Genomic DNA, 144,179 nt, shown 5'->3' on the forward strand with positions numbered 1-144,179 from the left:
TGAATGTAACCAAATACCCCAGATAAACTTCAAAATGTCAAAATTGCGATTATTTGTCCAGAAATAAAAATCCGAGTGTTGTTTATTTTTGTATGAAATGTTCCAGTTTGGTACAAATTGCATTTATAAATAAATTGAACATAATGAAAAAAATTAATTAAGCATTTAAAAATAAATTGTTTTTAACTTTTTCGGTACTTAGCATACCCAATAAATACAACCCCGGGGGGGGGGCACCTCGAAATGAGGATGAGATGATTCCGGCATGGTGGTTGGATCTCGTCACCCTGGAGGGTACACAAATCGGTGGGGGATCTGACTCTTCCCATCGATGAGGGGACGTACTTCCTTCGGGGAGGGTTGTACCGTGGCCGGTGATAGCCTTTAGGACTCAACCACAGTTCCCGCCAGTGTTGATGTTGCGACGATCCGGTCATTCAGTCTTAAGGTTTAAATCCGTGTGCCTTCAGTTGGTTGACTACCCAATAAATACGCGAGCTAAAATCATAAAAATTTTATTGTAAAAAAATTAGGATATGGACCAAACTCCCCTTTTCCAAATTCTCCCTATTCATATAGATTAGCTCTGTGGTAACGGGGTGACAGCTGTAATTAAAAAAAAGAAAAGAAAAACTCCCTATCTACAACAAAACTTCTGCCCTGTCTCTGTTTCTAATATTCAAAACATCCTTGAAATATATCAAAAATCAAACCCCCCAGCAATCTCGTTGTTTCACATTTTAACAACTTCAGATCGTTCCAATTCCACTTCTACAAGCCACTTTGCTTGTCAGGAATAAAAAAGAAATCAGAAGAGGAAGATTAAATCTGATAAACGGGATAAAATAACTATTATTTATGTGATAAAATAATAAACAGAATGTTAAAAAAGTGAAAACTCAAATCGCAACTGTACATTTTTTATTACCTTTTATTATTAACATAATACTAAATATGAAATTTATGAAGAAGGTTTCAATAATTTTATTTATTTTCTTAAAATCAAAACTTTTTAATTGATATTGTGGATTGCTTATAAAAATATTTTAAAATATTTTTAGCATGGGAATCTTATGGGATTGTCCATATTTAAAATAGCCCATGTGAATCTTATTTTTTAATTCAAACTCTTAAATTTTTCTAGTATGAAATAAATACATTTTAATAGAATTTTTCATGAATAAATAATCAATAGACATCCGTCTTTACTCGAAATGAGGACCTTCTGCGTTATTATTTTTATATATTTATAAAAAAATGTCAAATGTTTGTGAAACCACAAACTGTTATTTCGGTCATTTTAAACATGAAAATCAGTAATAAATAAATATCTATTCAAAAAATTAAAATTAAAATTTTATGTCCTATTTTAATGCTTATAAGCGATAATAAATGTATATATGATATAGAAGTTATATAATTGTATAAAATATAGTTTATATAATATAAAAATTATTAAAATATAGAAGTTTTTCAATATTTCAGTTATTTTATTCATTTCTTACCAAAAAATTTAAGAAAGTTACCTATGAATATATTTAACAGCAAGAAAAAAAAACCCACTTTATACTATGAGAGTATTATGGAAATTAAATGGCGAGTTTTAATATATGAATTAAGAAATCAAGAAATTTCCTCGGGAAACACATTGAATCCTCAATAAGAAGAAAATTATAGAAAGTAAATATGCGACTTTTTTATTCGTACAGTAGAGTAATTAAAAAAAAAAAAAAAAAAAAAAAAAAACTTTTTTTTAACAAAAAAAAAAACATTATTTTACCCCCCCCCCAAAAAAAAACCTTTTTTTTTTTTTAAGAAATCTTATTATTCTTGTAATTCTATTATTGTAACAATATATCATCTTGTGACGAATTAAATGTGTTTGAACAAATTGTTCCTATACATTCTTTCGCCAAATTTTCCTCGGTTTTTTTATTGTGCGCATAAAAACAGGAATGAAAGACATTCTTTGATCCCTGATACAAGGTTGAATATATGATACAGGCAATAGTTTGCACTTTGTACATTATTTATTGTGCAGGTGTAAAGGTGTAGATGAAACTCTTGGACGTATTAAGTTGACTGAAGGTTCTCGCTGTGCACGTTTCGGAATTCTATTTAAAGTAATTTGATATTCGTCCTTCAGAACATGTTCTTTTTTCTTTCGATACTCTTCTTGAAGTGTCTGCATTGAAAACGTTTAGAGCTATTTCCAAAACAGGTGAGATTAAAATCTGTACTATTCTTGAAATTTTCAAAATTAATAAATTTTGGTAACAAAATTTCCTAATGATAGTTTGAAGTTTTTTAGATTTTATAATTAGTAAAATGTTTTTTATTATTTCAGCAACAAGAAAATATTACTTTGATAAATAATAAATATATTAACTAGAGTTCGATCAAATATCTAGAAAATTTCTCCTATCCTACATGCTACAAAATAATGAAAATGCGTATAAGCCGTCATTTTATTGAATTTTTTAAAACAAATTTCGTATAGTATTAAATTTATTATTTCCAAAAGTATGATCGAAAGAATTTAAAAAGAGCAAGTTTTTCAATAAGGGAACTATAGAATTATTTGAATTTGACCTCATTTCAAAATATATGTGCGTGTTTATATGTATTTCGTGAATTATATGTATTATGTGCGTGTTTATATGTATTTCGTGAATTATATGTATTATGTGCGTGTTTATATGCATTATATGATATATATATTTATACAAATATTTACAATATTTTTAATACAATATTTTTACATTGCAAACATTACGATACAAATATTTTTTAATTGATATTTTTTTCCAAAACTATTATCAATCTTTCTTCATCAGCAGACACATTGGGTTTTCTGTGCGTGTTTATATGTATTTCCATTTATATTTTCCATTTACATTTCCATCTATATTTGCACCATACATTAACATGGTACATTAATATCATGTTATTTTTTAAATAGTTTTAAATCCTATAATATTAATATTCTAATGTCAACACCTCTGCATTGGCCTATAAATTTTGGTATTTAGCCTAATACATTGGTCTTGAAATTTATTAAATTTAAAAAATTCAACAAATAAATTCTTTAAACTTAAGTTTATTTAAAAATGACTCAAATTCATCGTTGTCAGTTTTCTATCTGTTAGAAACAATATTTTAAGTATGAATTTTAGCACTGTGTTTATTTTATCTCCAAATTTAGAAAAAGTGGTTATAAATGATAAAAGAATCTCGATTTTATAAAATTTTCCTAATGAAATTCGTCCTTCGTGATATAATTGCATTAGATTTTCAAGACTGCAGAAGCAACTATTTGAAAAAATTTAGTATATAATAAAATAATTTTATTTTCCTTTTACGCAAATATCCAACAAAAATTTAACCTTTTGGAATACATTTTATCGAACATTAAAAAAAATTGCTTTGTATGATTTGTAATTATATAATTTCAATTATAGTTCAGAGCCCCCCTCAGACACTATTGTCATGGGGCATTCGCAGTAACCAAAAAAATATCAAACTTTATAAACCGTCAAAATGAGAGTCCATAATCCTGTTGAAATTTAAATCTGACTTATCTATTGTTTTTGTATTGTTATCTATTGTTTGACTTATCTATTGTAAACTTATCAAATGAGGTGACCAGGATAATTTGTTACCATTATTTTCACATCATACAAAGTTTTTTGAAATAAGCATTGAATGACCTTTAAATCTGAAGGCTGAAACTTTAATAAAGATCTAAATTTTAAAGCTTAGTATCAAATGAAAATGCTGCAGTATCGATAAATTTTCGACTAGAGGCTATAAAAATAGCATTAAGGAAATATGAAATACCTATTTTTAGTTATTGTTCTATTCTATTTTATTTTGCATATTTATTTTTGAAGTATTTATTTGAAGATACGGCGGCTACGAGTAAAAAAATTACGTGCAATGCAATCAAATTCATTACAAATATTTTTTTAATTGATATTTTTTTCCAAAACTATTATTAATCTTTCTTCATCAGCAGACACATTGGGTTTTCTGTGCGTGTTTATATGTATTTATTTTAGAATATGATATTTAATATTTCTTTTCGAAATTTATCAGTATTTTTACAAATACATTCAATATCTTAGATTTCTACGGTATGATTTTCATAGCTATTTACCAATGAACTTCATTTAATTTCTAATAACAGAATTTTAACTGTTCGGCGTTTTTAGGAAGTGACGTCACCATCAGATAGCACTACTCATCTATCGTTTGGTTTCTGGCTTTTAACTAAGATTTTCAGATGCCGCTATTAATTTATTGTTTAGTTTCTTACGTTTAATTAATGAATGTCGCGCCACAAAGAATCGCGAGAATATCGTTTGATATTTTCAAATTTTGTTTCAGTTTTAATTATCGTACTCTTCTAATACTGAACTTATATTTATTCTTAAATGAATTTTTGTATATTTTATACCCGCATTCTTACAAACTGGAAGTGTTACTATAAGAATCTCTAAAATTAGAATATAATCAATAATGTAAATGTTAAAATCAATTAAATTTAAATATTAAATCATTTTAAAATTATATTCAATGTAAATATTAGAATATAATTTTTAAATCAAGCTGCATTATTTCCATCGGGCACGCATAAAATAATTTCCATAACATTCTAGTAACAGCTAACTTACTGATACGCTTTTCGATGAAACAGAACATCTAATACACATAAAACAGATGCGTATTAGATGTGCGTTAGATGTGATTCATCAAAGTTTCTAATTAAAAATTATATTTTCATTTCTTAAGAGGTCCCTTAACTTAAAATATGTCATCGTCAAGAAATAAATATCATTGTCAAGTCATTTTAAACAACTATCTGCAGTTATCAAAGATTCAAATTCAGCAATGAATTATAGCTTAAATCTGTCAATTTTTGCATTAATAAACCATAGATTTCCGTTGAAAAATATTTTGAATATACAGTTGTTTATTAAACAGAGAGTTGAAAAGAGAAATTAACTATTTATTTTTAGTAATGATGGTAAATTTTAGCGATTTAGTTGGAAAAGCTTAATGTTTAGATCTCACTATAACAGCTTCTATCTTAGAATTAAAAAATGATGTCTTTTTTCTTCTCTCGGTGTAAATCTAAACTTTGAATGTTTTTTTTATGAATTCAAAATTTAATTCTATCTTCATTTTTTTATTTTTTTTTATTTTTCAAAATCTTATTTATTAGCTGATAATCTAGAACTTAGGTCATGTACCGTGCCCAGTAATAAAGTTTTACCCTCAACTTCAGTGCCGACTCATAATACTATTCAAAAGTAACTAGTCACTGTTTAAAGTATTTTCTAACCAGGGGTTGAAAACAAATAATTAAATATGCTTAAGAAAACGGAAATTATTAAACTTTAACTCAACAAAAGAAAAACATTTTTACCAACTGTGTATAAAAATATATATAATTACCTGTGAAATAAAACTATGTGATAATAACTATGAAATAATATATATTCAACAAAATGCATATAATTTTAGCATATCTTTAAAAAATAAAATTAGGGAATACCCCTTAACAGCTTCATTATTTATTTCAAATCTGCAAATAACATTTTATCTGCAGATATTATACTTGCATTGTGATTAATTCCATTATGTGATAAATTACAAGAGTCAAACATTAAAACTGATACCAAAGGCACGTTCTTTTCTTTTTCCTTAATACTTCTATTCTGGAGTAGAATTGCACCGGAAAGCTAAATTGTAGAAATTGGAGCAAAGCTAATGCATGGTCGCTGCAATGGAAAACAACGTTTCATCTGAAATGTATCTATCAGTAACCTTTTTTATCTTTAGAGAAAGCCCCTGCTAATAAGGCTCGACTGTATGTTTTGTTTGCCTTGTTTTATTAATTGCGAAGCTTTTAGTAAAATAACGAGGGATTCTATTGCAAAGATTATAATGATTTTTCATAAAATTTGAGTAAAGATAATATTTCCAATATCAGTGATTGAATTATCCGATTATTTTATGAGCAATATATGTAAAGTTTGAAACTACAATTGTAGTACAATTTTATTGAATTTTATCGTTTCATCAATTTTTTTTTTTTTTTTTTTTTGCAAACGTAGTATAGAAAAAAATGTTGTAATTATCAAAAAATTCGAATTCGAGATTTCAACAAATATCTACGTTTTATACCTTCCTGAGTTCGAAAAACGCATTTGTAAAAACTGTCGGTTAGTCAGGCTGTCAGTCAAAGACAGCTAAATAACGCTTTGAGCTAGACTCATGAAATTTGGTACACGACCTTTACGCCAAATGTGTAGATTTCTATCAACTTTTCTGCAACATCCGGTAAGTGGAAGTCTGTCTGTCCGTCTATTAGAATATAAAACATGATGACTACAAAACGAAGTGAGCTAGATAGATAAAATTTGGCATTTATAGTGAAGACACTTACCAAATTTTAAGCTGAATTCAATTAGGAGTTGACCGTCTGTCGATCTAAAAAAATATATAAATGCGGTAACTTAAAAACTCAATCAGAACTATTTTTTAATTTGCGCCTAAAGTTTATATTTCTTAATATACCCAGTGCAAGGTGTTTTCTGAAATAGCATCTTTATTAGAGGGTATGCGAGAAAGTTTTGAGGAGACCGCTTCCGCTGGTTAAAGCACACTTTTTATTTTTTATTTATTTCTTATATTTATTTATTTATTTTGCTTTCTTATGTACAATGAAATAATAATATAATCTCAACAACAACAAGTTGAAGAATCGTCATATTTTAGGTTTCCCTCAAGCCAAAAACTGAAAGAAAAAAAATTCAAATGCCGTTCAACCAATTTAGACGATAATTCTTGAACAAAATAAACCAGATAGAGGAGATTCTCTTAGTGGCCTTGAACCAAAAATCGTAGATTGCTATGAAAGTTTAGATGAAATGTTCGCTTGGACCTGAGCACTATAACTCAAAACTGCAGTGTTGAAATTTAAAGTGCGTGCTTATTGTTATAAGCGTTCTTTTATGTAAATTTTTTGCCAAATTCTAGAATGGTTTGATTAGATTCTGATGTATTCATTGATGTATATATAATTGCCAAAACTTGGAAGATGTATAGAGGGTTTAATGTGATTTTTGGACCAAAATTTTCCATCTATTTCGAATTTCGCACTAAATCCATCACTGAATAAACCGTTGCCTTAAGTTAATAGAAACGTAAAAGACATGGATTCTTTTTCTGAATTGGTTGATATAAAAAAAATTTCAAGCGCAGAATGTGATAGATGAAGCAATAAAGCCATATGGAACCAAACAGCCAAATGAATCTGAAACATAAGCACGATACAATATTTCTCACTAATAATTACAATTTTCTTTCCTTTTGTGGATGCGAAAATCTTCTGTCAAATCTTTGTCAGTTTAGTGATCATTCATTTCATGTTCTTGTTTCCTCCAAGTTTACCCGTTCTTACTTCTAGTGGATTTGAAATCCAAAGTATACAAATAAAATCCACAAAACTAACTGCAATGTTAAGAATTGTAATTAACTATGCATCATACGGCAAAAAATATCATGATGTCTGTTGTTTACTATTAATTCTATGTCTTTTATTGTCTGATTTGTCTTCTTTGTTTCTGCCTAGCCCCGCCATTTTTTTTTTTTTTTTTTTGCTAAAATTATTGTTCCAATCCAACTTAAGCTTTTTATGAGAGAATCAAATTTTCTTGAAAAACAAAAGGTGTTTCCATCAGAAATTATTGTTATCACTATAATCGTGATTATGAGAGCTGGGAGATTGTTTTTCACATCATTCTTGAATACATACCTGCATTCAAAATTTTATTCTGATCCTCCAGACTGTTTGATAGGTAATATGTAAATATATCGACAACATTTATTTATAATATCCCCGTAGAATAATCGAATATGAACAGCTGACAACGTTGACGTCAAATGTTAAAACTGGTCACAAGTTGCATATCATTATAATTATTGAAAACGTAGACTGATCATTAGAATTCTGGTTTCTGCTTTTACCTTTTGAATTTGAATACGATCCCTGCAAAAAGAAGAGTGATTATGCTAATCATCAAGCGTCCAGCTGTCTTTGTCTTTCTTCCTCGCGTTGTTGCACGTGATTATTATTTTTACTGCGGCGGGTTATGTTGTCGCACGTGACCCATCGCAGCAATAATAATAATCCAATATAATAGAAAAGAACAATGTGATGACGTAAGCGATTGAACGGCGTTTTGCATCATCCTACATAAGATTAGATCACATCGGTACGTAGCTGCGTAATATATTCCTCACCTTATGTCATTCTTTTAAACTTTAATTTTCATTTGCACGTTATCTATGTATGCAATAAATTATGGATATACTTTTTTTTTTAAAAAATCGATTGAAACGGTAAATTTACTATTGGTTTTATTTGTTTTCAGATAAATCGTTTCGATCTAACTTCATGTCCATGATTACACGAAATTGTTTACAATTACACTGTGTTATTTTAACTATCTTTAATTATGTTTATAATGTACATGAACTTTCCTAATGGAGACAATGTTTCTTACAATGTTTTAATAATCTTACAATATCCGGTTCGTCTACCACTTAAATTTCGCGTTCTAATAACTTCACTTTTTTATCCGTCTCGTAAACCACACAAATATTAAACAGAATCCTTCTGCTTTATCTTTCAGCTATAGAAAAAAAAATCACGTGATGAAATATTTGATGAAACATTGAACACTTTTTGAATTTCAAGACAACAACGTAATCTATTGTTGGAAATTAGTAAAAAAAAAACAAACATATTTTTAAAAAATTACCAAAGTTTAGATGAAATTCCCACGTTTATTAAATTGGTATCATTGAAAATATAATTTTTAAATTTTGGAACGGTATAAAGTTTATTTTTGCGCAATATCAATTTCGGAAGGAAAAAAATCATGCTCCAAGATGAACATTTCCGACCAAATTTGTTAGCTGAAGGTCAAATTTTGACTTGTAGAGTGCAAACACGCCCATACAGTTGTCTTTATTTTTAGTATAGTTTAAATTTTAACTGTTTATCAACATTTAGTTTTCGGCAAAAGAGTAAGCTTAATTTAATGCCTTACTTATTATGTTATTTTCAAACCATACTTTTTTTTAACGTGATTAGATTGCTATGCCCAAAATGTAACTATTGACCATCCATATTAACATGATAATGAACAAAGGATGGATATTTTCTTTAAAATTCATGATATTACAAATCTTTTGTAATGCTCTAAAGAGAAAACCATTGGATTTAGAACTACTGAATTACGAAGATAAATATTTTAAGAAAGAGTTCATCAAAATATGAATTACTTTTACACAATTCAAAATTAATCGGAATATTTAAGTTTTCTCTAATAATTTTGAAGCATATCATTGAACAAACCTTTTTTGTAATAATTTGAAATTAAAAAGTAAACATTTCAAAGACACCAATTTATTTTCACGTATACATTTTTTTTCTAAATTTTATAAATGTTTAAAATTTTTATAAGAATATTTTACAACAATAGAATTTTACAGTAATGATTGTTTTAGGTTCTGGATTTATAATGACGTTCTTAGTAATGATATTTAACATATTTTATAGTTGCATTATCGCATTTATATAATTAAGTGAAACATTTTTAAAAATAAGATAATAATTTCATTTTTTTTTTAAATTTTAATGTTAGTGCCATAAAGACAAATCAAACAAAATTCAAAATGCATGATATTTTAGATAAGAATTTTAAACTCCGTTAATATGTTTTAGATTATTTTAATTATAATTAAAACCATTTCAAAAATTCCAAACTGCCAATTAGAATGTTCGTTCTCTATATGTTCTATATACTTTTATAATAGAACAATCCACATCAATACATAACTTTTTTTTTTCAAAATGCGGAGCATTTTGCATAAAGTATATTTTACATCAGAATTTTATATTAACTAACCGTAAAATATTATTTAATTTTTAAAAAAAAATACGAATCTTTCTGCAATAGGAAAAAAAATTAATAAAGCAACAAGTTCGGAAACAGATGAGGACTTGTAAAATGTAGCAAAGGAATCGATAATAATCTAAAAATGTTGTTACATATTTTCTTTGTTGCGTGTGGAAAATTTTAGGAATTTATATCTTCAAACATTATCCATCAAGAAACAATAGACAGAAATTTATTTACATATTTAAAATTTTATATACTATGAGAATTATGTAATAAATTATTGTATAGCATTTCCATAATATAGTGCAGAAATTTTTACTTCCTTGAATGTTACAAGTTAGGACTTCTATTACTATTTGGATTCTTTGATGAAAAATGTTCCTTTTGTTTTTTATTATTATTATTAAAGAAGACAACTTCTCAGAGAGTATAGAGACGAATCTCTATACGTCAAACTTGAAGATTCCAGGGAAAAAAATTATATTTAAAGGTGCAAAAAAGGGATTTTCCGAATTTTTCATCATTTTTACATTTAAATTACTATGCATAATTTCATTTTTAGGTTTAAGACAGAATTAAAATATTAAACTATCAAAGAAATATATTTAAAAAATGCAAATGTATAAGTAGTTTCTAAATTTGAATATATAAAAAGATCTATGTTCCGAAAATGGAAATTAAGTTTTTATTTATTTTTACCTAAATAGCCTCTAGTGTCTTTTTGAACATAATTTTTTACTTAATCATTTAAAAATAATATTCTTTTCAATTAAGATCTACTAGTAATAATTAAGATCTAATAATTTCTTTGGAAATTTTAGTAGTTATCAAGCAGTTTTGGATACTTTGGAATGCTTACATTGCTTGGTTTCTAGTCGATATATATATTTTTATTATTCTATTGGGTTTGCATTATCATTACCAAGTTCATGTGAAAGCATTGGCTGAAATCAATATCATCATTAATTTGTTTTAATGAAAGTTGTTTCTGTTCTTTTATGATTTCTGTATTTTTTAGTATTCCCTTTTTCTGATTTTTCTTAATTCTTTTTCAAAAATTTCTTCAACGAAACCAACTTTACCACAACTTTTGAATTGTAGGGGGTCAGATAGTATCTAGTATTTTGACTATTATGCTCATACATAGTCGAAGATCTACTACCTTTATTCTGTCCGATTCCTTTTAAATATCCCAAGACTGATCATCCGCCCAAAGAGCATAAGGAGAGGATAGAATCACTAATGGCATCCATTCAGCAGAGAGCCAAGTAGACACTAAGCTGCTTCACCCGCAGAACACAATCAATCCCTTCACAATCCCACAAAACCACACACTCTGGGGCAGAACGTGCCGTCAAATCATCCTCACCGATAGATGGGAAATGATATAATTAACTTTAAATTTACAAAATATTTCAAAAATACAAATTTTGCGAATTAAGTGAAATAAAATTATCAGAGAAGAATTTTGTTCTCCGTCTGAAGATTTACCGCCAACCTCGACAATAGGCACCCAGGCCTTTATTAAATTAATTATAAAATTTACATGCAATGTCAACCCGAAAATAAAAATATAAATTGCATAAATCTGTCACCCCGACAGAAAAGAAAATATATTTTACAAAATGGTTATGTAATATCTTGCCCAAGACAGACTAAATAAAGAAGTAGCGGAACAAAATAATTCTTTTATTTACAGCCCTACATATTTACAAAGAACATTTAGATTCACATCTACGTTAATATTATTTACAAATATCAAATGACAGTTCAATCACGAAATAGTTCCTCGATCAACTCGGAGAATGTCACTAAAAACCGCTAACAGGCCGTTAGCCCTGTTTGGCTACACCAGGATAAGTCCAGAAATCCACTGCTTTTTATTGGTTCGATCGTAACACAGAAGTTCGAATCACATGGATCTTCACTAAAAACCAGGAACAACTTTTCTGCATTCAGAAGCCTCCCCGAACTCCGGAAGCCCTTTTCTTCCTTTTCTCTGAAAAAAAACAAAACCGCATTTTATTTTCATCAGATACCGCCTCCGGTTTCTCGTTGATAAACTTGAGTTTCCTATCACTCAATAGCTGTTCAGCAACGATTCCTCACTAATTTAAAACCGACCGAGAAAGTGTTTGTTAAGGAACCATCTTTGTAGCCTATCGCCTCTTGAGCACATGTTAATTACAAACTATTCGAAACTAACGCCTGCTGAAGTGCACTTGGGTTTGACACTTAATGACAATAGTTGCTGGTAGTTGTTCGGTTCTTGATGACATGAGAATTCGCTTCATAAAGGGGAGAAAAGGTTAACATCTGGATGTTTCGACGCTCTTCTCCCTTGAAGACATGATGGATCTATTTGAAATGACGGGATACACATCTGTTTTTAAACACCAGTATATAGTAACAACTGACCTACATAATGACTCTCCGAATGAAAAGGATCTACATTTGGTGGTCTGTATGCACTTAACTATGTATGTGAAAAGGGGTGACGTTACATCTGGATGCCCTCAACCATGTGAGAGAAAAGGGGAAACATCACAACGATAATTAAAATAAATCTAATCCAAGATTTAGAACAAAGAAGAAGATTATTTATGATACAAATCCGGAATTATTGACAAAATATTCAAATTGTAATTCTTCAGTTTGAGAGAAAAGTGGAAACGTTACCATGAACACGACAATTTAAATAAATATAGAGCAATATTTGAGAGAAAGAAAAAGATAACTTATAAAACAAATTCGGAATTATTAACAAAATATTGAAAGTGTAATTCCATAGTCTTTTTACAACCAATTTTATTCTGTTTATTCTTAACAAGTTGAAATAAGTCTAAGTTCTTAAAATTTTGTGGAAAAAAACCCGAAATCTTATGTTTTCAAATTTGACGCTGTCATAGATTATACGATGAACTGTTCCAATGGAATTTTAGCATGGAATGGAATGGAACCGTACAGTAAATTTTTTCCAAAAATTTTATGTTGATTTCTTGGAAAAACATCCGTAACTTGTTAGATTTCCAAAATTTGAATTAATTTATTATTCAACGCTATGTAATATTATAATATTTTAGTCAGGATTTCATGTTGATTTTTACAAATATGGAAGACATTTACACGAACTAATTTATTGGCTATGGAAATTTTTAGATACTACGGATGAAATATGCACAAAATCTTTTATTTAAGGAAATATTGCATTATTATAAGAAAATAAATATTTATTCATAATGCATCATAACACGATAATGCATAAATGATTTATGATAGTGGAAATAAAATTTCCGACCATTATTTAAACTTTATGTGGGCCGCAGTAGACTGGTGGCAAGGTCTTGGCTTTGGAACCGATTCTCGAAATCGATACTCGATTCCACTGAAGAAGCGTAATACACATTAAACCCGTCGGGCTGAAACTTCCCCCGCTGGTGTGGTGTGGAAGATTGGAGAAGGGGTTCCAACTCAAATGCCGTCCTCGTCATCTGATCGCGGTTCAAAATTACCAGGTTCGTCCCAAAATAGCCCTAGTGCTGCTTTTAAAAAAAGGGGACGTTAATATAACTAACCTAAACTTCGATGGTGAATTCTTAATATCTTTTAATTACTTTTTGATCCATGGGTTGTAGGGAATGGAATCAGGAATCAGCTGGGCAATTGTCACAAAAAATAGAAGCACTCTTGTTTTTTATTTGATCATATATTTGTAATAAGTTGATAACTTGCTCTTTAAAAATTACTCTTGTCACCAATTATTTATTGTTCAATATAATCATTGTGAATTTCAAGAGATTTCACGCCTTTATAACAATTTGATTGTTTACTTTTTTTCATCATAAGGAATTATAATTTCTGTTAGCCAGTCATGTTGAATAAAAATTATTCGGTTCTTATTGTTTCTTTCAAAACTTTCTTCACCTTTAAAAGTGAGAATTTTATTTGGAAAAAAAAAAAAAAAAAACTTCAAAAAATCCAGTTCCATCTCTATTAAGCACATTGTCGACGTGGCTTAGTGAAAGTAAGTAGGCGCACAGGCATATTACGACTTTTTTTTTCGTTCCAAGCTGTCATTAGAAATTAAGCAAGTGTAAAAGAAGCCAGGTAATTTGTTTTACTTTGCGTTACTCAATTAGAATTTGCTTTATGGTTATTTAAATAAATTTTTTTTTTATATTCCAAGTTTTTAAAACAGAATAAAATAATTCTTCTGAATCCATTCAGACTTATAATGCCATATAGATTGTCCTGAAAAATTGTGATAGTGACTTTTTAAAATTCGCATTATTAAAAATATTATGATGTTTTTAAATTTTTTCAAATCTATTATTTAAAAATTATGCATACAGACCTTATGAACGAAAAAAGTAAGATACCGAGATTCTTATGTACTTAATAATTAATGGCACGTGATAATTAGACTAAGGTAGTAAATACCTCAGGGAAAATTTTTACACCTCTGACAGTTATTAAGCTACCCTCTATTATCCCTCTACTATGAATAAATACCCTCTATTATAAAAGTTTTTTTTCTTCAATTACCAAATATTTTTTATATATTTCCCAAACACTTAATCATAAGAGTACGTTGCGTTTTGTGTTTGTTACATTCATTTACAAGTGTTTTGTTTCAAATCTTTGAATTTTGCAATTATTATTATCATTTCCATATGATTTTTTTAAATACATAAATCTTACATTTATTTACATTTCCAAAAGTTTTATATGAAACCATTCAGTTTTACAAGTATTATTTTCAATTCCAAGATTTTCATTAGATATTCTTGAATTTTATATTTATGGTTTCAGTTCCAAGTGTTTAATATGAGATATTTCAATTTTGCAAGTATTATTTTCATAACCAAGATTTTTATCTGAAGTGTTGAATCTTGTGTTTTTATTTACAGCTAAAATACTTTATTTAAAATCCTTACTACACTGATATTTCATTAGAGTGAAATCAAAACAATATTGATATTATATTTAATTATTTAATTCTCCATTTCAAATTTAATAATTTTGTTGAGTTAGACTTCTTAGCATATAGGCAAAAATACAGTAGACAGTCTTCCTTAAATTAAGTTCATCAATTCAGTTTTTACAGAAAAGTGGTCAAAATAACTTTGTGCAATATACTGTTTAATTTGTTAATATTTCGTTATTACTGTTGATTATTAAGGTATTTATATACTATTTTCACAAATATAAGTCTTTTTATGCTTCTAATATAAAATGATGATTGGGATTTCTGTATAAATGTAAAGGAAAGGGAAACATAAGTATCACTTTCAATATACTTTTAAATTAAACTTTATCAGACACCACTGTAAGGTATGGTTGTGTGTCAAAGGGCCCCTACGCACTTCCACGTATTGCGGTGGGGGGGAAATTTTAATGATATTTTAATATCTAATTTAATCCAAATTAATTTCCAAAGCTTTATCTTAATTTAGACCATAGTAATTTTATTCTCTTATTTCCTGATCTCATACCACTGAAGCGGTGTAAAAATTACCGCATAATCAGTTCTACGTTTCAAGTGAAAATGATCCCTCCGTTGCCCTTGTCAAAGGTCAACACGTGTATTCAATCGCCACGTGGCCGGAAATCTAGTGTGGATCCGGACTAGTGATCATTTGTTTCGTTCCTTTTCTTACTTCTGCTTTTGTTTCGCGCTGTTGTTGGACGTGCATTGTTCGCGCCTGCTTGTAAATAAATTGCTTTCCCGGAATGGATATTAATTTAAAAATGTAAATTATCTCTTCAGGGTATCGAACCTACATTCTGCTTCAACCAAAATAAGCTTACATGTATATACAATATTTTTTTTATTTTTTTTTTCGTAGTTTGAGAATTAGAATAATTTTTTTTTGCAAATACTGTTTCTCTTCAAAAGCATTCTGATACTCAAAATTAAAAGAATTTTATTCTGGTCGATTATTTCCAGAAACACCGAACAAGTTATAACGAATTTGTGTATGCATAGGTTAATATAACTAGAAAAAAGATCATAAACACATATGGTAGATTCTTATAAGCATAAGCATGAGTTTTCAATGAAGAAAAGTATTAAAAGGATTTTAAAAGATGAATATTTTAAAGGATGAAAAGATGAATGATACATATTATTACCTCGATATATAACATTCAAAGATATGTGCAATAATATCTCTTCGAATGTATACTGTTGCCGTAAATACATATAATCAATTTCTATTACTACGTACATGAGTTTTTAATGAAGGAAAATATCAATGTCACTTTAGAAGAAGAAATAAATTTGTTAGTAGAGGAACTATACTTTCTTAAAATATTCATCTTTAAAAACACGTTTCTCGAAATCAAAACAGATTATGATGATCTACGACAGTCTCACTGATTCAGCAAAGCTATTTTCAGGTTAGGTTCAAGATAGTTCTGAGAAAGGGTAGGCAAACTGTAGTTTTTTCTCTAGAGCCTTCTTGACTTTCTCGCTGGCATTAAGATCTGTAAATCTGGCTGCCTTATCGATATAACTGTTGTTCCCAGTTTTCCGAAATTATGCGTCTATGCGAGAAGAATGTAAAGCCTTTGTCATCCATAAAAATAATTGTAATATCAATAAAAATGAAATTATTCACTGATTCTACCCTTCGAGAGCCAAACAAAGGGCTAAAAAATCTCATTATAACAGGAATTTCTAACATCTGTTATACAGTTTGTTTAATATATTGCATATACTCTGGATAGGGATTGCAATACCGGACCAAAATTTCAATACCGGTATTCGGTATTTTTTAAATCTTAATATCAGGATACAGGTTTTAATGCCAGTATTAGAAATTTTGGAAAAATAAAGAAAACACATGTGTTTTTTTTTTTTTTTTATTTGCCAGTTTTGTTAGAGAGTGTAAATATCACAAAAAATAATTTGTAACTTATAAATTATAACAGTATATAATCACAAAAAAGTAAAGAAATATCATATTTATTTATTTACAAAAAAAGTGTAAATATCACTATTCTGTTTGTGGCACTATTACACATTTTTGAAATGGATCTAAAAAAACATAATGCATCCATTGTACTGTCATTAAGCCTGAAAAGTAATTTTGTGTAAAAATTACCAGCTGTCGAAAACGCTTTCACGGCATCTACGCTAGTTGGTGGTACTGTTTTCAATGCGCGATATACTATTTCCAATTATTAACTCTAAATCCCTCATCTTCAAATAAGTCAATTTCTCGTCGGATGGTTTAACATATAGCTGATTTCTGTATTGTATTTTGGTTCGTTGAAATTTTTTTATTTATCGCTAATTCTAATTTTTATTCAAGAGACAATTCCTTTTCACTATCGACAGTAGTGACATTATAATCTTTGATAATTGAACCGAATTCTGAATGTGGATAGGTTTGTGGGAAAAAACTTTTAAGAAACTTTACTCTAACTTAATCAGATTTGAATTGGTTATTTTATTTTCTTCCTTTCATTTTCATTTTTAAAATCATTAGAATTGTATAAATACCATAAGACATTTTCTATTTCGGTATGCCTTTCTTCTGTGCGATTTTTCAATGTAATATATAATTCTTCAGATACTGATGTGTGCTCTTCTTTCAGTGACTACAACATGAAATTTTTTGTTGCATTAGCTGTTAATAAATTAGAATCTCTGAGACATAATGCCTTAATAGTCAATTTTATTGGAAGTAGAGCTGATATAGTTCTGGATATTAAGTCGAATTCACTATCTGAAAAATTCATTTACAGGTTTAAGTCGATTATTGCTTTTTGGATTGGATTTCTCAGTTTCAAAAATCATTCCTTCATTAGGAGTAAACTGTTCCAACGTGTTTCAGAATCTAATATTAACATATATTCTGTTTTATTTTCAGTAAGTATATATTTTAGTAATATGTCATTTTTTTATAGAGAAAAGTTTAAATATTTTAAGAATTTTTCGAACTTTATAAATTATAGGAAGTAATTCTTGATAGGTAAATATTTCATCCTCTTTAGCAATATCTTCTTCAACAATTACATTGTCATTATCTTCATTGTCAATATCACTCTCACTCTTACTCTTTTCAAAGTTGGAATCCGAAGTTTCTATATCCACAGTATTTGGATTCTTCTGTTCTTTATATTTTTGGTATAATACATCTATTACTCCTAATTGAATTGAACTGCTGATTTGCACCAATCAACTTTCCAACTTTTTTCATAATTGTTGCTCCATCAGTCGTTATGGATAGAATATTTTTTTTCAGGGATAATCCATGTTTCTCTAATTTAGATTTAAGCAATTAATTAAGCCATTAATTAGCTAATTAATTTCGCCTGTTAGGGAGACATAAAAACAAAAATGTATACTATTTTGCTATGTTCGCGATCCCTGAACATATAGTGGAGACCATTTTAAAAATTCCTAGTAAATACCGAAAAACCGGTATTGAAACTTGTGAATACCGGTATTACAAAATTGTACAAATGGTTCAAAATACCGGTATTCGGTATTCCGGTATACCGGTATTGCAATCCCTTACTCTGGGGCACAAATAAATCGAATACCGCCCTATTCACTTTTGAATTCTCAAATCATCCTTAAATTTGATTCTCAACATATGTTATCTAGGGCTATTTTGGACTTTTTCAGATACAATCGAGTAAGAGATTAGCATGGCAAAGTAGGTATGGCGTATTGGGCAGGCATAATGTTTTATGAGAGCACACAAACTTCATGTCTTTAACAAGGACTTTGAAAATATTATCAGATATACGGATAGTATTTTGTAATCCTCTGTTTGTCATTCCAGGTGTCATTTTTCTCAGTTTTGCTATCTTATGGACGATACAGCCGTCTTTATTCAGCTTATATTTTTTTATTATATTATTGGATGGTTAGAATATTTAACGTGTGGTTTGATCAGCTAGATATCCGAGTCTTAACACCATAAAATATGCCTGGGATCTTCTGAAACTACAGTAGCTGACTTTCCATCTCAGAACCACCCAGAATCTGAAAAATGCATTATTGGAGAACAGGGACTCATAAACTAATCAGTATCCAGAGAACAGGGACTCATAAACATTCGCCCCTAATCAGTATCCACTTAAGCTGGGTACGTGTATCATGACAAAAACGTACGACGACATCTATTAATACTTTTTTACATTTCGTAATGTTCATTTTACATTTTCCTGACTTTCGGTGACTTTTACACGCCAACATGTAAGTAGATAATAAAAACATTTTTTGAGAGTAGGGGCTCATAAACTGCAACATTTTCAGCTCGTATTTATAAAATGTGAAGTTCTCCTGACAAGAAGACACCATAATTCCTATTAGTCCTTTTTTCCCATTATGTAATATCTATTTTATATTTTTTTTTTTGCGCATGCGAGTGAATCATAAACGCTTTATGATACTTCTTTTAATTTATATATACCTATATTAGCAAATAGTTTTATTACCTTTGTCCATTATTTCTAGAGATACTCGCCAAAAGTAAAAATTCTCTTAATTTGGAATGCCAATATATGTATTATTCATGTATAGGAAACGAATAATATTAAAACGTAATCAATTTCTCATTTTACAGAACAAAAATGACAATGGCAGAAGACTCAAAAGAGAATTCCGAAAGAGACACTGAGCAAAAAGACCTCATGGAGCTGGTGAATGGAAATGGACCCTGGCAGTGGATGATCTTTGCGATGATCTTCGTAGTCAGCATACCGGATGGCAGCACCAATATGTCGATGACCTTCTTCGCCCCTAATTTAGATTATTGGTGCGCGCGACCACAAGGCATAAATTTGAGTGTGCAGGAGTGGAAGGAGGTTGGTTTACCGCCTGATGATTCCAAATGCTCCAGGTAAAAAGTCACTGAATGCTTATAAGCTGATTTTTTAATAGAGCATGTCACACTCTTTTGAAAGAATGTAGCATATAATCGCATTTATTTTATTTTCGTAATTTTTAAATTTTTATTTAAAATTTATTCTTTATCAACAGTTATAATAATTGCGTTGATAATTCGTATAGATTTAAATTATTACAAATATAATATTGAAATTTCTGTTTTTTGTGGGATATTGTAAAATTCCAAAAAATTATGATAGGTTCAAATAGTTTTGGAAAAAAATTGTGGTAGCATAGCGTGTGAAATATATATATATAGAATTTATGGTTAATGGTTAAGAAAAATTCGTTTCTGAGAGAAAAAAAATGTTTAGAAGATTGCTTTTTAAAGATGGAATTTATTTTAATTCCTTTAAATAGCAATATTGTTATAGTAATCAAAACTCCATCACTTATGTATTCAGCTTACGGCAAAATCGATAATCTATCCGAAAAGATAACTTTTGAAAGAAAAATTAAGTTAAGAATAGCTCAAATTTTATGAAAAAGTTTGTTTATAATGTAAAAGTGAAACAAATAATGACTCAGATTTTTTTTATTATTGCTTAATAATTGGCCATATAAACAATAATTTTTTCTGAAAAAATTTTATGATTTTTTTTAAAAGAATGACTGAAACGAATGACATTAAAGGACTCATAATGAGTTGTCCTGATCGTTTCAGGACATTTTACAAAATGCCCTTTACTTTCAATATTCGGATCAATTGTAAATAAGACAGCAATTTTCAATTGCGGAATCAGCTTCTGGGCCTTTTGTGCAATTTTTGTCGATCTTGCTTTATCAGATTGAATCTTTTCTTCAATTTCCTTTTCTGATTTATGGTTAATTCTATTTTTAGCTTATTGACTTAAAAGCGATGGACAAATATAAAATCACTAATTTGGTATTGTCAAAATTAGGGATTGCAATACCGGTATTTCGAGCCATTTGTACAATTTTGTAATACCGGTATTCACAAGTTTGAATACCGTTTTTTCGGTATTTACTAGACATTTTTAAAATTGTCTCCACTATACATTCAGTGATCGAAAACATAGCAAAATAGTATACGTTTTTGTTTTCATGTCTCCCAAACGGACGAAATTAATTAGCTAATTAATGGCTTAATTAATTGTTTAATTCTAAATTAGCGGAACATGGATTATCCCTGAAAGAAGATATTGTATCCATAACGACTGATGGAGCAACAGTTATGGAAAAAGTTGGAAAGTTGATTGGTGCAAATCAGCAATTGTGCTATGCTCATGGAATTCAATTAAGAGTAATAGATGTATTATACCAAAAAAAATAAAGAACAGAAGAATCCAAATACTGTGGATATAGAAACTTCGCATTCCAACTTTGAAGAGAGTAAGAGTGTGAGTGATATTGAAAATAAAGATAATAACAGTAATTGTTGAAGAAGATATTGCTAATGAGGATGAAATATTAATCCATCAAGAATTGCTTCCTATAATTTATAAAGTTTAAAAAATTTTTAAGATATTTAAATGTTCCCCAATAAAAAAAATGACATATTACTAAAATATATACTAACTGAAAATAAAACAGAATATATGTTAATATTAGATTCTAAAATAAGTTGGAACAGTTTACTCCCATTGATGGAACGATTTTTGAAACTGAGAAATCCAATCCAAAAAGCAATATTTCATGTTTCAGTCAATGAAAGAACAGCATACATCACTAATAGAAGAATTATATATTACATTGAAAAATCGCACAGAAGAAAGGCATAATGAAATAAAAAATGTCTTACGGTATTTACATAATTATAATGATTTTAAAAATGAAAATGAAAAAGAAGAAAAGAAAATAACCAATTAAAATGTGATTAAGCTCATAACAAAATTTCTTAAAATTTTTTATCCACAAACCTATCTACATTCAGAAGGATTCGGTTCAGGTATCGAAGATTCTGATGATACTAATGTCGATAGTGAAAAGGAATTGTCTCTTGACCAAAAATTAGAATTAGCGATAGATAAAAAAATTTCACTGAACCAAAATACTGTACAGAAATCAGCTATACTCAAAACCATCCGACGAGAAATAGATTTATTTGAAGATGAGGGATTTAGAGGCAAATACTTGGAAAAAGTATATCGCGCATTGCTAACAGTACCACCCACTAGCGTAGATGCCGAAAGCGCGTTTTCGACATCTGGTAATTTTTGCACACAATTACGTTCCAGGCTTAATGACAGTACAATGGATGCACTATGTTTTTTTAAGATCATTTTTCAAAAATTTGTAATAGTATCACAGACTGAATAGAGATATTTACACTTTTTTTTGTGATTTAAATAAATAAGATGTTCCTGTACTTTTTTGTGATTATATACTGTTATAATTTATAAGTTACAAATTCCTTTTTGTGATATTTACACTCTTAAACAAAACTGGGAAATAAAACAAAGAAACACCTGTGTTTTCTTTTTCTAAAATTTCTAATACCGGTATTAAAACCGGTATCCCGGAATTAAGATCTAAAAAATACCGAATACCGGTATTGAAATTTTAGTCCAATATTGCAATCCCTAGTCAAAATGTTATTTCTTTTTGCCATTTCGTTAATCCATTCTTTCTCTTCGATCTCGTATTGATTTTTTTTTAGATTAAAAGAAACATGACGGTAACGTAGCCAATGCTCCTAAGCAAACAGTGTTTGAGTGAAATTTTAACGTTGAAAAAATTAAGGATAAACATATAAGGAAATATACGTTTCCGACTTCTTACACATACTCATATTAAACAATGGACTTTGTTTTATATGCTAGTACATACTTTAATATTTACTTCGTTTTATATATTTTGAACATATATACTGCTCGCGGGAGAAAAGGGGCCACTTAAGAGGAAAGAATAAAATTGAAAGAGGAATTGAATTCTTAAAAAGAGAATTAATTTTTTTAATTATTATTTTACTGATAGGTAGAGAAAAAAATTAACTGATTTTTATTGTTTTTGGGGTTTATTTTGGCATTTCATTATCAATATATGTCATTCTTATCATCATTGCTTAATATTCGTAAATAGACACGAAACAATATGTCACCTTATTTTATGAGCACATTAAAAAGTAATCATTTCATTCATTATTAAATATTATTAAATGCAAATCAGTTTTCTTCCATGCCTTATCAGTATCTTAGCTTTCTATGCAATTCATTATATGAAGACATATATATGGGATCTATGCTTGTTATAGATGTGGAGCGCAAAGGGCAGAACTAATATTCTTTTTAATTTCATTTCACTAAATATTCATTTATTCTATGCATCTGTAATTTCCAATATTGTTGCATTTTCTACAGCTATTATCCATTCCATATTTTGATGCTTCTCATATGAGTAGAAATTTGAAAGCGGACACAATTATAGGAATAATTATAATCTATATAATTACAGGAATAATTATTATATAATTATGAGAGTAATTATTCCATAGGATGTCTTTAAGAAGAGCCGAATTCATTTCAATATTCAAGAGAATTGAAATTTGTTAAAAGTTTTATTTGATCCACTTCCATCTTTGATTTAAATTTTAAGTTAAAAGTGCGTCATGTTTTACTCATAAAAATTGTGTTAAACTGAAATATCAATCAATACTTCGTGAATCATTAAAATTGTTTTAATTGTTCTCAGTTTCCACAGGTGCAGAGAATCAAGGTATATTTTATGTCTAAAAATGAATACTAAATATGTTATTTAATAATGCTTTCATGCCTAAATATTTTTATATCATTTAAGATTATACACATTATTCTAACAATTATAATTGCATCATATAATTTTATGAATTTAAAACCTTTGTAAAAGATATTTAGCACATAAATACAAATGTCACTTTTCTTGTAACAGAATTTGAAGTTCTTTAAATATTAATTATAAAGAAAAAATTTCAATAATGTCTGTATGTTTGTGAAATTAAGTATTTACAATCCAATGAATATTTATTAGGGAAATAAAATTCCCATTTCAGCTCATTCTGTAACTGAAATTATATAAGCTGGTGAGTAAAAATGCTAGCTTGCTAACGACTCTCCTCTACATTTGCAAGCAACAAGTATTAATAGAATATTATTGCAATGAAAAGCAAATTTTTTTAAACTTTGATTTCATTTTTTAACATTTACAAATTTTTTTATGTATTCTTACATTACAATAACGTGGAAAATGGCATTTGATTCACGAAATGATGATTAATGCATTTGGATGTGAAATAGAATACTATTGACTTACTGAATTTGTGAATTCGCCCCTAAGTGTGTCGTTTTAAAGGTCAAACAGAAAAACTTAATGTAACAGAAAAATTATTCATAGCAATGAGCTGAAATTTTGCATAACTTCATTTTAAGTGAGCTGCCATTTAAAATTTTTTTAACTATAATCCTGAAATTTTTTTTCGCCTATTAAAAAGTACTTTTTATGTTAAATATCTGTGTAAAATATGTAGAATACTTTATATTTTCATAATAAAAAAGTTGAGGTGAATAACTCGATTATTTTTAAGATATGAATAACAATTCAAAACTTTATTTTAACATTAGACGATCAAAATTTTGTTGGCTCATTCTTTCGAAACGATGACACCCAGACTAATGACAGAATTTGGTGTCAGGGAAGAACTTTTGATACAGTTTTGAAATTTGATTAGAAAAATGGATGTGCCATTTTGAATAGCTCTTATGATTTTTTTATTAGAAAATCCTTAAGAAAAGAATCTTTAAGAATTTATAATAAAATCTTTTTTCTTTCAAATGATACCCTTTTTATGATTTAATGATGAATGTTACCAAAACTGGGTGGCTCCTTTTATCGCAACTGTACAAAATCGGGTTCTAAAGGCATTTATTGTAGTGGGCAATTACCACTTCCTCTATGATATTTTCTTTTATATAGAGCCACCTGAAAGCAGAGTTAGTAACTAGATACATTATCAGTTGGATGAACTTTATAGGATTCATCGCTTAGAAGATTGTGGTACGAATTTACCATAAGTTTAAGCTGGTTCATTTCAAATTTTAATAAGTGGACTGTATTCTTATTTAAAATCAAACGACAATTCGAAAGCCAACTTTTTATTTCATCGAGGTTCGACGACCCTGCAACGAACTCAGTACGAAACTGTTTTTGAAAACTGATCCCATGTCAGCAGGGTTACAATAATTTTATCGCTGAAGCCAAGTCAGCGTATGTTTGCTACATTCTTTACAAAAAGCGCCAACGAAGTGGTAACAGATTGAAAAGCAATAAATCATTCCCTTGGTAGTAGCGTGCATCTTGTTGTAATATATTTGCTGTGATAATCAGGAAATATATGTAGTTATTCATCTGGGCATTATCACTATATGAATTTTAAGATCCTATTTTATACTAAAGCTGTATGTTCATTACAAAATTCATTCAATTCTAACTCGCTGCCCAAAAGGTTTTACATATCACAATAGTTAGCTTTGAAAAAAATCAATATCTTTCCGAAATATTCGGCAATAGCTGTCTTATCTCAAAACATTTCTTTCAAAATGTATTGTTATTGAATAACTGCGTCCAAATAGTTTTACTAAATAAACATCTTAAGAATGTATCTTATTTGATAAAAATTTTAAAAAGATACTTAGAGAATTCTTAGCTAACGAATCAAAATTATGAACTTCTTCGGATGTTTCAACTTTTTAGTTTTTGAAAAACAAGCGCGTTATATCATAAGAAATAGGAGTTAAAAAGTAAACAAACACTAACAAATAGTTACATTAAATATTGAAAATAAATTAAATGTAATTGTTTGTAAATACTTTTTAATAGCCGATTCTTTATACTCTCCATTAAAATCTCATATTTTTAGCAATATTGAAAATATGCAGCGTGTATGAATCCTTCGATTATAGACAGTACAGATGTTACACTGTCTATAGATTAGTAAGAAGATTTCACTACCCTTACTATTCTAATCTGTAGGGTCTCTAATAACCATGTTAATATTATTGCTCCCATTTCCTACTGTGTTCCAAATTATGCAGAGAATAGAAATGGATATCCCCATAGGTTACCTTAAAGAAACTATATATCTTATTGACTTGAAAAGACGTGATAAAATTTATCATTGTTAAAGTCTTCTATTTAAGGATGTATCTCGAATTTCTCTTTATTACAATCTAATAATTCATAGTGTTATGTCGAGTAATTTAATCGCAATATTTTTTTTTTATATTCTTGATACTATTATGTTCATAAAATAGTTAAAGTCATTTGGAATGTTCTTAGGAAAACAAAATTGAATAAATTTGTGGGGAAAGACAACGATCAGCATTCATATGTGAAACATATTTATTAAGATTACAAGAACAAAACATTACTTACCTACTAACATAGAAAATATACATGAGCGTGAGCAGTATGTTTTACCATCTCACCGTCAAGCTCTCGTCTGCTAATTATGACGGAGAAGCATCATGTGATCAATGACGCAACATGACGCCATGTAGGATATGAGAACTGTTAGCTAGTTAGTTAGTTAGTTTGTGATTTTTTGGCGCAAGGGCCATATTTGGCCATGCTGCGCCAATAGTATGGTAGAAGTTACTGGTCTAATGGTATGGTGAATTATTTCAGTAAAAATCAAATGCAAATTTTAAAATATGAAGTGTTCACTATAGTAAACAAGGTTAAAAGTGTAAAAAGATTTGCTATTTAAATATGATGATAAAATCCAATTGCTTTCAGAAATGTAAAAATGTTACAATGGGGACTTTCTCCCACAAAGTCACTGATACTAGGACATGATGTATTAAAATAGCGTATTCGTTGATGATTGAAGACAGGGCATTCTAATAGTATGTGAATAACAGTAAAATCGACATGGCACGTTGTACATTTGGGACACCCTTCACCAAACAAAAGGTGTTTGTGTGTGAAACGGGTGTGACCGACGCGCAGTCGAGTCATTTTGATATCATGCTCTCGCACCGGGAGATTCGGCCACAAACTGATAGAAGGATGAATGACCCGTAATTTGTTCGAGACCTGCAAATCCCAAGATTCTTGCCATAATCTGTGGATTAATTTGCCAAGGTGTCTTTTTACGTCTGAGTAGGGAATTGAACATTGTAATGAAATGGTAGCTGTCTTTGCGGCAGCATCGGCTAATTCATTGCCGTAAATACCAACGTGGCTAGGTAGCCAACAAAATAAAATTTCGAGTTCCCTAGCTTGTAGAGTCCGCAAGTGAGATAGAATTCTTAAGGCTATGGGGTGTGTTCCATTCCGAGGATGGCTGAGAGCCTCAAGAGAACTCTTACTATCTGTATAGATACAGAATTTACGCGCAGGGAGATTAGAGATTTTCTCTACAGCAATCAAAATAGCCATCAGTTCAGCTGTCAAAACAGAGCACAAATTATTCAGTTTATAGCTGAATGTATTTTCTGCAGTAACGACACTACAACCGACATAGTTACTTGTTCTGGACCCATCAGTAAAGATGGGAGTGTAACTGGCATATTCAGTTCGGTGATACTGATAAAGTTGTTGAAAGATAATTGATGCATTAGTAGATTTATCATATGTGGAAAAAGGATTTAGATATGAAATTTGGGGAACATCCCATGGAGGAACATCAAAATTGGTAGTGTGCTGTATTTCAACGTGTAAAAGATCTGAATCTACGAGAAATTGTTTTACCCTTTCGAAGAAAGGAAGGATATTAAAAGGACGCGCATTATACAGTCTCGAGAGGCCAATAGGAATTTTCATGCGACCAACTGGATGATTATGACAAGACTGCAAACGGAAAAAATATCGGGTACTTAACTTTCTACGACGCAGATATAGGGGCAATTGTTGACAGATTACATATAAACTCTGCACTGGCGATGTGCGGAAAGCCCCCGAACATATTCTTAAGGCAGAGTGGTGAACAGTGTCCAAACTACGCAAAACACTAGTTCGAGCGGAACCGTACACCTCGCATTCGTAATCAATAAGTGAAAGAATCACAGCCTGATAAACACGAAGTAGAGATGCACGATCTGCTCCCCAGGATGTAGTTGAGAGGACTTTCAAAATATTGAGGGATCTCTCACACTTCTTCCGCAATTGACGGACATGTGGAAGGAAAGTAAGCTTCCGATCAAACACTACTCCTAAAAAGCGTATCTCATCAACAACTGTTATGTTAATACCACGAACATGAATTACAGGATCTGCATGGAGGCTTCGTTTCCTACAGAAATGGACACAACGGCTCTTTTCAGGAGAGAGAGTGTGCCCATTTTCATCACACCAGTTTATAAGCTTGTCAACAGCTTTCTGAAGCTGTCGCTCAATCAAGGCCATGTTAGATCCCTGGCAAGAGATCTGAAGATCATCAACGTACAGAGTGCCAATTACAGATGTTGGTAAAACATGAAGCATTTGATTTAAATGAAGTATAAAAAGAGTGACACATAAAACACTTCCTTGAGGGACACCCTCGCTTTGAACAAAAGTCTGAGAAAGCGTTTGTCCTATCCGAACCTTAAAAATACGAGTTTTTAAAAAATTTTGAATAAAAACTGGCAGATTGCCTTTAAAACCCAAGTCAAACAAAGAGCGCAGAATACCAAAACGCCACGTGCGATCATACGCCTTTTCGACATCAAAGAATATAGAAACAAGATGGTTTCTCTGTACAAAGGCGTTGCGAATTTCCGATTCCAGAATGACAAGGTTATCAATCGTAGACCTTCCTCGACGGAAACCGCTTTGAGAGGGTAAAAGGTACTCATTCCTCTCTAATTCGTATACAAGGCGTGCATTAATCATACGCTCTAATGTTTTGCATATGCAACTAGACAGAGCTATCGGTCTATAATTCAAAGGATCGTTAGAAACTTTTCCAGGTTTAAGAATGGGAACAACAATTGCTTCATACCATTGCGAGGGAAAACTTTGTTCGCACCAAATTCTGTTAAACAATCGCAAGATTTGCAAAAGAGAAGTTTCGTTTATGTGGCGAAGCATGCTGTATGTGATCCCGTCAGGACCTGGACTAGTGTCGCGAGCCTGAGAAAGAGATCTCTTTAATTCAAATAACTGAAATTCACAATTATACGAGAGAGGTCTGCGGGTTTTGAAATTCAACCGCATATGCTCAGCTCGTCTCTTAGTCGCTAGGAAGGTAGAATTGTATGAATTGGGGCTTGAAATTTCAGCAAAAGTTTCACCAATAATATTCGCAATATCAAAAGGTGAAGAATATGAATTATCTCCCATTTTCAATACAGGGAAAGCAAACTCTTTATAAATGCCATTTGCCGCTTTTACTTTCCTCCATAATTGTGCGCTACTTGTTGCTGATGTGATTGAGCTGATAAATTTCCGCCACGACTCTTTTTGACTAAGACGTCGGATTCGGCGAGCATTTGCTCTTGCCCGCTTGAATGCAATAAGACTTTCCGAGGTCGGATACCTGCGGAAAGTGCCCCATAATATACTTTGTTCCTTATAGGCAGTCTGACAAGCGTCGTTCCACCATGGTTTACGAAATTTTCGTGGATATGTTGAACGTTTTGGAATTGACACATTAGCCGCATTGAGTATACAATCGATGACATTTTGCATAGCATCCGTTATATTAAAAGAAGAAACCATTGTATCGGTAATCGAGGCATGTCTAGAGAATGCTTCCCAGTCTGCCTTTTGGAATATGTATGTCGATGGACTTTTAATCACTTTGCCACCATCAGCGAAAGAGATTATCAGGGGAAAGTGATCGCTATTATGAAGATCATCTTCAACTGCGAGATTCAATGAAGAAAATAGTGCTGGAGAACACATAGCCAGATCAATAGAATGAAACGTACCAGTAGATTCGTGAAAGTATGTTTTTTCCTCATTATTGAGCAGACAGAGACAGTTATCAGAAAGGAATTGTTCAATCTGTCGCCCACGGAGGTTAATACTGTTGGAACCCCATAGGGTACTGTGTCCATTGAAGTCACCCAGTAATATGAAAGGTGTTGGAAGCTGGTCGACTAAAATATTTAGTTCATCTTGGGAGATGACGTCATTTGGCGATAGATATATGCAGCAGACCGTGACTAAAGTTCTAATATGAACCTGGATAGCCACAGCTTGCAAAGAAGTATGTAAGTTTAGAATAGTGCTGGGATAATTGTTTGAGGTGAAAATACATACGCCTCCAGAGTTTGAGATATCAGTATCAACATCCCTACGCACGCAACTGTAACCCCGTAACTTCAGAGAAGTATCTGGTTTCAAGAGCGTTTCTTGCAATGCAACGCAAACGGGATGTGAAGCATTAATAAGAGCTTTGACGTCCTCTAATTTCGACCGAAGACCACGACAATTACATGAGACGAAACTAACCATTAAGGAATAAGAGGGGAGCTGTTATCAGCACCAGTAGGCAGAGTTGTTGGTGGTTCGCAATTCATTTGTAAATCGTCATCATCCTCTTCAGAAGGATGGATTTTTAAAAGCTCGGTTCCTGTTGTTGGATTATTAAATAAGGTGGACAAATCTTTACCAGCGAGACCGGTTTTACCCAATTCCAGGGCAACCGATTTAATGGATTTAAGATCTTTAACAGAAGATCCTCGTCTTGCAAATTTCAAAGCAAGAGATTTCTGTGATGTAGACCCAAGTTTTTTCTTTTTACTTTTTGATGATGTTTGTTCTTTTATTGGACTAGAAGAAATGTGATCCGATTCAGTATCGGTAGTCAAGATAACGACTGGTTTCGTTTGTGTCCCTGATGCAGTAAGAGAGAGTTTTGCTGCAGTAGCATAGCTTTTGCCTTCTTTAGGAGTCTGTGCTTTCACAAGACGCCGAGCTTCAGGAAAGGAAATATTTTGTGCAAATTTCACAGAAATAATATCCTTCTCAAGCTTCCATTTTGGGCAGACACGTGAAAAAGAGGTGTGATCACCTTTACAGTTAACACATTTTTCCTTTTGTAAACATTCTTTGCTTTCATGACCAGCGGCTGCACAACGGGCGCATGTAAGGGTCCCGCGGCAGTTTGTCTTTGAATGACCAAAACGCTGGCATTTAAAGCATCGCAATGGATTTGGCACATATGGCCTCTCAACCAATTTCAAATATCCAGCTTTAATTGAGTCTGGAAGCTTGGGAGAATTAAACGTCAGAACATGGTGTTTGGTTTCCAGGAGTTTACCATCACGCCTAATCGTGATACGACGCACGTGTGTGACTCCTTGACTTTTCAGTTCCTTTTCAATGACATCCAGAGGTTCATTTAACAGCTCTCCACATGTAATTACTCCTTTAGAAGAGTTTAATGATTTATGGGGAGAGACAGAAACAGGTATAGTACCAAAGGTTTTTAATTTCAAAATCTTTTGTGACTGTTGACGAGATGCCACTTCAACGAGCAACTCTCCAGTCCTTAGCTTACGGACATTAGCAACTTCGCCGACACTAGAGGTGAGGGCTTTCTCCACGAGAAATGGGGAAACACTTTCAAAGGTTGCGTTATCAGAAGAAACACGTTTTACGATAAAATAAATTGCAAATGGTTTTTCAGTTTGTTTTGGATGAATATGGTGCCCACTGAAGGGACCCTTGCGAGGAGCCATACGATATTGCGAATGATTCAGGCCCGACGGCACCGCCCACCACGGAGCCCAACAAGGGAAGGCAGCCACCGGCTCTGGCCATTCCCAGCCTCGGCGCTTACCTTGGTGCTAGCCGGAACCTATACGCTCGGAGTTACCCCCGGGGACAGTGACCACCCTTAACGCCAAGCCCAAGGAGTAACCCCTTTGCTTGATCCCTAGCAGACTAGCCACTCAGGTGACTAGCTACCAGCCGATTGATGCACAGGGGACCACAGTACACCACCCGTCTTTCAAATGGGTTGCCACGCACGGCCTTTGGACGTGGAGACGTGGGACTTTGGCTGTCCATGAGAAGCAAGAAGCAAACAGAGCGGCGACACTTCTCATGGAGAGCCCCCTCGCTTGCCGTCGAGGGAAGAAAAAACACAGCAGAAAGCGTAGGGGAGTGGAAACGTAAAGGGAGTATAGATCCCTGGGTACCTCGGGATTGGGACACCCGTACTCACCTATAGTAGGTGAGCCCCTGAGGGGAAGAACTGTTAGCAGCACCCACATTATTATCATTTTTGCTTAAAATTTTGTATTAAATTTGATTTATCACTGTTCGATCCCAAATATTCATTTATGGTCACTATCATTTATGGATTACGTGTGTAAGTGAGATTTATTTACAAACTAAGCACAAAATCAATGGCAATATATTTAGAATGTGAGGAGAGGGACGAGACTCTTTATAACTTCATTACGAGGTAGATGAAAATAATAGACGAGTTTCAGGAGCAGTTATTTAATTATTTTCTAAGTTCCATATTTCACAAGACAAAACAAAGACTGACATGAAAAATATACGATATTCATTTAGAATACAATCTAATAATGACCCGCAAGAAGGATCATGGGAAATTTACCTTTACCGCCATCTGCTATATCAAAAGATAAAGTAGTAGAATTATGTAACCGCTACAAATATAGTGTCCATCATTTTTGCTGGGCGGAAAAGTTCGAATAATTTTGATTCATTTATGAATTTTCAAAATATTTCTGCTAGCAATTTCTTCAAAAGGAATTCCATTGTGAAATGAACGTTAAATTTCTTTATACTTTGCTAAGCTGTTTAAAATTTAGGTTGATAAAGATATTTGAAAATTGCTTAAGATGAAGTCAGATTAGGATATCTGAAAAATGTTTAATACTAAAGCAGATTAGGATATTAAGAAATTTGTTAAAATACGTCTGAAAAGACGTATGCACAATTTAGAAAATAGTTATATATTAATTATTATCTTAAATTAAAGTGTAAATTAATTCAAATCAATATAAAATTTTATCAGCTATAATTTTTTTATATATATCCAACTGTTATTGTATAGGATATATATATATATATATATATATATATATATATATATATATATATATATATATATTTGCTTTCATGTATATTCTTGTGTGACGTTGTCTGCTGGGTCAATGCTGGTTTTTTTTTTTTTTTTTTTTTTATATAGAATTTGTTGTATAAAATTCGTCTAAAAATTCGAACTCGAGATTTTGACGAATCTCCACGATTAGACTGAGTTCGAAAAACACATTTTGGAAAATGTCCGTCTATCTGTCTGTGACAAAGATAACTCAAAAACGGTTTTAACTTGACGGTTGAAATTTGGTAAGTGGTGTTTACACCAAATTCGCAGATTTCTAGGAAATTTTTGAGTAAAATTTGTTCATAGGAAATCCGTCTATCCGGTTATTCGAATATAAGTTAGCACAATAATTACAAAACGAAGAGAGCTAAATACATAATATTCGGTAAATAGATTTAACATACACTGTCTGCCATATTTTGTCATATATAACCTGCCAAATTTTGAGTCAGATCTGTTGACTGTCTGTCGGTCTTTAATTTCAGAAACATGGAAACGCGATAATTCAAAAATGCAGTGATTTAAATATATCAAATTTGGTAAGGGATTTTTTGACTCCAAGTGTAGTTTTGAGGCAAACTTTTATTCCAATGAATTGGGAAAAACGTATCTCAAACGCAAATTCGCTTTTTGGATACTAATAACGCATGCCAAGGATTAATCGCCAAATAACTCGCCTAGAATGACACGATAGATTCAGTAAAAATATAAATTCAAGCCAAATGTTAATATTTCAAAACTATTGGACGCCAAGCTGTGTAAGGTATTCTCTGGCCACGATAAGTTTATTAGAGTGTATGCGAGAAAGTGTTGTGGAGGCCACTCCCGCTGGTTTTTCTAATCTTCCATTTATCTCAATTGAATAATAATAATAAAAGGCTCTCATGTCGTAATTATAATGCAAAGGTGGGAAGAAACATTCTTCATTTGCTATTCTAGATTCATATTCCTATTCTAGATGAATATCGCCGCCAGGCGCAGTTTATGAGAAGCAGAAGTATTTAATTGATCCACATATTTATAATTTACCCTGAGCAACTAATACCTAATAAATTCATGCGGTAATCCATTTCCAAGTAAGATTACATTAACGATAACATTAATGATTTCTTACTTTACATTAATGCTACCACTATATTAATACTAAGTAGCTATAATTGTGATGATTCATTGAGCCATTATTTATGAAAAAGTATCGTTCCATTTTTAGCATTTGTGGCTACAAAAAAGGAAATTTATTGTATTTATGAATGATTATATTCCTCAATGACAATATTTTACATTTGTGCTTATTTAGTTGAATTATAATGCATCATTGTCAATTGTTTAAGTAAATAATAAATGTAGGAATACATTTATCGACAACAAAATGCAAATATTTCAACTCACCTAATACAATTGTTTCATTAACTTTTCAACAGGTATAGATTCGTCAATATTTCTCACAGTTCATTAGCACAGTTGGAAAATAACAGATTCAGTAATGAAACGACTGTTTGCAACTCCTGGGAGTTTGATGATTCCTTTTATACTTCAACTATTGTTAGTCAAGTATGTACAAAACTGAAACTTACAGCATAATTTTTATTATAATTTTCCAAATGTTTTCTTTTTTTCAGTTATTTAGACTCTTGCAAATGTGGAATTTTTTTTAATAAAATCTTTCTGAAATGCAAATATTAAGAAAATTAATATCTTACATTTACATTTAAAATGTTACAGCACTGAAAAAATGAAGGATTTTTTTTAGCTGAATTCAGAAGATTCAAATTAAGAAAGATAAGAAATAGTATCAATAATAAGAGTACAAATATTAAGATAAGAAATAGTATCAATAATAAGAGTACAAATATTAAGATAAGAAATAGTATCAATAATAAGAGTACAAATATAAAGATAAAAAAAAAGTATCAACAATATATATGTTTTTTTGTTTTCACACAATTTTAAATTCTATACAAAAGTTTTCTTTCCTGCTAAACATGCTATTCTTTAAAATTTATACCATCTGAAAAGTTAGTTGTTAGGATAACAAAAACAAAATTCATTAAATTTACTAGCATTTTTATTACTGTATCCCTTTTTGCTAAATAATTTTTTTGTTGTTGTTAGGCATGTAATTGGCAGAACAATCAGTATTATTAAAATTTTAATAATGGAACATTGGAGGAATAAGAATTTTTCTCTGGAAATCATGATGATTGAGGTAACTAAAAGGGTAACAAAGCATTGATTTTTAGAATCAGCACTAAATTTTTATAAGCAAAACCTTAATTAATGTTCATAACTTCTGACACAAAATACTATCTAGAAAAAAGAATCCAAGATATTTAGAATTCAGATAGTTCCTTTCATTTAATGAGGTAAACATTCCAATTGCAATGTTTTAAAAGATTTGATGAAGTTCATACATTTCTTGATTGAAAGAGTTCATGCAGTAATTTAGAAAAGAACATTGCAATTTGTAAGAAATTTCGTTGGATTATTGAACTCTTCAATCTAAATTTTGATTGCTGTTTCTGAGAATCTTATATAGGAGTAATAAAAGACACTTAATACCAGATTTAAAAAATTTTAATGATTATTTTAATTAAAAAAATTTTAATATTTATTTTAATAAGATAAAATATTAAATGATTTTAATACATTCTCAATTATTTACCTTCCTCAGCAGAGATCGATGAAAACAGTTATTTATAATTGTTTGCTTTTTGTACAATCCAACATTAGCGACACTTAATACACCTAAGGTTTCTTAAATACTTTCTGCTAAATACTTCAACATAGTTATACTAACGCTTTCATCTGTCCCGCGGGGGCACCTCGTAAATGAGGATGAGAAGCTTCCGGTATGATGGTTGATTCTAGCCACTCATGTGGGTACATGAAAAGATGGGAATTTGGATCCTCCCATTGATGACTTATTTTATGATTTTATAATTTAATTCTTTTTTTCCTCGACTGCTTCAAAGTACTGTTGTTATTACTTATGATGATTTACAGGCCCACTAACAGATACATCAGCGATTTAAACCAAGTGACCTTCTTTTGTTTTCTCAGTAGCTCCAACTAGTGCCAAGAATACGACTTAGGTACTTCATGCGTCACATTCGCTTACACAATCCTTTTTATAGGGGGGGGGGGTACATTCACACACCTCGCCACTGACAGAACACAGAAGAAGAAATGACCATGCCGAACCGGGACGCCCAGATCACGTGGAAGACGCGCTACCCCTATGCTAGGACACTGGCGCTTCAAAGTGTGCTTGCGATATGAATCATCGTACATTTTAGCACTGTAATATGGTAGCGTTGGATTATTCCAAAGAAACAGGCCGATTTTTAAACCGAATTGGTTTATTTCTTATTTGAGACATAGGGACGATCACTACATTACACAACTTTACAAAGACTAACATTTAAACATGAAACATTTTAAATTTTAATAAGCTATTCCTTCTGGTATTCCTTTTTCCCGCACACCTCCTCATTCCGCTCCACGCTTTTTTCTCCGAGTTGCCACTCAGCACCAACTAAATTTAGTTTCTGTCGCCGTCTCACCAAAGCGTCTAGTCCTTCAGTACTTTACAGCACTAATAATATACTATCATAATATTACTAAAATTAATAAAGATAGTTAATCATTTTTATGAATTAATTAATAAAATTTTGATTCCATGCGAGTTGTTCCACATGGTAACACGAGAGTTTAATGGATAAAGCTGACTTTATAAAATAATATATTATATATTAAGAAAGCTAAAAATGGAAAACAAAAGAAATCCTGCATTTTTCAATAGTTTTTTTTTAAAAACTAATTTTTATTATATTTTTAACGATTTTATTTTGCTGCTATAAATCGTTTCGTTTCACAAACAGCAGGAATTAATTTTTCTTAGTCGTATTTTCGATACCTGAATGTTGAAGATATCTCATATTTTTCAGTGGAACTTAGTTTGTGATCGAGAGTGGCTTGTTTCAGTGTCTAAGTCAACTTTCATCATTGGGTACATCTTTTCGTCCAGTATTTTTGCATATCTAGCGGACAGGTAAATATTCAAGTTTTGTTTTGTTTAATAATATCCTCGAATCCATGATATTCTGATTTGATAACGTTTCAGCCTTGATTCATCTATATTCATAATATCTTTTAAACTTTTTCTGAATCCTTCCAGTGATGGCTCAGAGTACTTGAAAAATGTATTATCGTAGCACTGCGCCAAAATAAAAACATAGATACTGAAGTAATGAAAAGTATTGTAAATTAAACTCGTATCTTTCTTCAAAAACTTATGAAAATTAGAGAAACATTATAATAAGATTGGTATCGTTATAAAGTTTATCTACTGAATTTGAAAGTAGAGTAAAATGGATTTGTGGGATTATGTTCCGAAGGTATTTAGTAAAAATTTTGATTAGTTTTTAATTTATTAAAAATCTAAACATTTCAAAACAAACTTTTCTTAGTTTCTTTTTCCAGGAAGTAAATGCTGACCATGTTTGGTAGTTCTAAATCCAACTATCTGTCTTATAGTATGATTTATATAACATGCTTAACCCATCATACGTGACGCATTTTATATGTAGTATTCAGCCTATAAACATTTTTTTTTTGTTAAAATCGACTGTAATAAATTTATGTCTTTTTCTTTTTTATAGATTTGGTAGAAAACCGATAGCTATGCTTTGCAATGTACTTGCAATAATAAGTGGAATCTGCACCATCTTTTCCACTTCTTTCCTCATGTTTGCTATAGCAAGGGCCTTCGCTGGAATTGGTGTCACAGGAACAGCGAACATTACATTTATTTTGCGTAAGCGAAATTGTGAAAATGTGAAGAATGTCTTAAGATATTATTTTATGAAACATCGTCTTTTTTTTTAATGTCTTATACCGTATATGAATATTTTAATATTACATTTTTTAAAATTCTTTTTAATTTATTGACCATCGACTACCCAGCATTTGAATTTATGTCAAACAATCATTATTGCAAAAGAGAAAAGTATAGAAAATTTTTTACATCGAAGCCAGTCTTAGGATAATTTTCATAACACGACTTTCTCCATTTGTGTCGGATTAGAGTAATGATAGAAGAATGACTCATTACATTAGACCATTATAGGAGATACTCATTCAGGTGACTTTCTACGTTCCAAACCAGATAAAGGGTTAAGCGTTATTCATAATTTTACATTGCTTATCTAACTTATTATTGCTCATACGCGGTGACCAGATTGTAGATAATGTATAGAAATTCGCCCGATTATTTCATTGATATTCAGTCTATATTAGCTTTGTCTGAATATCATTACTAAGCACTTCTGATTTCTTGTTTAATTTGTTATTTATTTATTTGATCGCTTATTAATAAAATATTGTAAAATATTTCTCCTGGCTTTTTCAAACCATTCTTCAAATTTATACAGGCAATTAGTAACCTAAACATAAACAATTAAAATCAATTTCCACAGAATTATTGTGTCTTATCATATCGCCTTGTCATAACTACTGAATCACCTGAATTTCAGATAAAAAATGTTGACAAAAGATTACTTCTTCAAATTTTTGTCTTGTACATCACAATTTCTGATATTATTATCTTATATGAACGAATTTTTTTGTATTTCTTCTCTTCTTGAATTTCAGCAAATTTTTTGGCTCAATTTAAGTATTGCGAATTCCTTTTCATTCAGTTTTACTAGGGTCGATCGAAATCAATACCTAGCACAGAAAATGAAATTTGGAGATTTTTATGAAATATTTTGCAACATTCTGAAGAAAAACAATGCTGAAATTTTCCATATTAGTTTTCAAATAAATCTTACGTTTCCTAGATATATAGGGATAAAATAGTTAATAAAATAACAAAACTCCTTAATAAAACCTAATAATTAAATTTTCCAGTAAAATAATTTTTAATTTTTATTTATTGTTTATGATGAACTCATTTACAACCGACCAGCATTTGAAAATGAAAGAATTTAATTTTTAATCATTCATAGCTTTGTTATACTAGAAGTGCATCAATTTCTATAAAATCTGCATCTTATAGGAATTAGTTAAGTAATATTTGAAATAAATTTTAATGAACCAATACTATAAAACAATTACAACCAGAAAGTAAACATTGGGTTACCGCATGCATTCAAGGGAATCACACACCAACTGAAGAAAAGTTCGTTTTCCGTTGTGAAGAGTTGCCAGTCAATGTTCGCCGAATCGAAAAATGCCGAGTTCGGTTTTCCTATTTGGCGACGCATTACAGTTCTGGCGATTGTAAAGAATTCTCGCTACAATCTTTAATTGAAAAACTGCATGTTGTCATAGTACTTTCTGAAATCTCAATACCTCTTATCTCTTTGCAGTGTTGGAAATAATTACACCGGAACACCGTTCTCCTTACTTCATGGGAATAGGCTTAGCTTGGGTAGTTGGCGCGCTCCATCTTCCTCTTATCGCCTGGTTGTTGCGGGATTGGATCTGGATGGAAACTGTTATCCTTATACCGAGCGTTCTCTTTTTATTCTGCTGGTGGTAGGATTTGCCAATTTCTACATAATAGAACTTACAATGGATATCATCATAAGACTGCCATTACTTTTAGAATTTCTATACAGACAATTCAAATTGTTGAATTGAAAGAATTTTTCATCCATTAGTATTACGGCTATACCAAATTATTATTTTGCTTGAAATTTTTATTCCCATTTCATGTATTAGGTGGGGTTATTGGCTCTGAGAATAGGGTGGGTGCTTGCTTACTTTTTTTTTTTTACTTGGCTTACTTTGTCCATATTGCGCCAATCAAAAAGTAAAAGAAACTTTGTTGATTATTAAAAATACACTTATTAAAGTTTAAAAACCGTAATAAAAATCATATAAGACATGGTAAAACAACAATGAGTTTACAAAATTTTCAAATGCTCAAAACAAACAACGTAGCATTGATTTAAAATATAGTTAATCACAGTAAAATGTGAGTAATGGGGTTCAAAATGATTTTATGTGATAAAATACAATCAGAAACAACTAACGAAAGAATTACATGCAAGTTAAAAAGCAAAGGGTTTTTAAAAAATTAAAAATATTTGGGTGGTATCTCAAATTTACCAAGTCCTTCAAATTTAATGATAATGTACGAAATGAGTGAAAATGATAGAATTAAAACTAGGATATTCAATTAAAATGCGTTTTATACTAAAATTGGTATATAACGCATTTTAATACCAATTTGTTGGGCACATTGGCTCCCTTTTGCCGAAATTAAGATGCCTGATGTTGCAAGAATGTTTTATTGAAGAATATCTTAATGGGAAAGGAGTGGAGAGCTTAGGATTATGTCCTCTGAAAAATTATGGCTTGAATTATTGCCAATGAGGAAATTGCTTTTGTTTGTGTGAATTATCAATAGTCTAGAATGTTACCTATGAGAAAAAATTTTCTATAAGCTTTGTCAACAAGGATTTTTGGGGGTGCTTAGAGTATTATTTATTAGCATCTTTCATATCTAAAATTATTGCTCTTGAAGAAAGGAAGTATTTGCCAATTTTATGAGCGATCGAATAGAAAGAACACATATTTTACTTTCCGGTTACGTGAAAGATGTAAATACTCTGCTCCGTTTCCCTGTCAAAACTTTCTTTCTTAAAAAAGGATTTAGTTTCCATTCTTCAATGATAAAAGAACATATTCCTTCTAACCACAAAAGATAATAATTCTATTTATTTATGATGAGAATTTGTAATAAGTGTTTTTTTAGTGCAAGATCCCAAATTGTTACGAAAACAAAACTAATCAACATTTTCAATTAATTCATTGAATACTAATTTCCTTTTTCCTTATTACTAACTTCATGCCAGGTAACAGCATGGCTACAATATATTGTAGGTGGTTTCCCGAATCTCCTCATTGGCTGGCCCATGGAAAAAGAGATCAGGCTCTCAAGGTGTTGTCAAAAGCTGCAAAAATGAATGGAGTCGATGTTTCGGATGCTAAATTAGAAGAAATATTGCTGAAAACAGAGAAGGTAAATAGAAACGAATTACAAGAATGTAAGAGCTAAAATTATAGCTGATACGTATTCTCAACTTAAAACTGATATTAAAATTCATTTCGATTTATATTTTCTTCTTTTTTATAAATTTATTAAAAGTTTTTACTACCTAAACTAATCGTATTTGAAACTGCATTTTCTAAAATTTCTGGAAAATATCCGAACCCTTCTTAAAGCACAGAGTAAATAAAAAATGTTTTGTACATGGATTATAAAATACAAAAGATTACTTTTTCCAAATGTGCATTTATTCGCTTTGTGGTGCTTGATAGTAGAATTTCAGTTTCAGGATTGAATTTCTATTCCACCAAATATATGACTTATATTTTGGTCTTTTGCACTTTAACACTGTAGTTACCGAATAAACTTCCTAACCTAAGTGGGAAATAAAATTTGCAGAAATAAGATGCGAAAGTAAAGCATTATCTGAGATTGTGTCATCTTTCAATTAAATTTCAAAATTTCGATGTCAAATTTAAAACAGACCTAATGTAATTTAAAAAAGGAACCAAACGTGCCATAAAGCCTGCTTCTGTAAGAAGTTGTAATTATTTCGAATGTAAGGAAATTATACCTTTTAATGCAGAGTAAGCGAAGAGTGTTGTGTGAATGATTAGTCAGAACATGTATCACTGATTAAAATATTTACAATCATGCAGGTAACTCATGATTGCAGAAACCTAAAACTTCTTGTAGAGAGGACGTCCAAATTTAAGTTCTCCGTTAATAAACGAATGCCTGACCCTAAGTTCCTTCCTTTATTATTGCCGAAATGTGATTAAGGAATGATTCTTGGACCAACAAACCACAAAGAAACCTACCCTGCTGTTATCAAATTACAGAAAGAACAAGCTTCTTGTACTTCCTCAATCAGCTTATTTTTCTGATCTCTTCTTATGTGATTTCCATCAGGTGAAGAATATGCTTAAAAGGATAAGAATTCTTAAGTTCCGAAGTTCTGCAGCAATAAAAGCATTCAAGGGGTTTGCAAAATGTGGCTTGCAACCCTCATATACATTTTTGCATGAACGATAGTTGCACCGGGAATTCATCCAAGGAAGCACCATCCAAACAAATTCATTTTTCATTTATAAAATAAATTCCAAAGCTTTTTGAACCTAAGATAAACTTATTCAAAAGCTATAATAAGATTTTTAACACGTTCACTGCTACACCATGACTCACGCCTTTGTTAGTCTATCAATGCAATTATTGTTTTCCAAAGAATTTTAAAACCATTCGCGCTTTTGCGCATGCGTTAGGATGGGTTTAATTCTGCAAAATAGGGGTGAGAGGAAAGAGGAAAGGAGAAGGTGTTTACATTTAAGAATAAAATAAATTCGGAAAGGGCCATATGTCACCCCTGAGTGAGATAGAACCACCGAAAAGTGGTCGTCTCAGAATACTGAAACGAACAGTAGATGACTCTTTTGCTTTGTCCTGTATTACGGAGAGGATCATTTAATTAGAAAATAGACGCGAATCACAGACGATTCACGCGGAAGCCAAAATATTAAATAAGATATTTATGTTTTTGCCAGCATTTGATACGTATTCTAAGAATATAACAGACTTATAGTTCATAACAACGGAAAACAAAACCTCACAGAATAAATTTTTTTTCTCATTTTCAGTCGTATGAAGATGAAACTCCCGGTGTCAGCGTGATGCAGTTATTTCATCCGGAATTGAGGCTGCGAACCTTAGCAATGTGGTTTATTTGGTAAATATTTACATTCATTTCAATAAAATAAAATTATGTCTGATTTTTTTTAGAAAGAATAATCCCTTATTTTATTTCCATTCTGTAAAATGATTTTTGTATAAGCTACTTGATGAATTTCTTAAAGTCTTAATGCCAATGTAACTGAAAATCTATAAACGTCGTAATGTTTATAAACAGTACACTCTCTATAATTTCCATGTCGTGACAGCCCATGGTGCAAGAATCTTTCAAAAATCTTTATAGGATAGACAGCACAAAATATTTTAGAATATATCTTTACGAAATTGTACAAAATCCGAAATATTGAGTTACGTCTTAAAAATATGGCACTATATTTTGAGCTGCTGGAGAGCTACTAAATCTGACATCTTGTTACTTGCTCTTTGAGAAAGTTTTCCAAAATTTTAAATACATATTTAATTAAAAATTAATAGAAATTTCAAAGCTTTTTCTTCTCAATACTTTTTGGGCATTTTTAAGCTCAATACTAAACAAAAGTCGCTTTTACGCCACTTAAAATTCAAAAATGTTTTAATGATTTATTTCCATACAATTCGTCTCTGCATTTTAATAAATTTTAAAATGAAGTGTAATTTGCAACTTTATGCTTCATTGTTTTTGTTAAGTAATAAATAATTATTTGCTCTTCCCTTCGTTGTTACATAATTAAAAGTAAATATTTAACCCTGTGAGCCCTGACCGGCTGATATCGCCCCATTCGATAGGGGCCTGACTCAGGCGCTTTGGAGCGGTTAAATGAGTTTAAATGAGCGCTCGTCGAGAAATACCTTTCACCCCTTAAAGTCATTTAACCACCCCAAGCGCCTGAGTCAGAATGGGAACCCTGTCGAATGGGGCGATATCGGATGGTGAAGGCTCATAGGGTTAAAACTAAGTAATCAAACCCTAATTCATTATCATCCTACGATGTTTCGGAATAAAGGCCCAAAGATTTGTTTTTAATCTTTCAAACTCGTTTCTATTTTATAAAATTATACCAAAAAGTTTTCATGCTCCTTATAATTAAGAAATTGGTGAGATGTTTCGATATTTTCTCACTAGCACAACACTGATGCCAACGCACCAAGGCCTGACACTAATATTTGGTTTCAATTTATATTACGCTGTCACTAAAATTTAGCGACAAGTGTGAGAAATAATTTAGCATGACGGCGATTGGTTTCATACTTGCTTAGAGCCAGAAATAATGCCATAAAGTCTGATGTCAATATTTGACTATTATTTATAAGACGCTGTCGTCAATATTTGACGACGGTTGACAGCGATATTTAAGCTTGATGATGATGTCGTGCCCGCGTTACAACGGAAAGGGGGGGGGTGCAGTAGCCTCTGAGGGTAAAGACCCCTGAACACCTGAGGGCAGAAGTCTGACTTCTGCTCATATGATGATGACACTCACACACTCGCTTGTACAACCCCTTTTTACAGAGAGGCTCTTTCACACGCCTCACAGATAGAACACATTGTGAACAGAAACCATGCCAGAACACTGGACGTCCAGATCACGGGGAAGACATGCTACTCCTAGACAAGGACGCCAGTGATTTTTTAGCTTGCCGATGATTAGTTTAATTCTAATGAAAATAAGTATATGTTGCATTTGAATATAAAATATTTAACTATAATTTTATACTGTAGGAATCTTTGATAGTCATAATATTTTACTTTAATTTTCATTTTCATTTTTTTTAAAATGTTATTTCTTTGATGATATAATGTTTGAAATTTTTTGATGACTGACAATATTCCTTAAGTTTTATTTCTCACCTCATATGCAGCAATGCATCGTGCTGAAAAGTATTCAATTGAACAGAAAGAGATATGAATATCACAAATTTGAAATAATTTCGGAATTTCTTTTCAGATTTCTTAAAACAGAAAAATTCTTAATTTCAATTAATAAATCGGAAATTTGATCTTGTAACTTTTTTTTTTGAAATTAATATTATGTTACATAATTTCAGTAGATAGTTTAAAGGGAAAAAATTCTTCATTTTTTTCCAGCCTGATACTGATTACAGAGGAATGTAGAAATGTTTAGGTGGTAATTGATTATTTTTTTTTTAATTTTGACTGATTTCCGTCTAATGATACTGACTGGACTAGAATGTAGAAAAGTTTAAGTGGTAATTTTTTAGCTTAGTTTTCATTGGTTTCAGTCTAAAGATTTCTTTTCTGTAATTGTTTTTATTTACAAATTAACTAATTAAAAAGTGTGCACATCGAACTGAGATAATTAGATTTAACAATGGTTTCATTTCCAAAATGTTTAAAATAGAGCATAATTACTTATTTATTAAATAATATTTTTCTTCGCTCTATAATATAGCATTTTAATTAAATATTTGCCTAGAAGGCATGAGCGCAATAATTACGAGCGATTTTGTCTTCTATTTCAGGAGTGCGACCGCTTTCGTCTATTACGGCATAACGTATAACACAAATGAATTGGCCGGTAATCCATTTGTCAATTTTACTCTCTACAACCTCACAGAAGTTCCAGCAACCATTCTATCTTTCATCGTTATTCAATATAAAGGACGAAGGTGGCCTCTTTCTATCAGTTTAATAATCACCGCTTTGTGTTCTTTCCTCGTCTACCTAATTCCTGCAGGTATGAAAACACCTTTTTATTGAATATAATTGTTTCTTGAAGCTATATCATCCCCAAATGCTTAAAATTTGAAATCTATGCAGGGTGACCATAAAATAAATTTCCCTGTTTGGCGGCTTCTACAGCTAAAACGAATGAATGAAATGAAACCGCATTTTATATACAGACTGTAGAAGGCATGGGAAGATGAATTCCGCAGGGGGAAAAAAATTAGTACCAAAAGTTGCCGATATAGGAAATAATGGTGTTGTGGGAGTACAGTTATGAATAAATTCATGAAACTCACAGAAAATAATCTTTTTTCTTTAATATTAAGATCCCCTGGACGCCTTGCAACTTTTTCAATTTCCTGACCTTCCCTGTGCACAACATATTGCATACGGTGCATGATGTTCTCCATTGCTGTATGTAAATTGTCAGTTTCGATGTTCATAACTTTCTGTCTTATGTTCTGTTTCAAGATACGCAGCTTTGCTTAAGAGCAGCCACAGCATTATAATGCCTAGTGTAGAACGGTTTTACCAATAAAACATTCTGAGCTAAGGTACCGCCCATATTAAGCACACATCAACAGTCAATCGCGAACAACAGTCAAGAACACATCAATAGTCAAGAACGAACTGATAACAGGTCGTTTGCTCTTCTCTTTTTATAAGGGATGCATGACACTGTTGTCACGCACGAACTAGGAATGTTACATAATCATCTTGGTATGCAAATTCTCTCGTTCATACGTGACGGCAGGGCCAATATTTCCCCTATCGACAATTTATAATACTTTTTTTTGTGTGTGTGTGTGGAATTCTTCTTATTGTGCCTTCCACAGTCTGTATACAAATTGTGGTTTCATTTCGTTCATCCATTTTAGATGCAGATGCCGCAAACATGGAAAACTATTTCATGGTCATCCTGTATAATAAAATGAAATGAATATTAATTACATCTTATAAAAAGATAATGAAAATTGTAGCCTATAGATATATTAGCTTGACTTTTAAAAAAATGTAGGTAATGAACTGAATAAGAAGTAATATTATTTCACTTGTGATGACACAAGGAATTGGATTTCTGAAAATTCTATTTTCATTCTTTATATTTAAGAGTTGATTCAAAAATTAAGCATCTACAACATTTTCAATATTCAATTTTCTTTTCTTATTTCGGTATACTCAAAGAAAAAATAAATAAATAAACGTATTATTCTCGAAAATCCGTCCAATATGTATACAAAATGAAGTCCAATAAATTCTTAACGAATAACGATGCTTTATTTCACAAGCAATATAAGAAACATAGGAGATCAAATCCAATTGAAGACTGCAAAAAGACAACACTTTTAGTAATGAACACACGCGCAAACAGCAAATAATTAATTACATAATGCTCTATAATAATTCATGATTTAGAAGCAATTGCAGAAGTGGCGCGTTACAGCCCTAAATGACATTTCATAATTGAGCTTATTCAATACCTTATCTTACTGTCAAACGATGACCACTAAGCACCAAATCTCTGACTTTATCTATATCGATCATTAAACGAAGTGGATGGTCTGCCATGTAACATTTCCCCTCTCCCCTCAAAAGGTTAATGGCATCCAGACCAGATGTAGCGTCGCCCGTTTTCTCACACATAGTTAAGTGCATATGAACCTCCATATGTAGATCCTTTTCACTATTAGAGCATTGTCTGGTCATTTGTTATTATTCAAGTGTGGGAATACAGATATGTATCTCGTCATTTCAAATAGATCCATTATGTTTTCAAGGGAGAGGAAGGTCCAAACATCCAGCTGCTAAACTTTTTTCCTTTATGAAAGGAAACTCCTCAAGTATCGATTAATCATCAGCAATCGTCATTAAGTGCCAAGCCCAGGTGCACTACAGCCGGCGTTAGCTGCGACTTGATTGTAATTGACATATGCTCAAGAGTCGGTCGGCCACAAAGATGGTTCTTGAATAGGCACACTCTCGGTCGGGTTTAAACTAATGAGTATGCATTGCTGAGCAGTTATTGGATGATAGCAACTCAATTTCACCAATGAGGAAACCGAAGGGAAATATCTGATGAAACTAAAATTCGGCTGAAAATAAAATGAGGTTTTTTTCCAAAGAAGAGAAGGAAAAAGGCTTCGAATTGAAATTCGGTGAGATGTTGGAGTGCGGAAAGGTCATTTCTGATTATCTGAGAAGCTCTATGTGATTCGGACTTCTGTGTTAGGATCACCCGATAAATATCGGTGGATTTCTGAAAGCCGTCCTGGTGCCGTTTAGAGCTAACAACCTGATAATGGTTTTGTGGTGACCTATTCGCCGAACTTAATCTATTTCGTGATTGAATTATTATCTGATTTTTGTAAATAATATTAACCTAAATGAGAACAAGTTGTTGTTTGTAAATATATACGCCTGTAAATAAAAGAATTATTTTGTTTCGCTACTCTCTTATTTGATCGGTTTTGATCAAGATATTGCAGCCTGATGACAGATCATCTATGACGAATTTTTTACCATTTTTAAATATTTTATTCCAATCAAATACTGCTGCTTTTGATAAACAGTCGTCTTCAAAAGGTCTTTGAAACACATCAAGTGATTTTGTGGAAGAAATTTCACCAAGAATGCAAAATTCAATGTACATTCAGTGCTGTATAAAACTTGCAATTTCAGAAAATTAACAAAGTGAAAATTCTTATATCAAAAGAAAATTTATAAATTAAGTAAGTATATTCGTTTTCAAACCATAAAATGAAATAAGTTTTTGACTATTTTAAGACATTTATAGAAATCGTAAAAACGATTGATAAAAATTTGCACATGATATCTACTATGCATGTATTTTAAAGGAAGCTTTACAAATACTTTTTACTTAAATAGTGTACCTTACATGTAATAAAAATATATTCAATTGCTTATTTTTAAAAAATGCATATTAAGTAATTTGAATAATCATCCTAAATAAACTTTCCAAACAGAACGGCTATTATGAACGTTTAAGAATTTTCGCATCTATTTCGTCATTTTTTAAAAATGAAATTCTTTTTTTAATTGATATTACTTGATAATCAGGGCTGGATTTCCCTGATGCTTCAATATTAATACGATTTGATTAAACGTTTAATATGCAAAAGAAAAAGTGAAATAGATTTTATAATTAATGGCATGAAATATGTAATTACTGACAGAATTCCGTTAATTTATAAAAGCAATTAATCAATATCAGAAAATGATTTATTTTCTCAAAATTGGTATACTTTTGTGTTTGAGACATATATTTTTATGACATAAAGAATGATATCATGTTTCGGGAAGAATTACATTACTCTATTTTATATAATTAACATTGAGCAATAAGTCTGAAATTTTAGGTCTTAAAGAAAATATTTTAAAATTCTTAATGCTAAATATATGATGATTATTATTACTTAAACTAATCATATCTTTAGTTTAACTGAAAACGTGACATAGTTTTTCATTTACTAATACAGTCTTAAAATAACTTTCCCTGTTTGGCGGCTTCTACAGCTCAAACGAATGAAGGAAATGAAACCACATTTCATATACAGACTGCGGAAGGCATGGAAAATTAAATTCTGCAGAAAAAAAAGTTAGTACTAAAAGTTGGCGATAGGAGAAATATTGGCGTTGCTGTCACGTACGAACGAGGAAATTTGCATATCTGGATGGATTATGTAAAATTCCTAGTACGTGCGTGACAGCAGCGCCATACATCTCTTGTAAAAAGGGAAGAGCAAACGACCTGTTAGCAGTTCGTTCTTGACTGTTAATGTGTTCTTGTCTGTTTTTCATGATCGACTATTGATGTGTACTTAATATGGGACCTTACCTCAACATGCTTTACTGATAAAACTGTTCTGAACTAGACAGTGTAATGCCGTGGCTGCTCTTTAGCAAACCTGCATGTCTTGAAACAGAACATAAGACGGTTTCTTGTGAACATCGAAACTGACAGTTTATACGGAGCAGTGGAGAAGGTCATGCACCGTGTGTAATTTGTTGTAAACAGGGAAGGTCAGAATATTGAAAATGTTGCACTGCGTCCAAGGGATTTTAATTTTGATGAATAAAACAATATTTACTGTGATTTTCATGAATTTATTCATAACTTTACCAGTATTTAGAGCCAGTATTTCTGCTATCGGCAACATTAGGGACTAATTTTTTTTTCTTGCGGAATTCATCTCTCCATGCCTTCCACAGTCTGCTTATGAAATGTGGTTTCATTTCGTTCATGCGTTTCAGCTGCAGATGCCACCAAACAGGGAAAGTTATTTTATAGTCACCCTGCATATTATTGTTATTTTAAATCTTTAAATGGTTAACATCTAGTTTTTTAATATACATCTTAACGGACAAATATATTCATTTAGATATGAATACGTTCCATATTTCAGACCCATGGTGGATACGGACATCTGTGTCTTTGCTTGGAATTTGCAGCATCTCAGGTACTTTCGGCATAATAGGTTTATTTACTGCTGAGATTTTTCCTACATTATTGCGAAATATCGGCGTTGGATCCGCTTCGACTGTTGCTCGATTTGCAGCCAGTATGGCTCCTTTCGTCAGAGAACTTGTGAGTACATAATTGAATACTTTGTAATCAAACTGCATCAAATTAATCATCAGAATTACATCAAATTAATTACCATAATTACATCAAATTAATCATCAGAATTACATCAAATTAATCATCAGAATTACATCAAATTAATCATCAGAATTACATCAAATTAATCATTAGAATTGCATCAAAATTATTTTTTGTATGAAGTATACTTTGTATAATGAATTTAATTTGGCCATGCTTAACAAATGATATTTTTTGCGCTATATGTATTTTATGCGCTATTTTTGCGCTATGCACATGTTCTTTCTGAGAGCACATGATCTACTTTCCTCAAGTACGGTTATTAAATATGTTTCTTTTCATGTGTAGGGTTATTACATATTTATTGCTTGAATTAGCAGATTTAATTCAATAATATATTATTTTACAATTTTGTACAGACCGTCAAAAATAAACCAACATTATTTGTTTTTCAAAATTACATTAAAATCAAAATTTAAGCAGTCCTTAGTGACTTTGAAGTCCCTTTTTAAAGTAACGCTTAGAGTTGTTTTGGAATGGACTCCGCAGTTTCGAACCATGGTTAGACGCCAAGAGCGACGCATGAGTTGACAGATCTCTCTTTCCAAGTTTCCATAACACACCAGCGGATGGATATTTATCCCCGACAGATTTAACGTATGCTAAACTCACTGACACGGCGGTTCTTTAGTAGAATCGGGTAACCGAAACCATATCAATTGGTCACCTCGGCCCCTTGCTATTCGGGAAAAATCATCTTTAAACCATTGGCTACGGAATTTTGATAAAATTTTTCCATTTGTAACAAATTTTAATTTGGCTATAAGTGGAGTAATCCATAAAAGGCTTATTGATGAATAAAATTTTACAAATTTATTACTATAAAAACGAATAATGTTATTTATTCATTTTTTAATTTTATTAACGAATCAAATCTATCATCCGTAATTTTGGCAAAACGATTAAATGACGATATGTAGCCGTCTAACGTACCCGACGGATTCAGACAGTATCAAATTTTAGTTCACTGAAGAAGTCTCCTTCGCATAAAAATGGCAATATCCAAATTGAAAATAAGATTCATTTTCTTCAAATTAAATGAACTCGAATGTATGTAAAATTTTGCTATTTCAAAGAAACTAGTGATGAATGAATTACAACTGAAATTTAGGATTCTGATTATTACATAGATGTTGCCATTTTCTACATGATCGTTTGACATCTCAGAACTAAATGGATTGAATGTTGCCATTTCTCTACACAAAATTAATCAGTCTTATAATTTTTAACCCCCAATTCTTGTATATAAATAAATTTATTTCATGCATTTCGGAAACTACTCTAACAATTTACATCAAATTTTATATTTATATAAAGTTTTGCTTTTTAAGCTCATCTATGTACTCGTATATAAGTGTCTTTTCAGAAAAAACGCCATTTACACACAAATTTTTTTTTATAACTAAATATTGACATTTGGCTATACATAGCCTGCATAAATGTATCAGAAATAGAGAAGTGATTAAGGCTTCGAACACCCGTGCATCTTTCTCATGTTCGATCCTGCTTTTACAATTCAATTTGATTTCACTTGTAACTTTAAACGAGCCAAAGATGAGGATTTTATTTACATAATGACAAAAAAAAAAAAAAAAAAAACTGCCGAGCGAGCTTGGTTTTCCAGATACTTAAATAATTTCTCCTTAGTATCAAATTGTCACATAATGCAATAATTCTTTTATTTTAATTAATTACCAATTTGTACTTTAAAAATTATTGCATAGAAACACATAAAAGTTTTGATACCAATAGAAAGAACAATAACTGAAACCTTATGGAAAAACTCAACCATTTTTGTTCAATAATTCCTTAAATATATAGCGAAATTCTAAAACCTTCAGGATAGATAAGTGCGTCTAAAATTGAACAGGTAATATAATGGATCTTTCAATATACAAGCAATGAACTATCAATATAGCATTTTTCTTTTCAAAATCATTTTAATGCAAAAAGCAGAGAAGAATCGAACAATCGATTCAATAAATAGATTCTATTTTACTAGAAATGAAATAAAATTGCTTTTATGCATAGTGATTAGAGTCATAGAAAGTATTGGGAAACCATATGATTATGGATTTTCTTAAATCATCTATCAAAATCAAATAATATTAATAATAATAATCTTATCAAAATAATAATAATTAAGAGGAATTTCCAAACGACGTTTAGGGGGTGAAAATCGCAAAAATATAGGGAGTTGGAGAACTGTTGGAAACTGTAAAAAATACAATAACAAATGGTGTTTCAAATATGAATTTTTTTTAAGTGAAAGCACATTCTTAAAGGCTGTTTTTCCATGTAAGTAACATGCCGATTTGATGAACCAGGGGGTCGTAAATTATTGAAAACGAAAAAGTAGTTTAGAACCTTTATCTTCAAAAATATTTAAACTTTAAAAAAAATAAAAGATTGAAAGTATGAAGGATTTTATACTCTTTAATTTGATATAAGTCTGTAGTGTGAAAACGGAGAAGGCCTCGTATTAACACACTTTTAGTTTCCGATTGCTGTTTCGACAGTTTAATTCTTTTTTTTTTTTTTTTTTTTTTTTTTACAAGGCGAGGGGATGTAGCTCTTTATGTTAAGAAACAGGTAGAAATGAATATTAAACGCCATTAAAAGAAGCATAATGTTTGTATTTTTAGGTTGAATAAAATTTGAGAGTCAATGAAAGCTTAGAAATGAGGAATAATGCTGAAAACATTTTAAATTAGCGTCATTAATTTCATGTTTTTTTTACAAAATATAACTATTGAACTTATTTATTTTAGTATTTTTAGACTCGATGAAATAATTCATTTAGTTTTACATTAGCATTTATATTTTATCATAGGAACAAACGAGTCCTCCTGTACAGGTTCGTTTTGGAATCATCGGTAATGTAAAGGCCATTTTAATGTGCCTTCGACCAAAAAATATTTCGAATTCATTGCTATCTGTTGTTTATGACGTAAAACTATGGAAAATTCTTTGATAAATTTAGCATTTCACGAATTGCCGAGAAAATTCCAGTAGCATTATATTAATATTTATAATCTTTCTCAGGAAAGAGCTACTCATCCTGTAGTTCCACAGATTCTTTATGGAGTCGTCTGTATTATAAGTGCTGGATTATCGCTTCTTCTACCCGAGACGATGAACTGCAGCATTCCGGACACTATTAAAGAAGCTGCTAAAATTAGCAGGTAAGCAACAAAAAAGAACATCGCGATAAACAGATGTCAACGGCAATTCTTTTTTTCCCTACCTTTATTTCTTTTTTACTTTGTCGTATACGAAATATAATAAAAGTATTGCAATCGTTAAAAAATTCAAACTCGAGATTTTGACCAATTCCTACGTTTTTGACCTCTATGAGTTCGTAATACACATTTTTGCGAAAATGCCTGTTTGTCTGTTTGACGGTAACAAAGGTAACACAAAAATGCTTTGATCAAAATTGATGAAATCGTCTGTGGTGAATAGCTTATAAGCCAGTTAACAGCTACGCTGCACGAGCAATTGCTTTTGTATTGTGGTCATGTTACTGGGCTGTGTACCACAAGGTCGTAGGTTCTATCCTCTCCCATACCAATCCGCTACGAAATTTCGGTTGTTAAATCAAATTTGAAAATTTCTTTTAAATTTTGAATAAAATCGATTCAGAGGAAGTCTATCCGCCCGACTGTTCGAATATAAGCAACGCAATAACTTCAAAACAATGGAAGCTAGATGTATAAAATTCGACGAACAATTTTAGTATCTGTATTGTAGATACTTATAAAATTTTAAGCCAAACTCAACTAGGGATTGAAAGTTTGTCGGTCTGTACTTACCGAAAAATGTAAATACGAAAATCAAAAACGCAGTGGCTTAAATATGTCAAATTTGGTATGTAATTTTGTAACTACTATTATAGTGTTGTTTGAGATTTATATTTCAATCCGTTTTGAAAACATTCTAAACTTCGCCGCTAATAATATGAAAAAATTAAACTTAAGTGGTTAGTCCACCAATAGACAAACTTAAGTTGTTGTCTTTTATCAAGAGCTCCATTTGGGAATTGCCACTCTTATGATTTAAAATAAACTTTCAATTTTTTTAATTTAATAAAAAATATTTTTTCTTATTATTCAATCTTTACTTATTAAATGTTTCTTTTCTGTCATATTCTTGGCTGTTCTGAATTCAATCAGTATGTTAAAAGCCCCTTAGTATGTAAAAGTGCATTTTTTTTTTAAATTTTTAAAAGTGCTTATGATATTTATTAAAAATACTATATAAGAATAACAAGTGAAATAATATCATTTTCATTTTATTTCTAGGAAGAACAGTAATAATATACAGAGAAGAAATAAATAATATGAAAGGAATCTAAGTGAAAGTTAAAAAGCGGAAGCGGTTACTGTAAATATAATTCTGAAGAAGAAAAATAGATTCACGACATAATATAATACTTATTGGTTAAACAGGAATTCTCTAATTTCAGTAATTACGTTATAACAACTCATGCTTGTTAATTGTCAACTCAAAACTTCATTTTAAATTTTGGATTTTGTTCCATTATCTTAGAAATATATATGTAGTTATTTTTTTTATTTAAATTCCAAGCTATTTGAACCCATTTCGAATTTAATTATAGTATATTCTGAGTGTATTTTTATGGAAATTCAAAATTTATTAGTTTTATATTCCGATAAAAGAAATATGAAAATGAGAGTAAAGCATATTAAATTAATTACTAATTGTACTAGCGTAAAAGTACTCTCGAAAATGAATTTAAAATATAATATATAAAAAAGAATTTTTGTTTGTTTTTATTTTATGCGCTGCCGAATCGTTCATCCGATTGCAATAAAACTATGCTAATTTATTGCTTTGAGCCAAGAAAATCTATGCATCTCACATGGCCTGTTCTCTGTTGGATGCTCAAGTGTTAAACAGCCAAGAAATAGATTTGTTTTTGATGAAGACGGGAAAACAAACATATATTGTCTACTCTAAAGTATACTAGAATAATAAAATAAAAAAAATAGAATATACATTATTTGTACTTCTTCTTTATATATTATTTAATTTCAATGAAAGTATTAATTTCCGATCAGAAAACCAATATAAATCTTTCTAGCATTCCTAATTAAACAAGATAGCTATTTCAAATTTCAAACGATATTTCCAAAATTATTTCTTCTGCGGGTACCAGTTATAATATAAAATACAAATTAGTTTTAATATAAAATAGTTTATAATATAAAATTAGTTATAATAGTACACACACACACACTTTTAATATAAGTAGAGATATTAATTAACGTTATTATAAAGACATAAATTAAACAAAGTCGTCAATGATGTATTTAATACTTTGCCAGCATGTGTCTGGTGTTAAGTATTCATCATTTTATACTTTGCAGACCAGTTTTCGGCATTTTATAGAATGCCAGATTTTGAGCTTTGTCTGTAACATATAAAGTACCAATTTTCGTCTATGTCAGATAAAAAAAATTAATTTTGCGCGAAACAGCTATTAAGAATGTAAGGAAGCGGTGGTCTGGAGATTTTTTTTTATCAGTTAAGCATTTTGAATTTAACAATAAGCAATAAGCATTTTGAATTTCTTAACATTTATAAAATGTTTGATTTAATTACATTATAAATACATAACATAAAATGGAAAGCTAATTCGAAAGAAATAGGAAAAAATTTGTATATATATTTTTTTCAAAACGGAAGCATCTTTATGAAACATAAACAGAAAAGTGCTATGGTCATAGAATGACTTTTACATATGAGATTCCTTGCCATCCCCAACTCAATGAAAATATATGAATTCGGAATAAAATCTTTTTACTGAAAAAATTACTGATATACTTAGATTTTTCATTACTGTTTCATATGTAATATCCAAGGCAGGATTAAAGTTGGCACCCCACAAGGCAGTGCTCTCAGCCCCTTACTTTATTGCATTATAACGTCGATTTCCCTAAAACGGTCAACATCGTGAACTATCTCTTCGCGGATGACATGACAGTCATTGACAACGGTATAATCCCGAAGTACGTTGCCCACGAATTTCAAGGCCCATTAATCCAAATTGAAGTTTGGTGCACACATTGGCGTGTATCTGTCAATATTGAGAAACCTCATGCTATCCTGTTCAGCGAAATTCGCGCAAAGAAATTGAGTAAGAACCTAATATTCTTCAAATATGAATTAAATTGGGATACGGAAGTTCTCCAATGTCACCTTGAGACACTACGTAAAATAAAACGCTTACAAATTTTAGGCCAAGCTTCATGAAATTATTCCACTTATTGAACACAAACCCCTGCTCTTTCTTCATAATAAAGCCATCCTATATAAACAAGTAATTAGAACGCACACCTCTTAGACCTAAGTCCTGGCAGCAAAAACGCATCGAAATCGTATTCAAATACTGCAAAGCAAGGTACTGCGAATGATTATTAATGCACCTTGGTACGTCAAGAATGATGCCATTCGCAATTGTCTCAAAATCGAAGACTTCGAAATGTATATTGCAAAGCTTTCCCTAAAATTTTTTTCTTGAACATCCTCAACTCAATAACAGACGTATTACAATCATTGCGATAGCAAATACAAATATTCTTATGTCACTACAAAATGGAATTTGCCACTCAAGCTACCATAATACTAAAACTAAAAAGAACTCTGGTTCTCGAGCAATTTTCTTCTGATCTCGTCTCATTCTTTTTCATAAACTTCATTCCACCCACCTCATGCGGTAATTTAACCAAATCAGAAGCGCAAAAATCAATTTCCCCAAAATATTTTCCACTAAAGTTCCACAAAATCTCAGACAGAGTAGATGTTCACACGCAATGGCAGTCAATTATAGATCTAATTTGAGATAGGATGCTACATATATCCATGAAGTAGGCAGATTGCGACAACAGGGGTGCAAGTAACTTTCTTAAAATTCTCACTTTTTCTATTCAGTTATCATACGCTAACAATTTAACGTAATTTTTTAAAATTAAAAATTAAATTTTAAATAATGCATAAATTTAATGCAGTTTGACTCTTTTGGCGAATTTGGACGCAAAAGACTCCTAAAATGTAATGTTTACATAATTTTTTGCTCCCGAATAAAATATTTCTTTTTGACACGCGTTCGTTTTTTGAAGACAGAGAAATTGAGATTTACATTACTATAACTCTCATCTGTCCAAATAATACTTATTACAAATAAAATAGGTTATTTCGGAGGCATGAAATTGTACAATCTGTGTAGTAAAATGCGAAAAAACAATTTTGTTTATAAAAATAATATTCATTGTTTAAACGTTGAAATTTGTTTATATTTTCAAATTAAAAAAAATATTCAAATTAAAAATTGAATATTTTTTTAATTTTCAAATTAAAAACTGCATATTTTGCATACATTTAAAAAAAAAAATCAAAGTCTCATTTAATCTGAAATTTACAAATTACGAAATTCACAAAATTTATTTTGAAATTACCAAACAACAAGAAAGTTCTTAAAAAATGGTATAATTAGTTAACAAAACAAATTTTTAACTAACAAGCAACAAACTAACAAAACACTAACAAATTGTTAACAAACAAAACATTAACAAATTGTTAACTAACTAACAACAAACTAACAAAACACTAACAAATTGTTAACTAACTAACAACAAACTAACAAAACACTAACAAATTGTTAACTAACTAACAAAACACTAACAATTTTTAACTAACTAACAAATTGTTAATTGTTGTGAAAGTGTTAACAAATCTTAAATGTATTTATATTTTCTCAGATGAATTCATGATATTGCTTATTAAGGAGATTTCCATTCTTCGAGAAACTAAATTTTTTAGCTGCTTAAATCTAACTATGGAAATAATTTTACTATTTTCATGAACATTTAAAACTGCTGCTATCTTGTTATTCATTTGAAAGTCATTGACAACCTGATAAGTGCTTGTACAGAATATCAAGCTCTCATAAATAAACATTTTGCTTTAAATTCAATCGTAAATTGTAAACATTTCATGCTTTGGAATATTGGGCTTTCTTGAAAGTCAATAGTTTTCTGTCTTCTAACAATGCAATAAATATTTTTTTTGTCAATTTCTATATTAATAAATTTACTCTTAAATTTTTGTTTGTTTGGAATAGTTCATTATATAGCATTGCTCATTTTCCTTTTTATTTTGATTACCACAATTTAAAACTGGAATAAACGAATTTATAAAGATAATGTTATATGAAGAGAATAGTGAAGCTCTAGAAAATCATAAACAAGTCGGTACAAGGAAATAAGAGTTTCTTAAATTAGATGAAATTTCAGGCATGCATTTGATAAATTGGTTCCTGTTTTTCATGGCATTAACTTTGTCTGTGAAGTACAGAATAACTTGCTACTTTGATAGGAAACAACTATTTTATTGTGCAATGAGCTTTAAATGAGTGAAAGAATAAATGATTTCCGACAAGAATAATTGATTTATTTCCTTTTCTATTCTAAAAAACATTAAGAAACTTATTTCGGAAACAAGTAAGATTATTATTCGTAATATGCAGCCTATAATTCTTCCAATTCAATTTCGGTATGGTTTAAAAAATATTTACAAATAATCCCAGGAAAATAAAATTTCATAACTTTATTTTATATTCATCATTTTAGCAACTCAATGCAATTTCCTTCAGCTTGATTCAATTTCCATTTTGGAATTAGAAGAAACTAATTTTGCAAATATTAACCATGTCTCAACAACCATCATGATATTTGAGTCGGTACATCAATTTTCAAACTTCTATATAAAAAAAGTTGGAGAATGTTGGTTTCAAATGACAACAGAGCACCACTCTCTGTCTTACCTTGGAAATAAAACCACCAAAAAATTAAATTAATGTCAAAAATTTGATAAAAAATCTTCAGACCACCGCTTTCTTAAATTCTTAATATAGCTGCTTTGCGCAATATTAATTTTTTTTTCTGACTTAGACGAAAATTGGTACTTTATATGCTACAGATAAAGCTCAAAATCCGGCATTCTATAAAATGACGAAAAGTGGTCGGCAAAGTATAAAATGATGAATATTACATACCAGACATATGCTGGCAAAGTATTAAATACATCATTGATGACTTTGTTTAATTTATGTCTCTAAAATAGCGTTAATTAATATATATTAAAAGTGTGTGTGTGTGTGTGTGTGTGTGTGTGTGTGTGTGTGTGTGTGTGTGTGTGTGTGTGTGTGTGTGTGTGTGTGTGTGTGTGTGTGTGTGTGTGTGTGTGTGTGTGTGTGTGTGTGTGTGTGTGTGTGTGTGTGTGTGTGTGTGTGTGTGTTAGCGCTCTACAGGTCAGATAAGTTGTTACATTTTGAAGTTTCTGGAGATTATTTTCGGAAGTATCATAACGCAAAATTCATATTTAAATCATCTTAAAATTCAAAAAATTTTCTTTTCAATAAAAATTGAAAAGATATTACTTTGAATTATCTTTTACCTATTATTTATTCAAACATTTTTTTTTTTTTCAATTCTTAATCAATTTTTTTAAAAAAATATTTTATGCATATTTTTTAACAAAATATATCACACAAAATGAAAATAAAATTTTAAGTGCACGAGTTCGTTATGTTTGCTTCAAAAAAAAACTTATCAATGTATTTCCAATTCATCTACAAAAGCTCAATTTTAAAGATTAAATTAATTCACATTGCAAACTAAAATCAGAAAAAATGTGATTTTTAGCGTACATCTGTATAAAATAAAATAATTCTGTAATATTTTATTTCCTTTAAAAATAAATGGAAGGGAAAAAATGCTGTGACTTTTAATTATTTAAATAATTAATTCAATAATTCTACGTTATTTTAGGTAAACTTTGTTTAATATATGTAGGACTCGGTGGGAAAAAATGCCCTTTCAATCCCATTTGGATCAGTGTCTAGGGTACTTGAAGAAAAAGAAGAAGTAACGTTTAAAGAAAACAGATAATTTATTTACAGTCAACAAAATTAAAAGGACATTAACAATTAGGACGGGAAAGGTTATTTACATATTTACATTAAAGGTTATTTACATTACATAAAAATTTAGATGGCACCAAGGGCGAAGCCTAATAAGATGTCTGCTCATAGCAAAACTATGTGATGCCGTTACGTATTAAATACTCATCGTTATCACCGAAACGAAGAACCCTCTCTCCTTCCCTTCTCTCGAATGCTAACCGCTCGCTTTTCTAAAACTTACGGTCATATGACTTTGGATTTGTAGAACCCATGGCGCCATCTATTACAATAAAACTAAATTGAACTGGGTATAACAGTGGAATGGTACAGGCCACTAATTAAATCTCTACATATATACAGGAACCAATTTCTAAACCGCTTGTAATAAGCATACAAATCTAATAAAAAATGATGTAAATGAAGAAAATAATTATATTTTATATAATTTTAGTCAATAAATGTTTAGGTGAATTGCAAAATTTTAAAAAATTTTGCAGACCCTTGGCCTTATGAATATTATTAAATGAGATATTCTTGAGATGTTAATACCTTACCTTTATTATTATTATTATTATTAACCTTTATTATTACTAACTTATTATAACTTTATGATATTAATCTTTGCGACAAAAAACTGATTTGAGTTATGAAAATCTAAATATCACAATTTTATAAAAATTGTCGAATTCAGATATCTCCATTGACCGTTTCAAAGGAAATACACCTATTAATGCTAGAGGTTTCTACAAAGTTGATAGGCTTAAAATAATAAAATTGTTGATTATCCTAAAATAATAATATTGAAAGCTGCACAACTTAAACAGATTTGGACGCAGACGACTGAATCGCATTTTGATTTTATAGAGCATTTATTGATTAAAACGATGATTTACGTTACTTAAATCTTGTTGAAATTAAAATTGAATTTTATAATAAATCAAAGAAGTATTTATCTAATAATACCTTGAGATATTGTATAAATTATGAAAAATATTATATAATTCACATAAGACTTTAAAACTTAAGTATTCTCTTTGCTGTACCCATATTTCTTTTAAATGTTTAGTTTCAGAAAATAAGTTTTTGTATTAATTAAAATATAATCACTTTCCTGCTTGAAAAATGCACAACTTTGCAAAATCTTTTATTTGATTTTTTAATCTGAAAATATTAGTATTGCATTATTAAAAGCTATATTTTGATTCACGTAATTTATTTTGTAGCATTTTGAGATTTAGGCTCACTTCAGTTGCTTTATCTCAAATTATCCGCTGTTTTATTGCAAGAAATTTTTAAGCACTTTCGGATTTGAGTTCTTTTTTTTTTAAAGCAAACGGTGAAAATGTTGGGTAAAACAATGAAAGACAGAAAAGATGAACAAATGTAACAGTGAATATGACGAATAAATTTCATGATGATGATTCATTTCTTTCTTGCTTCGACTGAGTAGTCAGAAAATAAACAATAAAGTATACCTTTCAGTTCACTGCCAATTATAAGTAAATATTTTTAAAAATAAATAATAAAAAGTTGAAAAGACAAAACTCTAATCGGAAAATATTTTAACATAATAAAAATGCTTTTTTACAGATTAATTTAAACGCTCTGAGATTTTTATTTAATTCGTAACTCTCATCCTAGCGTTAAAAATATATTTGTTCCATGCCGTATATGCAAAGCTGAGTTTTCAATTAATGGCAATTGCATTGCCCTTACATCGCCCCATTTCCACTTTGTCGCATATTTTTCCCACGTGCTTCCTGGTCGCTTAAACTTCACCCCAACGGCTATCGCGGAAACCAATGCGAATAGTTGGACGGCTTTTCCAAGAGTGGAGACGAGTCTTCAAAAATATTTATCAAGTATAAATAAAAGGTGAGTTGGAACAGTTACTCTAAAATATTAGATTTTTGTTATTTTAATGAACTATTAATTTGCTTAGTTTGATATTAAGTTCGATTTTGAACAATTCAACAAACTATGAATATGTTTGATAATGTTAAACATAAACCAGCGTGTAAATGTTGGAATATTTTTTTTAAGGAATAATATTAATCTCTTTTACAAATATTAAATTTCTGATAGTTAATGTCTTAAGCTTCGAGTTTCTTTTACATCATATTCAAATGAGATATCATATTTGAGATATCCATTAATATTTTAATACATACACGAACATAAAATATATTTCGGAAAATTAAATGAGTCCTGGTGATTTTTTTTTAAATTTAATTTCTACTTGGAGTTCTTTATAGATTTAAATACGAAATTGAATGAATCGGATCATGCTTAAAAAGAATTATTTACTTATTAGATGCAAAATCCAATTACGTTTTACGAATTATAGCTGTTTTTGAATAGCTTTATTAATACATTCTAATACATCTATGAAGTATATACATCTTTGAAGTAAGATTTTTTTTAAAAAAAATCTATATTGTTAATTGTAGAGATGATACAAAGTTAAGTAACAAAATGTAGTTATAGTTTGCAATGCGAATTCTGAATCCATTGCGTTTAATTAGGATATTAAAACTTGAATGATTGGAATATATTCACATTAGAATCAATTAATAACTATCAATCTTTGCGTTATTTTTCTAAGGATGATATTTATTTTTCTTTGCCGATTCAAGTGGAATCCGTTACATCTGACTACCGCTCGAAACTACTCGATTCGTCCTGCAAAAATTTCATAACTTCAAAACAGAAAACTTATCTAGCTCGAAATAGAAACTAATTTATATTAAAATTTAACAGTCGGAATAATTGGAAATCGTAAGACGGCTATGCATGTATAATCATTTGCTATACATGCATGCATATCTATTCGTTGTGCTAGCTTGATGTGATTTATTTTGTGCAATTGCGAAGTAATTGAAAACAAAAATAAATATACAAATTAAAAAATGGGCATCATTTAAAGCAAATACTTCTTTAGGAGCAAACAGCTCGAAAAGCAGCACTGTGTTGTATATTTTAATACATTTGCAGTTATGAATCATGCCTACTTTCGAACCTACCATAAGATTGCTTACTTTCTATAGTATCTCTTAATTGTAATCGAAAAAGGACTATCTAACTATATAGATGTTCACCATTTGAATCGCCTGTGTTTCACAACGAGATAAACAAGAAGATATAAACTAAACATAGGCTGTTCTACTCGCAACAATTTCTGCACTGAACGAGATCTTTTGCTGTCACCCTTCACTCAACGTATTGAAAACTCAGAGTTGATTATACTCAAATAGTATTACGTTATAAAGGCACTGGTGAGCCTCTTTTAACATGATCGTTTATTAACTAAAAGCACCATTAATCATTTCTAAAACTCTACAAACCGTAAATGGCTAGATTCATTTCTGAAAGCATCAACCATGGTCGGTCCACTTGAAATTTTCTCTCTCATACCTTAGTGGCACACAATTATATTGTACAATATTTTATGATATAAAGAATATTTGCAATATCGTATAATACAATCTATTTAATATTGAATAGTATTATATAATACCGTACAATATTGTGCTACGGACTGTAGTAGTGAGTTGGTAAATTCAAATCGTTTTTCAATTAAATAAAAATAAATTTCTATTTCCGAAATTTTTTTTTTATCAGACATGGTCAAACAGGATGCGGAGAAGACTGCCCCTTCCTCTAAAAAGCCCGAGAAGCAAGAGGATCTCATGGACCTGGCAGGAGGCGAAGGTCCTTGGCAGAGGTGGATTTTTGTAGTGGCTGTCCTGTGCGCTTTACCGGATGCCAGCCACAACATGGCCATGACTTTCTTCGCACCCAGTTTAGATCACTGGTGTTCAAGGCCCCCAGAGGTCAATGTGACCATGAAGGAATGGAAAGCCGTCGCTATTCCCCCCGATGACGCTCACTGTTCCAGGTCAGTCGAATGTTACTTTGCGATTATATATTTAACCCGTAACTGGAGACATGAATTTTCTCACGCGGCCAGAGACTTGGAGTCAAAATGACACCATTGTTATTTCACTTTTTCGTCTTTTGTAAACAGCATTGAAATTTATTTTGCAAACACAATACATTCTGGAAACCATGTAGTTACCAAAGATATTAAAAATGTTAAATAATTACAATATTAAATGTTGGAAAAATATTAGAAAAACCTAAACAATTTTTTAATGAGTAATTCCATAACATCTAAACGAAGTAAATAAACTAATGCTGACAACTTTTAAAATTTATGACAAAAATAAAGAGTACAATATTTTAAAATATTATTTTTATTCTTTTTGCATTATTTACATTAAAAGCAATTTCAGAAACGTAGAGTCAATGACTCCATAAATAAGAACAAAAACGTTGAAAAATAACTGGGTTATACGCTCGGGTTCATATTCAGACTTTAGCCCAATATGCTGCTGAAAGAACAACTTGAAGGTACTAAGGAGATAATTGTATTCATTTACTTGCATCTGTTAACCTGTCTCCAGTTACGGGTTAACAGATGCAAGGACAAAATTAACAATGATGCATGCAATCACAATAGTTTTTAATATAAGTTTCCAGGAAAAATGATTTACTTCATGTATTCACTCAAATTTAATTAAAGTGAATGTTCTTCTTTTTCTTTCTCTAAAATAATTACTTTTTGAAGTTCTGATTTCATTTTATAAAGGAAATAAAAATGTTTGTAAGCAATGACAAAAAAAAAACTATTCTTTTTTAAACTGTCATAGATTCTCTCATACCGATATAATCGAAGAAATCTGTTTACTTTTTTGTTTCATTCAAACAAATTTAGTAGAACATTTCCTTTCGTTCATAAGAATATTTGTTTTATGAAAAGGTTATAAATCAACTCAAATAAATTCAAACATTTTGCATCTTATTTCCCCTGTGTGGTATGGATCTGAAAATTTCTTAAATTTTGCCTTTTGATTCAAATAGATTAACCACTTCATGTACAATAACGAGTCTAACTCGTTCGTCGAATTACTGAATTTTTTATTTCAGATTTGGATGGAATTAATCTAAAATGCAAATGCAAAATTTCTTTTATTGTTTAATCTTTTATAGTTCCCTGGCATATATTCTTGCCACCTATAAAATATATTGTATGGGAGCTCAAAAAAGTATTTTAAAAAGATAAATAGGGTTATCAGAAAATTCGATTGAGGTACCTTAACAGCTCTGACATGCATCAAATCCATATTTAAATATCATTTAAACTCAAAAGTAGTAAATATGCTTACTACTGCCCGTTCACGATGGAAGGAATTTTCGTAGCGACATTAAGTTTCAGCGTTTGTCTTTAAATTTTAACTCCTGAAAAAGTACAGACATTAAACACCATTGTATTGTATTTAATTTAATTTAAATTCAACATTTATTTTTTAAAAATGAACAAAAATTGTTGATGCAGTTGGAATTTCTTAAAATCCGAAATCTTTTTATTAATGATTTTATGCATATTTTGACTTTAATTTTGATGCATTGATTATTTGAATATTGTAGTTTAGGACATTTTAGTTTATTTCTAAACACAAAACGTGTCTAAAATGCTACTAATAAAACTGCAAGTTTTATTTTTATGCAATGTAGCAATCCGCCCAGCCAGCCGAATAAATGTAAAATGAATATCAAACTTTAATGCAAGACATTACAGAATTTGAATTCCATGATTTCTCACTAAAAAATGTATGTTATTTTAAATTACCTGCAATAGAGTGGAGTATGCTTACCAATGAACATTCGATGATATTTTTATTCTTAACGCTCAATGGTAAGTATGCTTACCACTTTTAGTTTTCCCTGAACGATCTCTGGTAAGTATATTTGCCATCCCTTATTTCATAAATTAAAAGGCAAATCAACGAACTTTTGATGGTTTAGTATATAAATCATCAGTTTAGCATTATAAAACCCTAAACATTTTTTTAGTTGTCACTGCCCCGGAATAATTCTCAACAAAGGGTTAAAGCTAAAGAACAAGGTTTCTTATTAATATCCGTATTGTTTACAAAACTATAAAAAAAATGAAGTTATAATACTGTGAAATTTAGAAGTTAAACTGGACATTTTCATTTTTAATAGCGTCATGATGTTATGGTAATGGTCTTCATTACAATGTTTCATGTACAAAATGAGCGGAACATATGCAAGAAAATTAAAGTAACTCATCTTTAACGCCAGGCTATTTCACAGTGGCATGTATATGAAGTTATATCTAAATGATTTAACTAAAGATAAGGATAAACAACTGCACCCCCCCCCCCCATCGACCAGTTGGTTGTGAAACGTGAATAATATTGGATTTCTATTTTAATCTAAGCGTACATTAATTTTTACATTATATTAATTTACACATTATATAAACGTATATTAATTTATACATTATATAAGCGTATATTAAATTTTACATTATATTAATTTACACATTATACAAGCGTATTATTACATACAAATTATATACAAATACATACAATTACATACATACAAATTATATACAATTATATACAATACAAGCGTATATTAATTTTTACATCATATTAATTAATAAATTACAACAAATGCATACTAATTTATACAAGTGCATAATAATTTATTTATAATTAATACTTAATATTGTATATATTAATTATAATTATAAGTAATAGATTTATATTTTAAACTCAGTGTATAATACTATTTTATATCTAAGTGTATTCTCAATGTTTGGTTTAAGTTTTTGTTTAACTTGCAACTAATTTCACAAATGAGCCATGAAAAACTGTTTTCGGAGTGTTCATTTTTAAGAATTGTTGATCTTTCCTGTAATATAATTATATATACAAAAACAAATCATTATTATCACTTGAAATTCTTATTAATTTAGAGAAAAATTTATGATAATTCTTATATATTCAGAGAATAATTCTCTGAAATATTTTGGAAACTATAGAATATATCCTGAAATATTCCAATTGTATATGTATTCCAGTTGGGAACGACTCAATTTTCTTTACTCATATAAAAAAATATACCATGTTTGGTTTCAGTGTAACTTTTATATTGGCTGAAGCTTAATCACTTCCGTTTCAAATTAAAGTTTAAATTTTTCGGAAGATGACAGAAAATTAAGGAATAATAACAGAATAAACGATAACAGAATGGTTTCAAGACTTTTAAAATAGGATGAGGTATCAAAATTTAAAGCTTAAAATATTTTGCTGGTGAAACAATTAAGATTAAATTGCATGAGATATGTAATGGAAACTTCTAGCAGTCTTTAATTAATCAGCTGGTGGCCAAAGCCAGTTAACATTTAATAAAATATTTAAAAAACGAATTAATGCAAAAATATTAAGTTTAAGCACAAATGCAATGTATAAAGCGTCACGTGCGATCGTAATTGTTACGAAAAATAATATTTAATATCGCCTTAAGATAAGTACTATGGAAAGTAAATGATCATATGTGTCTGAATACAAAATTCATGTTTGGTTTTCTTTGCATTGGTGTTGTTTCAAATCTTTAAAAAGATATTCATAAAAATTTAAGATTATTAAAATTGTTCTTCAGTTAATTCGATGTAAAAAAAGACAACTCTTTGGATTTTAAAGTGGTGTAAAATTTATTTTTGTAAGATAATAATTTCGGGAAATGCCAAAATGCATTGCTTGTTTTTATTTAATTGAAAATTTAACTTTTTATGTAGACTTTCAAAAGTTTATCTTAATTTTTGTTACCTTGTTTCGAAGAGATGTGTGTACCAAATTTCATGACGATTAGTCTAAAACTGTAAATTTGTGTAAGAAACATAAATTTTGCTTTATGCATAGATATATTTTTACTATTTTGCAATGTATTCCTATTATTTCTTCTAAATCATTTTAATCGAAAACAGCGTAGGGGCCGCGGTGACCTGGTGGTAAGGTCTCGGCTTCGGAATCGGAGGGTTTAGGGTTCGAGATCCTATTCCACCGAAGAACAATTATGTGAGCAGGCCGGGGGCAAGTTAAATCCGTCGGTGCCAAACGACCTCTTGCTGGTGTGGTGTGGAAGCTTGGAGAAGGGCTGCAAGCTCAGGTGTCATCTTCGTCATCTGAGCGCGGTTCACAATTAAGAGGACCGTCTCAAAATAGCCCTAGTGTTGTTTTAAAAATGGGACGTAAATATAGCTAAACTCGAAAACAGTGCATTGCATTTTTAAGTCGTTGCAGTATTTTTAGTTACACTGATTCAAATAAAACACATTCATTTACCCAAGTCAAATCCATCTAATGTTCATATAGAATATTTTATAGAATAAATCCATACAGAATTTTAAATTTATAAATAAAAAGTACTAAAAAATTTTTTCACAACTTTTAGTGCTATGATCTATGTGGTCGGAAATATAGTTTCAGCCCCTAGGAGCTGAGCAACTTAATATTATCTGTTCTGCAACTGATCGATTTAAAAGATGCAAAACCTTCGTTAATAAAGGAACGAAAATACCCCCAAGCGATTTGAAAGATCATATGTGCCTTACACATACTAAATCTTTGGACTTTAACCTTTCATTTTTTTTTTATTATTATTATTCACAAAAGATAAACAAGTCATATGAATAAATGCATTATATTCTATATCCTTCGATTTGATTTTCTGCATCAACAAAGTAGATACTAACGGTAATATATACATTACATACTGGACATCACATTAAGTGTGATATCCATTTTTTCATAGAATAACTAGTTATTTCATGAAATAACTAAACAAGTCAGTTAAAGTATATAAAATTATTGAATTCTACGATTTAACTAGGTATTCTATAGAATTACTTGATAGTTAAAGTATGAAATATGGCGCTCGAAAGTTCTTTGAATCGGTTCTAATTGCTTTCAGTTTTGAACCGCCTGTTTGAACCGTCAGTTTTGAACTTCTTATAGTTGAAGTGAATATTGACATAACGCTTCGATCTGTTGTACAGATTATAGTTGCGGCATTTGGACAAGGATTTAAAAAGTGCGAATGTAAAAAAAAATGTGTAATAAATAATAAAGTGTGCTTGTTTCAAAAATAATATGCAGTGTAATTCAAAGTGTCATCACAGGAATCCTTGCTTTATTCCCTTACACTTTTGTTTGAAAATGTTTACACAATGTTTTTATGAAACAGTTTTTTCTTCCCAGCATGCATTTTTTTTAATAATATTTAAATATAACTATTTCTACAACATATTCTCTTTTTTTTCCTTTCTATTTAACTGTTAGCAATGCGAGCAATAATAAATTATATCACCTGCTTTGCCTTATTATTTATCAATTAATCATCTGCAATAGGGATAAAATGTATTTTTCTAGAGATTTTAACTATTTTTCACTTTAGCGGTCTATCATAAGTTATTTCATAGAATAACTAGGTAAAGTATCAAGAATTTCATTTATTATATTCTTTAATTGACTTGTCTAGTTATTTTATGAAATAACTGAATTATACATTTTAGCGGTAACATATATATTCAAGTCTTTTAGGAAGAAACTGCACATCCAGTTTACAGAAAAGTGATTGTATGAATTTTGTAAAGACTCAGTTACAGAACAAAAATTTCTTTTTTCGTATTTATATAAAATCCTCATTTAAAAGAGTAATGGAATCGTAACTAATATAAATGCCAAAATATTATGGACACTCGTGAATTAGATGGTGCATTGCGCGGAACAAATCATATGCATGTTATATTTGAAGTTCATGCAAAGAAATTTTTCTTACTTGCTTTTCTCGTCATTTGACAAATTTATTACCCACCTAAAACACGTTAAATGACATTTATGAAGATCAATATGATTAAAAAAAATATAATGATTCTGGATGCGAAGCGGAAAGATTAGCATACCTCCCCCCCCCCCGTTGAAGTAAATGTAATTAGTAAATGGGGATGTTTCTAGTTACATTTCAAAGAACCCATTCGTTAGAAAATGGATCTTTAGAAATTACATTAATATTTAATGCTTAATTTGCAATAACACACACAAAAAAACTGCTATTCGGTCATGACCCTATCACAAGGAAATGTTACAGGTTTTAATCTTTTTCTCGAACCTATATCAATAAATGAAGAGATTTTCGCTTAATCTTATTCGCATAAAATGTTTTATTACTGGGAAAATGTTTTATTTTTTAACTGGTCACAAATAACTAAGGAAGGAAACGAGAAGAAAATATTAAAATATTTATAAATTTTATTTAATTTATAATTATTTCATTGCTTTAGATCGGTTCTATACAAAATCCTTATTTAATTTACATGGAAAGGTAAACGAAAATAAAGTTCTGCACTCAAACATTGGGTGCAAAAGTAATTTAGGAGAGCTGTTTTCTTCTATATTCGATTCATAATAGTTTTGCATTTTAGAATTTGCATTCACTGCATAAATTATAGTTGAAAATATATTCTTTTAATGCATTAATATATTTTATTCTTAATGTATATCAATAATATAATAATTAATGTTAATTATCAAACTAACGAAATATAAAATTAAATTTTAAAAAAAAGAAAATGGAGAAAATGAAATCGGTTTGTAGATATACAATTAATATATCTTAATTAATACATCAATACCTAATTCATTATCTTTATCAATATCTTACTTGATATATCTTTAACTTATCTTTTATTAATATATCATAATATACATTTTGCATAGTTAAAAATATATTGTTTAATGCATTTAATAAGTCTTTTCTTAACATAACCACTCAAACAGTTGACTTCCTTTTGTGACAGGTATAAGTTTCTAAATGACACCGGTTTCCAAATGGATCCATTTAAGAATGCAACATCCAGAGAGACTCTGCAATGCGATTCTTGGGAATACGACGATTCAATATATAAATCCACCGTTCTTAGTCAAGTAAGTTCATTTTCAAAACAATACTATCAATGATTTTTACTACCTATCTTACACATGAACAGTTTTTATGAACGGATCGACTTTACTGAATTCATTTTTTTTTTTCCAGTGGAACTTGGTGTGCGATCGGGAATGGCTGATTTCGTTGTCCAAATCGGTCTTTATCGCAGGATACTTTCTTTCAGCGACTGGATTTGGATATTTAGCTGACAAGTAATATTATTTTAAGTGCTATTTTACAATCTATTAAGAGCATGTTTGTGTTAAAAATTATTAGCCATGCTATATTTTTATTTATGCTATTTATATAATATTTGTTTTTAACGTTATTTTCTGCCCTGGTTTGTCGATGTCGATACTATGGAATGTGTAAATTGTTTTAATACATGTAATCTTTGAACTTTCTATTAAAATTCAAAATCATTCAAATTAATTTTAAGATAGCGAATCAATGGATCAATGAAATAAGAGCAAATGATCTTATTATCCATTATCCCCAGCGCCAAACGAGAAAGGCTTCAGTTTTTTTTCTCCCAACAGTAATGAGGCTAGGGTTAAAATTTTTCGGCGGATTATTTCAATCGGTTCTGTTTATTTTCTTAATGTTTGATGCATTTAAAATTAAACATTGTTAATGAATCAATCTTTCAGATTCATTCTGAAGTACTTTTGAATTAAAATAAAACAGAATAAAGGAAATTAAAAATTTCTAATCCGCATAGCGTTACCCCAACTGGCGTAGAAAAAATCACGTATTTGAGTTACGTAACCGGCGAAGAAAATTCACGCATGCGCATTCTGTTCTGATTGTTGCCATGACAACGTTATCAATGGATGATTTAAATTATTTTTGGGTTAGTTGCATGCTTTTGTAAGTAAATTGTATTTATGTTAGTTATATATTTTTTGTATATGCTTATAGTTTTAAGTACATCGTTTTTTAAGTAGTTTTTTTAAAACCTGTTTTCAACCGTTTATTTTAAACGATTCGTTTTATTTTCTTAGTGTTTGATGCATTTAAATTTAAACATTGTTAATGAATCTATCTGCTCATAATGAATCTAAGCAAATTTTGTTGACCAACTCTTGAGATATTACATAAATTAAAAAAGATATTATTTAGTGCCCATAAAGTTTAAACGCTGAGTGACTCTATTTTCAGTAATCAGATAATAAAAAAAATGCTTTGTTTCAGTAAAAAATATTATTATATTAATTGAAGATAAATTCTTTCCACTTTAATTTAAGCATAAATTCTACGGGTGCTAACAGAAAATGAGAGAGATACATATTACGTTATGACTGAAGGCCTTTATAATATTATGAATGAATTATATGATAATCAAAATTTGAAGTTTTAAAATATTTTGATGAAGAAGCTATTAAAGTAGAAATTGCATAAAATATTTAATTATTAAAATTTTAACGAACATTAAGATTGGCGAACCGGCTGGTCGCCAAAGGCGGCTAGTCTTTAATAAATTAATGAAAAATATTATAAAAATAATAATTAAAACAGATTTTTAGAGCAGACGACAATAAATTATAATTAATAGTACATGAATTTAAAAAACGAATTGGGGAAACATTTTTTAAAACCTTGCTTCACAGGCGGGGGTGGGGGTCGGAAAAAAAAGGAAAGCAAAAATAAATGAAATAGAATAAATGTAATCTCAAATTATTTCCTCTCTTGTAGAATCTTAAACACTGCGCATGCGTGAATTTAGCCCCATTGGTGTGGAAAAAGAATAGGCAAATTTTCGCCATTGGCGTAAGAAAAACAAAGATTCGAGACACAGGAGCGAACTGCAAAGGCGAGAAAAAGTTTTTGATTAATAAGAAAATTAACCATTCTGTTTATTATCACGAAATTTTCCATGAATCTTCTTAGTGCCTCAATACATGTCTGTTGCAAAACATGAATAAAATACTATAGATGTTTTTTTTCTAGTCTATAGAGAGAAACGACAAAATAATTATTGTAACGAACATTGCCTTTCTATATAGAAACTTCTGTTGACACATGTGGGCAAATAGTCATTCATATCTTTTTTATTTTCAAGTGAATTCAATTTATAAAATATCCAAAAAGAAAGTCTTATAGTCAAAAAAATTCGATATCGAAATTTTGAATTATATCCTCATTTCATATTTCCCCGAGTCTGGGGAAAAATTATTTCTCCAACTGTAACCGCTAACACAGTAATTCGTAAACGGAATAAGATAGACCAAATAAATTTGATATAATTTACAAGAAAAATTTTGTTTTTTCAAGCTTTGGACAAAATTTACTTTTTTCTGTGTGTGTCTAAGAACTGTTTATAAATTTTTATGTGTATGCACTTACAGATTTGCATCAGTTTTCTTCGGCTTCTTTGGCTGTTTGATTGTATTCCTTTTTATTATTGTTGTATTGCTCAGAATCTTAATGAATTAGCTAAATTTGGTCGCTGGCCCTGGCACTAAAATTATAAATTTGCTTCGGAGATCACACAATTGTGAAGGACAAGAAATTCAAAATATTTCATACACAAAATTTTACTCCAAATGTTTTGATGAACAGATTTTAAATGCTTTTGAATAATATTTGTCTGTCATACGATTTATTTCATGCCATGTTAGTTAGATATTTTCCCTTTTACTTTGACGTGAGTTGCTCGTAATTTTATTTTAGATTTGCTTGTATAATATTGTTATTGGCAGAGTGAAAAAAAGGATTTCAAACATAATTAATACACACTTGATCTGTTTTATGAATATTTAGGAATAACACCCTGAGTGTTTAGCACTTAGAGGAATAAAAAATTAGGAATGTGATTTTTTTTTTCCTAATTTTTAAAACTTTACAAAAGATTTGCCTTCGGGATTTCATTTTTTTTTCATTATAAACAAATAAAATCTCTTCACACAGTTACATTAACAATGGTGCTAATATTTGCAATTTGTCATCTTATTTTGTTGTTGTCCTTTTTTGTTGTTGTCCTTTTTTTTCACAAACTGGCAAATTCTAATACCCCCCCCCCCTTATTCTTATTTTTCATGTGTAAAATAAAAAAAAAAAATACTATATTTCTAAAAGACGTTGAACGAATCTTTTTTTTTTTCATAAAAAAACTCTACATTATTTTTTAGAGCCAAATTATTTTTTGAATGAATAAACAAATGAATATTATCATTACAAATTACAATCAAACAAATTACTTTTTTTAAAACAAATAATATTAGTTTTCTTTTTAGAATACAAAAGGTTGATAATTAGTTCATATGCATTGAAAAAAAAACTTTTTCTTGTATATTAAAAAAAATTTGAATAAAGAAAATTTGACTACTTCAGTTAAGTTAGGTCTACCCCATGACAACCCGCCTACCCGTTAAGTTAAAAAGAAGAGTTTCCTTTTAAAAGTTAATGAATTAAATTAGCACAAGAGATTGTTTACTTTTATATATTGAGAGAATTATCACTCCCCAAAAATATCCAAAAATATGAAACCGATTTTCATTAAACGGGAGGTCGCGGTGGCCTGGTGGTAAGGCTCGGCTTCGGAGCCGGATGTCTCAGGTTCGTGACCCGTTTGCACCAAAGAACTGTCATGTAAGCAAGTCTTGAGCACCGCAATCCGTTGGGGCCAAACGTCCTCCCGCTGCTGTGGTGTGAGAAGCTTGGAGAGGGACGTACCAGCTCAACTGACGTCCTCATCATCTGACCGCGGTTCAAAATGACGAGGTCCGTTTCAAAATAGCGCTAGTGTTGCTTTAAAACGGAACGTCAATATAACTAAACTTATCTAAACGGTAGTGGGATGTTTACAGAAAAAAGAATTAAAGAAATTTCATATTCTTAGATTGATATTCTTTTCAGATTTGGCAGAAGACCGATAATTGCAATGTGTAACGCCATTGCCCTTGTTTCTGCGATAAGCTCCTTGTTCTCGACTTCGTTCCTCATGTTTGCCATCACGAGGTTTTTCATTGCAGCTGGAGTCACGGGTCTCGACAACATAACATACGTTTTAAGTAAGTGCTGTTTGCCGTGCATTTTTATACATCCAGTTCTGTGCGTCCCTGACCTAGCCAGAAGCCATACAGGAAACTTGATTTGACCGCCGAAGAGTAAACCCACCTAGCACGAAGAAACAAACTACACTTAATGGCATTGGATCATTGCAAACAATAAAAAACCCTCTAGAGAAAACGCATATTGAAACAGAAAAAGAAGTTTAAAAAAATCGTTACATTTTACATTACATATTAAATAATGAAACTTTAAAAATGCATTAGCTATATTAAGTGAGCGTTGACTTTTTACATTAGGAGAGAGCTAAAGACAAAAGCTTTGACAAAATGTCCCTAATAGAATATTTAATGACTGGAATTTTTGAGTTCTTCGACTTCAAGAGAACATCCAATTTATTGGCCATCCGAGTCTGAGTTCTCGCCATAGTGCATAGTGCACGGGCTTCGATCACGTGATTTATAGATCTTTCTTCAGTGCCCCACTGATAAGTCGAACTTTGGTCAAAGAAATGACTTTGAATCACAGAAAATACAGCATGGCCAGTTTTATAGTTGGCTAAGATAAAACTCCCCCTCATTTCCGTTCATAGAAACATTTTCAAAATGTGGGCAGGTTGTTCACCCCTTGATGGAATTATTCCATCTCTCCCGTCAATCCTTAATTATTAGTTTAGTCCCATTTCCGAGTTAAAATTCCATTGAAATATTTTAATTACATTGTTATGAACATGAACTTGTTTGTATTTTCTCGAGTACGAAGCGTACAAGATATCGTACTGGTCAGAAATAGAGATTCGAGATTTTGACGAATCTCTTGTTTCAAATCTCTCCCTCCCCTGAGTTCGAAAAATTTCCAGATTTTTAAGAATAGCGTCTCTGTCCGTGAACACGATAGCTAAAATGCTTTGAACTGAAAGAATGAAATCAGGTATGTGATGAGTCTGTCTATACATTCACCAGCACAAAATGACTCACAATCGCAAAGACTTAGATATATAAATTTTTGTTTTTGATATAGTTAAATTTGTGATTTCAGTCTATGGGAAAAAGATGTTAATAATGCTTACTCAGTTTTCTTCACGAAAATGAGTATATATACTCTCAGATACCCCGACCTTGACAGAAGGCCATGCGGGAAATTTGATGGGGTACTGAAGAGCAACCCCACCTAGCACGCAGGAACAAACTATACTTGGTGACATGAGCGTTTTGTCCTTGCGAAGCACAAAACGCTCATGTGTATTCGTGGCGTTCAAATTTTACTCAAGATCGGCGATTTTTATGCGCGAAAGGCAACAGGATGGAAGAGGGGAATGTGAAAGAGTTTCGGCGAGACCATTAGTGCTACGATGATTTCTGCAATGAACACATTTGTCTTTTCTAATGTTATATTTTCTATATTTTAAATTTTTTCCTTTCAGTTTTTTAAAGTTAAAGGATTTAAAATAGAAAAAAAGAGCTTGAATTTTTTTTTACCAATGATTAGATTTTTTTACTCATTGCTGCTTCATGTCGTTGCATATTGTCACTTTATCACTTTAAATAATTGTCTTTCATTACTGAAAAATTTATAAACTGTCGAAATGAACCGCTTCCGACTAATTTCGCTGTTTGAATCAAGTTTTGGGCTTCTAATTCGAGAAAACAACTTTTTCCGTTATGATAGCATGTCCGATTTTAGACACAAGTCAAAATTGGAAAGAGCAAAGCGAATGAAATTTCGAGTGTGATCTTTAATATTAAAATTGCATGCTTATATCAAGGCTGTATACCAAATCGTCGAAGGAAGTGACTGTACATGTAAACTCTTTTATATAAAAAGAACTCAAAAATGGGACAAATCAGGTGGATGGTTACTTGCAGATTTCGCATCAAACTCATCTGCACAAATTTTGCATCAAAGCTATTCTCAGGATGAACAAGTTTTGGTTGTTCATTATAAGTGACATTTCTGTATGAAAGTGAGACAAAATCAAAAAGCCACCCCTCAATTTTTAAAGCAGATACTATTTTTTATGGTTTATTATTTTCTGGTATACGAAGTATGGAGAAGGCATTGTAACTGTCGAAAAAATCTGAACTTGAGATTTTGACACATCTTCACATTTCGAAACTCCACTGTGTTCGAAAAACACAACCAAAACTCCGCACGTTGGCCTTTTTAATTTTTCAAAAATTATTGGTTTTTATCACATCTAAACATTAACTTTGCTTTTTAGCACAGTACCATACATCATTGTTACGCTTTTTCATAACTCAGATTTACGCTTTCAGACATTTGGATTTTGTAAGCATTCCATATTTTGATTTTATTATCAATTGATATAAATATTTTAATTTCAAAAATCTGGAGCAGCTTAGCCAAAGATGGCTTTTGTGCCATAAAAAAACAAACTCAATTCGGAAAATGTTCGCCCGCCGATCTCTAACAAAGATAACACAAAAACGCTTTGAGGTAGATTGATGAAATTTGGTATATTGGCTGAAAATCAAATCTGTAGATTTCTGTCAAACTGAGTAAATTTTACTCAGCGGATGTCCAGCTGTTCGAAGATAACTACAAAACAGAGAGCTAGATTCATAAAATTTATTATTCAGATTTGGTACAGACCCCCCCTACTAAATTTTGAGCCGAATTTTAAAAAGGGGTTGACCATCTGTCTGTCTGTACTTTCATAAACATATAAATACGATAACTCAAAAACGCAATCAGTTATATCAAATTTGATGCGTCATTTAATGATTTCAAGTATAGTTTTGCGTCAAATTGTTGCTTCAATCAGGTGGAAAGAACGCGTCTAAAACTCAAGTTCAATTTATTAATACTTTTGAATCATAAAGAGATTAATCGCCAAAATCACCGGCCAAGGATCACACGATAGATTCAACGAGAATGCTAAATTCTCGCCAAAGGTTAGTATTTCGTGTTCAAGTTAAGTTTAAATATTGTACGCCAATGCCAATGCCAAATGTACAGACATAATATATTAGAGAGTGTCTGATAAAATATTGGGAAGACTACTCCCGCTGGTTTTCATTATCTTTTTAGAATGTTTAATGCTCTATTCTATCTTAAATTGAATTTCTTTTACAGTGATGGAAATCATCAGCCCGAAATACAGGTCAGCATACGGCATCGGAGTCAACTTTGGCTGGATCCTCGGTTATCTTTGCCTGCCGGGAATCGCCTGGCTTTTAAGAGACTGGATTTATATGCAAATCGCGCTCACCTTACCATTTATTTTCCATCTGTCCTCCTGGTGGTGAGAACTTGCTTTACGTTCAATTCATAATAGCTTTTTTGAGTTTATTCTGTAAGAGGGAAATAAATTCTCCTAAAGGTGGAGGGTGATTTTGTTGGCAAATTAACCTCCACATTTGCTTAAAAATGTGACTTGGATATTTATATATAGAGTACATAAAGATCTGCTATATGAATAATGCGGGTCTGGTACATGTTAAATCCGAGGTTGAATTTCAAACATCTTGCAATTGTTATAGAAATTTAGCTACAACAGACTTTGTCCTCGTCATTTGGTTACGGCTCAACATGACAACAAACAATTCCAATAATAGCCTTCATATGACTACAAAATGGAATGATAATGCAACTAAATTAAATTGAAATTAGAATGTTTCTGGCACTTAGTTGTCCCAAGAAATATTTTATCACTACATCGTATAAAATGGATAAGAGATTAAATAACACTTTCTCCCCTTTCTTTTTCTTCAAGTAATTATTTAGCAAAAACTATTGCCTGTGTCAGTATTTGTTACCCATTCGCCTTGTGTGATCCGTAATTTAGCTATCTGATTTGGTAGTCTCTATATATCAATTAATTGATGAATAATATGTGCATGTGATTTCATTTCCCAAATGTAAATAAATAAATATGATCTAATTCGCCTCTTAGCAAAATTCTCAGCCTTGCAGTTCAATTTTATTAAACAAATGAAAGAAATTAATCAGTTGAATCAATCTAGTAATGGTTGAATCGTTCTGGAAGGAGAAATATTTTGTTTCAAAATTCTCAGCTTGCTTGCATAATTGTGATGACTGGGAGAGATTGAAAATATGAATATGACCCACATGAGATAGTTGGAAATATAATTTACATTTTGATCTGTGACTACATTAGTTATATTTTAAAAAACCCTTGGACATAACTTGACTTTTTAAATAACTTTTGTTTGTTATTTTAAAATTAATTAATTTTTTATTTTTGGTTATTTAAAATTTTTGGTTCATTTGCCCTTTAAATATGTCTTAGTAATGACTTTATTATACAAAAAGGCCTTTTTCAAGAATAACAAATTTTATTTTGTTTCTAAAACGAAAACATGGAAAGGAAATCAACTATAGATTTTTAATTCCTGATTTGCTTTTTTTTTTAATGATAATAGTGCAACGACGGTTCAACATAAATGTTTTATTTATGAATTTAACGAAATCAGTTTTAGGTTTCTCTTTGCATATTTTAAGTTTTATCATCCCATTTTTATACTATAATTCACGTGTATAATTTGTTAATTTCATTTGATCATTAAATTTGTTTTCTAAATGATTATAAAAATATGAAAGAAAAAAATCTTTAAATCCCAACAAATTTTTATTCTGATGATTTAATAAAAATATCATTTGCAGATCAATTAAAATTAACCATAATTCTTCTACAATAGCTTTGTTGTTGTAGTTACTGATCATTGCAGAGAACTGTAGTAATTGTTAACTGCGCAACTGAAATAACTCTTGATTGCATTGAAAGAAGCGTCCTGAGTTTGCGCAATATCTCTGCTAGGAGTTGACGAGCACTAACCCAGCATAATAGAGGCAAAATTCCCTATTATAATACATTTTTGAATTTTTCTTAAATCTTTCAAATAAATGTTGGAGAATCCTGTATTACTGAAAATAATAATAATAATAATAATAAAAATAATAAAAAAGAGACATGAGAAAAGGCTCAGGAAAAATGTGAAGAAATTCATTAAGATACGATGTAAGATAAAAGATTAATAAGATAAGATAAAGATTTAAAATGCTTTCATTTTTAGTATTAAGTTATATAAATATGAATTTTCATTCAGGTGGGATAAATATTGACTCTTGCTTTGACTGCAATTTCATTAAACAGCTCATTTATGTATTTGATTCTTAAACCAGATCTTAAAGTTATATAATTTAGCAACTTTCTATACTTACCTTAAATCAATATAGCACTTATTCGACATGTCCTTATCACGAATTTAAATGCTATAGTTGAGTAAAATGTTTTAGCGAAATATCTTTTGTCAAATGAAAAAAAAAATCCTAGTTTTAAATAGTTATCGTCTTTTGTTATTTTATTTCCTTTATTTTAGGAACAAAAACCCCGAGAATGTTTCAGTAACAAAAGAAGAAAAAAATCTGCTATCGCATGTTCTGTTGTAGTAATTAAGTAAGAACATTTTTTTAAGTCATGTGGTATTAATCCGTCAGAAAAACCATCATGTTCTCGCATGACTCATATTTCGCAATCACCAACATTTAGAAAAGCGATGGTTTTTTGACCATCTCAAAATCAACTGAGTTCTAATTTTTTTTTTCTCGAGGCCAGAATTTTTTGTAAAAAAAAACAGTTTAAACTGGTTTTAAACAATTGCTTTACTATCAGATTACGCATGCGTCAACTTTTAGAAAAGTGATGTTTATTATCCTCCTCGGAAACTGGTTGAGCTCCAAAACTTTTTTTTTTTGAGAGTTAGAAAAATTGAAAATTTATAAACTTTATATAAACTTTCGACACCTCTACTCGTTGTTTTGCGCCCATTCCCATTTTCTTCATTGCGCTTCTTCGAGCGATAACTTCTCACGACCCAGCCCTTTATTGGCCAGATTGGAGAATCAGGTACGTGGCGAACATTCACGAAAAGTTGTAACTTTTTGTTGACGATAAGTCTCCAAATGTTATAACCTCCTTTATCATTTTCTAATAACCCTAAAAGCGAAAAGTTGATACCTCAAAAATGATACATCGCCAATTTTCTGACAGTGCATTTTGAGGCTTCGAAAACATCAAATTGAAACATCATGTTCTCATGCGATAAAAAATTGTTACAAATTCGTATATAATGTATAAAACTGCTTTTTTGCCCGATTGAAATCGGAGTGGTTTTGTTTGAAGTTTAATAACAATAATGAGGAAACGGCTAGTCTAAATGAGTTGATAAAAATTCTCTGATGCAGGAAAATCTTCCTATCAGACGTCGTTAAACAAATAGCTAATACGGAAAAAATCATTTGTGTCCGTAGGAAACGTGAAAACTGTCAAAAGCGATGAATATACGGAGGGCACAGAAGTGTGTGAAGGTCATTTGAAATTATTGTTCTGTTGGCTGCTTTCCAAGATGAATTTTGTGCGATTTCTTTTACAAATTATAAAAGGAAGCCTATTCCGAATAATTAAAGATAAAGGATTTACATTAAATTCAAAACTGTAACAAAACTTTAAAATACTATAAACTAATTTTCCGCGAAATTCTTTTGTTTTCCGTAAATTTGTAAAATATTTTATCTTGAAATATACTTCGATTTAAATTCATTTAGTTTAACTTGTAACATGTACATTATTAACTACATATATACACTTTAATTTAAATATTAAAAGATTTATATTAAATTATATTACGGATATTACAATATAATCTTTTATTCATGCAATATCCCAAAGAGTAGATTAATATAAAATTAGTTGTGAATAGGTTAAATTGATTTTAAATATTTTTGTGATTAAATTTAAGTGTTTGTCTTGGAATATAAATGGATATTTGACTTAAATATGTCCAACTAGGCAGAATGCGAAGCATTATAGTTTTCTTATATTGGATTATATATTTCATCTTTCCATAGCTTAATTATATTTCATCTTAACAATTTTTAAAAAATCGTATTTAAAAAATATGAATCTTAATCAGTTTTTCTTTAACACATTTTATTGTTAAATTGGGCAATGCAGTAGCTGAAACAAAATTATTTATAAATTAGTAATATTTAAAAAAAGATGTTAATTCGTAGCCAGTATTGAACTATATAATGTTTATTCTGAAATAACAAGCATCTTTTAATCGAAATAAGTGGCGTCGGAGAATTTTTAACTCTGTCGAATTTGTAACTTCTATAATAAACGTGTCATTTGATGGTAGATATTACATATCTGTGTTATGTATTAAATTAATTCTGGAGTTGTTTTTAAATAGTATGAATTTTTTTAGATTTTATATTCTGAATCCTCTCGGCATATAAAGTTACAAACTGGCTTTGTCGACCGAAGCTTCTTTAGCATGTTAGTAGTATTAATGTAGTCAAAACAAACAGCTTTGATGAACAACATCTTATCATACAAATTGAATAAATCCCTTTAAAATGCACTTTCATAATAAACATTGAGAATCCTGAATGATTAGCTATGCCGGCAAAACATCAAACTAATAGGCGAAATCGGTGTATTTATTGGAGCTGGACATTTTGTAAATGCCTTATTTTGCTATATCTGTTAAAAAATTGACAGTAGGGTATTAATGGTCATTTTTGATGTATATATATGACTAACGCTTTCAAATAAAATAAAAAATTTGGTATGATAATATCAGTATAATGGTTTGACTGAGACCTGGTTCATGGATTTTGCAGATTATTTTATATACATAAAATAACTGAAATAATATAAATGAAATGATGAAAAATATATGAAATATTTCATTTCATATATTTACTGCGATGGACTTTATTGCTAAATATCAACTCAAGTATTATAATACGAATTATTCACGAACAAAGTTTAATTCTGCAATTCACGGTTCCTCTTCTAAGAAGAAAAATTACTGAACTCCGCATCATAATTTAACTGTAATCGGATTTTTCGATGAAATCATCAAGTAAGTTTATAATGTGATGAAGTTCCATAAAGTGAATTCGATAAAACAGTATGCCACTTATCAAGTTTATTGAGAAACGCTTATTAAGCAGAAGGCAATCAAAGTACAAATAATAATAAAAAAAATTAATAAAAATAAAAATTATTTAAACAAAAGAAAAAGCAATTCAAAGAAATAAAAAGCAGTCAAACAACCAATCATAAAAATTAAATAATTAAATCCAAAGTTTTTAGCTTTATAAAAATATCTCATCAAGAATTCCCGCGTTTGGTACTGCCATATACATTACATAGAACACATAAAAATTGTCTAAACAACTGCACCTTTACAATCCAAAATTTTCGAGAAAATTATAAAAGCAAAATACGCCGTCATATATGGCATGCAAAAAAATCCGGCTTTATCGTATACATGAACATCGGTATTTGCATATGTTTACATAGATGGATATTCAAAATGTCCACCGCGAATATCGAGAGCATGTCGTGGAATGGTTGCCTGCACGCATTGCAACAAAGTAAATATCGTAGTATTCCGGAACGGAATATTTCATCACCGTGCGGGGAATACCGGTAACTACAGAATATAGCCATATTAAATACGATTTAAACGACGGTTTGATGTCATTCTACGGCACACGCATTCACGATTTAATATGCGTGGTAGATATTTATAACCTTCTCCGTCTGTTGACAAATGCAAATAGCGCTGTTCAGGTTTCAAGTAGCTTTTTTCTCTTGATATGACGTCATTTCTTCCGAAAGCTGTGGATCGTAGTGGTATAGTTCTCTAGGTATTTATTTTTTATTATTTATTCCTCACGAGGAATCGAGTCATGCAGTGTTTGGACGATATTCATGCAATACCTTTTTATAGAATTTAATTTCATTATTACGTTACAGGTTCCTGCCAGAATCCCCTCGTTGGCTCTTGGCCCATGGGAAAACGGAAGAAGCTGCGAAAATAATATATAAGGCAGCAAAAAGAAATGGATTCGATCTGTCCGATGTAAAGCTCAATGAGGTGATTTCCCATACAACCAAGGTAAATTCAACAAATTACTATCTGAAAAATAAATTCATTTTTCAAAAAATTTATTAACTTGATAAATAAATAACATTAGCTTCAACCTATGTTATTGATCAAATAATAAAGCTATTCTAAATTTTAATTGCAATAATTTAGATGTCAAATTTCACTTTCTGTTTGAAATCTGAATCAATTTTATTTGCATTCAATTGAAAAAATTAATTATTTTTTAGAATAAAATTATAAATTAGTTGAATCTAATTACGCCTGGGAAATCTATTGTAAAATAAAGCTTTCCTACAAAAATTGCAAATACTAAATTCAAAAAATTAATTGCATATTTTGCTAATTGTTGGATGAGAGATTGAACTTTTATACTGTTTGACCTTGAGCTGGCGAATTTGGTACAAATTATTTTAGAAGATGCTAACGCGCATCTCGGAGCAATCTTTCGGAAATTTTAATTAGAATTGCCTTTTTTAAAAACCCTGATGTTTGCGCATTTTTCAGTATGATCCAAAAATTAATACTGAACAAAATTCATTTTTGCATTGTTTTAAAAATTTTTAAAAATCATCTTTTTAATGATATTAGTTTGTATGTAATTCTTACTGGATTTTTACAAGCTTTAAAAATGTTTTTTAATAATTTTCAACAATATTTCATTTTTTAATTCGATTCAAACTGTTCTCATTGTTTCATTGAAATATTAAATGGCATGTTTTTCTTTCATTATTGAAATCTACACCATAGCTATTTCATCCTATATATTACGTAGATAATGTAACTTCATTTGCTACTTTTTATTATCTCGAAAGATGTGTAAAAAAATTGTACATTAGCAAGATAGTCATGTTCATAATAGTATCATGTCATTGAATTCTATTCCATTAAGACTTTTCATGCACACAACAGGTATAAGACTCTAAAAATTGACTTATTTATAAATAAGACATTCTAATTATAAACACTGTATAACAATTTTATATATAAAAACACTTTGTTGAGAAAATCGTGAAAATTAATTTCTGTATGAGAGATTTAATTGAAACTACCAATGTTCCTAGTAGCCTCTAAAGGCGGACATTTATATATAGGGAAGAGAGTTGAATTTTGTTCCATTTTAAAAGACAAATATATGCACATAAATATAGTTGCGATAGGGAATTTTCAAAATGTTGTTTCTTAAATACATTGCTATTTTCAATTCTAAGTGGATTTATTTGTGTTAATGAAGGTATTCATTATGAGACTGAAATGGATGGAACGCAACATATTTTTTTACGAATGTTTCACGAATTTTACACTATTAGTATTGCAGATTTCGAAGCATTTTTTCAAAATTTTAATATTGCGAAATCGTTTGATCATGTAAAACAACTTGGTTATCTTTCGTGGCATCTTAAGGTATCCGACTACGTTGAAAACACTGGTTATCGACCACATTGGCGAATTCTTTTTTTATTATTATTTCTTGTTGTTCAGACTTTCCTCTTTCCAAAATAGCATTTTTTAGGAAAAGGAAGGTCTGATCTATCATCCAGGAGAATTTTAAACAATTTTTTAGCTAAAATTTTTCTTTAACTTCAATTTTCTCAAACTTTAATTTTCATAAAAATTATCCACCGTTAACATGATATCTCAAAAACTAATTGAGGTATTTACATAAAAATTTCAGCGTGTGTTTCAAATAATATGAGCAATGAAATGAACCAAAAGTTTTACTGTTGGTGAAATACTTTTTCATTTATAGGTGTTTTTAGAAAAGTTAAGTTGTAAATTTATGGAAAAAAATGTATATATACGTATATTTTTACCCATAATTTCTTTGCATCTCAAAATGTTTCTTAGATTTTGGTTCATCTCATTCATCATTATATTCTATAACTTGTGTACAAAGAAAAATAAGATTGCTGCATTACAATTTTGTGTAGAGTGTTAACCGTTTTGGTTAAATTTCATTAAAATTTACTACAAATTTCCCTATTTCTCAAAAGATATTATATTTCCAAAAAAAATTTTTTTTTGTATTTATAGTGTTTAAAATTGACAATACATCTAAAAAACATAAATAGTTTTTAAAAACTCCAATTGTTCAAAAAATATTCCTTCGAACGTAGTCGGTTACCTTAAATTTCAAAATATTAAGAAAAATAAAATGAATGCTATCGTGTAAAATTTAAAAATGACAAATAACATTTTGTCAGCTGAGCTCAGAATTGATATAATATAGATAATATATAAGTGTTGAGATAGAATTAATCATCAGAATATATATTTATGTAATAATATCTCTTAATTCAAATCTTCATTAATTTCCTAATTTTTATCCAAGCGTTCGATGGAAACTTTCCACTGTGTTACTCTAAAGATGATAGGAGGAACTATGTACCACTTTAACTCCAAAACGCTCAAAGAATTCCGTCGCTAATTCGCTCATGAAGGATGTCCCTTGATCAGACTGAATTTCTTTTGGGAACCCCATAAGACTGAAAATCTGAAAAAGTGCATCAACTGCAGACAAATGTGATATCTCTTACCGCCACGGCATCAGGGTATTTAAATGCCAAGCACATAGCCGTAATCAAATATCTTTTCCCAGATGCAGTAATCGGCAAAAGTCCAACAGTGTCAACATTGATTTCACCAAATACTTCCTGAATTACTGGAACCAATTTCATAGGCTCTTTTTTTCTCAATTTAGCCCATGTTAACTTTATTAAAAAAATTCTCTTTATTTCCTGATACTATTCCCACATTTTTATGGACCGCAGTGGCCTGGTGGTAAGGTCTCGGCTTCCGAATAGGAGAGTTTCAATTTCGAGACCCGATTCCACTGAAGAATCATCGTGTAAGCGGGTGAGGTGCACGTTAAATCCAATGGGGCCTAACGTCTTCCCGCTGGTGTGGTGTGGAAAAAAACTCGGCCTCGTCATCAAACCGCGGTTCAAAATTAAGAAGTCCGTCCCAAAACAGCCCTAAATAGCCTGTTGCTTGAAAACGGGATATTGATATAACTAAACCCATCTTTAAACTTATTCTAACATGCACTGAACAAAATTGCTTACTCAGTGGTTCCTACTAGAGAACAAAGGATTAGAATTTCGGTACACCTTTGGTTCTTTAAAGGTACCAAAAGTTTCCTTATTTAAATCGACACGTGGCAAAGAAATCCTTGTCAGAATCATGTAGTAAAATAACTGAAAGGAAAATTTTCTGACACTATTTGTGTTTGTGTTACGATGTAGATTCATGCGTGGTCTTTTTACTTCTCCCTTGTACATAATATGCTTCCCATGTAAAGTACAATAAATTTAAATTAATAGTTAATTTCGAAAGTTTCTGCTTTAAGGCCACGCATCTGCAAAATCATGTTTACGTGTACCTATAAATTTATAATATAAAAGCAAATATATATATATATATATATATATATATAATATGGCAAAACTATTTCAAATTTATATTTGTATCCATAAACAAATATTTGGATTATAGTATAAATGTTAGGTACTTCAGTATAATGAATGCAAATCTCTGACGGACATAAATTGCTTAAAGACATATCAAAATCAGACAACTGTGAATACTGTAAAGATATTTTTTTACATTAGTTCGGAAATTATCATGTGCAGAAATCACGACAAACGAATATGCAAATGGATTTTATTAACTTTCGAAACATTTGCAATATATAGGGTAACATTAATGCAACGATATCGGCAAAGACAATTGCGAGACAAAGTTTTAACCTGGAAAAATACATTGACCTCCGATATAAGAAGCAATTCCTCTTGATAACACTGCTGCTACATTTTTGTTCAACTTCGCCCTAAAGGGAAGATAACCGGTTTTGCATTTTTTGGAGTGCTTACTTTATTTAATCAAACAATTGAGTCCAATAATATCTGGACAGATCTATCCGCCCTTATCTACAATTTAGAATAAATATTACCTGTTGAATTTCATCGTCTAACTTATTTATTTTGGGGATTATTGTGATCATATCCACTGGGATGGACATATACTGTTTTCTCTTTACCAATTACGCCTAAAATTTCCTATAAATCTACACATTTGATGTAATGATCTCATGCCAAATTTCGTCTAGCCATGATATTCTGTTCTTATGTTTTCGTGTAAAAACAAATAAGGATACGTCAAAAAAAATTAGATTTATCGGTTTTGATGAATTTTCACATTTCAGATCTCTACATCTAAAATGTTTTGAAATTATGTGACTTTAAGAACACAATTCAAAATACGCATTAAGTTGGATCTTTGAAAATTAGTATGTGGGCTTGATACAAATTTGGTACTATGTTTTTTAAATTTTGCTAATGCAGTTTGTTTTGTAACTTTATTTCGGTAGAGAAATATGCTCTGCCGGAAAAATAGTTTTTAAGGTAGATTCTTATTTAATTTCTACAAACCACATAATCTGAAAAGTGAAGCTTGCAATTCTTTTAACCCTTTGAAGTCGGAAAGGTAATTCGAGCCGGCGTCTTGGCCTAGGGTTAGCGTGTCTTCCCAATGATCTGGGCATCCCAAGTTCGAGTCCTGGTTCGGGCATAGTTATTCTTTACCCTGTGTTCTATATGTGAGGTGTGTGAAAGAGCCCCTATGTAAAAAGGGGTTGTGCGAGCGAGTGTGTGTCATCTTCATATGAGCTAGAAGTCAGACATCTGCCCTCGGGTGCTCAGGGGTCTTTACCTTCAGAAGCTACTACACAAACTCGGCTGGCTTGTCTATGGAAAGTACCATAAGTAACAACAACAACAACAAGATAATTCGGTGCATAATTATTCCTTTAATACAGGGACCTTTTTATTACACCAAAAATTAAATGCATGCAATCGTTTTAATTTGAATTTCCCTGAAAAATGAATCTACATCATTTTAACTTTCTGTAGGTATTTTTAACAATTAAAATTTAAAAAAATAATAAAATGTCAAAATGATGAGTCATCTTGAATGATGGCTGAGAGAAGACATTCGACTGCGAAGGGTTAACGCAACTTATCTCAATGTAAGTGGCTCAATGTCTGTTTTATTGTATTATAAAAAAAAAGCAATACTAAAGCATACTTAGGTTTTTTTTCCTAAAAATAATACTTTTAAATATTTATTATCTGTTCATTCGTCAAGCATAATATATATTTAAACCTTTCAGATTCATGCAGCTGAAAGCGAAAAAGTGAATGTCCTGCAATTATTTAAACCGGGATTGTGGCAAAAAACGGTGATCATTCTTTATCTTTGGTAAGAGTTCCTCTTCTTATTACCCCAATCTAAACATTCACAAAATAAAACTTGCTACATATGCAGAATTATTATAGTTTCGTATATTTTCCTCCAATGAATACTATTAGATATTTATTGCAGCGTTAGTCTTTTGTGGTATACAAACATTTGTACAGCCAAATTCTCATTATATAAATTGAAAATAGAAGAAAATTATCCTAAATAATTAAGTCGTCCCGATTTTATTACTACAAGTAAAAAAGTGTAAATGCAAATATTGCTCCGTAGGTTGTTTTGGCCTCGTTGGAACAAAAATGTATCTCAAAAATCGATTTTTATTGATCCAGTTTACCTAAAAAGTACCGTGCTATCATTATATCCATCAAGTTCTCAACCTCGTTATTCCAATGTTGCCATTAGTGGCATAGCTTTGGAGTAAGTTTTGAGTCTCAATCTACTCCCAAAGTTCAAAGATCCTGAAACAGACATTCCAACTTGACAAATGGGCCACGAATTTCGATAGTGTCGAAGATGTACTGAACCATACTCGGAATAATTTTTAGTTTTCGCTACAAACTTCACCAGATCCTTGGGATCGAACATTTTCTGAACATTCCTAAAACCTTAATCGGTAGTCTAAGGTCAATAGCACTAATTTTCGATAATTCTGTCTCGACATCTACCAGTTGCCATAAAAAAATTGTTTCGAATTGTTTGGCCACTTGTTTAGTAACATACCGGCGTCACTAATTATTTGCTAGCATCCGAAGGTGGTATCCAGATGTCCGGAACATCATTTCGGCCACCAGTGAAGTCATCAACATATATGGCTATTTAACGAATCAATTGTATGATGATACTGCTCTTTATATTTAAAAAAAAATCTTTGAAGTTGCTTCAAAAAAATATGAACGAGGCCTATGTCCAATAAAAGTCTCTTAAAATTTTAAAAGTTGAGATCATTTTTCAAATTAACAGTTCACAGAAAAAACGCATGGAATATCGACAGGGAAGCCGATATTCCATCAGAAGTAAACGCTACAAAATTTTCTCGAAAACGTAAAATTGGTTCTAAAATACTGGAATGTATATTTGATTTAAAAATGAATGTCCACTTTCATAAACTATAGGAAGAAATAATAGATATCATCGAAAATAATAGGAAGACGAGTTATGGTTCTATCATTACGTATTGCCGAATATTGGAGAAAGTAAAATCTGACTATTCGAGAAAGAATCACAAGAAGTACGCTCAATTATACCTTCCTTAACATAATCATCCATTATATCCTTACTGTCACGGTACAATTTGCTATCAAATTGAAACTTTCGAACGAATCCCTCAAAGCATTTACGCCCAACAGTTTATTATTTTTAAAGCTTCTTTCTTTCCTGTTTCTATAGCAAACTTACACCATATCTGCGTTTGACGAAACTGACTGAATAATCACTAAGTGACTCTTCATCTCCATTTCCGAAAGCCGCTGAATCATTATCATGTATCCCTAAACTTTAAATCTCCCTAGACCTTCTTAGTTCAGCCGAAATATATGTCTCTTCATTGTGAATAAAATGTACCGAAGTACAATCACTTCTCACAATGTGTTTGCCCTGAAGAGAGCATATCAGATTGGGTCTCAAAAGCAACCACTGACTAAAGTTTTTTTTTCCCAATTTTTTAAAAATCAATGAAATTCAGAATCTTTCAACAACGAAATTTCACAATTCTCAGCCGATTCGATACAAATGAGTGTCAATCTAAATCCTCTCGAATTGCATTTCCTTTCGTGCATGAAGGGCAACCCTTCAGCCTTCCGAGCCCAGACATTTCTTCATTTTTTACTGCCTCAATCACATTTCCTCCCTACTTAATATTAGGTGTTTGCATGTATTTTAATCAGAGACATCTATTGGTAAACAAGCGAAGTACCGATATAAACGATAAAGTTTTAGGGTTTTACCAATTTACTATAACTTTATTGTTATCATTTTGAAAGTTTTCCATTTAGTATTATGAAGTTATTCAGTACATGAAGACCCCAATCATGGAACGCTAAATATTGCATTTTCGGCATTCATTGCTTTTTTTTATTTGATTTGAAGAAATCTGCAGCTGAAGCCCATCGGACACTTGTAGAAATTTATGGTGATGCTGTTCCATCATATCCTTATTGTCGGTTTTGGTTTCAACGATTTAAGAGTGGTCATTTAGATGTCAACGACAAAGAACGGCCTGGAAGACAAAAAAAAAAAAAAAAAAAAAATCTGACAAGCAGTTGCAAGACTTACTGGATGAAAATCAGAAAGTTATAGAAAATGACGGAAAATATTTTGATATATATTGTACCAATTTTTCTCAATACATGCCTTTTTAAAGTGAAAAAATGATCAAAATAAATGCAAGCCCCTTATACATTCCTTTCTCTAACTTCTATTGAGTGACAAATTTTTTTAGGAGTTTTAGATCCGAATGAGTAAATAATCTTTCTAAACCTAATTTTTTAAAATCCCAATTCACGAGACAAATTTTTCTTAACAATTTTTCATTTTCATTACCGATAATTTCTATCTTAACATATTACAACAAAACTCCACCTCTATTATTCATCACTGAATTTGTAGACGAAATTTCAACGTCGACTACTTTTGTGCCTTAGCTCAATGTGAATTTTTTTAAAAGAATTATCTTACTTTTAGCAAATAACACATCTTTGTTCATACTCTCAAGGACATTTTACATTTTTTTACGCTCTTTAATATAGCAAGAAATATTATAGCACTTAAAATGTCTTTGTTTAATTTATCCCTCTTCTGTTGAATGCATTATTCTCACAAGAATTCCATTAATAAGCATTCTCCCTAGCGAAATATACGATTTGAGTATGCAGCTGTCAGCTGTCAATTCGCCGATGCCTTCAGTTCCGATCTGCTATAATTTGATGGGGGAATGACCTACTTGTTGCGTCTGGGAGAAGTGTTGATGTGCCCTTTCGGAAAATTTGTTCTAATGCCAATCAATGAAAACCTCCGATTTGTGACTCATGCGGTTTCAATAAAGCCTTCGTGCACTCTCGATTTAGAACTTTTTTTCAGATATTGCGGATTGCTTTCCTTCATGTTTTCGATTTTATATATTCTAAAGCCAAAAAAATGCTTTTAAATTTATAGAAAACAGAAAACAGTTATAAGAATCCTTAGTTTCCAAGGGATTCCAGCCACTTCATGTTTATTCCTAATTGAAAATTCAATTTCTTAATGCGATAACATAAAATGATTTTCGAATTTGAAGTCAGTTTAATAGATGAATCATATGCCCATAGATTATAAGTTAATTACACCCGAATCTATTTTCTAAAATTTTTACGACTTAGGCACAATTCCCCGGTGTTAGCATTAAACCTTTTATTATTAGTTCTGCAACAGATCTGATAACTGAATTTAAATATGAAAATTTGTCCTCATCGCTTAAACTCCAATTTTTCGTGCACTGCAGTTTTAAATCTGACTCAAAAACTGGAGGAACTCGCCCAAAAAAGATTCTAATTTATGTTTAGGCAAACGCAATTGGTTAATTGAAACAGAACCAATTGAACTACTTAAAGAAGATGTTATTTTTAGCTTTGCCGCTGAATTTTGAGTATCAATGCTCAAAACTAATTCTACGTAACATTTAACTCGGTATTTCCAAATTACAAAATTTATCTCCCTATTCTTCATTTTTCCTGAGTTAGATTTAATCTTTCAGATTATCAATATCTGATATACCGTCAACTTTATTGAATCTGTTTAACGCCTCAAATTTATAAATCAGTTTGCATATGTACCTTATATACTGTTGTTTTATCTGCTAAGTTTCTTATTTCGTATTTTAATTTGCTTTGTCAAAGAACACCTCCTAACAAACCGGATCTTTTTTGTTCCTTGTAATAACCGCGTCCTATTGTTCCATTTAAAATCAAACGCTTTAAAGGCAAAACAAATATTCAAATGGCAATACGAATACCAATTCTAAATGTAATTTAATACAATTTTTTCACCTTTAAACAAAAATCTAATATATTTATAATCTGCATGTATTAAACTCATAAAATTACCTCTCGAACTCTATGAAAATAAACTAGATTAAACTTTCAAACACTGAGATCACGAAATAAATGAAATCAAATATGAAGAAATAACAAACTAAACAAGTATTAAAATCATGATTATAGTTATTTGCCAAAGTTTAAAAGCGAAATTGAAGCAAAAGTACTTATCTCATCATACAGCAAAACCAAAATGGACAACAGAGAGAGACAAGGAATTACATAAATGATTTTTCCTTCAGAAAGTACCCTAACGTCGTTTAAATGTCATGACCATCTATAATTCACATTGATAGAACTACAATTATTCATATTATAATATAATATTATAGCAATTATAACAGTTGAGTATAGTAGTTATAGTATAAACTAATATCATTCATATTATAATATTAATAACTTCATACAACAATAGTTGCATTCACAGGTGAAGCGCGCTACAGTTCCCTTAACCAATGTTTCAGCACAGCTTGCTAACAAATTGTCCCCTATCATAGCCCATTTTTCAGATCCACGATACTTTTATCGTATTTATTTTCTTTTTAATTTAGGTAAAAAAAAATCAACAAAAAGCTCCAATTTCGTTAATGTTTATTTAGAATCTGATACTATATTGACATTACGACGTTTTCACTCAATAATGGTCACCACGGTTTATACGGAAATATGCTCGGACGTATGTAAGTAAACAACCGAGCTGCCACATTTACTCTCTCCGGCTAAACTTCATTTTATTCCACAAATTTCGGCACGAATTTGTGCAGTTACTTTTTTAAAAAATGTCTCTGAATGAGAATTTGATATATCCTTAATTTACCGCAGGTTCACCAATGCCTTCATGTACTATGGGATATCGTATAACACAAACGAATTGGCTGGAGATCCCTTCCTAAACTTTGCACTGTACGGCGTCATCGAAATCCCTGCCTATGCCATCACCTTATTCGTCATCCAGTCTAAAGGAAGAAGGATGCCACAAGCCATGAGCTGCATAGCAGCTGGACTGTCCTGCTGGATGATTTATCCTATACCGAAAGGTAAAGAATGCCGAGGTCAAGCTAAACATACCGAAAAGTACAGAATACAGAGGTTAAGCTAAACGTACTGAAAGGTACAGAATACAGAGGTTAAGCTAAACATACCGAAAGGTACAGAATACAGAGATTAAGCTAAACATACCGAAAGGTACAGAATACAGAGGTTAAGCTAAACATACCGAAAGGTACAGAATACAGAGGTTAAGCTAAACATACCGAAAGGTACAGAATACAGAGGTTAAGCTAAACATACCGAAAGGTACAGAAAGCAGAGATTAAGCATAGTGAAAGTTACAGAAAGCAGAGATTAAGCATACTGAAAGTTACAGTAAGCAGAGATTAAGCATACTGAAAGTTACAGTAAGCAGAGATTAAGCATACTGAAAGTTACAGAAAGCAGAGATTAAGCATGCTGAAAGTTACAGTAAGCAGAGATTAAGCATACTGAAAGTTACAGTAAGCAGAGATTAAGCATGCTGAAAGTTACAGTAAGCAGAGATTAAGCATACTGAAAATTACAGTAAGCAGAGATTAAGCATACTGAAAGTTACAGTAAGCAGAGATTAAGCATACTGAAAGTTACAGTAAGCAGAGATTAAGCATACTGAAAGTTACAGTAAGCAGAGATTAAGCATACTGAAAGTTACAGTAAGCAGAGATTAAGCATACTGAAAGTTACAGTAAGCAGAGATTAAGCATACTGAAAGTTACAGTAAGCAGAGATTAAGCATACTGAAAGTTACAGTAAGCAGAGATTAAGCATACTGAAAGTTACAGTAAGCAGAGATTAAGCATACTGAAAGGTACAGTAAGCAGAGATTAAGCATACTGAAAGGTACAGTAAGCAGAGATTAAGCATACTGAAAGGTACAGTAAGCAGAGATTAAGCATACTGAAAGGTACAGTAAGCAGAGATTAAGCATACTGAAAGGTACAGAAAGCAGAGATTAAGTTTAAGCAATAAATTGAATATTTAATTTGGCTTGTTTCACCAAATTACTTATTTTTGAATTTCGTTGCAAGTTGTATTTAAAAGAATTCGAATCTGATTGAAATTCTTTTTTTATTCCTTTTTGATGAAAGTTTAAAAAATTATTGCAGCATTTAATTTTCAAAAGTTTATTTAAAGTTTTAACATACTTTTAGCTTTTAAAAATGCCATTCCTTTCTGTAGTACCAACTTGTCGACTATTTTTGCTTAATCAATAGAAAGACCGCCAAGACATTTCACTTTCTAAGTTAAATATTCGCGCTGAAATTATAATTGACAATATGAAGATGTTAATAATACTGAGATGCTGTTAATATTCATATCTAAAAAAAGTCAGTAAGTTGGATAAGAAAGTTAAATAAAATGTTCAGCCTGTTTTCAATATCACTCTGCATTCTACTTTTTAGGTTTTACGTATTTCAATACAAAAACTTCTACATAGTATCTTTTCCATGTTAATTGTTATTATTTCATTTTTACAGTTAATACAGAGAATGAAGTAGTTAAAAAAATCAGAAAAAAAATTTCTATATTTCAAGTAATTTCAAACTTTTGACCCTTTGCAGTCGGATGGCGACTCTCGCTGACCATTCAAGTCGGTGCATCATTTTGACATTTTTATTTAATTTTGATCGTTAAAAATACCCGCAGAGTAGTAAGATACAACTTAATTAAACGGGAAAATTCGACTTAAAACAATTGTATATATTAATCGGAGCAATAAACAAGTCTTTGAATTAGGTGAATAATTATGCATCGAATTACTTTTTCAATTGCAAAAGGTTAATATTGGAAAAAGCCAAATATTTGTTTTTAGACACATTACGATTTATTATAATTTAAAAATATAACATTGTATGCTTTCTTCATATTTAAAACAATTTTATTATAGAAATATCTGCAGATGATCCATATTTTGAAATACAGATAATCATATATTTTTCATAACAAATCTTGTATTTTAGTCCAGTTTTTTCTCTAGGATCAGAAATACTTACTATAAAGGGCACTTTTTTTAAATCAGAAACGTTTGTAATTAAGTTTTCATTATTTTGCTTATTTTTAAAGACTATTTTTACAAAGTTTACAAACATTAAATTATTTTAACAAATTTTGAAAAATATTGTTTCTAATTTTTTTTTCGCAAAGATGCTACTTCCGTTTCATGAGGATAGCTACTTGAACACTTAAGGTTTTGAATTTTGTAATATACACAATATTTTGATAATTAAGTTAATAACATTATCTTAATAGGTAACTATAATAACGTTATCCTACTCTTAGGAAATTGCTATTATAGTTACCATAATATGGTTAATAAGTATCCAAAGCAATACGTATAAGTATTATTATTGTTAATAAGTATCCTAAGATAAAATTTTAATGGAATGGTATATCAATTCATGTGTCATAATTCTAATTGATTGTAAAATGTCTTCGTGCAAAATTTATTTTTGTCAAATCTATATTTTAACTATTTTAAACATTGATTCAAAGTTGTATATTCTTTCTAGTTTTATACTGATTTTCTATTCAAAACTAGCGAAAGTGGGCCCCACAAAACTTTCTCGCTTACTCTCTATGAACCTGTCATGCCACAGAAGCCCTCACGGGACAATGGGGTGCAATAGTTACGAAATATTAATTTTTGGCGTGGATTTAGCATTTTCCCCGAATCTATTGTGTCGTCCGAGTTTTTTTGACGATTAAATCCTGCCATTCGGATTAATAGTATTCGAATTTAAGTATCAGACACGTTTTTCTCAATCGAACAGATTTCATACACAATTGCACTTGTAGTCACAAAATCTCATACCTAATTTTATATATTTAAATTATTTCGTTTTTGAATTGCTGCATTAGCATGCTTGAGAAAGTATAGATCGACGCAGTTAACCCTTTGTTGGTTTTGTTTCAAACTTTGGCAGATGTCTCCACTATAGATGTTAAATCCGTGTACAGTATCTTATCCATCTAGTTCTTTCTATTTTGTAGTTGTTAATTTACATGGAACAGCTGATGGATTTCAATTGAATAGTTTACTCAAAAGTTGGTAGAAATCTGCAAATTTCATGAAAAGACCAAATTTTAGTCTTCTAGTTCAAGATATTGTTACGAATCCGTAATGCTGCTTCCCAGCATAGGTGGTTCCATCATCAGAAAGACCGTTTTACAGTCATCTGTATTGAACAGAGTCCGGGTGTCGCGTCGGAGGTCCCAGAGCTTGGGAAAAACTTGGCGACCATTTGTCGACTTGGGGACAAATTTGGCGAGTTTGGCTCCAAAATAGATTATACCCGAAAAATCGAATTTTCCTGATTCGTCCATTAGGAACCAAGATTTGCCTCGAAAGTTCCTGATTGGTTGAGAGGCTTCTAGCCCCGCCTCCTTAGACCTATAAAAGGAGGCAGTTTGCGGCTGCCAGGGTAGAATAGTCGGAATCGACGGTGAAGAGCGAGTCTTCCAGAGATTAGCAGAGCAGCGACGAAGTCAAGCTAGTGCTGAACTAAGCTGTGCGCTACTGTCTGCAGTAGAGTCTTGTTGTGTGCGCGTCTCGGCTGAAGATAATCGTCTTCTATATTGTATATAGTTGTCGTTTTTGTGCTGTCCTGTGTGTCTTCGTGTAAATAAACGTCGCTGTTTTTTTTTTTTTTTTTTTGTTTCAACTGCCGCCTGCTAATTGAGCTTTCTCCACACCATATAACTTCCACTATCCAAACGAACCCGGGAAATTTCGTAACAATATCTTTTATACAGAGGCAGATGAACATTTTCCAAAATTTTTCTCGAACTCAGGGAGATCTAAAACTTGGATCGTCAAAATGTCGAGTTCGAATTCTTTGACGATTACTATATTTTCTCTATACTACGTGTAAGAGAAAGTAAAAAGTCGAGGTTAAATCTTGATTAGAAAATCTGATAAATTTGGCCTCGTTCAATTTTTTCTTCACATTATGCGCTATAACACCTCAAAGTTACGCAATGGATCGAGCTTAGGTGAATCTGATACTTATTTCCTTCAAGTCGGGGTCATTCTTTTCATAGAAATGATTGCAAATTTTAAAGAGTTGAGAAAACAGCAGTTTCGAAGAAAGGTACTTGACAAAGTGATTTTCAAGCATATTTTATATAAATTACACAATACGGAATTATTTCTATGTCGATAGTTCTATAAAATCTAACGAACTAATATAATGACACAATTTTTTCCTTTTTATTAAGGCAAGTTAAAATACTTTTGTTAAGTTAGAACTTAACTCTTATACTTCTAAACATAGGAGAAAACAGTTCCGAATTAGTATATGTCATGATATTACTGTATTTTCAGGTTTTACAATTTTAATGTGATTACTCAACGGAATAACTAAATGCAGAGTTGTCTTTTGTCATTTAAGATCCTTGGTGGATGAGTGAAATGGTGTCACTGTTCGGAAAATTCTGCATCACATCTTCTTTCAGCATTCTGTACGTCTTTGCAACTGAACTCTTCCCCACGACAGTAAGGACCGTGGGATTAGGGGCTGCACAAGTGTGCGCACGGTCTGGAGCCATCATTGCTCCATTTGTGAGAGAAATGGTGAGTATCATTTCATATAACAAACTTATTTTATTTCATTTATATATCATTCCGAAACACTTCCATCTAATGCCATTCTTAAAGCGAAAAAATGAAGCCCAAAATAAATCGTAGATCATGTGGTCTGTTTTGTGCATTTGTCTGTTTAATTCATATGGCATAAACACTTCATATTATACCCTTTCCTTTTTTTTTTTTTTTTCATTAAAAAAAGTTGCCACTGTGACTTGGTGGTAAGGTCTCCGCTACGAAGCCGGAGGGCTTCAGGTTGGAGCTCCGATTATATCGAAGAACCGTAATGTAATTAAATCCACCGGCGCCAAGTGCCCTCTCGCTGGTGTGGTGTGGAAGTTTAGAGGGGGGGAGCCAGCTCTGGTGTCGTCTTCGTCATCTGACCGCGGTTAAAAAATACGAGGTCCTTACCAAAATAGCGCTAGTTTTGCTTTAAAACGGGACGTTAATACAGCTGAACTAAACTTCATTAAGGAAAATCATTTCAAAAATTAGACATTTTATAATTGATTCACAAGTTTATCAAAAAACGTAAATAAACCAACCAGCATTTTTCCTACTTTAAATGTTTGGTCTGCAGAAATACTTGTAAATTTATTTTCATCAGGCATCAAAGTAATTTTCGAAATAAAATAGAAATTGTTTGTATTGTTTTGTTTTGTTTGAAGCATATTTTTGTTTCACACATAAACTGAAGTACTAAGACACGGATATGCTTTTCTGCACTCTAATCTTTGATACAATTCATTACATACTTTTCCAAATACGCTAAAAAGATAGTTGGATTGAAACTGAAAACTTTTTATTGATTTGATATAAATTCGTATAAAAATAAAATATTGTTACGAATCTGTGATGCGGCTTCCCAGCATAGTTGGTTCCATAGGATGTCCCAGAGCTTGGCGACGAATTTGGCGACTTTGGCGCCAAAATAGATTATACCCGAAGCAATCGAGAATTTTCCCGATCCGTGCAGTAGGAACCGAGATACGCTTCGAACGTTCCTGATTGGTTGAGAGGCTTCTAGTCCCGCCTCCTGAGACCTATAAAGGGAGCTGCCTGCAACTGCCGAGTAGTCGTGACCCAGTAGTGGTAGAGTAGTCGGAAGCGACAGAGGAAAGTAGTCGGAATCGACGGTGAAGAACTGGTCTTCCAGGGATAAGCGGAGCAGCGACGGAGTGAAGCTAGTGCTGAACTAAGCTGTGCGCTACTGTCTGCAGTAGAGTCGGGTTGTCTGCACTTCTCGGCTGAAGATAATCGTCTTCTGTGCTGTATATAGTTGTCCTCTTTGTGCTGTCCTGTGTGTCTTCGTGTAAATAAACGTCGTTGTTTCATTTTCTACTGCTGATTGAGCGTTCTCCACACCATATAACTCCCACTATCCAAACGAACCCCCGGAAATTTCGTAACAATATGTATTACAGTGCTCTTCATAACGCCGAAGATTCTGAGATTGAAGTTTCGCTGTTGAGCATGTTGCTTCTCCAACTAATCGATATACATAGAGCTTAAATACACACAATTTGTTTTCTCGAAACTATAAGAGATTAGATGCCTGCATATTCTTAATTCCTTAATTTCCAAAAGAAATAAATAACAAATATATCATATTTTAAATATCTTATGTACTGAAGTAATCAGAAATTGCTTACTATCAATCCTAGACAATTAGACTTTAGACTACATATTTAACTTTGATGTTTTAGAGTTCACGATTCAAAGTCAACTGCTATATTTATATAAATAAGCAATTTTTTAAAAAATTAAATTCACTTCAAATAATTTATCAATATGAATATCTTTAACTATCCAAAAATAACAATGCAGTTGCAATTAATAGCTAAATATTATAGCCAGTCTTTGAGAATTATTTACGTGCAATTGAAGGAAATTCAATTTTGCAAAAATTTCACAATCAAATTTAAAAACATGCGTCTACTGACAAAAATGTAATAAAATTGAATTCCAAAAAAAATGAAATATATATTAAAACAATCATCGTACTTAAAAATGAAGTAATCGCAAAATGTTTCAAATTTTGTTTTAAGGGTCCGTATACACGCCACTTACAATTTTCAAACGTAATGTTATCCTATAGGGAAATATTGTAGTGTTTTTTCTTATGCTATTGCGGTTTCTTTTTTATGACGTCATCTGCAATCGGTAGAAGGAATAAAAACACAGGTTTCTGCCAAAGGAATTTTTTCTCGGACTTCTCAAAATACTTTTAAATATTTATTAAGTCGCAAAACTTCCATTTCACACATTTAAACAATTCTATAAATTTTTTTATCGTAAATAAAATAAAAATAGCAAGATAGAAACATCAGTTTTGGTATCGTTTTTCCGATGCATATTTAAATTTTTTTTAAAATGTGTAAAAGCAGCATTTTAGACCTAAAAGTGGAAAAATAATTTACACTCCCCCCCCCCCAATGTTTCTTTAACTCCTCCCATTCGCGGAGGAATACACTATAAACTCTCCCTTTACCCTCTGATTGTGACTTTTATTATCTGGTCTTCACTAAGTCTTAAAAATCTCCCCTTCAACATTATTTTCTTTCTGCCTTTCTTTTTCTTTTATTTTGTTTGCCATCACAGCTGTTCTCATCTGCGCCTTCACAATCCACACTTTTTTTGTGTATAATTCGTTGCTATTTTGCCTACGTTTTTTTATCAATGTTTTATATATTTGATCTTATACATAACATTTATCTTATTTATATATTTTGCAATAAATGATAATAAATTTTATTCTTAATGGAAAAGTAATATTGCTTTTATCAGCAAAATAATTCATGGAATTAAATTCATTTAAAGGGAGGTAAGATATAAGAAAATCTACACGCTCTTTTATTTACTAATAATTTAATATTCGCATATTTTTGAATACGTTTTCTTCAAAATCGCTATTGTCTATACTCAAAAGGAAACGTATGTATGTGTGTGTATGTATATTACATTAGTCCACTAAGCAATATTTTTATCAAAAAATTAAAAGAAAAAAAACCATATAAATTCATTATTTTTTATGCTTGTAAAAGATTAATACGATTTAATAGTTTATTCTATGTTTCTGTTTCTGGTTTTGCTAATATTTATCAAGTTACGATCAACTCCGTGCAAGTACTGCTAATTATATTAGTGATTTAGGAGCTATTTTAGAAATCTTAAATAACGCTTTCAGAGAAATTTTCACGCATCGTTTTCATTAGATTAAAATTTTAACAGCAACATGACAACAAAGTAATGTTTTTTTAAGTCTGTATTAGCATTTCTGTACCAATATGTTTTAGTATTGATCTTTCCTCCTTTTCATGTATCTACATTGCTTATATTTGGATAATGAGAAAATAAATGTTTAATGGAACAAGGAAATGTCCTTAATGGATTATTGGATGTAAAGAATAATAAATTATTGGATGTATAAGAATCAATGTTAGTGAAATTAATTATATTAGATGAGAATATTATCTGTAATGCGCATAAACAATGTTGAGTGAGAAAGTTTTTGTATTAGTTGAACTTTAAAGATTTTCTTTTTTCAAGTTACCATTTTAGTTGAAATTATTGAAAATTAGAAAGATGCCTGGCACAAAATGTGGAACAGTATAAGTTTTTTAAACTAGTAGAAAATGTTGTATGTCTGTCGAATTTGTAGTTAAATATACTCTTGTGAGTAAGCGATCAAAAGCAAGCTAATTTTAGCAACCATAAATCTGGATTATAAAAATTAACTAAAACTAAGTTGATCTATTAAGTTCTATGACAAAGAAATAATGTTTTTAATGTGTATTGGCATTTGTGTTAGAATAAATTTTACAACTATTTTTCTTCCAATTCATAGTTATATATGAGTAATCATAATTTCTATTTTGAACGAAGCAACATTCCTACCAAGTTATTTAATTGAATCTCGCTAAACATTTGTTTTTTAAATTTTAGTTACTTACAAATAAAAAAAATAGCTGATAAGCCTTCAGAAATGCGAAACATTTTTGACTTATTCCGGATGTCAAAGAGAGAAAGGTTGTGGTTACTTTACTCTTTTCTTTGTTAAATACAGGTGACCATATTGTGAAATATTAAGAAAAGAATTCTTTAGAAAATAGATTTATTTTTTTAAAAAAAATTGTGACTATTTTTTTTATTTTCCTATTTTTTTATACATAAGTAAAAATTATTACAAAGCCAAGATGAATTTTCAGTTTGAAACATTCCAGAACTCTGATACGAAATCCTGGCTAAGCGGATACATGGTAATATTGGCAAAATCCAATAAATAAATAAATAAATAAAACAAAATAAATCATCATTCAATAAATATTTTAAAAATTTCGAAAACCAGGAGACACTTAATCTAAAATATGCATTTTACAATTTATTATTTTTTTCTTCCAATTTATGCGCATTATCATATTAAGTTGGTTATATTCCACGTTTAGAAAAGCTAAGGAATAGAATTTATCCTAACATTATTTTCAAAATAACTATATTTATCTTGTCTTTTTAATATGGTACAAATGAGTCATTTGATTAAAATTTAGGATATTCTCTTTTTTGCGAAAATCAGGCAGAAATTAGGAACATCCCGGCTACACAGAAGTACCAGATCATACCAAATACATATCATGAGTTGAAAAGTTCACCATAATTTTGTTCGTTTCCTTTCTCATTTAAGCTTATTTAAAATTTTTAAATAAATAATTTACTTATAAAATTTTTTAAAAATAAATTAGGGACATTTTATTAAAATTCGCTGTTAGTACTAAAACTATCGAGAGAAAGGATTGAATCCATTCTTTGTTGATGAGTTCGAGGTCTTACATTTTCATAGGCACATAGATCTTGCCCGATCCTCCTGGATTGAAAAATTAATGAACGCAATTATTGTTAAAAATGAAGTCGTGTCAAACGAAATATTATAAATATTAAATTATTCAATTACTCCTTCTAAATTACAGGATTCTCTAATAATTATGAAGAGAAATTAAATGTTCCAAAATTGAAGTACTTAAATAATTAATCAGTGGTGAGTTCTAAGAGTCCTTATAACATTCACGCGGCCCTCGGTACGATTTTCTGTGCAAGTAAAGAAAATCTAAAATATCTTAACTCAATGAGCATCTTTTCCAAACAACTTGTGGTTCATTAACCCCACCAAACCCCTCTCGTGATGTACAAGGAGTGTCGGTTTTCGAAAGGGTTACGTGGCCAGAGCGGAAGTGGATACAGCGGACACGTGAGAGGAGCTGGGTGGGCAGAGCGGACATTTTTGCACCTATTATGTTGTTTCCCTAATCAGTCATATGTCTTCTATTGTGTAGTTTGGAGCTTTGCACCTGCTGTAGAGATAAGTCGATATTTTTGAGAGAGAAGGCCTTTCTCCAAATATGCCCATTAAAGTATGGAATGTATATGGACAGCCATAGGACAAATAATTCTGTTGAAGGGTGGAATTCCAAATTACATGCAATCACTAGCAGAAACCAGCCTAATGTCCACTTATTAGTTAAAATACTAAAAGAAGAAATACAAAGTGTCTTTTAATTTGAAATCCAGAGAGTTAGGCGACCCTGGAATAAAAAGGAAAAAAGCATATGTAAAATTGGATGAAACAATTGAAAACATCCTAAAAGAATTCGAAACATCAAACAATTTAGAAAAACGTCTAAAATTTTTCAGTTTTGTAACTAGGTTGGACTAAATTCTATGATAAATGAAATTTATGCCTTCATAATAAAGGTTAGTTAATATTTATTTACTTGTGTTTATTTTTCTTTTATTTACTTGTATCTGTTTTATATATTTTACTTCTAGTATTTATTTTTACTTACATTAATGAAACTAATTTTATGGCAATTGCACCTGTTTTAATATTTATTTGACTCTAAATATTAAAACAGGGACAGTTTTCCACAAGATCCCTGAAATTCGTTCATCCCTTCATTATACTGTTACTTACTATTAATTTTTAAATATTTCTCTAAAAGTTTTTATTTTTATTACATTTCGCTATGTTTAAAATGCATTTGCACTATAATATAATATTAATAATTAAATTTGATTGGCAAAAATGTATTTATACTTGTAATTCGATAATCGAGTGCAAAAACAGAAAACTTCGGTAAAAAAAAAAAAAAAAAACCCGTTATCCTACGTGAAAGATATTTACCACTTAAAATACTGTTTTAAATTATATTTGTGATTTTTAAAAGTATTTACTTATTTATCTGTTCTAAGATGGGGGGAAAATGTGTCCGCTCTAACCACAATGAATTTCGGAGTGTCCGCTGTAGCCACACCACCTTCGATAAAAAGACCTCTTCAAAGAGTAAGGGAAAGTTTTATTGGGAGTAGTTCGGTGGGTCGGTTGCCCTTCTGAATGCCACACTCCCACATAGCAATATCTCCTGGGGACTAGGAATTTTTTCTTGTTCTGTGTTATTCGGCTTGTCGATCAAACCTTTGAAGCTTTTTCCGTCTTTAGTTTGGCCACCGCCTTATCCCCCCATCGATAGGTGGCACTTTCGTAGACATCGGGCTTCCTTCACTGTATATGGCATTCTTTATATTGATGAGTCGTATATCTATGGCAAAGCTATGCTAAAAAATTTTAATTATCATTTAGACGTCAAATTTTTTTTTCAAGGAAAGTTGAAACGATCTATGTAGTGATTTTGATGAAAAAAAAAATACCTTGCTCTTCGATACAAAAATGAAGATAAGTTGCGGTTTCCTTCGATCGCTCTTGAACTTAAAATTCTTATTTTCCTCCTTTATCAACCATACATGGAGTGATTGAAACGGAAAGGGAATAAAACTTGATGCTTTCGAAGTTGGTGTGAAATCTTAATTTCCCCGTATGGTATTATGCCACTGTAAACAAAGTTTGCTGATATGTCGGCTAATAAAGAAGCAATGACTCGTTTGGAAAAATGAACGAGTGGAAACTGACAGAATTTCATTAAATACAGTACACTCTCGAGTATCCGGTTCGCGAATATCCGGCTTCCGTGCTGTCTGGCCTAGTTTTCTTTTATCGTGAATAAATGAGGAAGGAAAGACGTTGCAGAATGTCGTCTGTTAAAGACTTTATCAAAAACTAAAAACTGTAAGTTTTGACTCTTATCTTAGGGTTACCTTTTCATTTCTGTGTAATCATTTATCAGTGAAAGATAAAATCAGTAAGTCAATTTTCTTAAGAACTAGGCCTAGGATTCACTTTAACGGTTTGTTTCCTGCATTTATGTTTTAAGCATTACAGAATTTATGTTAAAATGTGAACAGTTTCTATCTTTTAATTTACTTTTTCTCTAATAAATTCTTAAAACGTACAGTGCAGTAGTTTATATATAAACATATATAAACTACCAATACAGAATCTTCTATTTTAACACGACACGTTACCGACAATTGTTTTTGTGACTCATCGGACCGCGTTCACATTCTAAGTAGCTTGAGATAATTGGAGGTCTTAGTACGCAATAAGAAGCGAGAAAATACGTATTACGTAATACGTTTGGTATAAAAACTTGGTATTGGAGGGTAAAAAAAATGAGTTCATAGAACTCTGGCTTATCCGGTTTTTTGTTATCCGATCTGCCTTCCGCCACATTAGAAAGGATACTCGAGTGTGTACTTAATGTATATTTTTACTCTAAAAGAAGATATGCGTTTAATATCTATGGGTATAAAAAAAATTCAAAAATGAACAAAGAACATCGATTTTTTTTCACTTTTTATGACCTTTATATTCCATACGAGTGCGGAAGATGTTAATTTTAAACGTCGTTTCATTTCTCGTTAATCCGCAATTTTCACGGTCTAGATATTAGACAAAAAAAATATTTTTGGTTCACCCTTATGGATATGGCAACACATACAACAATCTCGTATCCCACATTGTACAGATCTATCTAAGCTATTTAAGTGTTTTGGGTCATTAAAACGTTTCGGCAAATTTGAAACCGATTTTTTAATATATATCTTTGACGATATATGCTGAAATTCTTTTTTCTTAGGGTAAAGCCTCGCATCCTATCGTTCCTCAACTTATCTTTGGATTCTTAGCTGTCACTGCTGGGTTCCTGTCTCTTTTATTGCCAGAGACAAAAAACTGCAGCATTCCGGACACCATAAAAGAAGCGGCTCTAATATCGAGGTAAAAAAAAAGCATTCAAATAATTTTAAAAAAAACATTGCATTTCTGATTAGAAATATTGATTATAAGTCTTATCAAACGCTGAAATTGTGAATAAAATTAAGGTAATAAGCCTGATAAAATATCAATTACTTGATTTAATGTATATAGCAGTAAAACTCGGTGCTGATGAATACAGGGTGATTCATATTAAATACAAAGAGAATAACATAGTACGAATTTTGTAATGGCTTTATTTAACCGAAATAAATTTATTCTAAAACTACACTAATAGTGAAACAGTTAAGCATCTAAACCTCTCTCCTTCTCGTGCCTTTATTCCAAGCTAAAATTTAAACTCTTAAAATCGCTCCTTTGAGGTGGAAACGAAGAAATTTTTATTCATATACTCATATTCATAAACTTTATTCGTATATTCATATACTTCAAACAATGTCTTTAATTCGGATTCTTTAGGAACAGTAATGAATTAGTTTTGAGTTTAGAACCTTCTGTGGATTGAATATAAAAATTCTGACTTATTTTGTATGATTCACTCTTTCTTACAAGCATACAGAATATTTAGACGCAAGCGGAACTGAAGGTATAACGACTCATTCCATTGTAAGCACAAACCCGATGTAAATCTATCTCGTTTTTCAAAAGCTGAAACTTAAAAGTATCAAACTCTTCTTATTCAAAAATCCCTCTTGTACTAAGTGAATACAGACTTGTTTATTTTATCCTTTTTCGAAAGTATGATTTTGACTGGAAAACAAGATATTTTATTGAGTGCTTTCAGTCTTATAATTACATTTTCTAAATTAAAAAAAATACAGTATTTAAGGAGAAAGATATTTTATAACTTGCATTTTTTTTCTTATTATTAAAGTTCAAGTAGAAGTTACGTAACTGAATGCTAAATGTACAAACATTTACCAAAAACCACATTTGGGAACATCTTGTCCGCTCGGGGTATAGATTTATTATATTATTAATATTTTATTTTATTGATAATATGGTGCGCGCATACAGCGGTGTTACATCGTAATAAGCTCCATGAACAAATTTAGAATTTAAAGATGAAGGAACATTCCTTCCCTAAAAGACTCAATTACTTGTGCTGATATCCTAGACATGGAAATAAATGAACACAAGCTATTAATACGGAATTATATTTTTTTCATGCAGCTATAAATTATTGGAATTATATTTTATATTATATTTTTTTTCGCCTACTGTTTAATAAGATTGAAAAACATGAATTTAAATTAATCGCTTCTACTATAAATTATTACTCATACAATTTAAAGTGTACACACTATAAAATAAAAGTGGAAATGAAAATGCCTCGAGTTAATGTCCAAAAAAAAAAAGCAATTCTTTTCTAACTTTATTTTAACACCGTCAAAAGTACACGATTGAATATTTTTATAGATGAGTATGAATTAAATCATAATGTTAAAATATTTGTTACAGATTTTGTATCAAATTAAATTTTTGAAACATTCTTGTAAACAAAGAAATGGAATGCAAATGAAATATATAATCCAAAAGATAGTATTTAGATTTAAGGTAATGCTAAATTTCTGTGAGATGATAGTCTTAAAAGATGCGATCATTCATTGGCGATGGCTAAATTTTCATATATTTTATCCTTTTTTCACGTCCTATGAAACGTTCTGCGTGAAGCCTGTATTCCATGATTTCATTTACCTTTTCCCTTCCTCTGATTGATTGGAAATTTCGCCAAGTATTTTTCCCAGGTGTTTCTTATAATAATTTCAAGTTCCAATGAATTAGTTTAGAAAAACATTTGAATTAATTGTAGCTGTAAAAGCATTCAATAAAACAGTCTGAAGCGTTCGTGCGGGTTTGTTTACAGTTGACATTCAACAATAAGTATTACGCCCATATAATGGTTTTTGTTTTATTCATTGTGAAAATAATTTGTAGCTGCATAAAAACAGCTATGAATCCGTCTGTTGATAACTCGATTGGTTAAGATGAAATTTGAATACTGTTTTGGATATTATTTCTGCAAATCCGATTCATAATCATAGAGAAAAGCGGCTCTGATTGGCCAGTAAGAATTTGAAACCAAAAAGGCGGCTTTTCACATTTCAGAAAGGTGTTTTCCGTTTTGACGCTGGAACACGAACAAAATTACTAAGGAAGCAATTTAATACAGTTAAAGTTACCGTTATTGCATTTTGATAAATGTGGGAAATCCTCGCAAATGAGAAGGCGGCTTTTAAATTTGAATTTAAATTAGAAGGAAATAATTTTATGAAGACGGTGAAAATGAAATTATTATGTATACTAAATCAATGCACTTTTTTTCTAAAACAAATACTTAAACTGTAGAATAAAACGACAAAATCAGTTTAAAAACATTTTCACCTCGATTTTTTTTAGCGCTGAATTCATATAGAGATACGATACTGATTAATGATATTTTCTTTTTTCCCCTAGGAAAAAATCTACTAAAAATGACGTTGAAAACATAGTTGTACTAAAAGAACTGAAGAGCCGAAACGAAAGCATTGATTAAATACTGAAGATTTCCATAAATATACTGGAATTTCTTTTTTCAGAAGTCAATTTGGTGAGAAATTATCAGTATCATGTTTTGGAAGTTTCCCAGTGCATGTAATACATTTTTTACTCATCTTTTCATCTACTGAAGTTGTTTTAGTTGATTTTTAATATTTATTACGGTTTTACTGTTAAATCTGTTGAATTTTTTTAACAACGGTTCAATCTTTTGTAAACATTTCTAAACAAGTGAATTTATGTTGAGAATAAATTTCTATGAATAAGTTTTCTCATCCTTTGTGTGAATTTAGATTGACATCCTTTGGATTGATTTTAACCCATAAAAATGAACAAATATAAAATCTGCAACTGTGCAATATTATAGAAACGTACAGTTAAGGTCAATTTCATTAAAAAAAAAATACGGTTTTGAGTGAAAGTTCTTAACATAAACATATGGCACAGGTGAACATGGATACAATCTCAAGAATCGGCCATATTATTGAACGAAATCTCAATATTTCAAAACTTCTAAAGTTGGTATTGCATTGATTAGAATGCTCCTTCAAAAAATTTTAATGCCCCTCAAATAAAAATCCTGTTTACTGAAAAAAATCAAACTAATTATTTTATTGGATTTCCAAGTTTTTGATTTATTATTCAAAGCTATGTAATATTATAATATATTATAATATGTAATATAATATAATATTTTATTCATATTGATTTTTGCAAATATGCAAGAACATTTACACGAGCTAATTTATTGAATATGGACATTTTTAGATACTACGAATGAAATATGCGCAAAATCATTCATGTAATGAAATATTGCATTATTATAACATAAATGTTTACACATAATACCCAACACTATAATGTATAAATGATTCAAGATCGTAGAAATAAAACCTCCAAATATTATTTAAACGCTATTCGGGCCGCGGTGGCCTGGTGGTAAGATCTCGGCTTCGGATCCAGGAGGTTTCAGGTGTGAGACCCGATTCCACCGAAGAACCGTCATGTAAGCGGGTCTTGTGCACTTGAAATTCATCGGGGCCAACCGTCCTCCCACTGGTATGGTGTGGAAGTTTGGAGAGGGGTAACAATTCAGGTATCATCCGAGTGATCTGAGCGTGGTTCAAAATTACCAGGTCCGTCCCAAAATAGCCCTAGTGTTGCTTTCAAAACGGAACGTCAATATAACTAAATTTAAATTTTATTCATTGTGAAATCGAATAAAGTGTATCATTTGAAAGGAATTGTTATTTTCTGGAGGATTTTATATCTAAAATTTTCATGAAGGTTTTCTATTTGTCTGAAAGTAGTCGAAACTTCAAAATTTCTAAATTCCATTTTCGATTCCAAACTTCAAAATATCAAAAGTTAGAGTCAGTGATCAAATTTAATTATTCGGATCTTTCAGGTTAAGAACTAATAAAATTTTGAACTTGTAGCATCAGAATAAAATAGTTCCTTTCATATCATAAAAATTACTCAGTTATTGGTTCTGAAATCTTGTTCCACACAAAATATTGACTAAAAATGAGTTTTAGCAAATATAATTTATCAAAATGAATGCTTGAAAATTTTTAAATTGCAACAAAGATAAATTTTGATGAAAAATTAATGCCGGAGACAATTTTATGTGACCACGCAAAATTTCAACAGATTCCTATTACTAATTTTTCTCCTTACATGAAATTACCAAATTCCTTTTTAAACAGTCTGCTTAGGGATCATTCACTAGTTTCGAAAAGACAAGCTTTATTTTTTTAGTTGTCATTGAAATATCTTATAAACATTTAGTAGGCATTTTTAACATTATCCCTTGCACTTCAATATTTGCAACTGGATTTTCACAAGTTTTCCCACTATGCCAGGAAAATTCTTCCGGAATCTCTTGGATATGAGAAATTTTATTTGAAACAAATACCTTAAACAAATGCGATGAAGTATTAACCCAGACAGGCACTATAATCGAATTTGAGTAGAGGCCAGTTTTATCCATTTTCAGGGGCAAGAATGGCTCAATTTCAGAAGTGAGCTTAGCAAGAACTCAACAGCCCATAGCTCAAGATGAGGTGTTGTCATTGCCTTAATAAGAACGATTTTAAATTTGATTTTTATAATGTTACAATTCTTAGTCCCATTCAATTTTGTGTAGCCACATTATCTGGAGAAAGATCTTTGCCTTCACTGTAACCGGTCCTAGAAGTAGTCTGGTCGAGTCGAACAGTTTTGCTTTATCAGACAAAACAACTCATTTCGAAGAATTATTGGTTGAGTGGGGGACATTGAAATTAAAGCTATCTTCCTTTGGATTCCGTCTCAAGCCAAGCGTTTTAATTGCATTTTTATCAGAATCACCAAACTAATAACCTTGATCTTCGGCTGGAACCGATTCTAATATCATTTCATTATTAGTGAAAATCCGTGCCACTAGCCTCTACAAGAGAAATCAATTCTTGCTATAATTTTATTGCAGTAGAAAGAAATATCGTCTCGTTCAGAGCAGACTTCACCAATACAAAAATCTTTCAAAGTTACGGCAAACATTAAAGTAAATTTCTTGCTCCTTTATTACTAAATTGTTTTAGAACGAAGGTAGCAGATTTGAAGCCACACGTAACAATAAAGAGCTTATTAAACGAAGGTTCCTCATAACTTTTCTTTTTCCAGAACATGGGAAAATTACATGGCTCAGGATTAACCCAAATCTGCCCTCACATTTTCTTGCCATCAGTAGTAAGTGCAATCTCAATACGAGTGAAAACAAATCATTTTAAACTCTTAGACAACACCTTTATTAAACAATTATTGAAAGATAGACCTGAAGTAGAAGCAGCAGAGTTGCCGAAAACTTCTCGTAATTTTGTTATAATGCTACCAGCTTTACACGCACTATGATGTGGTAAGGAATATTTTACGATTTTATTATTATTTATTAATATTGAATATGATCCAACTCTTCATACTCCTTCATGAGATTATAAAACAGATTTGAAAAAATTCCGATCATTATTTAATTGCTTCCATATACTAAATCTATATTTTGCAATTAGAACTAACTGGAACTATTAGAATTTCCTAACTGCATATTCTCCTTTAGAGGAAGAATAACTATACATTTACCATGTGCCTCCATACAATAAATTTACACAATGATTTTCGCATTTTAATTCTTTGTTTTTAGATGTGGATGCGTCTAAAATATTTTCGATTTTTCACAATTTCTTTAGCAAATTATTTTAATCATCAACTTCAGAAATTCAACCAAGATGGTGTGATTCTTGTGTACCTTCAACTGTTCCGGGTTGTGTATATCCAAATATAGTTTGTTGCATAAATACGAATACGAATTATTTATACAGAATCTATTTTCTTTCAAGATATTTAAGAAAATGTCTGTCCCTATTAATATATCCTCTTTATTTGGGGTAAAGAAATTTGGATCCACTAATTTGATGTATATCATTTCATCTCATCTAAATCAATAAATGTGGATGACATTAGATCTGTAATTTTTGAAATGATTAAGAATCTAGATTTGCATTAAAGGACCTTTCAAAGTTCAAAATAATGGAAGTAATCTCTCTGTTTAATTTAAAAGAAGAATCAGAAATCCCTCAGGCTAGAATATTTATTTTTCTTTCTTTAAACCACAGCGCATCCGAGAAATGACAGGTCATCAAGTTACACATGTTACAAGCTACAGAGTCCAATTGAACCCTACCCATTCTGACAGCTCCCAACTGATCCTAAACATAAAAACAAGAGCAGTAGCAAAAATTACTCTTTTATTTTGCGTAACGATACAGGATGTCAGGATAGGAGGGGTACACAAACAAGAGGGGTCAGAATGTTGGCGTCGGCCAAGTATTCATTGAAGAAGATGAGTCATCTTTTACTGCAGACACCTGCATCAAGTGCAATGAAGTATGATATTTGGCTTTGCAAATGAATCAAAGAGTGCTTCTATTTGCATTGAGCGATTTTATGGCAGCCTAAACAATTTAAACATAAATGTTTTTCTGCATTTTTATGGTGAGAATTTCAAAATCTGAATATATTTATGCAATGAATGATCAGCGTTTTTTTACGCAGCATACAAAAATGTGGAATTGGATTTGGCTTAAATAAATTTCGCGCTTTATTCATCTGCTCACGAGGATCAGAATGTTTAGATTTGAAAGGAATATTGCGTCCAATGACATTCAAAACTTGTTATTTTCTTTCTATGAATTCCATGATATCATCGAAATTATGATCTTGATTACTTTCTATAGAGAGTTCGAATTGTTTTCGAATATCGCGGTCTAGTTTTCTACAGAATTATGTTGACTGAAAAACATGTGAATGATCGTTCCGCTCATATTTCAAAAGTTTTAACGCTCTCATATTTTTAAGAATGAAATTTAATACGTTATGTAGAATTTCGCGGATTCATGAGCAGTTTTTTTTTTTCTTGATTAACGATATTTTTTATGTGCGTATCTACAATTAAGCGCTTGCTTTCAAATCTTTCTTCTAAAGCTTTAAGATGGGATTCATATGTCTCTTTAGAAATTTATTAATTTTGCTCCGTTTCTTAAACATGGGCATAAATAGTAGCATTTTTTAGTTTTTAATTAAATTCGGATTATCATCTAAAATTTATAAATTGTTGCTTGAAAAATTCCATTCATTGAGCAACAATTTCATTATTACTACTAAACAATGGCAGAATTATTTTGGATAGCTTGATTGAAATAATTTTCTCTGCAGAATCTTAAGAATAGTAACATTCATGGAAGAGTTAGAAAACAGAAATTTGAAATTGAGATCATGCAATATATATTTAAGACTTAACTCTATTTTGAAACTTTCATTTTTGACTTCCGACTAGCTGGATTTAACTTTCTCGATCGAAATCGTTATTCGATACTGTTTTATAAAACTAGGTTCCGAAACTTGCTTGTTGTCCTTGAGAAGATATCTAACTGACTAATCTCTATTGTTTCTGATAAATCATCCCTTTTCTCGATGAATGCATGAAACATTGTCAGTTGTTCTTTGAAACTGTCTTTTTTTTTCTACTACCAAATCATTTACCCCATCTAAACAGTTCAGATGTATATTAAAATTAAAATATAGATGTTATCGGCTCAACAGACCAAAAATTATATAGAGGCCAATGGTGGTTGTTAGCATGCTGAGGAAAAGAACAAACAAACTAGGAATTGCAAAACAGCTAAAAAATTATAGATATGACGCTAAATATAAAAGAGGTTTATTGAATTATGAGAAGGGACATGGAGTAGCCCCCCTTACCAATTCCGAAACATTCAGTTCTATTGTGGCGGGTCAAGACCGCCGCAGTCACAAATAGTGTAAGTTCGAACGCGAGCACGCGAACTTGGCGCATCGGTAGAAAAGTGTATAACACGGCACGTTGTGTCCAATTAGTGCGGATTCCGGAACTCCGCTATTCCAGGTAGTTTCGAATTAAAGGAATACATTTATTGCAACTGTAAAAAAATGGTAAGGATATCCGAGTATTATGTCCTCACTATTTACATCATGAGACCACTTTTTATTATTTTCTCGCTTACGAATTGGGAAAGTATAGTAATCGTCAAAAAAAAAAAAAAAAATCCAACTTCAGATTTTGACAAATTTCCACGTTTTAGCCTTTTTTTTAGTTTAAAAAAACAAACACATTTTTTGGCATTATGCCTCTCTGTGACAAAGATAACTCAAAATGGTTTGTGCTAGACGAATAAATTTTGGTGTATAGTCTTTATACTAAATTTACAGATTTTTATCAAATTTTGAGTACAATCTATTTTGAGGAAGTCTATCTGTCCGGCTGTTCGAATATAAGCTAACTCGATAACTACGAAACGAAGAGAGCTAAGTGGATAAAGTTAGGAGCACAGATTTAGCATTTTTACTGCAGACATCTAGCAAATTTTAAACCAAATTTAACAAGGAATTGAACGTCTGTCCTTCTGTACTTTCAGATGCATATAAATCTGATAAACTCAAAAACGCAAGGTCAAATGCATCTAATTTGAAAAGTAATTTTGTGATTGTAAATGCAGTTTTGTGTCAAATTTTGGTTTCAATCGCTAGGGTAAAAAATGATAAAGGAAAACGAATCTAAATTATTAGAGAGTATGAGAGAATGTTTTGGAGAAACCACTCCAGCTGGTAGCTTATGAATTTCACGCTATGCAATTTTTGATCAAAATGATTCATGATTTTTCTCTTCTTGTATACTTTACAAAAATTCGTTTTTAGTAAATACCGTCTTCTTTTTTTAACACTATCTAATATAAATTTTTAATAAATGAAAATAAAGAATGCGACATGTTGGACTTTATTTGCATCTTTCCTCATTTATACTATTATTTCTTTCTGATCTTCATAATCCAAATTAAAAGGTTAGCATTTAGGTTTATAAAGGAAACTTTCCGTTTCATTAAGAGTTAAGAAGATTTCTAGATTGCTAAGGAAAGATTTTTGAGTTTTCTGTGATTCCCAAACTAAAACTTATAAAACGGCTCTTTTCAGGGCCAAATATTATAATTTGCAGGAAAATTTTAAGCAAATATACAAGGTACTGTTGTCGGATGCTCCATGCATTCCAGAAATTAAAAAAACAAAACAAATGCGTCTCTTTTCACCCATTTCTGAAAGATCCTGATCCCAAGAAAATTTGAATTTTCAAGTTTAGAAGGAAGAATAGACATTGCAAATGCTCGAATTTTTTTGACACTTCATCAACAGAGATTATGCTTCTAATCTGAAAATTGAATTGCTTAATATTTCAGCAATACTAGTATTAATAATTAAAATTTACCATCGCAAATTTCAAATTATTATGTGTGAAAATTATTTTTTTAAGTCACGTGGTATCAATCCTACAGAAAAACATGTTCTCACATACTCATATTTCGTGATAAGCAGCATTAGATAAACGATAGTTTTTGTCCATTTCAAAATCAGTTAGGTCCTAACATTTTTTTCTCGTGGGAAGAATTTTTTTTGGTGAAAAACCAGTTTTAAACAATCGCGTGACTATCAAATTAAACTGACTGTTGACTTTTTTTTTAAATCACAAAATTGTTCGAACTCTAAAACTTTATCTCGAGAATATGCTTTATTTATTTTTTTTTCAAAAATTTGATTAAGCTGGTTTGATATGATCAGGTGGCTATTGTATTGCGGAATCAGCAACTTTTAGAAAACCGGTGGTTTTTTTTTTCCCCCATTTCAAAATCCTTCGAGCTCCAAAACTTTTTTACCAGCTAGAAAAGTCGAAATTTTTTTAAAATTATATATATATATATATATATATGCAGAGACATGTTAACTCTGGCTCGAAAAACAGGCCTTTACTAATCGGATTATGTATCAAATCAAATATCTCTCACGGGCCCTAGGGGAAAGCCCGGTTGAGATGAATGCTTAGAGATGGCTCATATTACAATAATCACACACTAATTTAACATAACGAATTTAATGAACTGAATGAACGGCTGAGCCGCTTTACATCGATGAACGCTATTATAGTACTGAATACAGTTTTAATGGCGAGAATTAGATGGCTTCTTATTGGCTATTGAGTGATGACGCTTCGTACACCACAATCGGCCGTCCTGATGAACTTGACGTCCTCGTCAATCTGGGAAAGAATCTGAAAAACTCAAAAAAGAAAATTTTAGATTTTTGCAAAACAGGAAAAAAATAGAGGCTTTATGTAGGTATTTACTATGCTTTACTAGGTACATCTCGTGTGGCTTCTTCTCTGTGATGCGATAGGGACCATGGAACTTCGGGCGAAGCTTCAAACCACTGCCGAATTGGGTCCTCTGTATGGCCACTAAGTCATCTGTATTATATTGAGTAGCTTTCTCTCTGTTCTTGTTGTAAACTCTTTTATTCTCTTCCTGAAGGCGCAAGATGTTCTGTCGCGCTTCTTCACGAATGCCCTCGCGGCTGTCGATAACCAATTGCTCATATTCTTTCTGTAGGATGGCGAGAATTTTCTGCTAATTTTTATGCCTCATTTGCCCACCGATCATGAATTCGAAAGGAGTAAATTTTGTACTCCGTGGAGCAGTAGAGTTAAATACACGTTGTGCTGCTTAAACATGAGTGTACCATTTCGTGGGATCATTGATGGAAAGTTTGGCAAGCAGGGGAATAAGAGTTCCATGAACCCTTTCCACCTGTCCATGTCCTCGAGGTATTCCTGTGGTAATTTAAATGTGATTTATATTTTGATTCGCGTCAATAGTTTGAGAATTCCTTGGAGGTGAATGCGGAACCTTTATCCATGATGATACGCATGGGATTTCCGAACACTGCTTCCTGCAGTTGCAGTTTCGCAATTGCATCATTTGCAGTGACACTTTTAACAGGATATAACCAAACAAACTTTGAGAATGCATCTGTTACGCTGAGAATATGATTGTAATTGACACTAAGGGTCCAATAAAGTCAACATGGTAAGTACTTAGAGGAAAATTTTTCTTCGGATCGGATGTAAGTACCCTTCAGGTTTACCACGCTTTCGGTTGACTAGGATGCATTCGACACAGTTCTGTATTACTGATTCAATACTGTTTTGCATATTCGGGAAAAAATAGTCACGTTTGAAAATGTTTTTAGTTTTCTCCACGGCGAAGTACCCTTTTGAATGCGCGTTCTTAATTATTTCGTGTTTTACTAGTTCAGGTATTACAAGCAAACGACGGTTGTCCTGACATTTATACAAAATGTTATTTTGTACCACGAAATCAATTTGGTTGTTTTCTTTACATAGTTCTTTCAATTTTTTTATGTATTCATCTGACATCTGTGCCACTTGCACTCGCACTGTTAAATCATCACAAAGTGCAGTCATGACTGTTGGGTATCTACTAAGTGAATCAACGTGACGCATTTGACTGTCTGAGAGATGTACTATCTCATAATCAAAATCTTCGAGGAATAAAACCCAAAGAGCTATTTTAGGAATTAATTCTTTTTTAGTAATAGTCTGTTTGAACGCAGAACAGTCAGTGACAATTTTAATTTTAGCTCCTAAAATGTAAGTACGGAATTTAGTTAATGCTTTAATAACAGCTAAAGCTTCTAGTTCATAGCTCGATAAATTTTCTTCCAGAGGTGTTGTTTTTTTACTCATATAAGCTATGGGATGTAAATTATCATCGTCGTCAGTTTGAAGAAGGATTCCACCGTAACCTAATTTGGAAGCATCTGTATGCAGTTCCCGTTTGGAACCTGGTTTGTACAGATGTAAAACTGGATCTTGCGATAAAGCTCTTTTAAGGGTCTCAAACGCTTTTATTTGAGGGGGACCGAATTCAAATGTTACATCATTGCTAAGTAAATCGCTTAGAGATCTAGCTATTAAAGCATAATCTTTAATATACTTCCGAAAATATCCCGTTAAATCCAAGAAACTTTGGATTTGTTTTTCATTATGTCGTTGAGGAAAATTTAGTACGGCTGAAGTGTTTTCAGTTGATGGCCTAATTGGTGCATTTTCGATTAATTGACCAAGAAAGTTAATTTTTTCTTTCAGAAACTGACATTTTTTTAGATTTAACTGTAGGTCAAATTCAGAAGCTATGTGCAAGACGCGTTAAAATTTTTGAATACCTTCAGAAATGGTTTGAGAGGGGATGATAATATCATCCAAGTAAACAATTAATGTCCCGTCATGTATTAATTCTTCAAAAATTACTTGAATGTAACGTTGAAACACAGCAGGTGCATTCGTATGTTCGAAACAACATTTTTTAAACTGAAATAATACTTCATGGCTAATAAAAGCCGTGTACTTTCTGCTGCCTGGAGTCAAATCAATATGAAAGTAAGCATTTTTTAGATCTAATGTGGAGAGAATTTTGCCTGAGTGTAACTTATCAAAAATATCTATGTTTGGTAGAGGAAATTTATCTTCGACTGTTTTTTTGTACAGAGAACGGAAATCAATACACAGTCTGGGTTCGCGATTTTTACGTTTCACTAAGATAATTGGAGAAGCATAATCAGAATAGCTTTTTTCAATGATACCCTGGGCAAGCCATCCCTCGATTTGTTTTGTAACTTGTTTTTTTTCTATGGGAGCAAGTCTACAAACCGGTGAGGTCACAGGGATGTCATCAGTTAAAATTATAGACATTTGCAAATCTGTAGTACAGATTTTATTTGGAGAATAATTAGAAATTAAATTAATTACATGATCTTTCATATTTTTATTATCTTTCATATTATAATTATATCAAAATCATTTTCAGATAAACATTTAAAACATTTGTGCATACTTCCTTCACTAACCATTCAGAATTTACATCAGAAAAACTCTTTTCAAAACAAGTATCAGTTATTAAATTAACATCAACAAATTTATCTTTATTCAAAGATATATCATCACTCTGTAAATAAAATTCAGTCAGCATTTCTTTTCGAACATGTAGTAGTACTTTTATTTTCATTTAGAAGAGAACTTGAATTATTATCATATTTTATACAACAAGCAGAATGAGAAGAAATATGTTTTGTTTCTTTTTTATTCTAACGGATTAATTTATTCGATTCGTTTCCGGTATCAACAGAGGAATTATGCAACCTTGCTATTCTTTTTCACTTGATGACTCACGCTCGGATTTATTTTCAGAAACGCATTCAGCTGTAAGAATTTTATTGGAAAAAGTATTTTTAAGATCTAAATAGCTATTAGATGGTGTAATACATTCAAAAGAAATATTTGTATCTGCAACTGCTAAAACTCTTTTCGCTTCTGATTTTTTTATCAACATGACTAATATCTATCGCCACTAACGGAAGACTGACAATTGAATTGCTCGCTAATTTAATTTTTGTGCTGTGGCCTACATAATTTAATTTCTAATTAGGATTAATAATCATTAATACGCTTCCTCTATCAAACAAAGCTTTAATAGGAACGTCGTTTACAATAATATATACGTATTCCAACTCAGCTATTATTAATTCTTGTGAAATTCATTTGATTTGGAAAACAAATTTTCCTATCAATATTTTCATCGTTTACATGATCGTTATTTTGGCGGGAATTATTGACGCGCGACCTTGAGCTGTAGTCATGTGTATTGCTACTCTCTTCCCAAAACAAACTTTTATTTCTTGCGCGGAAGTATGAGTCTGTCGTCTTCTTTCGTAAATGTCTATTTCTTTTGCTTAAGTCAGCGATTTTAACCAGTCTAAGCCTTGTTTGATCAAAATGTGCTCGGATGTGTCCTTGTCAAGAGTGCTGGTGAATTTCTCGGTTACAATTAGTTCACAGAAGGTCACAAAATCTTTCACTTCTCTTAGTTCTAAATAATATTCTAAATTCGCTTTTAATCTTGAGACGAATTGTACGTGATTTTCTCCTTTAAATCTTTTGGCGACTTGAAAGTTATCCCAACATTCTTTAGCAGATGGTTGGAATCTCTTAACACTATTCTTTTGATTTCGTCATTGTCTTTTATTTCGCTTTCGTTCGCGTATAAAAAACATGTCGGCATTTCTCGCCTAACAAATTTAAAAGGACTTCGGCTTTGTAATCAGTTTTAACCTGTTTTGCTTCGAAAGCAAGTTCCAAAATATTGAAAAACAAATTGAAATTTTCTGATTTTGTTGGTATTGGCAGCATTGTCAATGTGCGGACAATTAATTATTTGCTCGGTGGACTCCGCATGACTTTCCGGAGGAGGTCTGTTAGGACTACTTATTCCGGTCGCTTGAACGTTTCTCATACTTTCTTCAGAAGCTAAAGTTAGTTTTAATTTTTCTAATTCAAACAGACTTTCCTTTTCACGCGCTTGTTCTGCCTCTTCACGAGCGTTCGGCCTCTATTTTTCCGCGTTTTCCTCTACAGTTGAGATGATAATGTCTTTAATAAATTCCAAATAATCTTTAGCCGCTTGGCTATTTTCTATAATTTGTTTAAGCTGCACAATATTTGTTTTTTCCGCCTATCACCTATTGCTTCAGCGACAATAATTAAATGTTTCTTTTTTGTATTTTTAAACATTTTGAATATGCCTTTATTTTTTTCTAATAACAAATGCTAATATAATAACGATAGTAATAATAATGCTAATATTTCTTCAAAACAGAAATTTCTAAAATAAACAAATTCAAACAGTTTCTTTTTCTTGAAAAAGAAATTCTCAAATATACAAACCTTAAAATAAATGCTTGCAAGATTCTTTATTCAAAATGATATAGAAAATTCTTCTACCTGTTCTTCTTCAATTATATCCGTTGAGATAATATTCTGCAAGAACTTCACTATTTGCCGGCCACTGCCGAACCGAAGATTTTCTTGAAAAATTTTGTCGGTCACTGCCGATCCGAAGATGAAATGGCGAAAACTAATGGTGAAATGTCCGGATTCTTACCGGATCAAAGATTATTTTCCTATTTCCGAGGTCATTGCATGTCTCTCTACATGTGGGAACCGAGCCCCCATATGTAGAGAGACATGTTAACTCTGGCTCGAAAAACAGGCCTCTACTAATCGGATTATGTATCAAATCAAATATCTCTCACGGGCCCTAGGGGAAAGCCCGGTTGAGATGAATGCTTAGAGAATGCTGAAATTACAAGAATCGCACACTAATTTAACATAAACGAATTTAATGAACTGGACGAACGGCTGGGCTATTACAGTATTCAATACAGTTTTAATGGCGGGAATCAGATAGCTTCTTATTGGCTGTTGAGCGATGACGCGAGCGCCGCCAGGATGACGCTCCGTACGCCATATATATATATATGTAATGATATTTTAAACTCTCAATTTCAATTTAATTAATTTCCAAGAATTTATCTTAATTTAGCCCATAGTAACTTCATTCTAAAAATATTCTCTTATTTCGTGATCCAATTCCACTTTTGTACTTAATTAATTCAAGAGAAGCTTCATAAAATTGCTTAGTCAGCTAAACACCGAGATACTTTCACACGCTCGGCGTGAAGGGGTAAAAATGTCCAGTAAGCACATTCTTTCTTAAAAGATCCCTGTGTTTCCCTTACATGTGATCGACATGCGTCAGAAATCCCTATCAGAATCTTATTAATATATTGGCACTGTGAAGAAATATTTTCCCTATCAAAATCTAAGGTTATATAAGGCGAGGGATAATTTATTTCGGCCCTTTTTCCCCACTTCGGCTTTTGTACTGCGCTGCGGCGGACGTCTTGTTCGCATCTCTGCTTGTAAATAATTATGCTTTTCCGATGGATTAAAAAGATAAAAGGAATCTCTTCATTGTCTTAAAACTGCATCATGCTTCACAACAAATAATATTACGTATTAAAAAGCCGACAGGATCCGAAAAGTATTACATATTAAAGAGCCGACAGGATTCGAATTTATTATATATATTAGCTGACCCGGCGAACTTCGTATCGCCTAACAATCAATAACCAGTTTAGTTACAACATTTATAATCAAAAACGGCTGTTCCAATTTTAATTATATTTGACTTGTTATAATAATATAAGAAAAAAAATCAATAAAACTACAAAAATAAGTATTACAATAGCTTGTCAGAAAGATATTTTCTTTATTCAATCTATATATACACTTGGGTTTATTCTCTTGAGTCAAGCACCTTCTGATATACAACATTTTTTGTTTTGTTATCAGGCTCAAGCGGATGGTTATATTATAAAGTATATATTATAAAGCGGATGATTATATATTATAAAGCGGATGGTTTACCAACATGTGAACATGCCACATATAATTGACCATGAGAAAAATTTTCTAGATTCAGACCACAAACACTCAACGATTGGCCATAGTGATTCGTTAATTATCATCGCGAATGCAATACGAATTGGAAATTGAATTCGTTTAAACTCAAACTCATCTTTAAATTTTCCTTTGAATATAGTCGCGTGATTCACATTGATCATCAGGTTTTTTTTTTATCACCAAACGCGTTCCATTGCATAGTTTAGGTTGGTTTAGGTTTCGAAGCATCATGACCACCGAGCCAACCTTCAGCTGTAAATTGTGCGGTGGTAAACCAGGCACATCCAAGGAGTTTAAAAATTCAGATGGATAGTTGGTGACTTCGGCTTCGTTTGTTACACAGTCATTAGATTTGAATGAATGCAGAGTACCAACGATTTCATTCTGAATTACGAAGTTTAAGTCATCCACAACTTTGTTCTTAGCCGTCAAAATTGATCGCTCACTGAACCATTTGTGATTTTTGTGGTTATCAATGATGTTCGGGAACACTTTGTTAATGAGCTCATCTTTCGATGAAATGAAATTGCAAAAATTCCGAGGAAATGAAGTCAATCGGCTCGATTCGTCGACAGGAACACGGCCATTACCGATAGTCAACAATTGCTTGGAGAAATCTTCAGCAGATGGATCGTTCAACAATGCGACTCTCATATTTGTTATCAGTTGAAGTTTCTTCACAGATTTGATGATATGAGGCAAGCGTTTATTTCATCGGCAACTGTCATTCTTGGAATGACTGGAAGTGTTTGGCTGAAATCGCCAGACATTAAAATAATTACGCCTCCAAAGTATCTCGAGTCATTGCACAGATCTTTCAATGTCCGGTCAAGTGCTTCCAATGCGCGTTTGTACGCCATCGTGCATTCGTCCCATATGATGATTTTAGATGCTACTAACATTTTGGCCATTGCGGACTGTTTCGAAATGTTACTTGTCACTTGTTTAGAATTTTGTAGGTTTAACGGCAACTTTAAAGCTGAATGAGCCGTACGCTATCCTTCTAACAATGTGACCGCTATGCCAGAAGAAGCAACTACTATGTCCGATCTCGCACGAACAGTGGCCAAAAGCAATGATATGAGGAATTGTGCAATCGTATAGAAACGCTGCTCGATTCAAATCATCACATAAAGCATCGCGCCGATTATCTCGCTGTTGATCTCTACGATTTCTCATTGCCAACCGGGCTATTTCACGGGCTTCCTCTCTTTGCTTTTCTGTTTGAAAAGATCGAAGCCGGGCTATACTAACGCTGCGCTCTTCGCGTGCGTCTTCTCGTTCTTCTTCGGTGAATTGATTCGCAATGTTCCGAAGCCTAATTGCATTACGGGTTTGCTGGGAAAGATTAGATCTTCTGAATCACGGCATAATAATATAAAACAAACAAATTGACCCGTAATCTAAATTTTTTTTCACAACAAATCACAAACATGAAAAAAAAAAAAAAAAGACACGGTACTGACGTGTCAACTCAAGCTGAGCTCACTTCGAATTTACTCGAGTTGAAATCTTAATCTATTAAAATGTTTTTAATATTGTTTTGAAGCTCAGTTATTAAATTGGTAAAAACAAAACACGCATTCCAACGCCGTTCTGAACAGCCTGACTAATGCATTATGCTCATGAAGTAATTGCTGCAGATCGTGGAGGATTGCTTCTTTTCATTGCTGGGATGATCACTTCACGTCAATCAAGTTGTTCCTCCATATTATCAATGATGCATATTTGCAAGGATTTATGCTGTGCATCTTCAAGAGGTACTAATGATTCAATTTGAATTTGAATTTGGTGAATCTGGCTTCGAATCTGTCGAAATAGAAATCAATATTACTCATTTCTAATCTCTCTCTTATGTTAGCATGCCTTATTTATTTTAGAAACAAATACATTGATCTAAAGTTTTCGCCTGTAATTTAAACTGCATTTGAGCAATTTTTCATCTATTAAACAAAACTTATCTTTTAAACAAAATGAACATAGACGCTCTTTAACATAAGTTACCTTGAATGTCCGATTAAATCCTGGTTCTTGGATAATGTTTACTCCAAATAAAGTCATTTTAAAACAGCCATTATATTTTTGACTGTTCGCTAGAAAATGTCGTGATTCTGGCGTTTTGCAGAAAAGCAATGAAAACAATGGCTCAGATGGCGAAGTCAATAATGGCAATTTCACTTTGCCATTAAGGCAGCACAATCCATGCTTTTCTTCTGCAAACTTTAATGTGTCACAATGTTCGCAAACAACGTCCATTTGACCAATGCGAACGAAAGGATGCGAGCTGTAATCAATTGTGCAATCGTATAGAAACGCTGCTCGATTCAAATCAACACTTCAAGCATCGCGCCGAAGATTATCTCGCTGTTGCAATTTTTTCAGCTTTTAAAAGAAATAATAATGAATGATAAAAAATCATCTTTAAATACACAACGGAAAATTGCAAATAATATTCCATTCGAAAGACCACCATCAAAGTTCAAGAAATGAATTTAAACTGTCACAATCAAAGTTCATTTTGAAGCAAAACCGTGAAGAAAATCGTCTGCCAATTAAAAAACTGGGAAAGTATTCAGGGGTGCTAGAATCCAGCCTATATAGATCCAAACTATTTCATGTTTTAGTTGGTCGTAATTATTTAAAAATTGTAATGTTTCGAAGCCAAATGTTCGAATTATTTATGATCCTATCCGGAAACGTTTCTCAGAAATAAGATATCACTTTCCAGATTTTTTTTATTGCGTAGAATAAATTTAATACGTTGCAACGAATCAAATATTATCATCTTATGTTTGAATTTTTTTAAAAAAATTCCACACGCTTTAATGGATTGCTGATTTATAGAGCATACTGAAATTCTGCTTTTTGTTTAAGAAGTTTGAAAAATACTTTGGCGTGCACACAGATATTTAATAATTTCCATTTTGAATGAATTGCGATTATTTTTCTTACAGTTTACTAAGAAAATGCTGTACGGTAATAGCATAGTTGAATTCTCAATCTATTAAAATGTATTTAATATTGTTACGAAACAGTTATTAAATTGGTAAAAACAAAACAAATCATTTAGTTAGTAGTTTTGACCTACTTGACAGTTGTTACAATGTTATAAACTCCAAAGAAAAATATCCCTAAGATCAAGATTAATTTTGGCGCGATCGTAGTTTAACCCCCTGATTGGCGCAATTTTCAAAAATCGCCAACCAACAGCTTACGCCGTGTTTTTCAGAGGAGTCCCAAGCTAGAGAAAACAAGGGTTGCCAGCTTTGGCGCGTTATCGCGCGTTTTCCCCGTGAACTTTTGCGATATTTTAATGGTTATTCTGCTATTCGAGACTGAGCCGAATCCAAAGGAACAAATATCATTAAAATTGGTACAGCCGTTCTTGAGTTCTAAATGGCTGAGTTATAAACTAACACGATTTACGACTTTGTTATATATATATATATATATATATATATATATATATATATATGTTGGGTTGGCAACTAAATAATTGTGGATTTTTTTTTAGAAAATCAAAGACAATTTTTTCATGGAACCAAATAACTTTATTCGGTAATGTATTGCCCATTTTGATCAATGACATTTGCCATCTTTCAGGCAGCATCATAATCCCACGTTCATAAAACTTCTGGTTTTCATTAGCAAAAAACTGAATCAGGTACGATTTGACATCATCATCATTATTGAAATTTTTACCATTCAAGGAGTTTTGTAAAGATCGAAACAAAAAGTAATCAGATGTTGCAAGGTCAGGACTATATGGTGGATGTGGCAAAACATCCCAACCAAGCTCCAATAATTTTTGCCGAGTGACCAAAGATGTGTATGGCCTTGCATTGTCATGATGGAATACAACACCTTTTCGATTTGTCAATTCGGGACGCTTTTCTTCAACTGCATTGTTTAATTTCGTTAGTTGTTCAATGTAGACATCAGAATTGATCGTTCGGTTGGGTGGTAAGAGTTCAAAGTAGACAATTCCTTTGTAATCCCACCAAACTGATAACAAAACCTTCTTTTGATGAATATCAGCTTTTGATGTTGTTTGGGTTGGTTCACCTGGCCTGCTCCACGATCTTTTCCGCTTGATATTGTTGTAAACAACCCATTTTTCATCGCCAGATATCAGTCGTTTTAAAAATGGATTATTTTCATTACATTTCTTTAGCAAATCGCAGCTGTTAATGCGTTGCGTTAAATGCGTTTCTTTCAGTTCGTGAGGAACCCATGTATCGAGTTTTTGAACATAGCCCAGTTGTTTTAAGTGATTTTCAATGCATGTATGTAATACATGAAGCTTCTCTGCAATCTCACGTGTTGTACTGTGACGATCCGAATCGATTATTGCTTTGATTAGGTCGTCATCAACTTCAACTGGACGACCAGAGCGTTTTTCATCTTTGAGTGAAAAATCACCAGAACGAAATTTGGCAAACCAATTTTGACACTGCCGTTCCTTTAAGGCTTCGTCACCATAATGAGTACATAACTTTTTATGAGCTTGCGATGCGTTTTTCCCTTTGCGGAAATAAAAAAGCAAAATATGACGAAAATGTTCCTTTTGATTTTCCATTTTTCAACGAACACCAAACGAAAACTACGCAGCCGATCAAAAAACGTTTTCTACTGATTGACAGCTGAATTGACAACTATCAAATAACAGAATGTGTTTTACATTTGTACTACATCTGCAAACCTAAAAATTCAACTGAAGCCATCTATGAGTGAAATCCGCAATTACTTACTTGCCAACCCAATATATATAAAATTCATTACCTCTCCTCGCTATTCCGCGCTCATTCCCATTTTTTCTTCTTTGTACTTTTTCAGGTGAGGACTTCTTACGAACCTGCCTTTTATTGGCCAAACAGGAGAACCGGGTACATGACGGACATCCGCGCCAAAAGGTTATTTTTTTGGCGATAAAGCGGCAAATGTGACAGCCTTTTTTTTTTAATCATTTTCTAATAATCTTAAAAGCGAAAAATTAAGGCCCCAAATGCGATGAATCGCGACTTTTCTGCCCAGGCATTTTGAGGCTTCAAAACCCCAAATTAAATGATGGTCTCATATGATAATAACAAATTTTGAAATTAAAAAAAACTGTACCAAATTTAAATTTTAACTTCAAACTAAAAAGAATAATCATCTGAAAAGAATAAATATATTGATATCTTAAAATGTGCGAAAGGGTGATTGGAAACGCTGAATAAATTATTGTCATCGAAATAGTAGTTTCACGATAAGAATACATTATTTTATTTTGAATCTCAGTCTGATTTACTACAAAAAGATAAGCAGACTTCTTCAGTAAATAAAGAAATAGAGAATTGAAAATATTTGCATTTGATGATTGCTCTCCATTTAGAGAAAGCCTCATAATTAGCTGCCTCAAAAACCTGAACTGAAGCTCTTTCCAAACGTCGTAATCTTGTTTTAATTAATGAAAGGTTTAGTCAGATTTAAAAATTGTGAGCCAGTTTTTATCGAAATATATGGTATTAATCACTTTTCTGCATCAAAGGAATATGGTTTCAAAATTGTAGTTGTCATTAAAAGAATCATTTCCTAGTGTGCTAGAGGAATTAATTAAAATCTGTTCGAGCACTTGAATTTTCATCCGGTTAAGTTGGTTACGTGCGACATTCACTACAAACAAAATTAAAAAAAAACAAAACACTATATCTTCCCTATACTTCGTACACGAAAAATTAAAAATGAAAAATTAATTTACCTCTCTCTTTGTTTTGAGTCACTGCCAACATTTGGGCTGTAAGATTTTGAATTTTATTTTTAAAATGGATCTAAAAAAGTAAATATGATTTACAAGTTTGTAACATTTATAAAGAAACGTGCGATAGAGCTATATATAATTAGTTGAATGAAGTTGAAAATTTATTTTCTTCAGAATTAACTTATATGTGTCATTCCAATTACAACTTAACTCAACTTGAAATAATTCGATTTATATTTTTGGTATTGAAGTTGGATATAAATACAATTTCAAAAATGTATGCATATATCCGCAATTAAAGAGATCTCTCTTATTAAATCAATAGTAATTATTGAATCTCTTAACATACCTGAATAGAATAGAAAATTTAAACTCATCAATAAAGCTCTTGACAATATGAAGAAAACTTAATTCCAAGACGGATACTTTAATAATGAATTAAACTAAATATGATTATCAACTACTAATATAAGAAGAGCACGAAAAAAAATCATGATATAAAATATATGTAAATATCTAAAATTACCAAGTGAAATAAAATAAAAATTTAACAATGGAAAAAGAATTTTTAAACATTATTAATAATATTAGTATCATTTAAAACATTAACATTATTGTTTCAAATTAAAGTCAATTAAATTAAATTTTAAAAAATTGACCGTTATACTAAGAAATTGGCTTAATTTTTTTTAAAAAAATTCATATAAGACAATTCATTCTAAACCAGGTTTAAATTGTAAATCAAGAATTATTATTTTATGCATTTGAAATATGATTATATTAGAAAAGTTTATTACTTAGAACTGCGTATTGGTTACCTCAATTCAATTGGTTACCATTATTGGTTAGAACTGCGTATCTAGTTAATTTAATTAAAAAAAGTAATGATATTTGTATAAAATTCTGGAGCAGAAGTTCGCAGTTGCAAAGATTTGATTTTATCGAAATTTATACAAATGGATTGTACAGTTGGAACCAATTAAAAGTCCATCTACAATTTTAAGTCTAAGAAAATTCTACAATCATTTACAAATATGTATTAAAAAGTAGTTTGGAAGTCACTAGTCGTTCATGTGTCCAGATCTCGAACCCAGTCATTTCTAAATTGTTTGTTGAAGATTTGATTTTGAAAATTCATAGAAAAAAATTTAAACAAAATATTGAAGTGATTGAACCAATAGAATGCATAAATATAGAAACAAAAGTGTAAAGGAGTCTATTAATTGTCCAAAGAATAACATATATGATAATGTTAATCTAAAATAACTTGTGTGTGTTTTGTCACATTTATAATGAACATCCTTTCTTTGAGTGTCTGAAATATATTTATGAACAGAAAAGAAAACAGAAATATTTAATTTACGTTATCATTGCTTTAAAAGGCATACAGCTGTATTTTGCAGAATGTGTATCAAAGCTTGTGAGATTTACAAAAATATATTTTTGACACGAAAGCAAAACTATCGTATTCAGTATGCAATGGCATGGAAAATCCCTATGACTGCAAAATTGTTTTGTCATTGCTTATTATAAACATAGATCAAAGATCTCTCATGTCTTAATCCTTTAAAGGACCATTTTTTTTAGTCATATTATGTTAAAATATTTTTAGGCTTGAAATTAGAATAAGAAAAGGGATTCATTTAGCTTATTAGATAAATTTAATTCGATTAATTAATTAATTTGGTTAATTAATAATTAAGTGACAAACCAAGACACATCATTTTGTGTGAGATAAAAAACAAAAGCATCTAAGTTTCTGTCTTTTTAAAAAACTTTGTCAGAACCTATGCCAACCTACATTGGCATAAAATTTATCCTTCCCACCAAATTTATCATACAAAGATTGATAAATTTGGTGGGAAGCATACTTCCCACGGCCTTAGAAAGGATTAAACGAGTCCATGTTCAGATATAAACTATATATTCAAAAGATTTATTTAAAGAAAATATTGTTCAAAAGAATTTACTGAAGAATTAAATTTCTCTATTAAAAAAATGAATAGAAAATGAATGCCTCTTTATTCTGAAGTAACTGCAAAGAGAATGAATTTATTCCTTGCAGTTCCAGAACACAAAAAATTGATCCATCTCTAAAAAGAATTATTGAGATTTATTAACATATGAGATAAAATATTTATTAGTTCATTACAATGTGAACAATCTCAATCTGTTGCGGAATTTATTGAAAAAGAAAACCTAAAGCTTGTGAATGATCTAAGTGAAGGCAAAACAAATAACTTTTGGAAAATTTATGCAATAGGAATATCCGAGGAATCATATTAAGTATAAGCAATATTTTGAGAAACGCTGTATGGGCAAACATCTTCAAATCAAAACATTTCCATTATTTATTCGTGCAATAACTACTACCGTTAACGAAACCGATGCGTCAGCTATTTTTGTGGCATTCAATCTTTCTTTCGTCTAGAGGAATCTTTTATGAATGCGTGACTCATTACAGCTGGAGGATTTAGAAGTCATTCGTTCATTTAATAAAAATTGTGGTTTGAAAATGAGAAATAATCGTTCAGTTGTTTTTCAATGAAAAATAATTTCTTGTTTGCTAAGCAGAGAGTTTTGAATTTCCAAACTAAATTGAAGAATAATGAACTGTTGCTTAATGAATGCAAGAGGATAATTGATAACTAAAAACAGAAATAATCGGAAAAATTCCTCTCAGCAAGCTGGAAGACAAAGGTAATAATTCCTCATAATCCTAGTCAATATTTTTCAAATTCCTTTTAATCCGTAGCCCAAAACAAAACAAAAAAAATATTACGTATTGAAATAACTACAGGTTAGGATTTTATTGCTGTCACACAACTCAGTATTTGTTGCAAAATAAATAATATTAAGGTATCAAATGATAACAAAATAAAATACAAACAATCTTTATTATCAAAATTTATATTTATATTTTTTATGAAGCGTATTTCAATACATCAATGAAATTCTGACTTATCGGCATGTAATTGGAGAAAGAACATGGTCAATAGATTAACACACTATTTTTGGAGATTTCTTTTGAGATTAATTGAATACACATGACACCTTTCGCGATTAATCAGTGTCATGCGGTTAATTTAAATACAAATACTTGTGTTAAAGATTTAACGGGCGTCCTTCCATTTCTTGTATACGAAGTATAGAGAAAGTACTGTAATCGTCAAAAACTCTGAGCTGGAGAATTTGTCGAATCTCCTCGTTCTATGTCTCCCTTAGTTCCAAAAACATATTTTTGTCAATATTTCTGTTTGTGACACAGGTAACTAAAACGGTTTGAGTTAGAGGATGAAATTTGACACGCGTTCTTTATATTTATTACGATATCTATCAAATTTTGAGTAAAAATATTATCTTATCTTATTCTTTATTACGATTTCTATCAAATTTTGAATAAAAATATTATCTTATCTTATTCTTTATTACAATTTCTATCAAATTTTGAATAAAAACATTATCTTATCTTATTCTTTATTACGATTTCTATCAAATTTTGAATAAAAATATTATCTTATCTTATTCTTTATTACGATTTCTATTAAATTTTGAGCAAAATATGGTCAGAGGAAGTCTAAGTGCATGGCCATCGATTATAAATGAGTACAAATATAATAACTACAATACAAAAAAAGATAGATGGATTAAGTTCATGATAACTATTATGTTTCGATTACAAAATATTAATTAAATGTTTACGACATTATTTAATTATTTTTAAAGACGATAAATTTTCTACCCAAGAAATCAACGTAGAAAAATTTAAAGTGTATTCGTAACGATTTAGGAGATTTCGCGATCAGTCAGCGAGTGTGCGATATTGCGCTATGCTTCAATAGCATATTGCCATGAAGAAAATACAATTTTAGAAAAATAATTTGGTTTATTTTAAAGGGCGAAATAAAACAAACACATTAACGCTCTTGTTTGAGTGATAATAATTATAATAAAATGCATTCAAATTATTGCCTAAGAAAAACACCGTTTCCTTTCGCTTTCTACATTAACAAAGAAAAACAATATCCCACCGGAAATACATTCAACAAGATTTTATTCCATCTTGGGATTGAACTACTACTATATTTGACATTTCTGTTAAGGGGTTATTTCCATATTTAGAAACGTAATGTTTATATATTCTCTGGACATCAGTAATAGCATTTCTTTGTGATCCTTTAAAAGCATCTATAAAATTTTTATTTACTTGTTAAAATTATTTGGTACTTCACTCGTGATAAAATATTGCCAGCGAAAATTTCTGGTAGAGGTTTTATTCTTTTCCACAAAGAAATATTGAATAGAATTCAAAGATTAGCTTAAATTTCATCTGAACTGTCATTATCCTGAACGCATCAAAATTGAAAGTTTACTTATTTCGCTCATAAAAAATACTTACTACTTATAAATAAACTTGAAATGATTCACCACTTTATTTTAGAAGCATATTGTTACGAAATTTCTGGGTTCGTTTGGATAGTGGGTATTATATGGTGTGGAGAACGCTCAATCAGCAGGCGGCAGTAGAAAATAAAACAACGACGTTTATTTACACGAAGACACACAGGACAGCACAAAAGACGATTATCTTCAGCCGAGACGTGCAGCATACAACATTCTCTATTGCACACAGTAACGCACAGCTTAGTTCAGCACTAGCTTCACTCCGTCGTTACTCCGCTTATCTCTGGAAGGCCAGTTCTTTACCGTCGATCCCGACTACTCTTCGTCTCCACTGGTCCACGACTCCTCAATTCACCCCCGGTTCACGACTGCCCGGCAGCTGTGGCTGCTTCCTTTTATAGGTCTCAGGAGGCGGGGCTAGAAGCCTCTCAACCAATCAGGAACGTTCGTGGCGTAACTCGGTTCCTTTTAGACGGATCGGGAAAATTCTCGATGTTTCGGGTATAGTCTATTTTGGCACCAAAGTCGCCAAATTCGTCGCCAAGTCACCAAATGGTCGCCAAGCTCTAGGACCTCCTATGGAACTACGCTGGGAAGCCGCATCACAGATTCGTAACAATATAAAAAATGTAGTACATTTTATTCACTAATAAATTTAAATATGTTTTCTTCCATCCTTTATTGGCAATTTAGCGTTACATACAAATGCTTTTTGACTGCGCAAGAATTCATTATATGAAGATAAGTATACAGGATATATGCCTGAAGATACGTATACAAAATATGTCCGTGTTGCTATATACAGGATATATGCCTGGTGATATATTTTAGCGCAAATCGCAAACAGTTCTTAACATTCATTCATTCTTTCCATCTATCTTTAATTTCCATTATTGTTGCTCCATTTTTAGCTATTATTCATCACATATTTTGCTGATATGATTTGAAATTTGAAAAATAGCATAATTATAGAATAGGAATATTATAATTTTGATAGTAATTATTCTGTAAAATATATCCAATTTAATTGTTGAAAATTTGTATTCGAATGTGTAATATGCGTATAATTTTTGCATTTGTTCTTAAAAGAATAATTCATTGTCTAACAGTTGTAGTAAAAATTTATTTCTAATGATTTTAATTGTGAAAGTATGTGCGAATGAGAGAGTGATAACACAAAGAGCTTTGACAGCGGATCTCAGTATTCTTATGATATTTCAAAACATGCAATCGAGAAGGTAATCCTACTGTGATTAATGACTTGAATAAAAAGGGTTAAATTTTGCCAGATCTAGAATCTGATGACTTCGAAATTGGTTTTTGATAGGTTACATATAGATTGAAGCGGTATGTGATGTGCGCGGATAATAGAACCTGGGACCTTGTGGTTAGCAGTCCAGTAACTAAACCATTATACCAAAACGATCGTTCGGGTAGAAGAGTTGTTAACTGGCTTATATGCTATTCACCACAAGATATACATTTGTCAAATTGGAATCGGGTTTGCTTTTGTTAAAAACGCATTTAAGATACATTTTAATAGGAAAACTGGATGTCGGTAATATATGTTGTACAAACAGGGAAGCTGTTTTAAACGTTATTTCTTTATACATTAAAGATTCGTGTATTAATGAGTTGTGGAGTCTCGAAAGGATTGGAATTCCTGATCCAGTTTCGGAAGATAAATAAAAATAATGAACATTCAAATGTGATTGAGAAATCTAAAACCGGTATGAAAATTCTGCCGGTTTGCCTTTTAAATCAGATGTTATAGAGTTGCCTTCGAATAAAGAATTCAGGCTGTGTTTAAAGAATGAGAAAAATTAAAAATAATTAAAAAAGTAAGTTGTGAAAACGAAACTTATTACTTTCAGCTCTATTTACCGGTTGTGAAAACCGATAGTATTACTTTTTGAATAAGGCCAGTTTTTGATGCGTTGGATCATGAAACTGGAAAAAAAAATTAATTCAATAATTTATTGTATAAAAATCCAAATTTAATTGAACAGATACCGGATATCATTGATGAGTTTCGAAGTTATCCAATAGGTATTTCTGTCGATATTAAAAAGGCTTTCCTTCAGTTGGGAATTGCGCCTGAGCATGGACATATTTTTGAGGTTCTTTTATCTTACTGAAAGCGAGGAAATTAGGTATCGGTATTGTCGAGCAGTTTATGATGTGTCTTCGAGCACTTTCTTATTGGCAACAGACCTTTCATATTTGGTCGAAGATGTGCTCGCGGATGATTCTGCAGTAGCCGATAAATTGGAACTTTTGTTTTATGTTGGCAATTGTGTTGTGGCAGTGTGAGATGTTATCCAACAAGAAAAATTAATTTTAAAATCTAGGAAAATTTCATCACATGCTTGTTTTAATCTGTGAAATTTGGAAAGCAATATCGAATGCAAATATACCGGGTGTCCCATAAATTTGTAAATACTTTAAAAATTCATAAAAATTGAAGGGCTGGGTATATTTGAATGCGGTTTGCGAAACTATTATTCTCATGAAGGGGTATTTTTTTTGATACAGAAAAAAAAATAATTCAAAAATGTGTCAATAGAGGGCGCTACACACAAGCAAATCAGTGGAAATATGCAAATTAAAGTCTTATGAAAGGCAGAGTGAGCGATTGACACATCATTTCTAAAGGTTTGCATAAGGTTTGTATTAAGATGTTGGCACTGGTGGATAAAGCACTATTGGTAAAGTTGTTTTATGACAGCAACGAATCGGCGGCTGAAGTCTTACGAAATTTTAGGACCCAGAAAAGATTGAAGAAAGGTTCAGGTAGGATCACTCCTGCTGGACTTCTTTCCCTAGTACGCCGTTTCGAAGAAACTGGAAGTTTGTGTCATCGGCCACGCAGTGGTGCACCTCGTTTAACAACAGTCCGTACCCCCGATGTCTCTCCGCAAATGGTCATGCTAAGGGAACAGTCTACAAGTGCAGTCAGTAGCGCACGAGAAGTGGCACGAATAACTGGTATACCAAAGACTTCGGTGTACCGTATCCTTCATGGTGTATTGCAATTGTACCCATACAAATTGCAATCGCTACATCAGCTCTTAACAAATGATACAGCTAAGAGATTGGAATTCTCAAATTGGGCTTTGGTGAAAATTGAAGATGATCCGCGATGCCTGCTGAAAATATTGTGGACAGATGAGGCTCATTTTGCTTTGCATGGAGCAGTTAATACCCATAACTGTAGAATATGGGCACATGAGAATCCACATGCTTACACTGAGAAGCCCCTGCATTCACCACGGGTTACTGTTTGGTGTGGTTTCACTGCATCCATTATTGTAGGCCCTTTTTCTTTGAAAATCCCTGTAAAAAAGCAGGATGGAAGACATGTTCAGTTAATGGAACAAGTTACTTGGAAATGTTATAGAAGGAAGTGATACCGTCCTTATTGGAACACGATGTCCTTGGCAAAGTGACATTCATGCAAGACGGGGCACCTCCTCACATCGACACCGAAGTGAAGGCATTTTTGAGAAGAACTTTTACTGAAGAACGGATAATCAGCCGTCACTTTACACATGAATGGCCCCCACGCTCACCAAATTTAACACCCCTTGACTTTTTGGCTATGGGGTTACCTTAAGTCTCGGGTGTGCCGCCATAGGCCAACTTCGTTAGTGCAGCTAAAGGAAGCCATTCGCCACGAAACCTCATGCATTCATCCGGATATGCTGTATGATGCAGTTACCAGTGTTGTCTCCCGCTTCCAAACTGTTATTTGTGGTGATGGCGGACACATAGAACAAGTACTGTAGTACTGGTGTGATACGCATGTAAACAATTGCTTGCATGCAAATAAAAGTATTTTTCACGTAGAATTGTATGTTTTGCTTGTGTTTAGTGTCCTCTATCGACAAATTTTTGAACTATTTCTTTTTTTTTGTATGAAAAAAAAAACCCCTTCATGAGAATAACAGTTTCGCAAACCGCACTAAAATATACTCATTCCTTCAATGTTTATGAATTTTTAAAGTATTTACAAATTTATGGGACACCCGGTATATCAAAGAGTACAGGGATAACTAAAATTTTGGAAATTTTATGGGATTTAGATAAAGATGCGCTTAAGTGCAATATCTGTGTAGAAGATTTGAAAATTCAGAGTAATATTTTGGCAGCTGTATGGAAAATTTTTATTCATTCGGAATTTTATGCTCAGCTGCTCTATTACTTAAAATGCATTTGCAGAAGACACGGAAATTAAAATTATCTCATTTTTCACTTTTGCCTAATGCTATTGTGAAACTCTTTGTAAAGTTCTGGAGTGAAGTAAATAAACATGTAGATGTAGAAATAACGCGTTATTTTGAAATTGATGATACGACTAAAATGCACATTTTTGTTGATGACTGTTAAGAGGCATATACAACTTGCGATTCCTGAGATCAAATGCCTACCAAGGCGTAAAAATTGTGCTTTTCAGGGCAAAAGCAAGAATGGTTCCTTTAAAACAGGTGAGTATATCTAGGTTAGAGTTAATAACATGCTGTATTTGGGACCAAGTTGGCACATTCGAAGCAACAAGCGCTTAACAATATTGAGCTGGAAACCATTTTTGGAGTGATTCCATGGTTGCATTGTATTGGTTGAGAGGAAACGGGGGACATGCAGTTTCCGTATCGAATAGAATTAAAGAAAGAAAAGTCCTCTTTCGTAATTGCGAATGGTTACATGTGCCAGGAAAATTAATCCCGCTGACCTAGTCTCTTGTGGGTGCACACCTTATTTGATTGAATTATATTGGTAGGAAGGCCTTTATGGTTTATAGAGTCATCAGATACGTGATCCACAATTGAACTATTTGATTGCGAAACTCCTAAATTTCTTCAGAAAGTCTATGTAATTTAAATTTGTCGGAGAGAAAGGTATTATGTTAAGTTAGGAAATGTTCCATATTTCACTCAGTTTTAAGATTAGTAGTCTGAATTTTCAGATTTGTTAATAATGCTAAAACTACTATCAATGAGATAAATAAAGAGAAATTAACGATGGAGGAGACAGAGAATTCTGAGATATGGTTAATTTGATCTGTGCGAGCTCAAAATCTGAAAGAAGAGAAATATATACCTAACGTGTATATTTAGAGAGGAAAATAATGTCGTTCGTGTGAAAACTTGCATTACTGAACGTATAGATATTCTTTATTTTCTGTTCCCAATCTTACTGCCTAACAATTGTATCTTTAAATACAAACATGTAGATCATTTCCATATTGAGAGTTATCATGCTGGCACACCATTTTTTTCTGAGAATAATACGTGAAAAGTATTGGATATTAAGTGGTAGAAGAACTGTCCGAAAGATATGGAAAGCCTGTACTAAGTGCCGTAGATTTAAGAGTAAATTTGTCATGATTGATCCAGTTTCATTATCTACAGATCGAGTTGGAAACTTAGCCTTGTTTAGCTGTAGATTTAGTTGGTCCTCCTGTACATTAAACAGAGTGACAAGGTTTAGCAAATCCTCAAGACTTGTGCCCTTTACAGAACAATACATCTGGAATGAGTTTCTTTGCTGCCCACTGATACTTTTTTTTGTTATCATTTCGTTATTTTGCGGCTTGGAGAGAAAGACCTCGATTAATCTTTTCTGACAACGATACTAATTTCAGAGGGGCCTGTAATGAACTGTCTACTATTGATTGGAATGAAGTTTCACGCTATGCCGAAATATAACATATAACATGGAAATTTATACCTCCCACAGCTGCCTGGTGGGGTAGCTGGTGGAAGAGGCTTGTGAGAGCGTTAACTCATGTCCTTTGACATATCTCTCTGAAGACATGCAAAATTTTACTCCAATTACACCAAAAATGTTTTTGTTTGATAGATTAAATGCTAAGATTAAAGATTTAGATATGCTGAATGCTGATCATTACTGCAAAAGATTAAGATTACAAACCAAAATAATGGAAGAGTTAAGACAACTATTAAAGAGTGTGTATTTGGGGCATCTGGTTTAACAATAGAAAAAAGATCCTCAGTCATTAAATATTCGCGAAGGTAATATCGTCTTAATTGGGAACGAAGTAAAGAAAGCGTCTTCAGTGGCTTTTAACTCGGGTAATAAAAAACTAATTCCAGGAAAGGATGGACTGGTGAGATGAGTAAAATTAAAGACTTTGTCTTATGGCCTAAGTCGTCCAACCCAACTTGTGTTTCCGCTTGAGATTAGGAGAAATGACTGGACAAGTTTACCACTCCAAAACGTTTATCTGACTTAATCGTCTGTGAACTTTCCTAATTCAGATTCTTTGGAGGTTGACCAGCCTCATATATCATTAAGAAACCCAAGAAACAGAAATTAGTGACTTTAGCTGATGATTTTGAGAAGCTATTTAGCTCCTCAAAAAAGGAGGAAGAGACCTTCAGAAGAGACGTCTAGAACTGGCGTCAACTGTTTTGTTTTCACTTTTATGTACTAAAAACTTCTTGATGTAACGCTGTGTTGTGATTAAATGTTTTGTATGTCACATTCTTTTTTAGTAAGTATATTTTTAAATTCACTCAGCCAAAACAGAGATCGGGTAGATGTCAGCCCAGCATAATTATTTGAAATATAAGATAGCATAGAATTACGCTACAGGTTCTGTGTGATTAAGGCGAGATGGGTGAGCATAATATTATAGAGATTGCATGCTAATTGGCATTTTAATATTGTTTACTCTGTATTTGTTATTTTATTTCTATTTTTTTGTCTGTGTACTATTTTGCTTGTTTTTTCAAAACCAGCAAGATGGACGCGAATGTTTGGCATATGAATAATCCGTTAAGAAGGAGGAAACTAGAATGTTCTATTTGTAAAGATTCTTATTATTTAAAATATTTTCAGAAGAGAGCAAGGATGTTTAAAAAGAATGAATTTTTATATATTTTTGGGGAAAGGCAACGACCAGCATTAATATGTGAAATATATTTATTAAGATTAAAGGACAAAACATTACTAACATAGAACACATAAAGATACATGAGCGTGAGCTGTACGTCTTACAGCTCTCGTGAGCTCTCGTCTGCTAATAATGACGGAAAAACATCAAATCATTAATGGCGCAACATGGCCAACAAGGCGCCTTACAGGAGATCAGATCTGTTAACAGTTGCCACATCGGCCATCATGACAGGATAGGTGACCTCGCCTTATGGTATACAGTACATTTAAGTAAACATATTATAAAATAAACAGTAAAAACGGAAAAAATAATAAGATGTAAAATTGAAATATTTACAAGATAAAACAATCAAATTAGAAGATATAGCAATACAATAGCGTGCACTGGAAATATCGAATAACTAACTAAAAATAAAAATAATATGAGTGTTAAACATATAAAAATGTAATAACATAAAATAAAAAGAGAAAAAAAAATCAAAGTCTATATAGTCCAAATACACACAAACAAAAAGAAAGAAATAGTTCTCTTTTTTTTTAAGTAGTGTTCCGTTTTTTTCTTTTGAAAAGCAATTCAAGTGATATGTCCTACATTGCTGGACCATGGTTTCATATATTCTGCACAAGTTGAAGTTTTCGATGATCCATCGAAGAAATCACACTTTTCAACATCGTATGTGTCATTTGCTTTAATTTCGATCACTTTATATGGTCCGAGAAATTTTTGTTCCAATTTGAGACCAGGGCCATATTGAGTGCGCTTGATTGCGACGAGTTCATTCAATTGAAATTTTTGAACATGTTTGCGACGCAGATTGCAAGTACGGCTAATTTTCTTTTTGGATTTTGAGGATTTGTTGTTTTGCGTCTTTACGGAGTTCATCACGCTGTTGGAGAAATGCAGATTGGATCTCTTCGTTGACGATTTCGACGATTTTTATATCATGCTCAGATTTCATTTTAGTTCCAAACAGAATTTCGAATGGAGTAGAATTGATACTTCGTTGAAATGTAGAATTAATAATTTGCTGAATGGCAGCAACATGGCTATACCATTTTTCAGGGTGTTCTATGGATAGCTTGGAGAGTACAACTATGATAGCAGAATTAAGTCTTTCTACCTGACCGTTTGATCTAGGAAGTCCAGCTGTAATAGCAATATGGGTGATATGCTGATGCTCATAATATTCTTTGAATGACGTGAATGTGAAAGAGGTACCTGTGTCCGTAATAATCCTTGAAGGATTGCCGAAAACTGATCTTTGGCATTCGAGCTTATTGTGAACTTCAGTGGTGTCGGTGGACTTCGTCGCGTAAAGCCACACAAACTTCGTAAAGGAATCAATGATTGCCACAACATGCTTATATTTCTTAGAAGTGCTGGTGAGAGGACCAAAATGTTCAATAAGGTATGTATGAAAGGGAGTGTCGTCTTTGTCAAGCGAATGCAAAATGCCATCTAATTTGTCACGTTTTCTGTTATTTAGAATGCATGTTACACAGTTGCGTATACACCGTTCAATTTTCTCTTCCAAATTCGGAATAAAGAATTCTTTGTTTAACAGTTCCTGCGTGCGTTTTATTGCAAAATGGCCTCGTTCATGACATGATTTAATGATGTTGGCCTGCATATCGTCAGGTACGACAAGTAAATCGATTCTGTCTATGTTTTTATATAAAATGTTATTTTTGACTATGTAGTTATCGTAAGGTGCATTTTGAAGTAATGCTTTTATAGCTATAATATGCTTATCTGTCTGTTGAGTTTTGAAAATTTGAAGACTGACACAATCTTGAATGATCATGCAGCATGGGCTTCGGCTAAGAGCGTCGACATGATTCATTTTTGAACCGGTTCGATGCTCTATTCCATAGTCAAAATACTGAAGGTATAATGCCCATCGCGAAATGCGGGAATTCGCTTCTTTTTTATTTAACGTTTTGACGAATGCATTACAATCAGTGATAATTTTAAAGTGTGATCCGAGGATGTAAATTTAGAATATATTAAGAGCTTCTATAATGACGAGTACCTCCAGCTCATAACTGGTGTATTTTCCTTCGTTGTCAGACGTTTTCTTGGGCATATAATACACTGGATGGAATTTGTTATCTTCTTTGGATTTTTGTAGTAGGACTGCCCCCAAGCCATCAATTGACGCGTCTGTATGAATTTCAATGGGATTTCCTAGATTAAAAACAGTTAAAACGGGTTTTAACTATTTTAAGTGTAAAAACGCAGTTTTTTGCTGAGCTAGAAATAGAAAGGGGCTGTCCTTACGAAGCAGATCACTAAGAGGTTTTGCTAGAGTAGAGTATGAGGGGATAAATTTTCTAAAGTATCCCGTAAGTGCTAGAAAACGTTGTACGTCTTTTGCATTTTTTAACTCAGGATAATTCAGAACGGCTTTAGTTTTGGAGGGTGAAGGGAGCAATTTGCCGTGTTCTACTACATGACCCAAAAAATTCAATCTGACTATACAAAAATTGACATTTTTTAAAGTTTATGTCTAGTCCATAATCGCGAGCTACAGTTAGAACAGTGTCAAGGCGTTCGAGAGCCTCAGATTCATTATTCGCGGGAATAACGATGTCACCATATACGGGAGGACAAAGCCTTTTGCAATAAGATCACGAAAAAAGGCATTTATGTATCGCATAAAGACAGAAGGGCATGAACGTAAACCGAATGGCATATAACGGAACTGAAATTGACGTGTATTTGTGACGAAACTGGTGTAACAACGACTTTTTTCTGTCACGGCACATGAAAAAATTCGTTACGCAAATCGAGAGTTCTGAAAATTTTCGCATTTTGAAGACGATCTAAAATGTCATCAATTAACGGTAGTGGATAATGATCTTTAACTAATTTACGATTTAATTTTCTATAATCTATACAGACTCTATGTTTTTCATCTTTCTTACGAACTACGACGACTTGACTAGCATAAGGTGAAGAACATGGTTCTCTAATTTCATTTTTTAACCACTCGTCTATCTGCGCATTTACTATATCACGTCCGGCAAAGGGTAAACGTTGAGGAGTGTGGGAAATTGGCTCATCGTCAGTAAGCGTAATATCAAGTTCGATGTTCGCGGTTTTAGTTTTGTTAGGTTTATAGGCTAACAAAATCTGTTCAACATCATTGCGAGTTTGTTTAGAAATATTCGGACCTATATCAAAAGTGGGAGTATCGTCAGAAATGGTCATTATAAAACTGTCACTTTCAAAAGGATCATCAGATTTAGATATTTTGGAAAATACAACACCTTCAGGATTAATTGTCAAATTTGCCTGATTTATTACGTCGCAACCTATTATTAGATCATAAGCAGTACAATTATTAGGTACCACAGAAAAAAACAACAGGAAAACTTTGCTTATCAATAATAATTTCAAATTAAAGAAAATCTATTATTTTAGTTCGTGAGAAACCGAACCCAATTAGTGTTGTCTTTTTATTCGTCAACGGCGGCGATCCTAGTTTAATCCATGCACAATATTTGAGAAGAGTCGAAAAACTACCAGTATCAACTAATCCGGAAAGTGTACTATTAAAAATAACAACCTTTTTATGCATATTCGACGGATTTTGGATTTTTTTGGATTTTATTGGCACAAGCATATTCGACGAAGAATACAATAAATGTACAGTGTTGACATTATCATTTGTGGTAGAACTATCATTTCGAATTGTTCGGTGACAATCAGAAGATTTATGTCCGAAAAACTTACAAGTAAGACATTTAGGACCACGAGAACAATTAGGGTAAGACTGAGATATGTCCAAAATCGTTGCAGTTAAAATAACGCATCTTACTTTTAGTCGGATTACTAAAATTCGATTTTGATTCTCTTTGTTGGACAGGAAATTTATGTATTGTACCACGTCTTTGG

The 144,179-nt window shown here is 31.3% G+C and overlaps 2 protein-coding genes across 5 annotated transcripts; both read left to right on the forward strand.

Annotated features, from left to right (window-relative positions):
* The first annotated feature begins 2,082 nt into the window (after positions 1 to 2,082).
* LOC129976741 (organic cation transporter-like protein) lies at positions 2,083 to 55,164 on the forward strand. Of its 4 annotated transcripts, none has more exons than XM_056090465.1 (12): positions 2,083 to 2,221; positions 19,568 to 19,843; positions 34,321 to 34,450; positions 36,847 to 36,950; positions 37,561 to 37,715; positions 39,271 to 39,439; positions 40,793 to 40,931; positions 42,593 to 42,681; positions 45,105 to 45,319; positions 49,734 to 49,915; positions 53,036 to 53,175; positions 54,295 to 55,157. In XM_056090465.1, the coding sequence occupies exons 2-12, from the start codon at positions 19,575 to 19,577 to the stop codon at positions 54,329 to 54,331; spliced, it is 1,629 nt and encodes a 542-aa protein (XP_055946440.1). In that variant the 5' UTR covers positions 2,083 to 2,221; positions 19,568 to 19,574; the 3' UTR covers positions 54,332 to 55,157. The 4 variants fall into 4 exon arrangements, with proteins under 4 accessions (XP_055946440.1, XP_055946441.1, XP_055946442.1 ...); XM_056090466.1 differs by lacking the exon at positions 2,083 to 2,221 and adding an exon at positions 8,181 to 8,285 and having other exon boundaries at positions 54,295 to 55,158; XM_056090464.1 differs by lacking the exon at positions 2,083 to 2,221 and adding an exon at positions 19,051 to 19,197 and having other exon boundaries at positions 54,295 to 55,158.
* A 6,167-nt stretch (positions 55,165 to 61,331) lies between these two features.
* On the forward strand, positions 61,332 to 109,671 carry LOC129975761 (organic cation transporter protein-like). The gene is made up of 12 exons (XM_056088962.1): positions 61,332 to 61,853; positions 63,600 to 63,876; positions 70,711 to 70,837; positions 70,947 to 71,050; positions 74,697 to 74,851; positions 77,946 to 78,114; positions 83,668 to 83,809; positions 88,968 to 89,056; positions 93,946 to 94,160; positions 98,547 to 98,728; positions 106,765 to 106,904; positions 109,359 to 109,671. The coding sequence occupies exons 2-12, from the start codon at positions 63,602 to 63,604 to the stop codon at positions 109,435 to 109,437; spliced, it is 1,677 nt and encodes a 558-aa protein (XP_055944937.1). The 5' UTR covers positions 61,332 to 61,853; positions 63,600 to 63,601; the 3' UTR covers positions 109,438 to 109,671.
* The last annotated feature ends 34,508 nt before the right edge of the window (positions 109,672 to 144,179 follow it).

The sequence above is a fragment of the Argiope bruennichi genome, chromosome 7, assembly GCF_947563725.1.
Source record: "Argiope bruennichi chromosome 7, qqArgBrue1.1, whole genome shotgun sequence".
Classification (NCBI taxonomy): Eukaryota; Metazoa; Arthropoda; class Arachnida; order Araneae; family Araneidae; genus Argiope; species Argiope bruennichi.

What these genes read in the sequence shown, in the direction of transcription:
- LOC129975761 (XM_056088962.1), top strand. Translation starts at nt 63,602, where the DNA reads ATGGTCAAACAGGATGCGGAGAAGACTGCCCCTTCCTCTAAAAAGCCC. An exon ending in GATTTATCCTATACCGAAAG is followed by an intron (nt 94,161 to 98,546) that starts GTAAAGAATGCC and finishes TTGTCATTTAAG; the next exon opens with ATCCTTGGTGGATGAGTGAA. An exon ending in GAAGCGGCTCTAATATCGAG is followed by an intron (nt 106,905 to 109,358) that starts GTAAAAAAAAAG and finishes TTTTTCCCCTAG; the next exon opens with GAAAAAATCTACTAAAAATG.
- LOC129976741 (XM_056090465.1), top strand. Translation starts at nt 19,575, where the DNA reads ATGACAATGGCAGAAGACTCAAAAGAGAATTCCGAAAGAGACACTGAG. An exon ending in CTCTTTTTATTCTGCTGGTG is followed by an intron (nt 39,440 to 40,792) that starts GTAGGATTTGCC and finishes AATATATTGTAG; the next exon opens with GTGGTTTCCCGAATCTCCTC. An exon ending in CTCCTTTCGTCAGAGAACTT is followed by an intron (nt 49,916 to 53,035) that starts GTGAGTACATAA and finishes AATCTTTCTCAG; the next exon opens with GAAAGAGCTACTCATCCTGT.